The following is a 144,179-nucleotide window of genomic DNA, read 5'->3' as shown; positions in this document are numbered from 1 at the left end:
CGGGGACTTACACCCCGAGCTAACAACACTACTCATCCACTACATACACAACACTGGGCTGATAAATGACCTGTAAATCTCCTCCCCTAGAGCCAAGGACAAAAAAGCCAAAAAAGCCAAAAAAAGCCAAAAAGAAAAAAAGCCAAAAAAAGAACATTCAAAACAATGACAATCAAAATAAAAGACCCCAAAATGGCAAAATGGCAAAAAAAGAGACAAAAAGCACAAAAAAGGGAAAAAAGAGAAGGGGCAATCCGGCTACCCGGGAGGAGATAGCTAGGAACCCTGACCCACCCCTCACCCCACCCTTACGAGCCAAAGAAGACGACGGACACTGCAAGACAACGGACGGACCAACAACGAAGACGGACGACAGAACCGGGCCCAAATACAGGACGCTGTGGTGGCCCGTAAGCCAAAAATACCAGTACCAGTACCAATAAACATGCCGACGTCGGCCCCGTCGGTCCAACGACAAACGATCTCGTCAACCTCGGCAAACGACCTCGGCCCGACGTCGGCTCGACGTCGGCTGGACTTCGGCTGGACGTCGGAACATGCGGGCATACCCGACGTCCAGCCGATGTCGGGCCGAGGTTGAACCGACGTTGGGCCGACGTATAAGCATGTTTACTGGGAAAATCGCAGAAAATTAGACGTTCAACCTAGAGATTCGAAAATCGAGCCGTAGGTATAAAAATCATGGCAAACAAAATGGCTATCTCGAGACCTTCAAAATACAAAAATCTCAATGTCTAGAAATTGTCTAACTCAGTTTAGATTTATTGAAATAATTTTGAAAATAGGGAAAATTTTCACACAAAAAAAAAGACGGAATATATGTTAGAGAACCCCTTACTGGCATTACACATTCCAAAAATTAACAAAATATCTCTTAAATTGCCAGAGATATAGCCATTTGAATGACTGAAAAAGTAGCGACTAGCGACTGTTGCTATGACGTCACAATATTTTCAGTACCTATTTGGGCTTGAAATCAGTCAGCAGTAATATTAATAATACTTATCAGCCTCTTACTCACTGAATATGATCTTTTACGTGATAGTCGCTTTTACGTAAAAAAAAATGTTGTAAACCGGTACCTATAGTTTGACCTTTTTTGACATTCCTGTGGTGTCATAGGTCCAAGAAAAATGGTCAAGGATGCTTCTGTGGGTGCATATATTTATGACATGTTTTCATAAAGACTCGAATATTTACTATTTAACATGTCTTTCCTTACGATTCATGTAAGTGATTTCTGATTGGTCGAGGGTGACCGACGTCACAGGTGAATCTATTCCATTCAGGTGACTATTCACATGGCAGATCTATGATATGCATCACATCCAGACTCATTTTGGAAACCTAAATTTATTTTTAATGACCGACTTTCATCATAGTAAATTGGACTAATCTGACCTTGCTTGACCTCCCTGTGACGTCACAGTTCAAATATCAAGGTCATCGATATGTTTCTTGTGCATCTCAATGAGCTCTTTCGAATGCCGTTTGAATATTTCCGATCCGGGTATTGGTTCCGGAGATACGACGGGGGGGCCTTTGCCCCCCCCCCCCCCCAACAGGACGTGGAACCTGTCAGACCTCAACGGGACGCGGGTTCTAGCAGTTTCTAGCGGGATTCTAGCAGTTATTCAAATTTGAATGACGTCACGACACACAATTTTCTAAAGGCTGAAACAGACTCTTCCCGCAGTCAGGAAATCCCATGCGAGAAGCCTATTCAAATGCATTAAATCACGCTCGCATCCATCTTACGCACCTCCCGCATGCGATTGATGCGGGAAGGATTGTAATTTTTGTAATAGGCTCTCGCATGCGATTTCCTGAATGCGGAAAGAGTCTGTTTCAACCTTAAAACCCTTGCCGGCACAGGCCATTTTGAGTCCTTCGACGGCACAAGGGGGGTGTTGGTACATACGACCCCCCCCCCCCGCGTTTGGCCCCTGATCGAGCTATAAGAGCTTCGCGGAAAAATGAGCGTGTTGCCCGTCACGAGAGGAAGCCAATGATATCAAATTTTAAGGTCCTAGGTCATCGGGTGACCTTCCAGGTCAGGTCAATGACCCAAAAATCGGGAATATCGGGACCTGTTAGAAAGTCGTAAAGTGTGGCTGCTTTGGGGTTTTCCGGGGTGCTGATCACGAATATCGTGTTAGTTTTGATCAGAGATGATGTCTTTAAGCATTTAGACCAGGTCGGGTCAGGTCAGGTCAGGTCAACCCGTAGGGGTCGTGACGGGTATTCGTAATACATGTCAACCGCCTCTGACAGCTTCGTAACATGTTACGAAGGTTTTAGTGATGATGAAATAGCCTTTGCTCATACTAAATCGAAAAATGACGAAAAAACAAAATATATATAAAGTGACTGATATTTCGCCCTTGTGGCTTCTTCAGAGTGAACATTTAAACCATTCATGTTTGAAGCAGAGATGGCGAACGTGCGGAAAACATTCTTTGCACCACCGATCACAAGTTGTTGCTACCATAAATAACAATAATCATAACAACATACCATAAATAACAACCATATATGTTCTCATGTTACGAAGGCACCAAAACTACTTCGTAAAGGTTCAAATGGTTGCTAAATTCGAAATCAGCTCCAAAAACTGGCATAGAAACATGTAAAACTCGAAAAAGTGAACCGAGGTCATCAAAGGTCAGTGACCTGACCTGACCTTCCCGTGACCTTGACACCCACCCTAATGCATGGGAGCAGCATCATATCCCATGTTTGAACGCTTAAAACCACGAAAAGACTGCAAACGCGCGGCTAATGCGAGCCGACATACGCCGAATCGCGATTCCGGCCAAACATGGTCTCGGAAAAGATGTCACAGGTCAAAGGTCATTTGGGTCAGGGTCATGAAATTTTCAGGGTAGGTGTAACATTGATCAATGCGAGGTTACTGAAAGTTTCGTCGCAATCGGCCGCTTTTTACGCGAGTTATTCGCAAAAAACCTTAGGGGGGTTGCATTAACCCCCCCCCCCTGTGCCGGCGAGGGTTAAATGAAAATTTGGAAGTTCTAGACCTAGTACGGGAAAAAAAATAGCACCATACTATTTGCCGTGAAAAACTGCATCAGATAGCCCTAGGGCTTCAGCGGTTAGTCAAAGTTCACAGCAACTGCCCGCCGAATGAAAATGTTTGTCACTTGGGTTGCGGACCACAGTTGGACTTGGGACTCCTCCCCATCCCTATAGAGACGGGGCGGCTCCCGGCGGCTGAGTCCGGGGCACTGTGGGCGGGTGTCCCTCCTCGTGCGGCGGTCGCTGATGTGCAATGAACGCGAGACATTGATGACTGATTGTGTGCGAATGTATGGAGTGTCACTATGTATTTGAAAATGCGATGTGTGTGTTAGAGCACTTCACGGATAGGCTTTTTAGGATCCGGCCCGGCCCATATCCGGCAAGTCATATCCAGATCCGCCCATTATCCGCCTTTCTTTGAATATCAGAATCCGGCCCACCCATGGCCCGTATTGCAGCCAAACTTCCAAAAAATATCCGTAATAATCCGTTTCACCAATAACTGGTTTCACCCAAAACTGGACTAACAAATTCAATCTAAGGGACCAGACAGCCATACATCTCATAGACCATCATGGTTCCAAAAACCATGCATACATTGCATACATTATCCACTTGAAGACAAGTCTTGTGACAAGTGAGTGTCATAAAATGATGCCTATTACTTTAAAGGTAGTGTGCCACCTTTGAAAGATTTCCCATTTTATTTTTCCTAGGATAAGAAGCTTCTGTTTTTACCTAATATCGCAAAAAAATCAAAAATGGGCCTGGAATAGTGCCTTTTTCGCCTAAAAGTTTATCGGTTTTTCGATATGTATAACAACTGTAGTGGGCTCACCTGCAAACAGGCGTCGGCAACAATCGCGAATGCGGCGCACATGTGACAATAAGCAAAGGTCATTATAGAGTTACGACGTACGGGAATGAGTTATCAGCTGTCTAATCGTAGACAACACAATGTCGAGCCTTAAACTGTAAGCCTGTATTGGTATTGTTTCTTTTATTTGGCTGTCGAACATTATTTATGGTTTGAAATATGATTTTATGTAAAATAATTGATATGAAAAAGCCGTCTCTTAAGTTATGACCCCATTTCACCACACGCAAGTGGCAGAAATGACAATGATCAGCTGACGCATTTTTCTTGGCCGAAGTCAGAGCGCGCGGCCCGACGCACCACCACCGCACCACAAAGTATGAGCAGGAGCCGCGCCCAAAGCCAGGGCCCCGGTAACGTGAGGTAGCCGAGTCGGGGCAGCGTGCGCTGACCCAAGCCGGGGCCGCAGCTTTGGGCGCGGTCTACCGCATCCCCGCGGGCAGCCCCGGGCTATCACATGACACCGGGAGGACGCGCGGCCCCGGCTTGGGTCAGCGCACGCTGCCCCGACTCGGCTACCTCACGTTACCGGGGCCCTGGCTTTGGGCGCGGTCTACCGCACCACCTAACAGGCGTGTTCGAAACCGCAGGAGATGATGATGAACGGGTTTATCGAAACTTGATTGGATGAGCATATCGGTAATAGCGATTTCAGTGTGTGCATTTATTGTTCATAGTGGTGTTAAATGTGGTTGGGGTACGACCGACAACCCGTCGGGGCGAATTTCGCACTGGGGTACTCAAAATTTGAAGAATTTAAGACGTTTCCATGAGTTTTGAAGGTATGGATAAGATCTAAAAATCCGGTTCTCCTTATCTGGGCCATTAACTCCATACGGTCCAGGAAAGCTGGCACACTACCTTTAATCAAACCTCTGCTGCCGCTTAACACATTAGGTTAATTTTTAACTTCAATGTTGAATGTTAAAATTTTGATCCGTTTTGATCCGGGTTCAACCTTCAATTCCCAAATCCGGCCCGCCCATATCCGTTCTTTTTTAACAAATTTAGAATCAAATCCTATCCGGTCCGCGGATTTATCCGTGGATAACGGATTTATCCGGCCCATGAAGTGCTCTAGTGTGTGTGCGGGCGCGTGTGTGAGTGCATATATGCACGTGACGCTAATAAGAGTACGCAATAATTAACTGTTACGCCAAGAATTGTTACGTGTGCGCGTGCCAGTACAAGTGATTATAAGAGTGTTTGTTTGTATGCATGTGTAACGCATAGGTATGAGTCTGCATGTAAACTTGTATGTTTGTGAACGAGTGTGCTTGGAGAGAGGTGCCCCGACTTAGGCCTTGAGCTTCTGCACCAATCTCCGATTTACTCTTTTGTTCCAGTACCTACTTTCTGTTCAATAAATATCATCAGCATCATCATCATCCCCACCCTAGCTGAACCGAGACGGGTCGCGGTGTGCCCCTGGGCCGGCAGGTGCGGGGTACCGGCTTTACAGCCAGCGGGTGGTGCAGATAGTGCTCTGCTGTTGATACGTGAGGCTAGTGGAGGTAAAAACAATTGCAGAACATAGCGACAAGGTTGCTGTAATCCGTCTCACCTGTCTCCCACCGGCCCGGGCCAGGCCGCCGCTGGAAACCCGGCTAGTGCCTCCGTCTCCACCAGTTATATACCCCTCAGTAGACGGCGAGGCACCGCTCCGACGACCACGACGATAATCGAAGTGATAGAGGCCATCTCAAAAGGGAATTCAGTCAGCCTGCACGTCATGGCACATGTTTCCGGAAGCTGGTGCAATTTCAAAACACTTCCAACGCTGTTCGATTTTGCCATGACAACCGATCTGTCGTCATAGCAAGTTCTGCTCAGAGCCATTGCGGACGAATTCCTTTTCTTCTCGACATTTACCGTTTGACACCACCTGCTGCGTATGCAAGGCCTAGTTTTCGCCGAGGAGGCAGCCGACAGAGTCGGGCCGTTTGGTTTAGCTAAGTAGAAAGACAATGTCCTTTAGACCGGTCGTCAACGGTAACTCACCGGTCGTGCCAAGTGGTAACCCATTAGTCAATCGTCAGTAAGCATACAGTCAGGCAGGCTGATCGAACGGAACTCCAGCCGCTCAGCTATCCCGCGCCCCACTGGGGTCTGTGTATAACACGCTCCACTGGGGGGGGGGCTATGGGGGGCTATTCATAGCCCCCCCCCCTCCTAACTCCGAAACTACTAGGCCGATCGTCAAATTTCAAACGGCATCTGATAGCCCCGGAAAAACTGTCGACCGAAACCTAATTTCATTGACCTCGAGGTCACCGATAACGTCACAGGTCAGGTCAAAATAAAAATTATCGATATTTGGCTTGTTCACTTTTTGGGCTCTGGCTGCCGTCTTACAAGTCAGATCAGGCTGATTTTTGGTTACACACTCGTGAACAGATGCTTTAGATACCCTGAGGGTATGAAACTTGTACTTTGATTTTCAGGTCAGGGTCAGGTCATCATATATTCCGTGACCTATAGGTCACGGAAATCTTATGTCATAAGTCGGTCACATGACACATGTTTTATGGTCCATTTAGGCCATAGATTTCGAATTCAGTGTCGCCTGTGTCATTTGAGGCCATTTTCATCTGAATATAGCTGAGGTCAGGTCACTTTTAGGTCAAAAAAGGTCAAATTTCAAAGTTGAAATTTTTGAACAAAAAACATTATCGGATGCAGTTTGAGCTCAAGAAACCGATGGTGCTATTAATATTGGTGTTCAAATTCGTACAGAAAATTGATTTGAAAAAAAAAATAAAAATTATAAAATTTTTGCTATAATGCGTATAACTTCGCCATTTTAAAAGATATCTGGCTAAAACTTGCTAGAGTAGGTCATAATCATGTGTTCTATCATAAATATTCTGGTTTTTACGAAAAGTCAAAAAGTTTTTGAAAAACAATAAAAATACAAATTTTGAATTTTTATACATATCATTTTCAAAATTTTCAAAATTTTGAGAATTCGAGATAGTAGTTTGATAGCAAAGTCCATTTTGAGTTCTCTCATGCAAAGAAATTGGATCTAGCTAAAAAACTGAGCTCTTGGGAGCGATTCCCGTGGTTCAATGTTTTGCGTCGAATTGGGCCGAACATGACGTCACTCTGACGTCATTTCCGGCCGACCTATGATAGATACGAAGTTCAAATTTTAACACAAGGTGTCAAATTGATGCAGCCGAAGGTACTGAAAGTTTGGCGGCGATACGTCAAGTGGTTTAGAAGTTATTGCAGAAAAACGGGAGGGGGGCTATGAATAGCCCCCCCCCCCCCCAGTGCAGTGGGGCGCGGGCTATGGCTCAGCGCTTTCAGCCGCCGCCTGGTATGTACTGGTAGAATGTGCCGGTTGGCTGGAGTGTCGGGCGGCACAGCCTATATAGTGTATGTACGGCTTATCCTCCACACCGCATGACACCTTGCCGGGTCGGTGGGTGGACCGCTCGATGGGAAAACCGGCCGTACCGTAAAAGCCTCATAGGGCGTTTTCCTTACATCACGTTAAAAATTACCATTTCCTTTATTCGGCTAGTTTGTTACTTTGCATTTATATGTATATGTACCATATGCCTGTACCTGCATATAGGTGAAGAGGCATTTCGTTATACTTAATAGTGCTGATCAGGTGATCATAGACTCCTGATATATCTGTGTAGTTTATTTATGTACACTGGTGATCCAGAAAATTTGGAACCCCCAGCTTAACCCGGCAGTTGCTGGGGTATTTCGCCACCCACCGTTTGCTGTGGGGGGGGGGGCGTTAAACGCCCCCAGCCGATAACTCGAGAACCAATAGGCGCAGCGAAACGCACGAGGCGGCAAGCGAAAGAACGCGACGAGACGCTTCAGATGAGTATACTTTAAAGTTGAATTTTGAGGTCACAGGTCGGGTCAAGGTCAGGTCAAACACCTGAAATCGGGCTTTCAGTAGCATGGACTTCAGGACTTCGCAATGGGCGCCTCTCGTCATAAACTCTGTCAAAACGGTGCACAATCCATCATATAAGGCCTACAAGAGTGTCAGCTCCATGTAGGGGTCAGTCAAGCATAGGTCAGGGCAGGGCTGCGGAGTCGATGGATTTTCGGCGACTCCGACTCCGACTCCGACTCCGGCTTTCAAAAACCAGCTCCGACTCCGACTCCGACTCCGGGCAGAATTGTCGACTCCGACCGACTCCAACTCCCGACTCCGACTCCGCAGACCTAGCAGGGCTGCGGAGTCGACAGATTTTCGGTGACTCCGACTCCGACTCCGGCTCGGGTTTCTAAAATCGACTCCGACTCCGACTCCGAATCCGGTCACAACTGTCGACTCCGACCGACTCCGACTCCGACTCCGACTCCGACTCCGCAGCCCTGGGTCAGGGTCAAGGTCAGGTCAACCGGGTAGGCACATATCCCCGAAAATCAAAACTGATATTCGCAGCCCGTGACACATGTTTGGGGCTTAGAACACGATGGTGACATTCATTTTATCATATGTGTACGTGTTTCGCTCAAAAAGTTCAATTTAAGAAATGCATGTATCATGGTCGTGAAGTAGTCACGAGAAATTGCCAAGATTCAGTTCAAGATTTTGGAAAATGCGGAACGATAATCAATAATCGAAGATAGCCATTTACTTGTTCATGGTATTGGCAGTCTAATGGCGTTTACTGCATGTCTCGTCTGTCAAGACAGCCTCAGATTCAGATTCACTTTCAGAATCACATTCGGACCCCCGTAGATTTTCATAAAAACTGGTCCATAGGTACAGTTTTGGACGCTGATTCCAATGGTGAAGTCTGTTTTTCGCCACATATTACACTTTGGCCCCTAGAGGCATTCAAAGTTTTTTTGGGGCAAAAGGGGACCCCCTTAGATTTTCATAAAAACTGGTCCATGTGTACAGTTTTGGACGCTGATTCCAACGGTGAAGTCTGTTTTTCGCCACATATTATACTTTGGCCCCTAGAGGCATTCAAAGTTTTTTGGGGGAAGGGGGACCCCCTTGGATTTTCATAAAAACTGGTCCATGTGTACAGTTTTGGACGCTGATTCCAATGGTGAAGTCTGTTTTTCGCCACATATTATCCTTTGGCCCCTAGAGGCATTCAAATTTTTTTAGGGGCGAAGGGGGATCCCCTTAGATTTTCATAAAAACTGGTCCATGGGTACAGTTTTGGACGCTGATTCCAATGGTGAAGTCTGTTTTTCGCCACATTTTATACTTTGGCCCCTAGAGGCATTCAAAGTTTTTTTTTGGGGGCGAAGGGGGACCCCCTTAGATTTTCATAAAAACTGGTCCATGTGTACAGTTTTGGACGCTGATTCCAACGGTGAAGTCTGTTTTTCGCCACATATTATACTTTGGCCCCTAGAGGCATTCAAAGTTTTTTGGGGGGAAGGGGGACCCCCTTAGATTTTCATGAAAACTGGTCCATGTGTACAGTTTTGGACGCTGATTCCAATGGTGAAGTCTGTTTTTCGCCACATATTATACTTTGGCCCCTAGAGGCATTCAAAGTTTTTTGGGGCGGAGGGGGACCCCCTTAGATTTTCATAAAAACTGGTTCATGGGTACAGTTTTGGACGCTGATTCCAACGGTGAAGTCTGTTTTTCGCCACATATTATACTTTGGCCCCTAGAGGCATTCAAAGTTTTTTTGGGGGAAGGGGGACCCCCTTAGATTTTCATAAAAACAGGTCCATGTGTACAGTTTTGGACGCTGATTCCAATGGTGAGGTCTGTTTTTCGCCATATATTATACTTTGGCCCCTAGAGGCATTCAAAGTTTTTTGGGGCGGAGGGGGACCCCCTTAGATTTTCATAAAAACTGGTCCATGGATACAGTTTTGGACGCTGATTCCAATGGTGAAGTCTGTTTTTCGCCACATATTATACTTTGGCCCCTAGAGGCATTCAAAGTTTTTTTGGGCGGAGGGGGACCCCCTTAGATTTTCATAAAAACTGGTCCATGGGTACAGTTTTGGACGCTGATTCCAATGGTGAAGTCTGTTTTACGCCACATATTATACTTTGGCCCCTAGAGACATTCAAAGTTTTTTTGGGGCGAAGGGGGACCCCCTTAGATTTTCATAAAAACTGGTCCATGTGTACAGTTTTGGACGCTGATTCCAACGGTGAAGTCTGTTTTTCGCCACATATTATACTTTGGCCCCTAGAGGCATTCAAAGTTTTTTGGGGGAAGGGGGACCCCCTTGGATTTTCATAAAAACTGGTCCATGTGTACAGTTTTGGACGCTGATTCCAATGGTGAAGTCTGTTTTTCGCCACATATTATACTTTGGCCCCTAGAGGCATTCAAAGTTTTTTTTGGGGCGAAGGGGGATCCCCTTAGATTTTCATAAAAACTGGTCCATGGGTACAGTTTTGGACGCTGATTCCAATGGTGAAGTCTGTTTTTCGCCACATATTATACTTTGGCCCCTAGAGGCATTCAAAGTTTTTTTTTGGGGCGAAGGGGGACCCCCTTAGATTTTCATAAGAACTGGTCCATGTGTACAGTTTTGGACGCTGATTCCAACGGTGAAGTCTGTTTTTCGCCACATATTATACTTTGGCCCCTAGAGGCATTCAAAGTTTTTTTTGGGGGAAGGGGGACCCCCTTAGATTTTCATGAAAACTGGTCTATGTGTACAGTTTTGGACGCTGATTCCAATGGTGAAGTCTGTTTTTCGCCACATATTATACTTTGGCCCCTAGAGGCATTCAAAGTTTTTTTGGGCGGAGGGGGACCCCCTTAGATTTTCATAAAAACTGGTTCATGGGTACAGTTTTGGACGCTGATTCCAACGGTGAAGTCTGTTTTTCGCCACATATTATACTTTGGCCCCTAGAGGCATTCAAAGTTTTTTGGGGGAAGGGGGACCCCCTTAGATTTTTTTATAAAAACAGGTCCATGTGTACAGTTTTGGACGCTGATTCCAATGGTGAGGTCTGTTTTTCGCCACATATTATACTTTGGCCCCTAGAGGCATTCAAAGTTTTTTGGGGCGGAGGGGGACCCCCTTAGATTTTCATAAAAACTGGTCCATGGATACAGTTTTGGACGCTGATTCCAATGGTGAAGTCTGTTTTTCGCCACATATTATACTTTGGCCCCTAGAGGCATTCAAAGTTTTTTTGGGCGGAGGGGGACCCCCTTAGATTTTCATAAAAACTGGTCCATGGGTACAGTTTTGGACGCTGATTCAAATGGTGAAGTCTGTTTTACGCCACATATTATACTTTTTCCCCTAGAGACATTCAAAGTTTTTTTGGGGCGAAGGGGGACCCCCTTAGATTTTCATAAAAACTGGTCCATGTGTACAGTTTTGGACGCTGATTCCAACGGTGAAGTCTGTTTTTCGCCACATATTATACTTTGGCCCCTAGAGGCATTCAAAGTTTTTTTGGGGGGAAGGGGGACCCCCTTAGATTTTCATAAAAACTGGTCCATGTGTACAGTTTTGGACGCTGATTCCAATGGTGAAGTCTGTTTTTCGCCACATATTATACAGGGTGGCGCCGGTAAATAACCACAAATGTCAAACCTGTGTTACGAGGAACTGTTTTGTGCAGAGCAATAATTTTTTTGCATTCATGTTCCATGCTTCATGTAAATTGTTGTCCATAGCAAAAGGGAACGTTGCAGCTGAAGATGATAACGGAAGAAATGAAAAGGCACACGGTCATTGTGGCGCTTCACGCCGGCAGCTAGGCATCCGAGGTCGCCAACTTCCTCAAGGTCGACAGAAGCCATGATTATAAAGTCGAGCGGAACTTGGATGAGTCTGTGGGCGACGTCCCGTCTGTGGCAAAGCGGAAGAAACATCCCCGACGATCTGATGCCGTCAGAGACGACGAATTCATTGCCAAAGTCGAGAACGTCGTCGACGATGACCCGACGTCGACGTCACCGTCGATGACGGTGACGTCGCGAAGCCCTGGATCGACTGAGTGGCTAAGGAAGGCCTTATGTGTTCCAACAAGACTCTGTAACCGCCCACAAGGCCAGGGTGACGCAGGAGTGGATGAGCGCCAACCTGCACAGCCACATCACGCCCGAGTTCTGGCCGCCAAACTCCCCGGACCTGAACCCGCTCGACTAAAACGTCTGGGGCGTGGTCGAGAGGGACACTAACAAACACCCACACAACACTATTGACTCTCTGAAGTCAGCCACCAAGCAGATGATGGTCAAGATGGACAAGACCATGCTGACCAAGGCCTGCGCCCGGTTCAAGCCGCGCATCGAGGCCGTCATCGACGCGGAGGGGGATTCATCGAGTGAAGTGTGCTCGACAGGTCGCCATCAGCCACCCCAGTTCCAAGCTTCCATCCAATGTACTGACTTTTGCCAAAAAAAATCATGTTTTGTGTGGAGCACATATTGTCTTCATTTATCGGCGCCACCCTGTACTTTGGCCCCTAGAGGCATTCAAAGTTTTTTGGGGCGGAGGGGGACCCCCTTAGATTTTCATAAAAACTGGTCCATGGGTACAGTTTTGGACGCTGATTCCAATGATGAAGTCTGTTTTTCGCCACATATTATACTTTGGCCCCTAGAGGCATTCAAAGTTTTTTTGGGGCGAAGGGGGACCCCCTTAGATTTTCATAAAAACTGGTCCATGTGTACAGTTTTGGACGCTGATTCCAACGGTGAAGTCTGTTTTTCGCCACATATTATACTTTGGCCCCTAGAGGCATTCAAAGCTTTTTGGGGGAAGGGGGACCCCCTTAGATTTTCATGAAAACTGGTCCATGTGTACAGTTTTGGACGCTGATTCCAATGGTGAAGTCTGTTTTTCGCCACATATTATACTTTGGCCCCTAGAGGCATTCAAAATTTTTTTGGGGCGGAGGGGGACCCCCTTAGATTTTCATAAAAACTGGTTCATGGGTACAGTTTTGGACGCTGATTCCAATGGTGAAGTCTGTTTTTCGCCACATATTATACTTTGGCCCCTAGAGGCATTCAAAGTTTTTTGGGGTGGAGGGGGACCCCCTTAGATTTTCATAAAAACTGGTCCATGGGTACCGTTTTGGACGCTGATTCCAATGGTGAAGTCTGTTTTACGCCACATATTATACTTTGGCCCCTAGAGACATTCAAAGTTTTTTTGGGGCGAAGGGGGACACCCTTAGATTTTCATAAAAACTGGTCCATGTGTACAGTTTTGGACGCTTATTCCAACGGTGAAGTCTGTTTTTCGCCACATATTATACTTTGGCCCCTAGAGGCATTCAAAGTTTTTTTGGGGAAGGGAGACCCCCTTAGATTTTCATAAAAACTGGTCCATGTGTACAGTTTTGGACGCTGATTCCCATGGTGAAGTCTGTTTTTCGCCACATATTATGTGTTATCCATGACAGATATATATAAAAAAACGACAATATATTCAAATACACAATTAAAAAACAGAGCTTTCGGTAACAAATACCTTGATCACTGTGTGTATGCTAAAAATTTTTAGGGGCTTTTTTAATTTATTAAAAAATTATTATAAATTTAAAATATTTTAGCATACACACAGTGATCAAGGTATTTGTTACCGAAAGCTCTGTTTTTTAATTGTGTATTTGAATATATTGTCGTTTTCCACATATTATACTTTGGCCATTCAGATTCACTTTCAGAATCACATTCGGACCCCCTTAGATTTTCATAAAAACTGGTCCATGTGTACAGTTTTGGACGCTGATTCCAACGGTGAAGTCTGTTTTTCGCCACATATTATACTTTGGCCCCTAGAGGCCATGAAAATCTAAGGGGGTCCCCCTTCGCCCCAAAAAAAAACTTTGAATGTCTCTAGGGGCCAAAGTATAATATGTGGCAAAAAAAAACAGACTTCACCATTGGAATCAGCGTCCAAAACTGTACCCATGGACCAGTTTTTATGAAAATCTAAGGGGGTCCCCCTTCGCCCCAAAAAATTTTGAATGCCTCTAGGGGCCAAAGTATAATATGTGGCGAAAAACAGACTTCACCGTTGGAATCAGCGGCCAAAACTGTACACATGGACCAGTTTGTATGAAAATCTGAGGGGGTCCCCCTTCCGCCAAAAAACTTTGAATGCCTCTAGGGGCCAAAGTATAATATGTGGCGAAAAACAGACTTCACCGTTGGAATCAGCGTCCAAAACTGTACACATGGACCAGTTTTTATGAAAATCTAAGGGGGTCCCCCCTCGCCCCAAAAAACTTTGAATGTCTCTAGGGGCCAAAGTATAATATGTGGCGAAAAACAGACATCACCATTGGAATCAGCGTCCAAAACTGTACACATGGACCAGTTTTTATGAAAATCTAAGGGGGTCCCCCTTCCCCAAAAAACTTTGAATGCCTCTAGGGGCCAAAGTATAATATGTGGCGAAAAACAGACTTCACCGTTGGAATCAGCGTCCAAAACTGTATACATGGACCAGTTTTCATGAAAATCTAAGGGGGTCCCCCTTCGCCCTAAAAAAACTTTAAATGTTTCTAGGGGCCAAAGTATAATATGTGGCGAAAAACAGACTTCACCATTGGAATCAGCGTCCAAAACTGTACCCATGGACCAGTTTTTATGAAAATCTAAGGGGGTCCCCCTTCGCCCCAAAAAACTTTGAATGCCTCTAGGGGCCAAAGTATAATATGTGGCGAAAAACAGACTTCACCATTGGAATCAGCGTCCAAAACTGTACACATGGACCAGTTTGTATGAAAATCCAAGGGGGTCCCCCTTCTCCCAAAAAACTTTGAAAGCCTCTAGGGGCCAAAGTATAATATGTGGCGAAAAACAGACTTCACCGTTGAAATCAGCGTCCAAAACTGTACACATAGACCAGTTTTTATGAAAATCTAAGGGGTCCCCCTTAGCCCCCAAAAAAACTTTGAATGCCTCTAGGGGCAAAAGTATAATATGTGGCGAAAAACAGACTTCACCATTGGAATCAGCGTCCAAAACTGTACTCATGGACCAGTTTTTATGAAAATCTAAGGGGGTCCGAATGTGATTCTGAAAGTGAATCTGAATGCCCTAGGGGCCAAAGTATAATATGTGGCGAAAAACAGACATCACCATTGGAATCAGCGTCCAAAACTGTACACATGGACCAGTTTTTATGAAAATCTAAGGGGGTCCCCCTTCCCCAAAAAAAAACTTTGAATACCTCTAGGGGCCAAAGTATAATATGTGGCGAAAAACAGACTTCTCCGTTGGAATCAGCGTCCAAAACTGTACACATGGACCAGTTTTCATGAAAATCTAAGGGGGTCCCCATTCGCCCCAGAAAAACTTTAAATGTCTCTAGGGCAGTGGCGGCGGAATAGGGGGTGCAGGGGGTGCAGCTGCACCCCCATCGAAAAACATGGGGGTGCAAACATATCTTTTTGCACCCCCAAAATCCGTACAAGGGGCCCGTCGCACCATCCAATGCAATTTTCTCCTGAAAACCAGTGATCGGGAAACGAACACTGATGTGGAATCATCCGGGATGTCCAATTATGATCAGGAGCGCCCCATGCTAGTCTTTGGGGCCCCCACACCGGCTAGAAGTGTCCCGAGAGCGTTTGGTGTTCCACGCGGCATCTGAGGGCCGCCCCCACGACGGCCTCAGAGGGCCCATTTATGACGATCTCTGAGGGATCCCACCTGAGGACTTTGTCCCCTGGGGCCCTACAACGGTCACTAAGGGCCCTCATGACGACCGCTGAGGGTCCCACAGAGACTCCAGGGCCCCAAGGAGACTCCAGGGGCCACGCTGGCCTCTGAGGGCCCCTATGACGGCCTCTGAGGGCCCTTACGATGAACTCTGAGGGCTCTCACAACGAACTCTGTCCCCTGAGGCCATATAACGACAACTAAGGGCCCTCATGACGACCGCTGAGGGTCCCACAGGACTCCAGGGGCCCACTGGCCTCTGAGGGCCTCTACGACGGTCTCTGAGAGCCCTCATGACGGCCCTAGACCCAACTCAAGTCTGAGAGCCCATTTGGCTTCAGATGGCCCAGCGACGGCCTCTGAGGGCCCCAACACAACCAGGCTGCAGGAGCTATGCTGGCATCTGAGGGCTCTGCAACAATCTATTGAGGACCCTAACAAAGATGGCCTCTAGCGGTCTTACCAAGGCCTCTGAGAGCCCTGCAAAGGTATCTGAGGGCCCATGAAGACCCTCAATATGGCCAAGGACCCTCATGACGACCTCTGATGACCCTCTCGAAGGCTTCTAAGGGCCCTCACAACAACTTCTGAGGACTCCAGGACGGTCCCTGACGGGCTGAGGGCCCTGACGACGACCTCTCTGGGCCCTCACGATGGTCTCTAAGACCCAACGCAAGCTCCAAAGGCCCACACTGGCGTCTAAGGGCCCCACGACGGCCTCTGAGGGCCTCGACGCAGGCAGGCTCCAGGGGCCATGCTGACCTCTGAGGGCCCTCTTGACGGCTTCGAGGGCCTAACGAAGGCTTCAAGGGCCAGCGCTGGCCTCTGAAGAACCCTACGACGGCGTCGGAGGGTCTCAACTCAACGCAGGCAGGTGCCAGGAGACTGGACATGCTGGGCTCTGAGGGTCCCGCAGAGTTCAGATTCAGAGGATCCAACGACCTTTGTGGACCTTACGAAATACGAAGGTCTCCGAGAGCTCACGCAGGCTCCTGGAATTCCACACTGATTCTCAAGCCCCATGTCGGCTTGTTGAGGCACTTTATCTGCTCTTGGTGCCCCGTCGCCGGCCTCTGAGAGTCTCAATGTCGGAACTTATCGGGCCATGGGCCCTACACCGGCTTTTATGGCCCTTACATCGACTCTTGGGACTCATGACCCATGAAATGTGGGTCTAAGCATCTTCTAAGAATCTCCATGCTGGTTCTAGTAGCCGCCAGCCGAATATTAGGGCTCACACGCGAGCTCCTGGGACCCCATGCATACCCCAGGGGTCTACCTGCCTCTAAGACCCCACGGCCCACACATACTTTTGGGGCTCAAACGCTTGCCCCTGAAGACCCCACTGAGACCCCTTTCCTCTATTCAGTCTTCCATACCGGCTCTTTAGGCTAAACATCGGCTCCTGTGGCCTCCATCCCGGCTTTGGAGGGCCTCCATACAAGCTTTTTGGGGGTCCGATGCCGGTTTCTGAGAGCCCTTAAAGACTTTCGAGCCTACATATACTGCCTTCTGAAACCTTTCAGCAACTTTCAAGTGACCGACCCTGATCGGAGGGCTCATTCAATCTGGGGAGTCATGTATGTAGATCTCTGGAGGAGTCTCTATGTGGTCGGTAGGCTTCTAAACACGGTCTTCTTGGAACGGTCTCGTAGGGCCCTCAATGGTCCACTGCGGATCCAGAAAAGTGCTTTGAGACGCTGCGGGTGGTGGCTAGACTACAGGGTGGACCAAAAAGGATGGAAACATTTTGAACTCGCATAAAATATGTGTTATTGTATGCAGGTGACTGAAAATGATACCAAACGAGAGTACATTTCGTGGAAATTCATAATGACATCTCTCTCATCTGCTTTTTCTCGTTTTCAGTCTCCCACAGCAAATGTTCGAAGAGGCCACTTTTGCGAGACAGGCAAAGAGCCTGGCTGCTGACGCGATAGCCCGATGACACATGTCCGCTGGTTTGGCTCGTACAGCCTTGGTGATCACTCTCTTCAGGTAACAGATGCCTTTAGAACCTTCCTTGTAAACCTGGCCTTGAGATGACCCCACAGGAAAAAATCCATCGGGGTCAGGTCAGGTGATCAGACAGGCCAGTTCCGACAGGCACTGCGGGATATCAGCCGGTCACCAAAGTGGTTCTCGCTCCACTTGAGCGTTGTTTCGCGATGTGAGGAGGCGCACCGTCTGGCTGGAATCACATGAGGTCCATGAGACTGCCATACTTCGTTTGGGCTCACTTCAACAACTTCTTTAGCGTCGCTTGGTAGCGCTTTTGGTCGTCAGCCACGGTGTTGTCGCTCCCATCCTCGAGCCGAAGTGGAACTGGCCTGTCTGTCTTTTCATCTGACCTATGGATTCCTTTCCTGTGGAGTCTTCTCAAGGGTCAGGTCTACAAGGAAGGTTATGTAGGCCTCTGTTATCTGAAGAGAGCGACCACCAAGGCTGTGCGAGTCATACCAGAGGACATGTGTCATCGGGCTATCGCGTCAGCCGGCAGGCGGGCCGCTCTTTGCCTGTCTCGCAAAGATGGCCTCTTCGAACATTTGCTGTGAGAGAAGGAAAACGAGAGAAAGCAGATGAGAGAGATGTCATTATGAATTCCACGAAATGTTCTCTCGTTTGGTATCATTTTCAGTCACCTGCATGCAATAACACATACTTTATGCGAGTTCAAAATGTTTCCATCCTTTTTGGTCCACCCTGTAAAAGATTAGCCGATACAAAACTAGCTGCATTTGCTTCTTTATGCTTTCATTATTTGAGACAGGTAGGTACAGGGACCCGCAGTTGCTTCTGTACACACTAGTATTTCAGCGTATTCTTTGCCTGTGACACCGTTGGAGGCGAATTGGGAAATGATTGTGTGCTTATTAAAACCACCATCTGAAGGGCTTTAAACTGATATGCTGCTCTCCTAATTCAGTGAACTTTTTATGGCTATATCAGCAAAACATTGTTTTCAGCGCTTTTTCCTGCCCCATTCCTTCTGAAACCTGGAACCGCTTATTCCGTTTACTCCTGCCATCTGACGATGGTCGTGCTGACTACTAGTTCCGGCGCTAGTTACTGCTCCAGTTTTGCACCCGGCACAAACTCAGGCGGCACCGGGCCGTGGCTCGACCAGGGGAGGGTCGGACCGAGCCGACTGCCTGGGGCGCGGTTAGATCGGACGCCCTGCTGGGGAAGGGGACGGGAGTGAGGGGGAGGGGAGGAGGTGGTCACGTGGTCCGTCCAAGCTCGCAGACGGCCTGTCCTGCGCCCAGCCATGTTCCGTGATCCAAAATGGCACGAGAGCTGTGGAATTCCTGGAGGAGACGCTTCGAAAGCGAACTTCAGCAGCACTAATTTACCATATTCTGTGGAGATAAATGAATATTATCTTAAAGGAAATAGTTCACTTTCACGAAATTATTTTTTTTTTTTTGCAATGGATTTGTGATTTTTATGTTCAAAATGATCAGCAAAGAAACTAAAACCTTTTTACAACAAAAGATTATTTCCTATATTTTTAATATAGGAAGAACTTTTCAGTTTCTGTAAGGCACACGCGATCCAGTATGAAAAGAGCATGGGTCCCGAAAATTCTTCAGAAACTAGAGAAATTATCGCGGCCACCGGCATTTGGGCGATCTGCTCGTGCTTTTGTTACTGGAGCGCCTCACTGGAGCGAATTTCTCTAGAGTTCTCGTAGATAATTTCTCTAGTTTCTGAAGAATTTTCGGGACCCATGCTCGTTTCATACTGGATGCGAATATATGCAAGGCACACATCCTCAACGCAAGACACATTTTTCGGGACGAGAAATAGAATATCTTTGCCTAGGGTGATCGTTGGGCTGTAAAAGCTCCTGATTTATGCTCGTCTCAGCCCAAGCTACGGAACTGCTATTCCAGTTCAAAACCCATGTTAAAATGTGAACTATTTCCTTTAATGCAGAAAAAATTATGTGCCTAAGCTGTCTTTTTAAAATTTGTAAATAGGATTATTTTTAGGGACTTAGAGGTTTCGTATACACATGTGAATTGTGTTACATTAAGCCGTTTCGCTGTTATGGTTACTAACTGATGAGTTATCCTTTTTTCTCACAGGGAATGACAATACAATAATAATACGAATAAAACAGACGTTTCGCACAAAAAAGTGCCTCCGTCAGTGGCAAGAAATAAGTAATTAGGCATATATGTTTTCTTTCGATAAAATCGATGAAGTAGTTATTTTTGTTTTGTTTTTAAAGATATATTTTCAGCAGTTTTTTAAGCACATCATGGAAGCTTATAAACATTTGTGTATTTTATCGGCAACCCGGCTGGCCAGAACGAGACGGTGCCGCATATAGTTCTCATCGATGTTAAACCTATACACTTATTTTTCTCCACTGACGAAGGCACGTTGTTGTCCGAAACGTTTGGTTTTATTCGCATTGTTTTTATATTGTCATTGTCCGTGAGAAAAACATACCCATATGGACTGGTCTCAGTTCATGTAGTAATTGTTGCATATTAATAACACAGATAAAATGAATATTAGCCCTCACCACACATATAAGTAGAGGTAGGTAGACCGCGCCCCCTGTTTTTCACCAATAAATCGCGGCAAAGCGAAGGATTGCGACGATTCTTTGGTGCCCTGGAGTTAATCAAGTTTACAACTTCCCGGAAAATTAAATAGCCCTGATAATTTTTGCATCTTGTCTGAGAATTTTATATCCCTGAACCAAATTACCTTTCACCTGTGATTATTTTTCTCAAGATCATGTCAGGCCAGAATAGCAATTGAAAGTCAGCGCACATCTGTGTGTTTCCATAGTCGTTTCGTGATAAGCAACGTGACAACATGTGAAATATACTATCTAATGTTTGTCTCATTGATTGTTGTGGGTGCCAAGGTCACGTGAAACTCAGGTTAAGGTCATTTACTTGAAATGATCTCGGTTAACTTCCTTAAATTTACACCTTTTTACTGTGGTTTTTAGGAAGTGTTGGTTTGAAATTTAGCACTCATTTTAGCATTTGAAAACTAGGCATACTTAGGTATCAGTTATAGTGCCTATGCAATATGTTGCAAGGCTGTAAGTGCTGGTTAACATTCAATGGATAGCCGGCAGAACGCCTAATGGGTGATCTGGCGTGACCCGTCCTACCCCAAATGCTTTGATACATCATCTTTAATCAAAGCAAGTGCAAATTCGAAGTCAGAAGCAAGCCAAGTCCCAGCAAACTTCACTTGTAGAAATTCTAGCAGGACCCAATTTTCCGTGCTTTTGGGTTATTAACCTGATCTGGGAGGTCAACCAGTGACCTAGGATCTCAGCATTGACCAGGACATAAAAAATAATTGGCTTTCTCTCGTCAGCGATGACCAGGGCCCTCAAATCATCGGATTTCTCTCGTCACGAGCAGCTCGCTCTTTTTTATTTTTCAGCGAAGCTCTGGCTATTCATGAATGGCTGAGGGTTTCTACGCCCCTCCGCTACATATAAGACGCTGAAAAGAAATGCCTAAGTGGGTGAGGGTTAAATATCGATTGGTTTTTAAGTGCCGAAGCCCGAAACACTTAAATTTACTTCGATAGCAGTTTTTAAGACCAACGAGCTCGAATACTACTTCTTGAACAATGTAAGCACCACATAAAATGAATCGTAAGAGAAGCGGCTCAAGATTAAGGAGCTATGAGACACTTAATAAAAAAACGGCATAGATTAGAAACTGCACCTAACTTGCACTGGTTTTTAAACCTTTTCGTTGCAGACTGGTAGATTAAATTTTAGGATTGATTTAAGCTGATGCTCAAATGGAGCTATTCATTCGTCATTCATGCGACCATCCAATTCCATTCATAAAAGAAGCCAGTGACAAAATTGTTCATTTTAGATAAGTGTGAAATACAAATTCAATAAAAGTGTAATGATACGGCAAATTTGACAGCTTTTATAATGAACAGACAAGCAACTTTAACAAATCAAAGTTGAGAGCCCCAAATAGGGGAGAGTGAGGTAAGATGAGCCAAGGGGCAAGTTTAGCCACCCTTTGTTTCTCAGCTCCTATGGCGCTAATTGACTTGAGCTTCCATGTGCCGTTCGCTTACGATGCTGCAGTCTTTCACGTGAGACGGCAACGTTCTCACGCTCAGCACCCGGTAACATGTGGTATCGCCCCTGATAACTAAGACATGTTTTGCCTTTAAAATGAGATGGTTGTTATCTGCGGTGCATGGTTATTTTCCTTAGCGGGTGTCATTAATCGAAAATGGCCACGGGTGGGGCAAGATGAGCCATTTTCACCTGGGGGAAGATGAGCCGGATAAGCCATTGTTGTCTCCGCTGTCGAAAACCAAACTGAGCTGCGCTTGTTTCTGCTGAATAAAAATGGTAGCAAATTGTTTTTCTTTGTTGATTACACAAGTTGTAAGTGATTTGCAGATTATCTGAAGGATAAAATGATTTCTTCCGTGATAGAAAATTGACGAACTATTGAAAGGCTTAAAACAGTCACTTTTTGATGGAGGAAAACAACTTTGCCATAAGTATCTATGCCATGGAGTAAATAAAAGAGCCCACTCTTCGCCGCGCCTGGGAAAAGAAAAGGTTCGCTTTTTCTATCCATGCTCAACTTTCCCCACGACGTGTCTCAGCTTACCCCGCCCATGGGGTAAGATGAGCAACGTGCAAGATGATTTTGGACGTAGCCTTTTCAGTACAAAAATAAGCGGTATGAAACATTTCTGGCCACCATTACATGCGCAAATCACCAACCTGTCCGTCCAACCCGTAAACGCAGAAAAATGATCAGGTTAGCCTGTAGCTCACGAAAACAAAAAGCGGCTCAACTTACCTCATTTTCCCCTAAGTAACACAATTGAGGGCATTTTTTTAGGCCATCACAGTATTTGTCAACAATTGTTTGGGGGACTGGGGAGGGTGGTTCCTGGCTCATAATCTGTCCCCCCCAAAAAAAGAAAGAAAACGAAACCGATCATCCGCGAAAAGAACTATTGAGCTCAAACCAAGATGACGAATCGATTTATAGGTATGCAAGATGACTAACGATGCCACTTTTTGACTTCTTGTGTCAAATAAATTCCATCATCTGGATAGCACGTCAACATTCTATTTGACATTTTGCAACAAACGTATACTATTTGGCGCGACTAGCCTCATAAATGTTCTGAAACTAAAACCGTTTCTTCGCAATTAACTTGAACCACGTCATCCCAGCTTATGCACGACAAAAATAAAATAATGCTTCAGGATCACTGGCCTGAATTCCAATGCTTAAAGTTTACTCAAAACCGGTGTGGCTGAGGCACTCTTCGCTACATCTCGTGACGGCCACCATTGTGTTGCATTTTTCGGTAAGCTATAAGTTAATAAGGAAAGGATTGGTGAATGGGTTGAAAACAGCCCTCACCCTCCACCCCCCCCCCCCCCTCCTTCTTCTGGAAACATACCCGCGTTCGATGTCTCCCGGACGGCGAAGATTCTACGCCGTCCGGCCAATCACATTCCACAACCGCAGCCGAGCCCCCGCTGACCTTGGACGGGATTGGCCGGACGACGTAGAATCTTCGTCGTCCGAGAGACGTCGAACGCGGGGATAGTAACCGAAAGATCTGGCGATGGTTTATCCACCTCCTCTGCCGCCGCGCTGCGAGGCCTCGATTCGTTCGGTATGTGGCTTCCTGAGCGGTCCTCCCCGGAGGCAAGGTGAAAGGTCATGTCCTGTATCAGAAATTTATACGTTGCTGAATATGTTTTATAGTTCTTCCAAGGCCTTGGACACCGTTTTATCATATCGGATAAGCATTGCAATTTCTTGTCAATCAATACATCTAAAGAAAACTTGATCATAGTCTTATACTGCGGCAATTGTAGTTCTGCTTACGGTTGCCTCTTTATGATACGGGCCACCACCACCTCCACTGCGCTGGAGCTCTGGCGTTCTACCCCTCCCCGCTACGGACCGGCTCTCGGGCTAGGTGTGTTAGTACTGAGCGCAAACCTGTAGTAGTCACGTGACTTTCATTCACGTAGCGGGAACGGAAGCTATAGGCGATACCAAGGACGGGCTCTGGGGAGGCAACCGGCGCGGAAAAATAGCACGATTGTAGTTTTGGAAGAATATCTGTTGCGGTAAGAGGAATTATACAAAACATACGTCCTATGAGCAAACATGTGTTATTCCTCCATACTTTGCACTACATTTCCTTTCTCCAATGGCCAGCACTTAGCAAATAATAGCGCAATTCTAAATTGGTAATATATGTGTACAGTAGCAACTGCGGGTCCCTGTACACTGCAATTTCAAACCTTTTACAGAACTTGTGTGTATGGGGATAGTTTTCCAAAATCTTCGTTTTTCATAAGTCAATAATAATCACTAAAAAAAACTGAAGGGGGCCCAAAACTTCCAGAGGGGCCCCTTGAGAAAACTTTGCACCCCCATCCAAAATTACCTTCCGCCGCCACTGCTCTAGGGGCCAAAGTAGAATATGTGGCGAAAAACAGACTTCACCATTGGAATCAGCGTCCAAAACTGTACCCATGGACCAGTTATTATGAAAGTCTAAGGGGGTCCCCCTTCGCCCCAAAAAACTTTGAATGCCTTTAGGGGCCAAAGTATAATATGTGGCGAAAAACAGACTTCACCATTGGAATCAGCGTCCAAAACTGTACACATGGACCAGTTTTTATGAAAATCCAAGGGGGTCCCCCTTCTCCCAAAAAACTTTGAATGCCTCTAGGGGCCAAAGTATAATGTGTGGCGAAAAACATACTTCACCGTTGGAATCAGCGTCCAAAACTGTACACATGGACCAGTTTTTATGAAAATCTAAGGGGGGTCCCCCTTCGCCCCAAAAAAACTTTGAATGCCTCTAGGGGCCAAAGTATAATATGTGGCGAAAAACAGACTTCACCATTGGAATCAGCGTCCAAAACTGTACCTATGGACCAGTTTTTATGAAAATCTAAGGGGTCCGAATGTGATTCTGAAAGTGAATCTGAATCTGAGGCTGTCTTGACAGACGTATGTCTGTATGTCTGTTCTGTGATTTTATATGATTTTTTGAACATATGCAGTTTTTGGTCGAAAACTCAGAAATCATGACGTCACTAAAACCTCGATATCTCAAATTTTTTCGGACCGATTTTTTTGAAACTTTGTCACAATAAGCTTCAATCAATCCCCTACAGGTAACAAAAATTTAGCGCGCCTGCAGCGCGCCGTTTTTATGCTATGGCCCGGCGAAAAAAAGTGGGGGCGTTTAACGCCCCCCCCCCCCTAGCAACTCGCGGGTTAAAATGTCTATAAGTCCGAAAGTATTCACTTTATTGACAAATTGCGAGCACCATTAGAAAGAACATTAAATCCTCTATACAATCACGTCAAAATGGTGCATGTATGTTGCAAAGCATCGGCACACTATCTATTAGCTTTTGAAATGAGCGTCAGAAAACTGAGTGAAACGAAATCGCCAAATGTAAACAATGCGCTGAAATCCGTTAGCACTCATCTGTTGTCTTTTTGCGAATAACACCACACCCAAATTCAATTTTATTACCATAGACCTCTACATACCAACCGCAAGTTCAATTTAATGTAGGTATGTAGATGTAGGTATGTAGGTATGTAGAGGTCTATGTTATTACATAAAAGTTTACACAGAAGCACACAGTAGAACAGATATACGCGTCCTAGCTTCCGCTGGCGCTGTTCTCAGCATGTGCTCAACGTGAGCTCCGTGGGCCGTCACGCAGGCCTGCAGTTGCTTGGGGACAGCCCCGACTGCGCAGACCAGCAGTCCCTGGGCTGGGACAACTGGTCCCAGCAGGCCGTCAGCCTTTCACTCAATATACCCTGCGTCAGCCTCTCCTTTCCTTACAATAGCACGTGAATGAGCTATTTTTATTCATGAACCTCCAAAAAGCGACATGGTCAGAACAGCAAACCGTCAATCACTGATTTGAGCATAATGTTCAAAACCGTTTCACCGAGTTTCGTGACACAAGTTTTATAGGCGTATGTCTAGGGCAATATTTATAGTAAAATTAACCCGGGAGTTGCTGGGGTACTCGTATTTCGCCACCCACCGTTTGCTGGGGGGGGGGGGGCGTTAAACGCCCCCAGCCGATAACTCGAGAACCAATAGGCGCAGCGAAACGCACGAGGCGGCAAACGAAAGAATGCGACGAGACGCTTCAGATGAGTACTTTAAAGTTGAATTTTGAGGTCACAGGTCGGGTCAAGGTCAGGCCAAACACCTGAAATCGGGCTTTCTTTAGCATGGACTTCAGGACTTCGCAATGGGCGCCTCTCGTCATAAACTGTGTCAAAACATTACGTATACTTTGCATTGATTCTGATGGAATGAAAAAACGCCGTTGGTAGCCATTCAGCACCTTCTAATGACCTGCAATCAGCGTTTACATCGTTAGTTAGGTTATCAATTTTCGCCCGGAATTCAATGTCTCCAGTGCAGTGGTTTCGTCCCCCCCCGGCCCCCCCCCCCCCACACACACACAAGCGATACCGATGCCTTCCAGCTCTCATCAAGTATTCCATAAGTCACCGTTTGCACTCTATAGGTCACCGTTCGTACTCGGAGGGGCCACAGTTCAGCTTCATGCTCCAGAATTTACAAACGTGACCTCCGGTGCTCACTATTTCTTTTCGAGAGGTCAGCACCACTTTCCCGTATGCAAGGATAGGTATCCTAAATGGCGCCTCTATTGATGTGCAGATAGAAGTCGCCGCTCGCCATATATTGGTGTGTGTCACAGTTCATCAGTCCGCGCCCCGGGGCTGCAGACCAAGATACCTATAAGAAACCTGCAGACGGTGTCGAATGGATCTCAGAGAGGACACACAGAGTATGCCGCGAGTAAGAAGGCTCCTTGGATCTCACCAAAGAGCCGTCAGTGGTCCGCGGGTGTTTGAACGGTTCGTTCACTGCGTTGGCTGCTCAGGTTTATCAACATGTCGTTTTTTTTCTGGACGTGTGATAACACTACGCTGGTGTATTATGACAAACCATACAAATTAGGTATATTATATTCCAACAAAACACGACACAAACAAACATTCCACAGCAATAGTGAGACTCTTCTTCAGTGCGGGGCAGCGGTTACATCTCATGTGTTTGGGTGGGAGTGCGTCAAGCGGCAAAAGTGGCTACGAAACAAAACCAAAGAATGTTGTACAATCGACCGAATGTCACATCCAATTTTTGCTTTTTTTGCAGCATTTTTGCTTGCTTTTGCAAGTTACTTCGCAAGCACTGAAACATTCCACCCTGACCCAAGAAGTCGTGATGAGGTGACTTGGGCGCAAAAACATTTTTAATCGACTGGATTGGCTGGGTCAGAACCTGCACTCGGGTCTCAGTGTTGCGCAAATGTTGCGTCCTCGACATTCCAGACATTTCAGCTTACATACTGCTACGAGACATTTAAACGTACTACTGCTGACCCTAAACTTGCTGACAGGTCCCGACCTCTCGTCTGATTAGCTGGGGTTTGAAATATATGACCTACGCCACCTTGTCCGCCACGTGACAGTTCAGGGCGGTCTTAGAGCGGGCGGTGTGACACCTCCAGAGGGGCACTGTCCGGTCGCTCTGTTACGATGTTTCCCACAGTGCACCGCACCCGCGTTGGTTTTACGGCTCTGCAGCTTGGTTTTATGCCAATGCTGCTACTTGCAGCTGAGTTACAGTGGATGAAGTAGGTAAGTCTAAGATGATTTTTCCGCATGCTGAAGTGAATACCTACCTATCCCAAACGACGGCAAATTGCAGTGGCGATGGCGCTTGAGTCGGAACGTTGGGGTGGACAGTGGAAAGGTTTAGCACAAGGTATCAAGAAGGATAAAAATTCGATCCGGCCATATCGACACCTTTTTTTTAAACCCCACATCTGCTCTCCCGTGAATTTCCGGGAGGCACGAAAGATCTCCTTTTAAAAGTGTCCAATCGTCCGATCCTGATCAAATATGTGTGTTCGTAGGCCTGTTCTGGTATTGCTTTATCTGCCAAGACAGACAAATTTGAGAAAAATCGAGTGATTGTATAATTATAAGTACCAGAAATAACATACTGACCATAGTGGGGACCAACTTAGTCTAACCTACCTTTTTTGAAGGTCTCTAACCAACTTGTCTGAAATTCACCGGAGAACAAATGTGGGGTTTAAAAAAAAGGTGTCGATATGTCCGGCTCCCCTGTCCGTTTATTTGGTCCGCTTTATGGTTACAATATCAGATTGCGTAAGTGCTCGAAAATTCAGCACACTCTCAATCATTACTACATGCTCGCTCCTGTATTGTTCGTCCACTTCCCTATGTATTGAGCGGCCCGGACTTCGTGTGTCGCCGGTCGACCCCAATAGCACGTTGTCGGCTGCACGACGCACGTGACCGGCGCCACCCGGCCCTGCCTGACGGCGCCGCGTCTGTCAGTCGCTGTGGGCACCGATCTGACCGATGACAGCCTGGTTACACGGTGTACGGGCCGTCACTCGCATACTGATCCGCCCGCTCCCGGATCTGCGGGCTCCGTCTGGCCGCGGCCGGCCGTCGGGCCGTCGCAGCTCATATAGCTATCACTGTCACCGGCGCGTCGACCAAGGCTATCCGCGGTCCGCGGGCGGACTGGGACCGCCGTAAGAACTCACTCCAGCCTGGTGACAGACGGACGGACGGACGGCCGTTCGATACGTTCTCAGGATCCTCTCTCCGTCTGTCACCAGGACGGCCGTTCTGGTGACAGACGGACAGCCGTTCGATGCCTCTCGGCCGAGATTGACCGTCGGCTCACCGCCCCTCCCGCGCGTTTTCATATCTGGGGGAGGGGGGTCGTCACTCTGACCGGTCCGCCTCCAAATGACGTCAGGTGACGGGCTGCAGATGACAGATGACAGGTGACGGTAGATGACAGGTGACGGCGAGCCGCGACTGTCATAGCTCCACTCAGCGGTGGTCGCAGGCAGCCGTGTATGTAGTTTGTGTCTGGAGCTGAGGCCAGTGACAGAGTGATGAACGTGGCCCGGCCTGCCATTCATTGTATCGAGTCGTCGCCTCCTGACTGTGGGGTCGGTAGTAAGACAATAAATACACCACCAAACGGACGGTGTACGACGCAGTCGGCAGTCATCGGCGCACCGGCGTTTGTTTGCTGACTGGCGCGGCGTAGCCACCCGGCGCCAGCTCCCACCTTCCGTGACGGGAGGTCCCTCAGCATCAACAGCAATAATATTGCTACGTCATGCATACCTATCATGTATGACGTATATGTCGTAGGCATCGGGTGAAATCCGGCATTTCATGAAATGTCTAGGCATTACATGGAATGCCGGCAAAAACTGAAATCTTCGTAGAAATACGGGCGTTACAGCGAATGCCTGAAAATTTTAGGCTTTTCATGAAGTGCCAGGCGGAGGCCAGGCACTCCCTGAAATATGGTCAAAACCAATTGAGTACACTCGTCGCCTAGGCATTACATGAAATGCCCGACTGACGGCCGGCACTTTCTGAAATGATTACCGCAGCTATGTGGTTTCCCACGCTTGGCCTGAGAGAGGCGTTCCGAGAGCAGTCACTTTTTGGAGGGCAAGGGATGAAGCAGTGTGCATGCCGGGCCAGCGCCAAACAGTGCAACACCAAGAGGTGCAAGTGCCGTATGGCTGGAATGATGTGTACGAGTCGGTGCCACGCGGAGCTCCCATGTGTCAACAAATAATAAAACAGTTCTGGAACCTTTGGTTTGAAAATGCGGTCTCTGTAGGAGAGTTTCCAGACGATATTTTCTATTTTACTGCCTATGGACCAACACAGCAGACCACACACTTCAGAGAAACCCGATAACTGCACAGTGTAATATTTGTGTACTAGCTAACAATAAAGTAGGTACGCTGCAGACGAGACGATCCGTGAAATATATCGTAGTGCTAGCCCATTTTACACCAATACGATAACGTCCCTCCCCCTCCCGCCCGCCGGCGTGTATATGCACACAACCGTCCGCGTACGAAAAGTTTTGTTACAGAGAGTGCCGGTCGTCTTTTGGGCAATCCATGTAATGCCTAGGCAACGAGTGTACTCAGTTAATTTTGACCATATTTCAGGGAGTGCCTGGCCTCCGCCTGGCATTTCATGAAATGCCTAAACTTTTCAGGCATTCGCTGTAACGCGCCTATTTCTACGAAGATTTCAGTTTTTGCCGGCATTCCATGTAATGCCTAGGCATTTCATGAAATGCCGGATTTCACCCGATGCCTACGACATATATATGTCGCAGGCATCAGGTGAAATCCGGCATTTCTTGAAATGTCCAGGCTTTACGTGGAAAGCCTAGGCTTTTCATGAAATGCCGGATTTCATCCCATGTTTGGGTTGCATTATTTGGCGCTGGCTCAGCACCAAACCTAAACAACAACACCTAACCCGACCTTACCTAATGTAACCTAATCTTATCTAACCAATTTACCTACCTTTCACATAACACGTAAGGCTAGGTCTAATGGCCTGATATGCTATGTAGGTGCAAGCAGGTTCAAGGTTAGGCATTTCATGAAATGCCGGATTTCAGCCGATGCCTACGACATATACATATACAGTGCGCATGTGCAGCTTAGAACTACGTGTAAGCAGCTACGTATTCAGACGGCGACTAGGCTCCGACGGGTGCGGACGTGTTCTGCCACGGTCCGCATTAGTTAGGTTGCTCCGATCCGAATTGTGCGCTGGTTGGTTTGTTTCAGACAACAGACCGGTGCATTTCCCTCCCTTCTCCGTCATCTTGCTTTATTCAAGTCTATATTTCACTTTGTCTTCTAAATTATAACATTAATATTCACATTCTCGTTCTCCCTCCATCGGTTTCCGGCTCCACTCCATTCCTCGTCGGTTGCGGCCGGCCGCGGTGATTGGCCGACACCGGTCACGTGATCGTGACGTCAGCCCGCCGGCTAGCGGCGTTCGCGCGGTTTCTTGGCGCGGTTTGTTGGCGCGGTTTTTTTTTTCTAACCGCAGGCGCGCCTGGGCACATCTTCGCGGGTAATTCCAGTTCTGTTTTGGCCGTAATAATTTGTGAAGCCCTCTATTTTTGCCACTGAATTTGATCATTCTAATTTCTATTTCTAAGAAAACAAGGATGGCACCCACGCTGTCTCGCCCCCGCCCACCTCTTGTCCTCCCTCTCATGGGCCCTTTTCCATCTGAGCCTACCCCCGAACCCTTCCCTGACCCGATGATGGACCAAGTTCCAGAGGGCCAGTCCTTCATCCATTTGACTCCGGATGGCTCGTTCCGCCGCCTCTCCCCATTTAAACTGCAGAGGGAGATGGACCTACTAATCGGCCCGTGCGTAAACGCAAAAGTGATCCGGTCAGGCAACATATTGATCCGGGTTTTTAACAAGGACCAGGCTCGGCTCGCCCTGAGCATCACCACCTTCTGTGGCACGGCCGTTACGGCCGCCCCGGCTACCCGCCTAAACACCGTGGCGGGCACTTGCTACTCCCCAGCACTCCAGTACATCGAGGAGGCCGAGATTCAGGCGGAGCTCCGCTCACAAGGAGTAGTAGAGGTGACGCGCCTCCGATCTAAGGGGCCTAACCCAAACCCGCTGCTTAAGCTGAGGTTCCTTGGCCTCGAGTGTCCCCCTGCCGTGTACGCCGGCTACGAGGTCCTGACTGAGCCCGTGGGAGGTGAACCCGCGACTCTGCCGGCGCTGCGGACGTTACGGGCACCTCCAATCGACCTGCCGTTCCAAAAAGGCAAACTGTCTCCGCTGTGCCACACTGGGACACAGTTCGGATGAGTGCCAGAGTGAGGAGGTCCAGTGCGCCCACTGTGGCGGCCCTCATCCCGCCTGGGATAAGAAGTGCCCGGCGTGGCACTTCCACAAGGAGAAACTGAACCGGAAGTCGCCCTCCGCCCCTCCACCCCGCCCGGCCGGGCAATCTATCCCGAGCGAGCGTCGATACGCCGACGCCGTCCGGGGGACTAACCCCCGCTGCTCGGGACCTCAGGCTGGACCAGGGCAGCGCTCCGACCCGAATCTGACCCCGCCGCTCAGTACGGCAGTGGAGCTCCCTCGTCCGTCGCACACAGAGTCGACGGAAACTGTCACGGCACCAGTCCCCCAGACTGTCCCCACCCTCGACGAGACGGACACGGTCACAGAGACTCCGAAGGGAGCAGCTCAGCCTCTGGCCGAGGTGCCAACTGAGACCCAGCCAGACCACGTCCACATGACCCCTGCAGCAGAACAAACTGACGCGGTCGCTGTAGCCAAGGCATCTCTCGACGGCTCAGAGTCGGTGACCCCTGTCAAGGAGACGCCCATTGAAACCCCTCAGACTCTGCTTCCCGCAGGCTCCGCGGTCCCAGAGACCCCAGACGTTGCCAGCACGTCTGTTGACTCCGCAGAATCTCTAGATTCTCTTGACTCGCCCAACGATACTGTCGTTGAGGCACAGTTCACACAGGAACTTTTCGAAAGCCTCGTCTCCGCCGACCACCCAAAACCCAGGCCCATGTCTTCTCGAGCACCCTCTCCCGCTCGTATTCGAGAAAGGTCTTCATCTCGCTCCAGCTCTCGCTCCCTTTCGACGGGAAGACGACTTACTCGTTCGCACGCTTATACCCAAGAACACCAGTAAACAAACACACACACGGTAAATGACTCAATTTTCTGAATTCTTTCTCCAATGGAATACGAACTCGTTGGTATCCCATTGGGGGGAATTCAAGAACTATATGTTAAATAAAAAACCGTTACTAGCCGCCATCCAAGAGACCCATTTTAAAGATTCAGATACATATAATTACAATTTCAACATTCGTGATTTCTCTTTATATACAAATAACGTAAATGAAACCCACCGCCGGGGCGGCTCGGCTCTTTACGTTTCAAATAAACTTTTGCATCATGAAATTTTCCTCCGAACTACGCTTAACGCAGTCGGAGTAAAAGTTAAAATTGCACAACTAGACCTCACTGTCCTTTCGATCTACCTTTCACCTAGCCTCCCACTTTCCTGTCCTCTACTCCTAGACCTTTTCTCCCAACTTTCTCCGCCTTTTATAATCATGGGGGACTTCAATGCACACCACCGCACATGGGGGTGCACAGAAACAAACTCGCGCGGAACACAACTTCTTAACGTAATTAACTCACTCGACTTAATACTCATTAACAATCTCACGCCCACATTCACACGCACACGCAATGGAGAGGTCGTACACTCCGTCCTAGATCTCGCCATTACAGACACAAACACCGCGACACTTTTTAGTTTTTACACAACACGTTGAAGATGACTCTCTTTTCAGTGACCACTACCCCATACATTATTTACTCAACGTCCCTTCAGGACAGACAAACTTTAATTTTTTGCCAAGGTGGAACTTTAAGAAGGCCGACTGGGCGTCTTTCCAAAAGTATATTGACGAATCATTGTCTACACCTCCACCAGATATAAACACATTTCTTAACGTCATTCTTGCCGCTGCGCATCAAAACATCCCCCATACTGGCCCCCCAAAAGAACATAGAAGAGCTCCCTGGTGGAATGCAGACTGCCAACGCGCCGTAGCCCTTCGGAAACGCGCACTCCGCCAGTTCCACCGCCGCGTGTGCGAAGCAAACGCGGAAGCCTATCGCAAAGCAAAACATGAAGCCTCTTTGATAATTAACCACGCTAAAACCACCGGCTGGCAAAACTTTTCAAATAACTTTAATCGTTTTACTCCTTTGTCCAAAATTTGGTCACTAATAAAATGTTTCTCGGCAAGACGCAGCAACCCTTACAAAATCCCTCATCTTCACATCAACAACACCCACTACACTATCCCTTCAGACGTTGCAACACTCTTCGCACAGCATTACGCGAACATCTCCTCAGCACAACAATACACACCGCAGCTCACCGAAACACTCGCACACGAACTGTCTACACTGAACTTTCACTCAAGCAACCGCGAACTGTACAACACACCATTTACGAACCACGAACTTACACATGCCATCTCGCGGTGTGGCAACACATCAGTAGGACCGGATCAGATTTCTTACTCCTTTTTCAAAAATCTGACTGAATCCGGTCTCAATACCTTTTTGTCTTGCCTAAACTCTCTATGGGAGAACAACAGCTACCCAGAACCCTGGCGCACCAGCACCCTTATACCTATCCTAAAGCCTAGGAAACCACCATCTAACCCATCTAGCTATCGTCCTATCTCTCTAATTAGTTGTGCCTCTAAAATAATGGAACGTATGGTCAATGGGCGAATTAGGGCTTACCTAGAAACGAACTCCCTTCTCTCTCCGTTTCAAAATGGCTTTCGTCACGGCCGATCAACTGCAGACAATATAACATACATTGTAGATGATATCCAACGTGGTTTTCAAACAAGAAAATATACCCTTGCTGTCTTTATTGATCTCCAAAACGCATTCGATAAAGTAAATAAAATTGCCCTTCAAATAAAACTTCATAAAAAAGGATTGCGGGGCAGAATGGCCTCATACATTACGAACTTTCTGAGCAACCGAACTTTTAACGTAAGATGCGGCAGCACATATTCACCTCCTTTCCGACAGGAGCACGGGCTACCACAAGGCAGTGTGTTGTCCCCGACCCTTTTCCTTGTAATGATTGATGACATAATAGAAACACATAATGCTAAACTTAAATTTTCAATATATGCCGATGACATAGCCGTCTGGGTTACTGATTCATCTGTACAAACGGCGTATGCTTACATGAACACAGCACTTGATGATATTAGAAAGTGGTGCGACAAATGGGGACTTACCGTGTCCCCAATTAAAACAGTGGCAATGATATTCGCTCCCCCTAGAAGCCGTTTTACTAACCCCCCTAGACTACAGATAAACAACATACCTATTGAATATGTAAACCAATTTAAATATTTGGGAGTCACCCTAGACAATAAACTCACATTCAATAAACACTTCGAAGATATAGCCCAACGCTGCGAAAGACGTATAAACATACTTAAATGTATAGCTGGTAAAAAGTGGGGCGCAGATAGAAGCACACTTCTCAGACTATACATTTCCCTAATTCGCCCTATCTTGGATTATAATGCTTTTCTATTTGATGATATAGCTTCTAAGAAAATTGAGTCATTGCAAATAATCCAGAACAAAGCACTCCGCATAGTTGCGGGCGCGATGTCCACGACAAACATAATATGTCTCCATATTGAACTAAATCTGCCTCTACTTGTACAGCGTCGGAAATACCAGCTCCTTCGGTTTTTCGCTCGGTCGTGTTCCTTCCCCTCTCACCACACATATAAAATACTAAATAACCGTTACACTGAAGATCTGCAGCCGACTGCTCCTCAAAGACGCTTCCTGGTTATCGCCTCTCGAATTCAAATGGTACTCAACGTCTTTCGAATATCCCATCCGAACATCATGCCCTCACCTCCACTTTCCTCTTTCTTCTTACAACAAATCAAGCATATCGATTTCCTATTTACCGATAAAAAGACAAAAATTACAAAAGAGGAAGCACAACAGCTGTTCTTTGAATACAAAGAAGAACATCAGGCAGACGCATATATTTATACCGATGGTTCACGGAAAGACGGACACTCTGCCGCAGCTATAACTTCGCAAAATTATGAAAAAACAAACAGACTTCACGACAGCCACAGCATATTCAGCGCTGAATTGATAGCGATTAGTTCAGCTCTTAAATATATTGCAAGCAAACATTTTCAGAAAGCAGTGATATGCACAGACTCGGCTTCCTCTGTTAGGACTCTGACGACAAGAAAAACGGAAACACATCCTTTGGTATACAAAATAAAAAAGCAGCTGATTGCTCTACAGAAAGAAAAGAAAGAAGTAAGAATCCTCTGGATCCCCGCACATATGGGGATCCAAGGTAACGAACGGGCAGATAACCTTGCCAAAACTGGACTCCTCTTCTCGTCTCGAAATCATCTTCCTCTTCCAGTTATAGATTTCATCAACCATATTTACGTCTCCTTTATGCAACTTCGACAAAGAGACTGGGACACAATCAAACATCCACATCTCTATCCGATTAAACCATCAATTTCCCATTTCTCTTCTTCAAATCAACCTACAAGACAAAAAGAAACCGTGCTGGCCAGACTGAGGCTAGGACACACGTATCTTACACACTCGCATATATACGACCGTGTACCACCTCCAATATGTCACTATTGCCCCACACATCCAAGATACACAATACAACACTTCATACTCCACTGCCCACGCCTACAGCACCACAGAAGACACATTATAAGACACATTACCACACATGGCCTCAGTCTGGATTTGCCAACTATCCTTGGCGACCATCATCCAGAGCTTCATGATTTGCTTTTTATCTTTCTCCAGGAGGCACGTGTTATTAACAGCATATAGAAACCACCTCACTGAGACAAAAGGAACCCCGAGCACGGGCATGAGTGGGCGCCGTGGGGACGATAGTAACGCGGCGCCCAGTTCCTTACTCGTACAACCTAAATCCCGGTCGTTTATTTACATTTTCCTTTTGATTGCATCGTGTGCTCGCGCTCTAGCCATTGATGTTTCTTGCACTGTGTAACTGGCATGTGTAACTGGCGGCCCCCTATTGCGCTCTCCGACCCGCTAAGGCGGAGTCGTTGAGAGCCAACGCCGACTGGCAGCCAAGGTGTTTACGCCTGTGGTCGCCGGGCGCCCCTCCCCAGCACGGGGCCGTCATTATCCCTTCCCTTTTACCTCCTACACATTAGATTAAACAACTGTAGGGGTTTTTTCCCCGCGCTCTTTGGCTTCAGCGCGGGGTTTTCCCCTTTGCAATAGGCGTCAGGTTTTTTGTTATTTAGGACTTTTTCCCTGACCAATACACCCCACACCAGTACACTGACACCTTACACAAGTGTATGAATATGTGATGTAAATAAATATTACCGTTTCTTCATCTGTGTTTTGTTCCGGCCTTTTCGGCACTTCGGCAAAAGTAAGTTCCCCCATTAGATTTGCTCACACACACTAAGGATAGGCTCCCACGTTGCTATTGCTTCCGGGTTCACATAAACCGGCTTAACGTAAAACTTTGTTCCTGGCCAAAATTGCCAGATGTAATGACCCCCGGCTCCAGACTGGCTTTAGGCTGGCGGAGCAAAAAAAAAAAAAAGCTACGTATTCATAACAGGGGCGGATCCAGGAAAACTCCAAGGGGAGGGTCATGAATCGAAGTGGTGCCCCTACCTATACCCAAAATTAAAAACTCAACGGATTTCGTCCACTTCATTTTGGTGGTGCCCCCATTTTCAGTTTTTTTCTTTTTATTTTTTATTTTTAGTCAGTATCTTAAAGGAAATAGTTCACTTTCACGAAATTATATTTTTTGCAATGGATTTATGATTTTTTATGTTCAAAATGATCAGCAAAGAAAATAAAACCTTTTTATAACAAAATGTTATTTTCTATATTTTTGATATAGGAAGAACTTTTCAGTTTCTGTAAGGCACACGCGATCCAGTATGAAAAGAGCATGGGTCCCGAAAATTCTTCAGAAGCTAGAGAAATTATCGCGGCCACCGGCATTTGGGCGATCTGCTCATGCTTTTGTTACTGGAGCGCCTCTGAAGAATTTTCTGAATAATTTTCTTTTGTTACTGGAGCGTTTCTGAAGAATTTTCGGGACCCATGCTCGTTTCATACTGGATGCAAATATATGCAAGGCACACAACCTCAACGCAAGGCACCTTTTTCGGGACGAGAAATAGAATATCTTTGCCTAGGGTGATCGTTGGGCTGTAAAAGCTCCTGATTTATGCTCGTCTCAGCCCAAGCTACGGAACTGCTATTCCAGTTAAAAACCCATGTTAAAATGTGAACTATTTCCTTTAACTCTTAGCCACAACCACATTTACCAATTGTAAGCAAGTATATATGAATGTGCTATGTGTATATATGTTGTGGACGCTGAGTAGTGAGTACTTACCAGGAACGTTATCAGGTAAGCAAATCGTTGTCAGTCCGACGAACTTGACCCTGGCGTCTAAAGGGTCTGTCCTTGACACTTCAGGCTTGTCAGGGGCACCAAAGTCCTTCCAGGGACACCACAAACCTGTCAGGGGCACCTACGGCCTTGTAGGGGCGCCACAGGCCCGCCAGGGGCACCACAGGCCTGCCAGGAAGCAGGGGCACCACAGGTCTAGCAAGTATACACGACAGGCCTGTCAGGGGCACAACGGGCCTGTTGGGCCCATGAGCACCCCTAGGGGCAGGGGCACCACAGTCCTTCCAGGGGCACCGCAGGCCTGTGAGGGGCACCAGCGGCCTAGCAGGGGCACCAGTCAACACAGGCCTGCCAGGGGCACCACAGACCTGCCAGGGGCACCAGAGGCCTGCCAGGAGCACCACCGACCTCGCAGGGGTAACTTGGGCCTGTCAGGGCCCAGGGGCACCACGGGCCTGTCGAGAGGCACTTCAGGCTTTTCAGGGGCACCATAGTCCTCTCCGGGCGCAGGGGTAGCAGGGGCACCAGAGGCCTGCCAGGGGCACTACAGGCCTAGCAGCAAGGGCACCACTGGTCTATCAGGGGCACCACGAGCCTGTCATAGCCAGGCATCTCAGGCTTGTCAAGGCCCAGGGGCACCACAGGTCTGTGAGGGGCACCAGCGACCTAGCAGGGGCACCAGTCAACACAGGTCTGCCAGGGGCGCCACAGACCTGCCAGGGGCACCACAGACCTGCCAGAGGCACCAGAGGTCTGCCAGGGGCACCACCGGCCTCGCAGGGGCACCTTGGGCCTGTCAGGGGCACCACGGGCCTGCCGAGGGGCACTTCAGACTTTTCAGGGGCACCAGTCCTCTCCGGGCGCAGGGGTACCAGCGGCCTAGCAAGGGCACCAGAGGCCTGCCAGGGGCACCACAGGCCTAACAAGGGCACCACGGGCCTGTCAGGGGCACCTCAGGCTTGTCAGGGCCCAGGGACACCACAGTCCTTCCAAGGGCACCGCAAGCCTGTCAGGGGCACCAGAGGCCTGCCAGGGGCACCACAGGCCTATCAAGGGCACCACTGGCCTGTCAGGGGCATCTCAGGCTTGTCAGGGCCCAGGGGCACCACAGTCCTTCCAGGGGCATTACAAGCCTGTCAGGAGCACCAGAGGCCTAGCAATGGCACCACAGGCCTGCCATGGACACCACAGGCCTGTCAGGGGCACCACCGGCCTTGCAGGGGCGCCTCAGGCCTGTCAGGGGCACCACGTCCCTGCCGGGGACACTTCAGGCTTGTCAGGGGCGTTACAGTCCTGTCAGGGCCCAGGGGCACCAGGCCCGTGGTGTCCCTGCTAGGCCTGTGGTGCCCCTGGCGGTCCTGTGGTGCCCCTGTCAGGACTGTGATTCCCCTGATAGGCCGGTGGTGCCCCTGGCAGGTCTTTGGGCCCCCGGGCCTCAAGGGGGGGGGGCCATGACCCATGTGACCCCCCCCCCCTTGGATCCGCCCCTGATTCATAAATGGGTGGGCACAGTTTTATGTAAGCAGTTCTTATGCCTTGTTTATAGGTCACCTTCTAAGAAAGGTTACCTAGAAATGCACAAGCGAATTCAGAAATATATGACCACAATGAATTTGAGGCCATGCATGGTCATCAAATTTCATGACCATATTTCTGAAAGGTATGCTACAGACGCCGAAGCATGCCGACTATAACCGTTGAAGTGGAATGTATTTAACCCACCAACATTACCTTACGTTTTGTCGTTACTTTAACTTGAGGTCGAACCCAACCATCTGACCTTACACACAGGAACGCCTGACATTTCGTCCGTTTAATTGCACTCAGTTGCAGGGAAACATTCCGGAGGCCATCTTCTCCAGAGAGCAGCTGCAGATTACTGATGAGGTCGATTGCAGGCTTTTACGGACACATTTTGGAGGTTTTCTCACGAGTCATGGACATCGATCGATCGACAGCCTTGCGAACGGTATTCGTGTGTGTGCAGATACGAACAGGATGTGAACGCCTGGAAATGCCACCAAAACGTCCTCCAAATCACGTGGGAGAGCAGCGTCACTGGATCCGACTTTTCTTTTCGGTAGCCTGACATCAGCCCTGGCGATGTACGCAACGTGACTGCCGACTGGAGATAACAGAAGCATGATACTTTATATGGGAGGCCCAAGTATTCGTTCCCATGTGCAGAACTCTGAACAGTTCAATGCCACCACTCCGACCCGTTCGGCTCGACAAAATCTGCGCCAAACCACACCAAACGCCCGCTAAACGTACAAAATATGTATTGCTGTTTGCGTTCGCTCGCCCCCAGCCTTCTCAGTGACTCGTGTTATTTCTCGGCGCAGCCGGCACTTCACTCTCCATTATGCCTCACATTAGCTGCTCGGGCTACCAAATACCAAATAAGCGTGTCGCCAGACAGTAGGAGTAAGCACCGATCTCGTTTACCTTACGCCGGTCGGTAGTAAACTCGCATATCTCCGAGACAGAGGTGGAGCAGGGACTGAGGTGCCTCCGGCGGCGGCTCGACCGACCGCTGACCGCTCTCCCTTCGACACGTAACTGCCATGAGGGGGACGCGACACCGTAAAGACACGCCGTGACACGTTGTAGCGCTTGTGACAAGTCTGTGACACTTGTGACACAGAGAGAGGCGCGGGGAGTTTAGCGGCGCTGAACACTGAACAGTGAACACCTGCCCGTGACGGCCAGCTAGGGCCCGCTCGGGGATGGCACACCCCTCTCCCACACTGGGCCCACGCACGCCCAGTCCCCGACGAACACACTAATAATAATATTTAATGCACTTTGGCCGCAGCGACCTCGTCAATCTCATAAGCTAAGGCACGATAAAAGGCACACAGTTCGCGAGCGGTGTCCGGCGGTTCTGGCCTCGAACACGTAAAACGTATGTCATCACTCGCGGTCGTTACACACACGCATACACACGCTTACAAACACAAACACACATAAGGACCGACAGAACAGCGAGTCGCCGTCTGCGCTATCAAAACGGCTGAGTGTTCCGTCCGCCCACTGCGCGGTCCAGCCTGGCTGGGAACTGTCTGCCTGCCGCCGGGCCGGCGGGCGGTGTGCCACCTCTCATAGGTAGGTCCTCGTCTGGCGGGGGTTTTCTCCGAGCAGTGCGTGTCACTGGTAGGTGGACGCGGTGCGACCGATCACCTCTAGCCACCGCTCCAGCGTGTAGCGGCTCTCGGCGCGGAAGAAGTAGATGTGCTGCTTGAACTGCAGCTTGAACACGTGCTCCTTGTGGATGTTGTCGGTGGCCGCCGGCTCCGAGACGACGTAACCCAGCAGGGGGAGCGAGGTCAGCGGGCACTCGTCCTGAGGGAGGGGGGGGGGTCGAGGCAGGTCAGCGGACACTCGTTCTGAGGAAGGGGGTAATAAGGCAGCGGGCACTCATCCTGGGGAAGGGGGTAATAAGTCAGCGGGCACTCGTCGTGAGGAGGAAGGAGAGAAGTCAGCGGGCACTCGACCTGGGGATCGTGGGAGGTCAGCGAGCACTCGTCCTTGGAGGAGGGAGGGAGAGGTCAGCGTACACCTGGGGGAGGGGTACAGAGGTCAGCGGCACTTGTCCCTGGGTGAAGTGATGTCAGCGGAGACCCGTCTTGGGGATGGAAGCAGTAAGGTAACGTCTGGTCAAGGCGAGTCGACCAGCTCGACTTGTGTTCAGTATGCGCATCTACAAGACTAGAAATGAAACGGTCGTTAACGACTAACGCCAAACAGGTTACACGAACAGACATATGAACATGCTGGCAAACGGAAGCCAGCCATGTAATAGACTAGAAACAGTTCAAGCGAGTTCAGTTAGTCATTCAATACCGTCTCTCGAACTAAAAATGCAACATATGTTCTGGTCACTACTCTCTAGCAGCACTATCATCTGCGTGTTGCAAGTGGTCCCTCGCCTAAATTGTGCCAGTGACGTCAAAGACTGACGCAGCGGGATATGACGAACATGGAGATGAAAGATAGGATAATTGTGACGCACAACTCACAAATCTTTCTCCAGCAGAATACAAATCCGGGCTAGTACGCAATAACTAGCGACTTGTATGTTGGATCTTAAATTCCTTGTTTATCAGAGGACACTACGGATGACCGATATACTTCCCGGCCAATGTACGCCCGATGAAAAGCCCCAAAGTGGAGGGCCACGACTGTGGGGGTCACAGCTCGCCTCCCTCGGGCTCCCGCGGGGTTTTCCTCTCCTCTGTATTCCTTCTCCCGGCTCTTTCCCCGCTCAGACGGCGTCAGTGACGGTGGCCGACCGTGACACAAACGAAGCTAGGATAACAAACAGTCGGCCAGTGCCGCCACTGCGCAGGTCACCGCGTGGGATGGCTCGCTGCACTTGCTTCCCTCCCCAACCAGACGTGACATCATGACGAAGTGCGACCTAGAGATGACCTATCGATTGTGGATATTGTGACCGCAGACTGAACTGCGACCTTGAATAAGATTACGAATATGACACGGCTCTGAGGTAAATGTGAATATCACCACCCAGGATTACCTCATGCCATCTCAGCGACTGTATGTAACTATCTTGTAACACTCAAGACTAACTGACTCAGACTAAATGAAGTGTGGCCTGTGTGCAGTGTCTCAAAATATATTGCGTTGGGTGGGAACCAGCATCCAAACGCAAATCATGTTACACTCAATGACCAATTTCTAAGAGGATCACTCCTAATTTTTCCGAGAAATGCATTTGCATTGAAGGTCGTTTCGCATCCTACATTTTCCACTTTTGTATATAAAGCAGTGCAATTGATCTTTTTCCTCACTCTTTTTTAGCCTTATCTGACCGTCGAATTACCACTCTCATCCCCTTTTTGGAGGCATTTTCCCTCCTACATGTAGCGTTCTGTTATTGTCGGGTTCTGTTAGTGTTCCGTTATTGGTGCCTGTCGACCCAGTGTGGCCTGACCGTGCCCGGGGGCGAAATGAGCGCGATCCCACTGACCCGGTCTGAGGGAATAAACCAGTTGGGCCCGAGCCAAGCCAGCGTGTGGAGTGCGAGCGGAGCGAAGCGGAACACCACACTACACTGCAGCTAAAAAAGGACACTACTTGTGTGTGTCGATAAAGACACAGCACCGCCACCCTCATCTGACACCCAACAGCATCGCCCCCATCCAACAGTGTTGCAACCAACACCCACCAACCGAGTCCCACACGCCACAACACCGCGCAATGCAGCTCCCAGCTGCCCTAAGAGGCCGCGGCGTGCCGTACCAGGACCCACCGCCGCCGCCCTGCCACCCTCTCCGCAGCGCGACAGCCCGGCGCCGGGCCGTCGGTCATCGGTGTATGCCTTACTTCTCCTGCCGTTCTCATCACACTGAACTACGCAGCAAGGAGTGCCAGAAGAGCGCCGGAGCGACGCAGTGGGGAGCGCCGGGACTTTCCACTGTCGGTCTGCGCTGTCAGTTGCGTTACGATCGCTTCACCTCGCTGGCTCTTCATAAACGTCGCAAAGACAGTGCATATCCATGGTAGAGCCATGGTTAGAATAGGGTAAGTCATGTGAGCACAAGGCAAGCACACAGCCACTAAACTCAATAGCGGGTACTGGAACAGAGAGAAGCTCTGACGTCCCCCGGAGCGAGGTTTAAAATCTCTGACCGGATATGTCGTCGGCCGGAGCCGCGCAGGCTGCCACCGTCCGTCCACTCGCCGGTGATAGCGCCACGGTCACACACACCGCCACTGGAGCGTCCGGACGTCCGGTGGGACCGACAGGAACGGCCGGGGAGGGGCGGACTTCCTCCACAGTGCGGCGCACAATGTGTGGTCCAGAGAGGACCGGAGGATGTGCAGGTGTCCGTAATACAGGGACGTTATGGCGAATACGGGTCGGCGTCGGGCCGGCTGGAGACTCGTTTGAGTTCGGGGACGTTCTAGAACCCATAACATCTCCATATGGGGATGGTCGGCACTACACTAAGCTAATAAACCGCCTCCCTGTATTGAAAGTAGTACTGAATAAGGATAGACGTGTGATGACGCTCTCAGCTCAACATACGTTACCAGTCCTGCTTTAGAGAGCATCATTCAGAAACACCCACCCACGTCGCACGTCCCCACCCCAGCTGTGACACCGTGAGCCGTCTCCAGAGTTTCGGACAGACCTCTGGTTCACCTCGCCTGGCACGGACCGAGCGCACACCGGCGAGATGATCTCACCGGCCCAAAGCCGCCGGAAGGATGACCGGTACCGATCAGCAGAACTGGACACACGGGTAGACCACTGGGCGGGTCATGGGTGGGTCTGCCGGTGAGTCTGTTACACCTGTCCGTGCTTCTATCCTCAGGATACTGAAATCCTTTTCCTCCACGCCGCAACCCCCCTCCGGGCTGGACAGGCAACTTTATCTCATGCGGGCTGCTCCCTTGGAGCGGCACCGCTGCTCCCGAGGGAGCGCACCCCGTAGCCGGGTGCAGTGCCTTGGGGCTGGGTGGCCTGTCCTCTGGACGGGCTCAGCCCCGGCGACTCACTAGGGTGCCTGCCCAGACCAATGTCTCCCCCTAATTCCTATCATCCTTCCGGCTCTGCAATGGTCTTGTCGACCTAACCCAACAAAACAAACAACAAAAATGAGACTGTTACACCAGAGTTCGATAGGTGCAGTAGACAACCGCAACTCGGTCAGCCGAGCCCTGCCTCCACTCCTGCACGGGAAGGTGCTAACCACCCAGCCCGGTACCGACACCACGTCACCGGAACTGAGGAGCCACTGTGGGGAGTGTCTGTAGCCGGCGGCCCGGGGTCGGACCGTACCGTCACTGCAATGTGTGGGCGGAGTGGCCACAATCCGTGGGTGTGCCGGGGAGTGGATACGGCCGGGAGACACGCGTGGGGTGAGTAACCCCGCAGACCGCGGCGAGGAGCGGTCCGGCGGCCGGACGCTGCACCGCTCAGTTCCTCCGCTGTGTGGGTGGGTATGCCCGCAGCGTGCGATACCACACGGCTAGCAGTCAGCATGTGTGGGCGGGTCGAACCGCCCGAGACCGGTGTTTGTACTCATCTGTCCGGTACCGGTGATAAGACCCCCGGGACCTGTGGTGGTGTGGCAGACTCGTCACACACCGTGCCACCGCAGGCGCCAAGTCAATTCACAGCCGGTGACGGATGAGACGAGAGCGTCACGGGCAGCGTCACGGACGGTTATGTCACCTCCCCTGGGACCAATGCTCAGCGCCACGTCACGCCTCCCCCGTCACGTTACCGCCCCGGTTAACTGTAAACTCGCGCCCTGCCATGGACACTACTGTCGCGTACCATTTTCCTTTCAAAAGTGCGGTGTCGCAACCAGACATGGTTTGTAAAAAAAAAAAAAAACGAAGTTCAAGCGCTTGAGCCCATAACAACCTTGATTCTTGATTCTAATCGGACAACTTTTCATAGTGGACCACCCAGCGGTGAACCCAAAAAGAACTTCCCTGGCGACAAACTGTACCACAAACTGCGCAACTCGACCTCACTCACAGCCCATTCATTCATTCAGTCCACCCTTCTGAGGCCTGAGCAGTGACTGATGGCCAGCACAGCCCTGGTCGGTAATGTCTATGGCGCCGGTAGGACACCATCAACACTGTGGAGTGACCGCTAACAACCTGGGCGACAGACTGGCCCTAATCACCGGCGTCAGCGCCATTGTGTCAATAAACCGACCGACCCACCTCCGTCGGTACTGGGTAGGGAGGCGGTAGATCACGGGAGCGGGCGACGAGATGGTCCTGCAAGTCAGCGACATGTGCAGTTTACGAGCGGGGAGCAGTGGGGATGAAGGCGAGAAGAGTGGTCGCATCGGATATTATGATGCATGATTGTTTGTGAGCGTGGGACAGGAAAGGGAGAGGAGGATATCTAAGAGAGACATCTGGAATGGGAGTTCGACGTTGGGCTGGTCACCGATCTAAGCGGTAAGGCAGGAGCGAGGATCAATTCCAGTGTTTATAGATAAAAGGTGTGGCCGGGAGAGCGTTACACAATCGGCAGGCACACATAGAGCAACTACTCAGTCATCGAGTTGGTAGTCGCATACGGCCGGTCAGCTTACACAAACGATGACCACGCAGAAACCTCTAGTTACAGACGAGTCAGTTATCATAGATACAAATGGCGAGTTCTTAGTTTCATAGAAACCTCATAGTTACAGAGTTGCGTCAGTGACATGGGCGTGTTATACGATCGGCAGTCACGCAAGGGGAACCTCTATTCATTAGATTCTGGTAACAGACAGCCGCACATGCAGACACTGCAGAATAATCGATTGTGTTGGAAGCATGACCCAGAGCACATTACACCTGACACACAGGCAGCGACGGTCAGTTTGTTGAGAAACACCAGACCCTATCTCATCACAGACAGGCAGACACAACAAACCACCCCATACACCCACTTCAAACACCACGCAGTCACGCACCAAGTGTGAAGTGTACACTACGGTGAGCTGCACCATACAGAGGGCGGCGGCAGTGGAAGGGGACGTCCCGATCCGAACGGGGTGACGGTACCACAGCGGAACGCAAACACTGAACATGTACCGGTGGAGGATGAACAAAGGGTGGAGGACGGGTGGAAATCACCGGGCCACACCCCGGCAGGTCTGGGGGCGTGGAGCTTGACACGGGAGGTCATAGTCGTGGTGGTCAGAGCGTTGAGGGGACTTCACTGGTGAAAAACACAGAGGTGGGTGTCAACTAGATGGGGGGGGGGGGGGGCAACAATATAGGGGCTGGAAAAAGACGTTTATCACAGTCTCAAATGCGATAGCTGCTACAGCGAGGGGCGGCAATGAGAGGCCAGCAAAGAAGGGTGAGCATGTCAACCAAGGACAGATAATCTCAGTAAGTGGGACAGAGTATGAAGGGTACAGCGCCGATGAGACAGAACAAACATTTTGCATTTCTCCCTAAAAAAAAAAAAATATGGAAAGTAACCAAAGTCGAAGTGAAATATAACACAATACGTCATCGTCAGGGAGACAACAAATGTGAATTAATGCAACTGGACTGAAGTAAATCACAGCAAAGCTACCGGTCATGGCCAATATATGTTAGAATAATTAGTCACCATCGACACCACAGAAGCCTGCAGAGTTCCTAGCTCCAAAGCATCGTCGCTGACGGAGGAACAGCCCGTCACCAGCGGATAAGGCAGGAGTGAAGACAGAGGATGGAGGATAGCGTCAGCGGTGTTCGTTTTTCTCTGGGATACAGCTAGAGCGGGGCGATAGTAGGGAATACAAGACACAATAGGCGCCAGGGTTCACCATAGCTCAGAGGCCAGTTTCACCAATAAAAAACAGACGACTGCGATTATTTTTTGACAAAACGATAGTCTCAAAATGTCATTTACTGCTAAAAATACTAATCGCTGACTTGAAAAATGTAATAACGTAGCTTTTAAGTGTTATATTATTTGGTCAGCAATTACTTTTTCCACCGGTAAATAGGATTTATAGACTATCGTTTTGTCAAAAAATAATCGCAGCCGTCTGTTTTTTATTGGTGAAACTGGCCTCAGAACAGCTGAACGGTGTACACTGCACAGGTGGCGCTACCATCCTGGTATTCGACGATAAACTCGGACCCGACTGCACCCCATTGTCCGGAGAAATCGTACCGACCTCTCTGGCATGCCTAACCGCTACCCACTACCCAGTAAGCCACCGCACGAACTACACAGCATTATTTACCCAAATGACTGACAGAAAAGAGGACACATGAGTTTCTAAGGCAATTTTTGTTTGTTTTTCGGTTGTATGTTTGTTTGTTATTTTTTTTTCGTAGGGAGACATCTTGCCGAAAGATAACAACCAAGTACAGTAGGTCGCAATGCAAAAACGTAAGTACGCACAGTTGGGAGATGGTATGTGCTTTGGACTTTGTGCATATTCTTTTGCACGAGTAAGGTGAGTAAAAGAATGGGGATATGACTCGGCGTGACCGTAAAAGTTTCCATACTACCTCCATATTTTTTTATCTTGCATCATACCTCCGGCACTATCCTCCCCACCTTTCCCGGCTCTCCCCAGCAGTGGCGCCTCACCTGGAAGGTCTTATAGAAGTAGAGGCAGAAGTTGGTGAGCACCACCCACAGTTTCTGCCAGCCATCCGAGTTTTTGAACTTCCTGAGCAGGTAGCCGCTGAGCTGGCCGTGTACGGCCGCCGCCGTGTGCGCCATGCTGACCGAGATGCCGCGGTGCCAGCACACGTGCGGACTGCGGTTACTGCGCCAGTTGGGCTGCCGCTCGGACGGCGCTCCCAGAGGCGTGCCGCCGTCCTCCGCAGAGAGACCGCACATTATCTCATCGGAGGAGCCTGCCGGGGAGGGTAAGGTCAGGTCAGGGCCGGGGACTGTCTCCTCCGCCGAGAGACCGCACATGATCTCATCGGAGGAACCTGTGGGGGAGGGGGAGGTCAGGTCAGGTCTGGGGAACTGTCTCCCCCGCAGAGAGACCGCACATGATCTCGTCAGAGAAGCCTGTGGGGGCGAGTTTAGGTTAGATCAGAGGGACGCTCTCCAGCTCAGATGGACTGGACGTCAGAGGAGCCTGTCGGGGTCTAGTCAGGTCAGATCAGATCGAACGACCACCCGCTGTTCAGCGACCCCAGTTCATGACCAGCCCTCACCTCCAACGCACGTCAGTTCTAACCTCTATCCAAGGTCGCCCGTGGCCTCTGTCCCAGCCCGCGGTCAATCGGGACGTCACAAACCATCAGCTAGTCTAGCCTCTACCCATCCCTGATGCCCAAACCTGACCGGGTACGCTCAGCACCATCGGCCAGCATATGCGGCCAGCACCACCGTCCCATACGCAGTGCCGAGATCGGCAGCAGCGCCGACGCCAACAAACAATCAGAGCCGACCGGTGGACAGACGCCGTCCCATCCGCCGGTGGTCGGCCAGGTCACAAGCTCACTGCTGTCACCGTCCAGTGATGGCAGCGGCAGTGATAACCGGAGACGGGCGGTGACAGGATGAGCAAGGTCGAGCCACCGACGGCAGCCGTCAGTTAGAGATGCTGTGATAACATGTATACGCCACTGCGTAGTGACCTACTATGGGCAGCAGTGGCAGGAAAATATAATAGACGATGTGATAACATTACCGTGCTACGCAGCGACCTTCAACGGGAAGGGGCGGGAACACAGTGATGATGTCTCACTTCTGTCTACGGTGTCATAGCACTACCGCACTACGCAGCAGCGTTATGAGGGAAGGGATGGGAGGGAACATCCTGACAGGTGTCTTTCTACGGCCCACGAATTAATGATACGATCTAACATTACCCAACTGCGCAGCGACCTGCTATGGGCACCGATGGGATGCGTTTGTATAGTCGGTCAAATATGTATCTTTCCCGGCCGGCCCTCCCCAAGCTGGGCAGGTCGGTAACTTGGCTGAATCCGCCGGCCGCTGCGAGTACTACGGAGGGGAGGGGACAGGTTGTGCGGTTGCCGCGTCGGCCAATGAGCGCGGACCTGGCGAGCGGGCTGGGGCAACGGCGTGTTGACCTAGTATGGTCAAAGGTTCATGCCCTGCGGGTATGGTGTGCGGCCAGCTGGCCCACTGATTGAGCCACAGCACCGGGTCGCGGAAAGGTTTCGATAGGTATCTGAATTGGAGAGTGGAGACCGTTAGCTTGAACTTGAGTGTAGTCGCTCTAGGTTTGAGATGCCGTATCACTGCACCGTTTTTGAAAAGGGGAGAATTATTCAGTTGAGTGATGAGGGTAGAACGGTTGCAGAAATCTTTAGGAGGGTTGGTTTAGGAGGTTGTTTTAGGAGGGGGCGGTTTTACGCCCCCCCCCCCGTCTAACTCGACTCCTGAGCGTCGTAGAGACAAGCGGTAGGCGGCGTTCGAAAGAGCGATAAAAAACGTTTTTACTTCTGATACTTTTTCTTAAATAGCTTTTGATCCAGACAAGATAAAGGATCGATTCGAACGTCATCGTTCTTAGCTTGTCAAAGCGCATCGAAAGCTATATCATGTGACCTCGAAAGGTCAAGTTGAAAATTTGACCTAAGGTCAAGGTCATGACCTGACTGAAATAGGTCATGTTGCATATCATTCGATCCGCATTGATCAGACAAACATGATAAACGTCGAACGGAGTCTCTATTTCTATTCACTCAAAAGTTATTGCAGAAAACCCCCGCTGGTGACCTCAGGTGACCTCGGATGACCTAGCGACACCTTCCAAAGGTCACCGGTGACATCTTTCGGTAGAATGACCACCAGGGACCTGCAACACCATGATCCTGAATATATTGTGTGGATCGGGTGGCATTCAGATGAAGTTGAAATTTATCCCATTGACTTATAATGGGGAGGTTGTGAGATTGACCTGACCTTAGGTCATAGATAAAAAAATCCGAGACATACATTTTGTGGATATTGTCACCCTTACTAACTCCTGAAAGTTTCATATCGATCGGTCAACAGTTGTAGCTTTGGTGCAAGTTCAAACTTTTTGTGACGTTAGGTCACTCAAACCGACCTGTTGACCTGACCTTAAGTCATATAAGGTCAAAATTCGCACACAGTATGCGCAATAGATGGAAAAACAGGTATGCAAAATTTGGTGGCGCTGCACGCCGCCGTTTTTCGGCTATCTGCGAAAAACCTGGGGGGGGGGCGCAAATCGCCCCCCCCCCCCCGGCCCGGCGCAGGTTAAGATTTTCAGTAGATATGGCTTAACGCTTTCCCGTTAATGCCAAAAAAAAATGAAAAAAGTTTTTGCTTTATCAAAAAATAACCGGTCATAATTCGATTAAATATTTCTCTTGCGCTAATCATCATATCACCAAGCATTCAATCGTATCAAGAGCAACCATCTTAATTTTTAGGTCAGCGACCCCTGTTGAAACACCAGCTAATCCTTTGATAGCTCATAGCACTCAGTCTACAATTTACACGGCGCATGAAAGCACAGCCATCATTAGACCATCGCGCTGCCCTCACATTCGTTAGATTCCTAACGCATCCGCTTGCTCGCCTCTCCCGGCCAGACCCGCCGGAGCACCCGGCGGCGAGGCCGTCCAGTGCTGGTCTGCGGTCACTCTCCAGCCGGCCGCTGTGTAGCTCCGCCCCTCCGCGCGTGACGTCACAGGGCCGCCAGAGCCGCCAGGGCAGCTGGGGTGTGGGCTCAGCCAACTATCGAATCCAGACCGTAGCGCCACTTGGCGGCCGGGAAAGATACATATTTGACCGACTATACAGGCACTGGCATTGTGTAGGAGAACATCGTAGAAAAAAAACTTAACGTTGATTCATCTGTGACAAAAGACCCCCGAAAATACTGTCCCAATAGACTTCAATGTAACCTAGTGCTGGAAACCGAGTCAAGAGCTTAGTTGGTGCACGCAGACTGTGAACCTATTTTCCACACTAAGACTGTGAAAAGTCCACAAGGTCACAGGTCAGAAAAGACAACTAAAGACGCTCCGATCGCGTCGTATCGTATGCATGCGGTACTTATAAAGACGGGCAGTAGGCTCGAACTGAAAAGGTGAACACACTCCACCGGTAATAAACCCTAATTCGTGGAGATTCCCAACCTATACCAGATTAATTCACTTCGTTCCAGGCGTGCGCCTCTTCGCGAGCGGTACGTACTACAGGCGGGCAGCAGGCTGGAGCTGAGCGGCGCTGTGGTGTCCGGCTGGGCCATCGCCGACTCTATGGACGTCCGCAGGTCACGCAGCCAGGCGTCCCGCTCCTCGGCACAGCTGGCGGCGATCACCAGCGCCCTGGGAAGAGGCGTACCGCGGGGTCAGAGAGGTCATAGGGTACCAACAGGGATTAGCGCTGAAAGACAGAGTCACAAGGATCAGAGGGCGGTACCGATCATACCAGGGCTGACCTAGTCACTACTGCTCAGTAGTCAGCCACAGCTCAAACACTACGTTCTCACCGCAATGACTAGTGATTAAGTTACACATACGAAGAAGCAGCAGTAGCTGCCGACTACACAACAACCGCCAGGTCCAAAATGGTACGCAATAAAAAGAAAGTGCATGGAAAATTGAGCTTACGCCTCACATGTGTATTGTGTATGCAAGTTCACCAAGTTCTCCTAGCATGTAAGTTACCATATACTGCGGCCCATGAATGCTCCACAACGATACATTCCCCTCGAAACAGGTTGGCAATCGATTACATTGCAATTTCACAGTCCCATTGCCCTCTGACGACCAGCATGTTCTTCCAAACACCACCACTGTATCGGTGCGGTCCGACACAACCATGATGACAAGGTACGCCATCTATCGACTATCCATTTCAACCAACAGGCCACCGCCATCCCCACCCTCCCTCTCCTGTCTCTACACACCCCAGGCCACTGCAGCCATCAGGACGAACCTGTTCCCGCCGAAGATGGTGAAGCAGTTGGCGATGCCCAGCTGCGAGTCGGTCTGTTCGACAGACACGCCCCGCAGAGGCAGCTGGCCGTGCACCTTGAACTGCGGCACCGGACTGGTGGTGCGAGACGTGTACACCAGCACGTCTGAGAACTGGGGGAGAGGGGGGGGGACAGTTAGAAGGATATACAGCGAACAAAGTGAACTGTGGCACCGGACTGGTGGTGCGAGGGGTGTACACCAGCACGTCTGAGAACTGGGGGAGACAGGGTGATTGTCAGAGACACAGAGGGGACAAGGAAGGTGTCAGAGGGACACAAAGGCATACAGGACAAGCGGAGAATGGAAGTGGGATACATCCTAGTGAGTAAAGCGTAAGCCAGAGCTGGAAAATTATTTCATCTGATGACAGGGGAATGCGGGGATTCAGCTTACAACCGATCATATATTTTAGTGAACGTTCATTATTTTTGCTTTAATTCAATCGCATTTCATTAATGAGCATGTCTATTAATCCCACGGAAACCTGTCTAAAAAGTTAGGGTTTAGCCATGAAACCCCGCCTGGATTTAGCTAAGCCCTGCCAAATCAATACATGTTAGACCCTAAATGGTCGCAATGGAGCCTCAGGCCCACCCTGCCCCGTTATTCGGCCGGTCGGCTCACCAGGAAGAACATGCGGTGCTGGTATCCCTTTTTGCTGAGTTTCTGCAGACAGCCCTCGCGCACGAAGCGCCTACCGACGGCCTCTGCGCCTGCCAGCAGCGCGTCGCAGCCGACCAGGTCGCGCTGCAGCTCCATCAGCTTAACGCGGTTGTCGGAGATCAGCAGGCGCGGCTGGAGCCGCTCGGTGAGCTGCGAGAGCTCCTGGAGCAGCGCCGCCGCCTCGCCGGCGTCCCGCTCGCCGGGCTTGTACTGAGGCGCCAGCTCTGACGGACGGGAGGGGGTGGGGTGTCAGGGGAGCCGGGGCACAGTGACGCGCATCAAAGAACGGATTACACATCAATACCACCGACTAAGCCATAGACTAGATGGCTACATTACATATCACTAGCTCATACCATAGTCACGTACTTAGCCACACCAGTCGATAGACAGTAAAGACTTAAACCTTCCAATTGCTGAAAACTACTGTACTAGGTGAGCATCATAATGTGAGTGAAGCCCGTGTCACACAGAGCTTGCAGGCACTCTGGTGCTGACCGGGACCGGGGCGAGGAGGGGGTGTCCCTGATATAACTAGCAGCCTGAAATAACTGAGATCACTAGATCACTATTACCAATTGTGCACCACTGACTTGTGAGGAGGGTGTGCAGATGGAGGACCCGCTGCAGGGGCTTCAGCACCAGGGCCGCCACCGGTAGGTAGCACACCTTCTGCATCTCAAAGTCGCGGTACATCTGTGAGCATAACACAGACGAGCGGTTAGCAGAGGGACTCGGTCAGATCATGGGCACACACAGTCTACGTGGCAAGAAGAGAGGCGACAGGTCATCACAGGAGAGCAAAAGAATAGCACCAGGGTCACGATAGGGAAGGAAAAGGGAGCAGGCCAGTCAGGGCCAGATCAACAAGGGAAGGGACCATAGCTATGTCCCTTGTTTTAGCCAAATGTCAGCTGCAAATAGCAGACATTTCTAGGACCAATCAACCACCATCAGCTTGTCAATACCTGATTAACGGCAGGCATCGAAATTAAACCAACCGTTCTCTATACACCCTGGCACCAAAGACCACGGGAGCACGTCCGTCCTGCTCGAACACCCCTGCTGGCGATACCTCCCTCAGTCCGCTCGGCGGTCGAACTAACCTGTTTGAACGTCTCGTTGGTGCGGTACTCGCGCTCTATGGTCTCCAGGGCCTGCAGGTAGCAGTCGATGTAGGGCAGGTACACGTCGCTCAGGTTAGCCTGCAGCAGGACATCACAGAGCCGCGGCGGCGGCGACAGGCCGTCCGCCGGGCTGCTCTGCTCCCTGGGTACACAGAGACATACATATAGTAACATACTACCACCATACCTCACCCATCACAGGCCGTCCGACGGCTGCTCTGCTCCCTGAAAACACAGAGGCATACATACTAGTCAGACACTACCGCCATACCTCACCCATCACAGGCCGTCCGACGGCTGCTCTGCTCCCTGTGAACGCAGAGGCATACATAGTCAGACACTACCATCATACCTCACCCATCACAGGCCGTCCGACGGCTGCTCTGCTCCCTGTGAACGCAGAGGCATACATAGTCAGACACTACCATCATACCTCACCCATCACAGGCCGTCCGACGGCTGCTCTGCTCCCTGTGAACGCAGAGGCATACATAGTCAGACACTACCATCATACCTCACCCATCACAGGCCGTCCGACGGCTGCTCTGCTCCCTGTGAACGCAGAGGCATACATAGTCAGACACTACCATCATACCTCACCCATCACAGGCCGTCCGACGGCTGCTCTGCTCCCTGTGAACGCAGAGGCATACATAGTCAGACACTACCATCATACCTCACCCATCACAGGCCGTCCGACGGCTGCTCTGCTCCCTGTGAACGCAGAGGCATACATAGTCAGACACTACCATCATACCTCACCCATCACAGGCCGTCCGACGGCTGCTCTGCTCCCTGTGAACGCAGAGGCATACATAGTCAGACACTACCATCATACCTCACCCATCACAGGCCGTCCGACGGCTGCTCTGCTCCCTGTGAACGCAGAGGCATACATAGTCAGACACTACCATCATACCTCACCCATCACAGGCCGTCCGACGGCTGCTCTGCTCCCTGTGAACGCAGAGGCATACATAGTCAGACACTACCATCATGCCTCACCCATCACAGGCCGTCCGACGGCTGCTCTGCTCCCTGTGAACGCAGAGGCATACATAGTCAGACACTACCACCATACCTCACCCATCACAGGCCGTCCGACGGCTGCTCTGCTCCCTGGGAACAAAACGGAGACAAATGCTATGCGATGCAGGGAAGAGACAACGAAATGGGGAACAAACTGTTTGCACCGAACGCGGAGATAAAAAGGACATTCTAATATAATCATAGGTTTACGCTCAAGTTTTATTCAAAGGATTAAAGACAACATTAAGTACGGGTTCCAACTACGATGGGTAAAGACATGATAGCAGGGCGAGGCACAGTGCGGCTACCCGCCATGCTATGGGGCCCAGCTGCTCAAGGTCCCGCACCAGCTGTACAGGGGTATTAGGTTAGGGTGCAGACCGGGTACAGACCGAGGCGCTGTCCCGGGCACAGTGTTGTCACTCACCACGCGATGAGGCGCTGCTCGAGGTCCCTCAGCAGCTGGACATGGGTACAGACCGGGATACAAGTTAGGGTACAGGCCTAAGTACATGACTGTAGTATCGCGCGGCGGCCACTCACCAGGCGATGAGTCGCTGCTCGAGGTCCCTCAGCAGCTGGCTGTGTACCGTGTAGATGGGCTCTAGACGGACAAACAGCTGCGACAGCAGGCCGATGGGCACACCCGGCTGGGCCTCCACCGCCTCTCGGAACCACTGCCAGCAGCGGGGAAAGGCACCCGTCAGGCGGCTGCCAGCACACATACACGGGGCAGAACCACTGCGGCAAGACACATTGACTGAGGGCCCTCCCTGTCCCTCCCCTAGCTGGGCCCCCGAGTGCCTCACAGACACCATCAAGCTAACCACTAGGGTGGCACTAAAACGGGGCTAAAATTTCGTTTTGAGAATTTTCAACGGGACGGGCAGCCAATCTGTTCTACCACCCGAGAAAACGTTGTGTGTAAAATATTTTTGGAAAATATGTTTATTTAGTGGTAGCTCAACCAGGTCAAAGTTCACATTTTTGTGAAAAACACAATTTTGCCGAAATTTTAATTTCCACGTGTATTTCTGATGTTCGCAATGACATTGGACGCTGCCAAGACTTTATCGAAACGTTTCAGCACCTAAAGCTCAGATATATAGGTACATATGAGGCACATAATTCTTTTGAAGGTATGCATAACTTACTGCATAACTCCATGAAAAGAGAAAGCGGTATCATCCGTAATCAGCCAACACTTGTACACATCATTCGTCGGCTAGTCTTGCCTACTTAGAAGTTACAATCGCCTTGCGTATGTCAGAATACTTGCGTCTTTGCTCCTCGACGACCTACAAGAGGAGCTGCTGTTATCTTTATCCTTTGTGGGGGTCAGATCGATTTCCTGGCCATCAACAAAATGCCTCGTTCCGCGAAGTCGTAGAGGCGTGAAGAGACCTCATGTAGCGCATGGCGGCGTTGTAGAATGGCTTGACCTCCAAGGAATCAGATCCTTCAAGAGGAAGTCGGTGTCCATACCGAGGATGCTGAAGAAGCTTGTGAAGCCAGTTGTGATATGACGAAGTCTGCCGTGGACTTGCTAGAGACTGAAGCTATAGTAAGTTCAACGTGGGCTAGACGGGGGGAGGGGAGGGTTACTCGGCCCTCTCCTTCTCTCGTAACGATGCAGCCATCTCACGTTTAGTAGCAGCGATCGTAATCTCCTTCATTAGAAGTTGAGGGCGACCAGCCTCTCATTTAGATACCAGAGGTGACGGCTGAAGGCAATGGCTATCGTCTTGGACACCAATTCGAACACCAATTCGTCCAATTCGTACTCCAGGAGGGACTTGAGGAAGTCGAAATCTTGCGCTGGTGCAGACGCCAGAAGCGGTGCATTGAATCGAGCCGAAAACTACGTTGTTCCCACAAAGGTCACGATTTGTTGGAGGCTCTTCTTCTTAGACGTAGTGAGCCGGGATTGTGCTCGGAAGAGGTAAAACTTCATAGCGTAAATGGCATTGGTCAACCTGCAGCACACAAGGAGCATATCGAGGCGAGCGATCTTCATACCTCGTTTCGGAGCACCACCGAGGACAGTGATGGCCAGCTCCAGCATCTCACGGTACGACCGAACTGTGCAAGAGCATCACGCGGGTTGTGGAGGTGGGACATGTCAGTTTTGGAAGGTTTATGGCTTCGTTCCATCTAGCCGCCCACTTTTATGGAAGCGCTTAAACAAAACAACGTCTGGGCCGCTGGACGAGCCGAGGCAGGCTGAAAATGTCTTTATAGAACAAACTCGTAAATGTTGTGGCAAGTCAGGTGGAGCAAGTCCTGCTCAGTGCTCAAGCCGCTGCTTGATGATCGTGCAGGCTCCTGCATTGAGACCGGTGTTCGATGCACTTGTGTCAAAACTGAGCGCTTTCACTCAATCATTCAACTCTCACTCATCGAGGGATTCTTGAACAGCGTTTGCTGTGGCCTGTCAATTTGAGCCTGGCTAGCGAAAAATGTTCTGAAAAGGCTTAGCAAAACAGTCAACTTATCTTTTTCACGTGCACGTCTTCTCCCTGACATCACGAAGACACGGAGACCTGCCCTATGGCCGTACACTGGCAGTGTCCCCCTGCGCATCAGTAACCGGGGATACATCAGCAGAGTAAATGCGTATTACAAACGGATCACAATACTCAGCAAAGAAAAACCATTCCTGATACGCATTTATTTGCTCATGTAACCCCGGTAAGTGCCAGCAGTCTCGTGACCCTTCCCAACCATCGTAATACGAGAGAAGAGCTGAAGTTATGCGCCTGGCAGCGGGCTACCGTCACCGAACAAAATAAGCTAAACTACGCTGAACGGCCATTGGTTGAATCACGCATTGCGTCACAGCGCGTTTGCGGCGAGAAACACTGTGGTTATGAAACAAATAGAAAGGCATCTATCATTCATTTAAACGTATTGCAGCTCAAATATGACAATGCTTGGAAAGGCGCGACACACATCTGAATCCCCGTTCACAATATACGTTTTCTCAATATGTACCAAGTATGACCCCATTGAGCTACCTCTAAATATAAATAGTTTTTTTTTTATAAAATTTCATACAGATCATTTTTTCGTGAGGTAGAACAATATGGCTACCCTGTAGGAGTTCCCTACAGCCGCGCACACCTGCTGCGCATGTGTCGGTGCGACATTGCTTATGTATACTCGTATATCCGCGCACACACGCTGCGCATGTCTCACGTTGCTAGATAGACCGTCTAGCGCATGCGCGTAGTTTTAGTATACCGTCTAACGTCCGTGTGTGCTGTACATTAGTAAAATCTGAAATTTGTAAATACACTCTTCTACTCATCAAACCAAGGCTTTGGAGGAAGACGGAAGAAGCGAGGGCGACATGAAGAGCCCTGGTGGCTCACCGAGTGCTCGGAACGGAACACGTTTCCCGATCACCACGATCGGATGACTGTAAACTGGGACGACCGTCTTCCCAAAGTTTACACTGGTGACCCCGACGTGATCCGTGCTACTCGTGGACCACACCATGGAGTCGAGCGAAGCCACCCGGCTGCACACCGCTCCTCCCGCAACCAGCTTCAGCTCGCCGGCACCCGAACCCGAGGCAGCAGGTCGGCTCACAGCCCTGCTAGCCACCATCGCGACCCTCATCGTCCGAGTACAGCAAATGGAGGCCACCCAGCGTCGACTCAAAGGCGCAGCATCGCAACTTGGCCGAAGCCAGCATCAACGACGCCATGAAAACCGCCCTCTAAAGCCAGCGCATCCGTCAACCTACGAGATCTGCTGGTACCACCAGCGCTTCGGTGCCAGAGCGCGTCGCTGCAAAGCGCCGTGCAGTTTCTCCCACCGCAACAAAGGTCGACATCGCAGCCGTCAGACGCCTCGCCCGTCACGCCCTCCGACGCCGACGTACCCAGACAGCTCTGTCTGCTGGTACCACCAGCGTTTCGGCAACAAGGCCCGCCGCTGCGAGCCTCCGTGCAGCCGGTCGAAAGCATCTGCCGCAACACTTCTCTTCGTGCGGAACACGAAGACTGCCAAACAGCAACGGATCGACGCTGACGCCTCACTCAAAGCATCTCCTCGCGGCAACCTACCGAAGCGACCGACGCCGACGCCAGCTCCACCCAACAAGCAGCCGGTGGCCGCCAGCGCACCAATCAGCAACATCGACCACTGTGAGCCTGCGTCTCCGGAAGAGACGCCACACCTACCTGCGCAGCAATCTCCTGCCTCTGCGACTCTGCCACCATCAGCTGCCCGGTCGGACGGCCTGGAGCTGATGCTGCCACAAGACACGCCGCCTGCAGAACAACCATCTCCAAGAGCAGCAGCACCGGGACCAGCTCCACCGCGATCTATCTTGCGCTCTCGCATCGATCGCGACGTTCGATCCCCACAGCGATCTCGACGCGTCACGTTCGCGACCCGTCTAGGGAGGGGGTAGTGTAGGAGTTCCCTACAGCCGCGCACACCTGCTGCGCATGTGTCGGTGCGACATTGCTTATGTATACTCGTATATCCGCGCACACACGCTGCGCATGTCTCACGTTGCTAGATAGACCGTCTAGCGCATGCGCGTAGTTTTAGTATACCGTCTAACGTCCGTGTGTGCTGTACATTAGTAAAATCTGAAATTTGTAAATACACTCTTCTACTCATCAAACCAAGGCTTTGGAGGAAGACGGAAGAAGCGAGGGCGACATGAAGAGCCCTGGTGGCTCACCGAGTGCTCGGAACGGAACACGTTTCCCGATCACCACGATCGGATGACTGTAAACTGGGACGACCGTCTTCCCAAAGTTTACAACCCGTCCCGGTCGAAATTAAAAAAGTCGAAATTAAGTGCCACCCTACTAACCACCCACCGCGGGATTCATCAATCCAGGCAACCATACGCCCCCTCTCCAACAGCCCAGCAACGCCTCCCCCCATTCGCAGCCCGCACCCTCGTCGGTCCAAACCCTCGCCATCCGCACTCCTCACCACGTGCAGTATCCGCAGGTCGGTGCGGTACGTCCTCTCGGTGCTCAGCATCTCCTTGGCGATGAAGAAGGCCCGGTCGGCCGGGATACGGCGCGGCTTCCGGCGGATTTCCGGCGGCGCCGGCTGGCCGTTCTCCACCGGAAGTGGTGCGGTTCCGGTGCCGTTCAGGCGCGGCTCGGGGAGCGGCGGTGGCGGCGGGGAGACGGTCGCCGGCGGCGGCGGGGGCGGCGGCGGCGGCGGCGGCTCGTCGGGTTCCGAGCCGCCCTCGTTGACCGAGAGCACGGGCAGGGTGCCGTCGTCTGTAGGGGTAAACCGAGGTCAGAAGGCGCAGATACACCGGGAGAACAGGGCACGTTCTCTGTAGGCTATACAATGACAAAATATTACCTTTACTGTTGATAAGTAATCGGAGATGAATAAACCAAGTAATTAACTAGCATTATGGCAGTTGTGAACTGGAAAACATTATGTGACATGCAAATATGGATAAACACGGTAACATGAGCAATGAACATCAGACATGCTGCTGCAGAAGAAACAATAATGAAAACATACACGTGAAGATAAAAACGTTTGAATGAGACGTGCAATACAACAATCATCTTATAACGGCTGTACAACAAATAAAAACAAACAAAACAATGCACGTTTAAACGTGCGGGTCGAGTCTTGAAACATTCATCATGGTGATGTCATCTATGACAAAATTATCATCAACTCGCAAAAATAACGATATGGAGCAGTAAATAAAGATTAAAAACACTGAAAGTCATAAAGATACTGATAAAAAACAGCCACTTGCTGTGCTGCACAAAACCGGTGCACCCATATGTGCCAACCAAGTCTGCGGGGCCTTCGGTAGGCTGCATGGGCCGCAGCTTCACTACGTAACAAAACGTAACAGCTTTTGTCGTGAAAACTGAACTGAATGGAACGAAAGGGAGGCGCGAGCGGCGATATTCCCGAGACCGCCGTGAGATGAAGCCCGCCGGCTGGACGTAGCGTGGGCTGACCCCGCCACAGATAAGACAAGCAGGCAGGCGCGCCGACCGGCAGTCATGCCAAATCGATCACAAACGTGATCGAACAAAGTACATGGAGCGTGCGGCAGGCCACATACACCGATATGGATAGAGCGGAGCCTCACCTTCAGACAGTTCAAACTGTGCGTGTCCTCGCAGCTTTGGAAAGCTGATACACTCATACATACTCGCCCTCGCGGCCCACCCTTCACACAGCACACCATCACACCAGTCCAACTCACGTCCACTCAGAATCGGCACGTATGTATTGAAACTGGGGACGCCGCCGTGCCTTTGGAGCGGACGAGCCGTCTCCGACGGCGCAGCTATCACAGGGCGAGTATCATCCGCCGGGAGGGCGGCGGGACAGCTGGGGAGGCCGGGGGAGGCCAGGGGAGGCCGGGGAGCGGCCCGCACAACCAAAAAGGCACTGCGCGGCGCCAGTGAGCAGCTGCAGGGTGGGCGGGGTCAGGGGAGGGGCAGGGAGGGCATGATGTGACGAGCGGCTGTGAGGCGAGGACTGCGATGGACGAGTGGACACGTGGGGTGACGTTGGGTCATCAATATAAAACGGCCGTCTTTGTAACGGGTCAGCCGGTCGGCAACAGTAGACCTCCGGCGGCGGCAGGAAAACAGACGCCACGCCGCCCGTAACGACTCACTACTTCGCAATAAATAACGAGTGAAAGCTGCGCTGTGCGAGCGGCCAGCTCGGCCGGCGCCGGCCGGAACGTTTCCCGGGCCGCGTTATTGCAGTCGGCGGCCGGACGGGGCCCTCTCAGCCCCTGGAGCGGGCTGCCGGGGACCGTCATAGGGCGGCGGTGCGGGAGCCGGCCGGACACCGGCGGGTCGGCGCCGTCTCCAGCGGGCCGGCCAGGTCGGCGCCGGCGTCCGTGTCGGAGCCGCTGTTGGCGGCGCGCCGCGGCCGGCCGGCGCACCGGTCCGCCGCGCGGCGCGGCGCCGGCCAGCCGGCCTCCAGCAGCGAGCTGGGCGGCGACGGGAAGTCGGGCTCGGCAGAGCCGGACGGCGAGTCTCGGCCGCCGTCCTCCGTGGACGACTCGCTCGGCTCGCCCCCGGCGCCGAGACCGACCAGCGTGCACCCGCCGCCCTGGCTCGGCAGCTCCTCACACGGAGCGCTGAACGACGGCGTCGAGCGGCGAGAGTCCAACTCCGAGCTCAGCTCACTGATACGACTAAGGAGCCCGCGCGCGGCCGGCAGGGTGCCGCCCCGCCGGCCGACCAGCCGCTCGTCCTGACTGGGGTCGTCCGACTCGTCAGGAACTGTGTCGTACTGCAGCGTCGAGTCGTCTTCGACGGGCCTCGAGCTCGACGACAGCGTGCTGGGTTCATCGTCAGCACCGTCACCGCCGCGCTGCTCGGCCAGATGTTGCAGAATCTCCCGCTCTAGAGCGCCGGAGATGGAGCGGACCTGCAGCCAGTCGTCAAGTGAGTCATCCTGAGAGCTATACGCGCGCTCTGACGGCAGTTGGTGCACCTCCACGTAGTCACGGCGCAGTGTGCGGGGAGAGTGCACTGTCAGCGCCGCTCGCGCAAACAGCACCGGACTCTGATCGGGTCGCCGCGGCCGCTCCACCTCCACACGCACCCGGTGCCGCCGCGGGGAGCCCCCTGTCCCCGCGCCACTGCCGGCAGACTGCGGCGGGGGCGGCGGCGTGGCGAACGGCTCCGGCGGCAGCAGCAGCGGCTCTCGCTCGGTGCCGGGAAGTAGAACGGGCCGCGCCGGTGGCCAGCCGAGCTCTGGGGACCAGCAGCGCGGCGGGCTGTCCTCCAGCAGATCGTACGAGTCGTGAGACACGTTGTCGTCCTGTAGGATAGCCGGCTCGCCGCTCAGCCGTCGGTCGATCACCGTGTTGATCTCGTTGACGGAGCTCAAACTGGACGACTGGTGGCTGGCTCCTGAGAGCTGACCACGGCGCCGACCGACGCTCACCCCCGCGGCCAGCTCATCCGTCTCATCAGCTGTCTCGGAGACGGACAGACTGCGACTGCTGCGGACAGAGAAAGCGGTCGCCGACGGGCCGCGGCCGCACGAGTCACAGGACGAGCGCGGCTCGCTGTCGTCCGGCTCACTCTCCTGACCTGGCAGTGCCGGCGGCGGCGGCGGCGCGGCGTACTGCGGCGGAGACGAGGCCAGCGAGCCGGACGCCTCTCCGCGCGAGGTGTCCAGCTCGGCCGTATCTCGCTCGGTACCCGACTGGGGCGACTGGGGCGCTGTCGAGGACGGCAGCGTCACAGAGCCGTACGACAGCGAGACAGGCGTGCCCACTGAAACAGATGGGGAGGTGAGAGAGACGGGCGTCCCACTGAAACACATGAGGAGGTGAGGTAGAAGGGTTGGCCCACTGCAAGACACGGGGACAAGCCAGGACAATGATGGGCGGGCCACACAATATCAACAGAAACACTCGTCAATAGATGGACATGTGGTATGGAGTTCCACAAAGTTAGGACTCATTGGTTCCAGTAAAGGTTCTGAAACATCACGCTTGCGCAGAAAACAGTGCCATGATTGTGTCTGATACACTACATGGAGGCAGGGCGCAGAGTGTCACAGAACAGTGCTGTGAACTCATTTACCACACTACTAATTAAACGCCAGCTCCACCGGCTGCCCCCCCCCCCCTCCCCCTGTCATTGCCCCGTTAAGTGTTACTACATAAAAGCCCCTTGCATTGAACCGTCAGGCGAGTGACTGGTTAGTCACCGCGACTCTCAGAATGCGGCTCTCAGACTGCGACTCTCAGACTGCGACACCCAGACTCCTCCTGAGTCCTGACTGACCTGTGGACCTGTCTGCCGGCAGCTCAGCCGGGATGAGCGGGTGCGCCGACAGAGAAGGGCCGACCGTCGAGCCCGCCAGGCTGGTGGTGCCGCGCAGAGCGCTCGACGATCGGAACGACTGTGACCTGAGGCGGCGGGCGGGACCGTCACATATCAGTAAAAATTCGAAAAGGCCATTGGTTATTGACCGATGACAGCGCTGTACTTCAGCTCATAAAAGAGACATGGGCAATAAATCGGCAACGAGAACAGGCAAAGAAATTCATTAGCAACGTAGATGCCTTTCATAGATACCCAATGACCTGGTTACTCAATATTGTTGCGACGTCTATTACTATAACGGCATTGTTGGTCCGCTCGTTTAGCTAGGGTTACACCACGGGCCATGCATAAGTCGATCGAAGAAACTTGAGTCTGTAAGCCCCGCACGGACCTGTTGAAGCCCTGGTGTTTGGCGTAGTTTTCCCGGACGTACTCGATCATCTGCTTCTGAGTCCTGCCGCTGAACCTGTGAGTGGAAAGTACAACAAACAGTCAGAAAGACGTCACATGAATCCAAGCGAGTCGCGATCTTTGGCTATGTTCACTGTTCAGTAGTCACGCATGGCACTGTTTTTATCTCCCGATACATCTTCAATATTCTGTCATTTTAGCATTCTAGTGCACCGTGGTATGCTATGAATTGTGACGACGTAGCCAAGTATTTAAGATATCTTTCGCTTTGCTTACAGCATCAAACATCTCCAGCATGGTAGCCTGTCGTAACGCAAATCTGCCTGCAGTAGCTAGCAATTACCTACTTTTTACTCGGCAGCTATTATACCCGTAACTCCCCAAAGGTAGCCAGCGCACTCTACCCACAGCACGAACATTCCCTCTCCTTTCTCACCGGAACGAGCTGCCCCGCGGCAGGACGCGCGGCTTGGAGCGGCTCTTTTGCGCCACGTCCAGACATCGGAAGAAGCCATGGTGTTCCACACACTTCTTCCAGAAGTTCTTGCAGTAGTTGCGAGTACCGAAGAAGAACTCCACGGTGTCCTTGTAGTAACCCTGACGGGCGAGCCAAACTTGTCAGAGCAGGACAAAACAGATACATTAGAGAGTTCAAGTGCTTTTACAATATCATCTCCCTCGCTCTCCACTCTGCGTAGCCTGGGCGATGGCCAAAGCGAGAAGAGTCATTCACAACTCTCTGTAGTTTGCGGCACTTGAGGAATCGTCGCGGTGAATTTAAGTGCACAAAGTCCACTCAAAGGGCGAGTGGTGTGCTGTTTGTGCGGTGAATCACGATGATAATGCTTAGAAGGTCAAGTGAGTGGTCACTTCACGACGACAGGGCAAAGACCGACGGGAAGGTGAGGAGGGATAAGGGGAGTGGATGGAGGAGAAGACAGATGAGATGGCACTGCCGTGGCGCAATGAACTGGAGACGACGATAAGCGATTACGAGGGGCCATGTCATTCATATGAACTCACTTCCATTAGAAGTCGGAAGACGAGCGAACATGAACCACAGCCGAACATACACAAAACAATTAAAGGACGTGACCGCATGATACAATCATTTTTGGAAAAGAACAACCACGATGTGGAAAGTGACAAGTGAAAGTGAAGAATTTTCAGAAGTTCTTCTGCCAGAAGCCATTACCAATTAATCCCGGAATTGACAGGAAAGGCATGCAAAGTTCGGATCATACTACCCGCTGTACCATGCATATTGCATACCAACAGGAAAATCGCTTAACCCTATTAGTGGCAGGCTCCTGGCTACCCCTATTAGTGGCAGGGGGGCTGTTTACGACCCCCCCCCCTTGATATCTCGAGATCTAACGGGCCGATTTTCAAAATTCAAACGGCATTCGATTTCGCTCAACGTGATCTACATTTCTAAAAAATAAAAATTAAAAAATGTCAATAGGGGGGGGGGGGTAGAGGGGGGTAAAAACGGGCAAATTGCAGATACATTTTAGACTGTTTATCACGGCCAGGTTTCTGAACCAATCTTAACGCAACTTTTGCCGATCGATAGAGAATGAACCAGGAATTCACATGGATCCTAAAAATATGCATTTTCAAAAATAATAGGCGGATACAGATAATTGAGATTGGGGGTACACAAAAAGTATAGTAAATAAGGTTTTTGTTGGTACTGTTTCTAAAAAGGGTAACAATGGTCTTGTTATTTTACAATTTTCTTATGAGAAAACGACTACAATTGTATTGGTCATGCATAGGCGGTGTCAGGGCACCTATGTTGGGAGGTAAAACATAACCCCCCTTTTTGGACGCCTGGATCCGCCTATTATAGCAAAAACGTGTCAAAAGAGGATGCACAATAACTTTGTAGATGTTATCCTTTCATTCAATGAACTGTTGTATACAGTTATAATACATCAACTTCGTGATCTTCGCCCAAAATGACTCGCTTCACGAATAGGACCCCCCAATTCCCAGTGCTCTGGAGCCGCCCCTGGTAAAGGTATGAACTTGAAATTTTCAGGGAATGTGCCCAATTTAGTTTTAGGAAAAGTCAGAAAATTTCAGCATCGTAGCTTCAGCGGTTTCGGAGATATTCCCGAAAAACCTGAGGGGTGGATTAACCCCCCCCCCCTGCCACTAATAGGGTTAAAATAGAATCCATGATATACCTGTTTTATAAGAAACCAAGCAGCCCAGGACCAAGATGAAAGGTAGGCAAAAGTGCTAGAATAAGTCAAGATATAACCAAATATCAAAGTCAAGCATTATGTTTTTTTCAGCAAATAACTCCTGCCAGGATACAAAGAAATACCCAGATCTGAGTAGTTTCTGTAGCAAAACACCATCAAAGAGTGATTGCTGTAGCAGCATCATGCGTAGTAGCTATCCTCGCACATCCACCAATTCATACTGAAGAGACACACGACTACTAAATATTTCAAAAGTTAGGGGTGTACATAACGCCGTACCTCGGGCTGGTGAGTGTAGCGACAGACAGCGGCAAGGCAGCGACATCAGTACGGAGCCGTCTGCACGCGCCCCTCCCCGCGACTACACGAGAACACAGGCGGTACTGCCGAGCTAATAGTCTGCTAGCGGCACCCAGCTGGGCGCCAGTATCTCACAGCCCCTCCCCGCAACCACACTGACACTAGCGTAAGCGGTACTGCAGCACTAATAGCTAAAACTCTCCCCTTGTCAGTACACAAACTTAAACGGATGCCAGGCAGGCTTCTAGTAACATAAAACATCCGACGTCTCGAATACTAACCTACATTTGGTATTGTTTTGTCCTAATCAAAGCATAGTTATATCAAACTACACCTATTCTATTTACGACCTAACTCATGGGCTCATGGCACCTAATTGCATGAAGCTCGGCGGAAGCACTAGGCTGTACCCATGCCCCTCCTGACCACTTCCCCACTCCTTCACCAAGTCACTCACATGTCCCTCAGGATGGAGCTTAATGAGGAACCGGCGCCGCTTGAAGGACAGCTTTCTGATCTTGGCCCAGGAGAAGGTGCTGATCTTGTAGTAGTTCTGGAACACCACGATGCCCATGTGCGCCACGGCCAGGTTCAGGGGCACACCCTCGTGGTCCTGCAATGGAAAAAGGCGGGTATCGATACAGAGTGGCGGCGATAAAATACGTATGACACGGAGATGAGCGTGGTAACGCAAACGAGGTGAATGTGGTAACTTGGAAAAGCAGCCAGAAGCGGCGATTTTAGAGTCACTGGTATTATGAACGTAGACAAGACTCATGCTGACAATGCAAATCGCAGTCAGCGGCCTAAGGGCCTAGGGTCAGCGGTTCTCAGTTCTGAACGTAAGCTGTTAAAGCTATCGAATCAAAGAGCCACTGGAGTGCCTGCATATTTGCATGACATCATGCATTATGATGACACCATATCGAAAAGATGTTAGCTAATGAAATGTGCTCATAACCGCCAGCTTTATGACACCAAACTGGACTCATTGTAAAAGAAGTCGACACTCCGCTAGAGAGCAGCCATTGACCTGCTGCCCATAGCGCAAACATCGGGCTCATGATTGAACACTGAACAGGTCCTCACAGTGGCCCCTTCTACCGGCACCCGATCGTAGCTGGCCTGACAGTGTCACCCAGCCTACAACCTATAACCCTCCACAGCCACCACCTTCCCATCCCCATCCGCAGCAATGGATCAATTCCTGGGCCGCCTCACCTTGGCCGGGTGCATCTTCATGCCGTAGAGCTCTCACCTTGGCCGGGTGCATCTTCATGCCGTAGAGCTCGCAGCGCCGCGCTGTCTCCAGCAGGTTGAGGTCGGCCTCGGCCGGCGTCTGACCGACCAGCCGCCGGTGCGACTCCATGATCCGACGCTCCATGTCGGCGTCCTGGCCGGGCATCACGCGACACGCCCGCAGGTAGGACGCGTCCGCCGACTCGTGGCCAGAGAAGTCGCCGTACTCGGCTGTCGGCAGATCAAAGGGCAGAGGTCAGGGTAAGGAAAACGACCGTCACCAAAAGCACTACCGCGTAGACTTCTGGGAAACAGCTAATTCTGCGTAAAATTGGAAATATTTGAGGTCATCAGCCAGCTGATAACATACTTTCGGAAACCTATTCGCATCACTATTCTAAGAAATCAAAAAAAGACTTAACATTTTTGTAATATATCACAAGTATACCTAAAGCTAGCTCTGAGCTACTTTCACATTCTAACCATGAAACATGCTTAATACAAACATTAGACATTCCTTCCTCAAAAATGCATACGAGTAGATGTCCTCAGATTTCCCATATTTGGCAGAATTATTCACGCGTAACGGTGTAATGACAACGCCAAGGACGACCTGCAATGTAAAAATGTCGCAACAAACGCGGTGAGTCAAGGGTGTGTGATGTTTCAAGTCTAGCTGTCACCAATTCCCCACGTTTCTGCCAGTCTCTCTTCTCCCCCTGTCTCCATTACCGCCGGTGTTACCACGCCGCACACCGCGGTGAGGCCGGCCCCAGGTCCCGGCGGGGCGGCCGTCACAGCCCGCTCCGACTTATCACGCCATAACTCGGCGGCTATCGGGGCGCGACAGTCGCCGTCCGTGGCCGGCGGTCATGAGAGGCCGGGCGGGCCGATAGCGGCCGGCGGAGGAAACTGTCCCTCAGACACCGTCACCGCCGTCCGCCCACCCACCGCTCGACAGACGTCTGTGACCCACCCACACCAGGTGGCCTGGAACGACATCAGACGGCTCGACATGCTACCGGCGGGCAGGAATCCAACCACCGCTTCTCCGAGTCACCAGACGAGATCAGGTCGTCCTCTGCAGACAGTGACGCTCCACAGACTGTCGGTCAGCTGACTCGTCCTCACATTTTAATTCGTCCGTTGACAAACGCCGACCACCGCCGCGCCGGTGTATCTCACCAATACGATGCCGCCGACTCGCCTTTATCGCCCCCCTCTCGTCCGTTATTGCTGTGAGAGCCGCCGGTCGTCGGCTGACCGGCATCCGTCACTGCCCGGGTGGGGTTCGTAGCGCGTGCAATATCGTCCCGAGGGCGGCCGCGGCGGCGCCACGGCGCTCGGAGCCGGCCGGCGCGGTGTCGATACATGGGTCTGGCGAGACTCCAGGTCCAGGCGGCTCCCCGACCGGCGCTATTTCGGGGTGTTGGTGCTGGTCTGACACGCACCGGCGTCAGAGAGCCGCAAACCGAGCGGCCGACACTTCCAGAGGGCGGGGGTGGAGGGGAGTCTGCGAGAGCAGCCGACCGACAACCATCACCGACACCACCACCAAACGACCCACACCAGCATAATTCCGCGATAGCGAGATAGAGTACCGAAGTGCACCGTTCGGCACTCTGCCCCCGGTAGGACAGCTGGGTCCATCAGCGGCGTACGAGCGCCCGCCGCTGGCCCCCCGGGAGAGGAGGCGGGGGTCCATCAGCACTCAGGGGCCGACGTCGGTGCCACTCCTGACGCACACCTAATCAGACTGGCCGTCACGGCACTCGTCGGGCCGTCCTTCCGTCTGTGAGATCGTTCGTCTGTCCGCCGAATATCGCGGCCGACGGCGGTGCGGTCACGCGTGCTGCAGTGCCCCATGACCAACGGCAGAGAGTAGCGTAAAGGGGTATGCAGATCCGGCAGAATATATTCCGGAGATCTGCAAACCTTCCCTGCAAACATGGTCCCTATCATACGACCGGCGAGACTCATGTCACTGTCAGTCTGTCACATGAGCAAGATTTTGGGCACGAAAACTGACATGAGTGATTTGAGCCGGACAAGCGTATCTAAGGCTATGTTTACAGTTGTGTGTAATTTCAGGGATAATTATCAGCGTTCGCAGTTAAAGCATCGGAAACAGCGCAAAACACGCCCACAGGATGTCCTTGATCTCTAAGAAACATCGACTTCCCGCTGACTTCGGCTATTTCTTAGCGCACCCCGCCGCTCCACTGTGCTTTTACAGCTGTACCGGAGTTTCCGAGTGCCGGCACTGCAGGCCACCGACCGCGTAAGATACCACCGTGCCGCCAAAGTGCCAGCCAGTCCGCTTACCGCCGCGGGCTCCGTGCAACGGCTCATAGAGGCCGGCGGGCGGAGAGCGGAGAGAGAGTGGAGAGTGGGTACAGAGTGGTGGGCGGCAGGCAGAGGGCGGTGGGAGGCAGGAAATAGCGGTGGACGATGGGAAGAGAGCGGCGGGCGATGGGAAAAGGGCGACAGGCGGTGGGAGGTGTATATGTATATGAGGGCAGCGGATGGTTACAGAGAGGTATGGTAGCAGGCTGTGAGCGGTGGACGGATAACGGTAGACGAGGGCGGTGGACGGTGGGCGCCATATAAGGACGACCAGCGATAGCAGGTAGACGGAGATCTGGACAGAGAGCGACGGACGGTGGGCAGAGGACAGTGTGCGGTGGACAGCGTATGAGGACGGCAGCCGGTAAGCGGTGGACGGAGATCTGGACAGAGAGCGGCAGACGGTGGGCAGAGGACCGTGTGCGGACGGACGGCGCACCATCGACCCGGCCGGTCCTCTCGACTCCGACGAACACCGAGAGCCGGCAGTTACTGACGGTGGGAGGGGCCCGTACCGTCACACTAAAACCTGGGCGTGGAGCAGCGGGCTAAGAGTCGAGCCAGAGGTCATCCTTACACCCCTCTCCTCATGACTAGAGGGAGTCTGTGGGTGGAATCCTAATCAGCCATCAACTTCATCAGAGGTGACGTGTACCTACGACATATGACATGACGTGGGTGGAGTCCCGTCCCGTCCCGCCCGCCTAACACTGAGTCACCAGTCTGGCGCACCAATTGTCCCAGTCTCACTGTCACCGAATCGCCACGCAGCGCGCACCATCCTGTCGGAAGGCTGGTGCAGCGTCCGTCTGCCGTAAACATGGGCCCAGGTGCGGTGGGCGGCGGCGACGGTCACTAACATGGACGTCCCTTCCGTCCAGCATGGGTCTCAGCCTCCAGCCTCAGCATCATCAACGCACAGCGTATAATGCTGAGGGAATTCGTCTCCAAGGAGATCGACGGCAAAACTAGTGAGTCGATACTGCTGCCGTTTATAGTGTGGGCAGAGTAAGCTGTGCTGCTGCTTGCAGTTGATGATATCGACCATACTACCGAGTGCAGGCGGTGACACTAGTCGCTGACACTACCGATGACGCTAGCCAATGACACCAGCCGATGACACTACCTCGCCACAGCACCTCTCGGCCGGCCCGTACCACTAACGTCCTCCACCCCGAGCGGCGAGCCGAGGGGTGACAAGGGCGGCCTGGGGGCGGCAGCCGCTCATCCGTCTCGCCAGTAATTGGGCTGACTGGTCGTCTGATGGCATAATGTCACCGTCCGACCACGCCGCAGCGGGGGCGGCGGGGGCGAGGGCGGCGGCAGGCAGCCAGTTCCGTAACGGAGTGGGCCACTGGTCGACCCGCACAAGTGGTCTCAACTTCAACAGCAAGAGCACGAAGTAAAAACTGGCTGAGTAGAGCGCAGAACAAAGAGAACGACGGATTGTACGAGCACGTCGATTGCTGTGGCATGCACTCATGATCCTACCACGAGTTCGGGTGTCCTTTCGACTGCAGAGTGGAATGCGGCTTTCCCCAGTCCAGCAGGGCGAGTCTGTCATTAAGAAGCGACACAACTAGGTAGATATGTCAATGGATAGTGAATTATACATAGACAGCAGTCGTTAGGTAGTAGATTAGTGATTGTTGGAAGTCGTTACTCGATAATGGCCGGTCGACAAGGAGGTGCCTCAGTGGTTGGTGGAAGATTGTCAGTAGTCAGTAGCAGGGCTGCGGAGTCGATGGATTTTAGGGTGGCTCCGACTCCGACTCCGGCTTCAAAATCGACTCCGATTCCGACTCCAACTCCGACTCCGACTCCGGACGGTTTTAGTAAAATCCATATCATGATATTGAAGTTCTTAATGGAGATGTTTTTATCTTGCCTGAAACGATCCCTTGTGCTTTCCAATGATTTGCGTTGCAAATATGCATTAAAAATAACATGCAGAATTGAAAAGAAGGTTCTGGGGCATTCATCGTCTTCTGCCTCTTTCGCTGAAAACGTTCGTCCAAGACAGCAAAAAGTGTTTCGAAATCTAATTTCGAGTGCAGTATCGTCAAGCAAACAGGTGCGGTGCATGACGTTGAGCCATGCAGCGTTAACTCCGACTCCGGAGTCGGTAAGATTTTGGCGACTCCGACTCCGACTCCGGGCAGAACTGTCGAATCCGACCGACTCCAACTCCGACTCCGACTTCGTCTCCGCAGCCCTGGTCAGAAGTCAGTGGTCTGTACTTAGTCAGTGGTCAGCATTCAGTAGTCTGCAGTCGGCAGTCGTCAGTAGTCCGTGGCCTGTATTCGGTAGTCAGTGGTCAGTACTGTCAGTAGTCAGCAGTCATTGACCGCTGGTATGCGACCTCACCCGGCAGCCGCCGTAGGGTGAGCGTCCGGCGTCAGTCGGTCAGTTACCGGTCGGTGCGGCACAGGGGAACCCCGGGAACCACCGACGATCTGCGCTCATTTCCCCCGGGGACGCCGGGACGAGCCGACCACGTCAGGGACCGTATAAGCGTCCCGGTCCGCCCGAGTAGCACTCGGCCTCGGTAGGACGGCCGGCCCACAGCCGGCGCCAGGCAGAGCGGGACGGGACGAGAACTGAGCGGCTCTGTCAGCGCCGCCGCCCGTGCCCGACGAACAACAGCAGCGGCGCCGTTCAGACACCCAGTCACAGTCACAGTCCCAGTCCCAGTCAGTCGCAGTCAGTCGCGGCGCTAGCACACAGAGGCGCTATGTGACGCGCGGCCGTCCGCTGGCGTTGGACGCTCGCCTGTCACCGCCGCCGCCGACCGGAGCGAGCACCGACAGCAGGCAGACGCCGCTGACGGGTGGCGTGCAGAGCCGCGCACGGCGTGCAGAGGGGCGCGCCGCGGCGCCGGCCGTCGCGTGCTGACCGTCCGCCACCTTCCCCGGGCGGTCCGAGCGGCCGACTCACACCGAACTGGCCAACCCTCACCGGACAGACCCCACCAGCCAAACCTCACGGCAAAATACCGCCACTCACACGGTGCGAGCGCTATGCAACGCTAGCCTTGTAGTCAGCTAAGCCGAAGGAAGCCCAGCGAAATAATACCAAGACATATCAGGTAACAAGAACACCTACTTTGCTATGTTTTGCGAATCGGGTGGCCAATGGGGCTCCATAAGCCGGCCAGAAACGACAGACCAGTCGGCTAAGCATAACAGGGCGCTGGGTCTAAAAACAAACGATGAAGCCCCCGAGGCCGATGGCACGCCCTATGAGCACGAAGCGCTCCGTCAATCCATCACGGTGTTTATTAACGGCTCATATTGATTGAGGTTATCACAGCGCGGCCGGCGATCGCCGCTGGCCAGCTGCACGGCCCGCACGCCGCCGGCGCCGTCTCCGCGGGTGGGGTTTGTTAGCACTGGCCGAGGGGCGCCGCTAACGCCGGCGGTACCGGCGGTTTTGGCTCGGGTACCTCACACACAGAGGCCAGTGTGCTCTAGTAGTTCCCGTCTGGGGAGTGCGTCAGCCGGGCAGTCTATAACGCCGCGCTGTGTGGGTTTTGGCGAGTGGGCAGCGTTGACTGACCGGCCGGCGCGGCGGGCCGCTGCTTATTTAGACATCACCGTGGGGCTACGTGATGGAGCGTTGGACGGGACGGATAGTTCTCACTCGTCATGAGGTCAGCTTCTGCCAGTAAGACCAGGGGAGAATATCTCGCCTACACATGAAATCTGCCCGTTGCTGGACATAAGTGCTGCACCTCGATCAATGTCGGAAACAGGTTAAATTGAGAACAGGCGGGTTTCTTCGTAAGGTTAGAGCTGCGATTAAAATTTGAAAGTAAAAATTAACTCACTAAGCCATCTTCTCAGCCTCACCAAGTATTCCAGTCCACAAACACCTGCACCTCGTACGCTCATCTCCCATCGTCGTCGTGTCCGCCCCCTCCGGAGGCGCGTGTCCGCTGAGGCCGCGTGTGTCTCGTGGCCGTCACAGGTAACGACATTACCGGAGGAGCACTTAGTGCGCGGATCTCTGGGGAGCCGGACCCGTTCCGCGAACCGTCCGAGAGGACGGCGGACTGGTCATCGTCGGTCCGAGAGACACACACTCACCCTGGCAGATATAGCTGGCCATGAGAGCTGCCGTGTTGTCATTGCACTGCAGGTGCCCCTGCGCGAGATCGCGTTTGACTTGTAGTGCGAACAGGTAGCGGGTGAATTCGTCTTCTAGTTGTGCTGGGTCGGGTGTGTAGAACTTGACGCAGAACCAGAGGATGGGCTGGTGCGGCGCGAGGTCCACTTGGCGTCCCATCGGTCGCTCCAGGTCCAGCCAGTACTGGGGGAGGAAGGACGGGCGTCAGACAAACATATCAGTCGAGCATTCGCATGTTGTAACGAACATAGCATACGAACAGAACACAAATACTCGTCGACTCACGGAACTAGCGGTATACAGACGGACATGGGCAGATGGCAGACGTCAAACAGACGGACAGCTGGATTCATTTCAGAGATAGCGACATACCCATTGTCTGACTTACACTCTTATATGTATAACTAACGGTAATTAATCATGAATAAAGGCAAAGCTGACCGCACCCACCTGTCGAGACGTGGACCTAACCCAGAGGACCACCTTGAAATGCAGGCAACACCAAGCCGTTGGAAGCGCATCACAACAAGCGACGACAGCCCTCCCATACCCCGTCACATCAGCTGCGGTGCTCCCCTTCCCCAGTCACCCTCACACGTCATCCTCCCATACCCTTTCACATCAGCTGCAGCGTCTCCCTTCCCATCCACCTTCGCATGCCACCCTGCCAGACATGTGCTTGGATCCGAGAGCTGGATCTATGATCTCAGTGGATCTCTCGACAAAATAGAGGGGTTGGATCTATGATCCGAGTGGATCTCTCGACAAAATTCAGGGGTTGGATCTATGATCCGAATGGATCTCTCGACAAAATTTAGGGGTCGGATCTATGATCTCTGTGGATCCAGCGGGCAAAAATTTGTGGAGGACCTATGATCTGTATGGATCTCACGACAACATGTAGCCAATGAAACCCTTATCCTACATAATTGTACACCTTACAGTGCAATATAATTGAGAATTATCACTTGTGGACATGGTTATTGGTTGAGACCACTTGTTATCATTAGGTATCATCATTAAATTTGAATTTAAATAAACAACATTTGTACTACATTTAAAATAAAACAAGAACATGCATATTGCTACTTTTTGTGACCAATTGTAACTTTTTCATCACAGCACTGATGACAATCAACAAGCTACAGCCACTTTAATTCAATGAACAAACAGTACAGACAGATGCAGTGGCAGCAGGGCACTGCAGATTTTCATTTTGGTCCCATTCTTTCCATGCAACGCCAGTAGGGCTAATGTTAACATGCCAAAATATATGGGGGGCACCGTGCCCTGGTGCCACCCCCCCCCCCTGTTCTGCCGCCTATGGACAGATGTTATAGGAAATCAAACCTGGAAGCCAAATAGGTCAGTTTTGTTAAAAATAATCCAGCAATCCACTTCCGCCAGGTATGAAATCCCAATCCAGAATGTTCGTATGAGCTATTAGTATGTGCAACACAATTTCGATTTAGTAAGAATAGCAACCAACCTCTAATACTTTCTTATAAAATTACAAGTTCAAAAATGGCATCAACTTCTTCAGATTACCTACTTTTGGCACCGTGCCACGTGTGGTGCCATGCTGTGCTTTTGTTATGAGAGAGCCTTCCAAAAAAAGACAAACGAAATTCACAGCTCACGTTTTGGTAATATGGTTTTATTACGTCATTATCGTTTGACCAATGAAAAATCTTAACTTGACCAAAACCGTAATGATTCCAAAAGATTCCCCGTAATAGGCCCTTTAACCCGCGCCCTGCTGGGGGTCCTGGATTTCCACGCCCTGCTGGGGGGGGGGGGTGTTTGAACACCCCCCCCCCCCTTGTAACTCGGCTCATGGGCCACGTAGCGATACGCGGAAGGCGGCGTTCGAAAGAGCGTCAAAAACAAGGACGAAATCACTTCGGTCAATTTTTTGGTCAGGTCAAAGGTCAGGTCACCAGAGGTCATTGAAGGCAAAATTTCGCCGATTTCCAGGTCGAATGTCAAAAATTTCCAAGAAGCCAACGCATAACTCGGGAACCAATAGAGCTACAGCGCCGCGGAAAAGCGCATTCGATAGCCCTATTAACGCCCTTTCTGAGTAATTCTCTCAGATTTGACCTAACGTCAACGGTTTTGCCTGCAGGGGGCAAAAACTGCAAAAATGGCCGATTTTTTCGAAAACAGTTTTTCTGCAATAACTTTTGACCCAAGCCTTGTACGAGCTTACTTTTACCGGCATCGTGTTCCTCTCGTCAAGACGCATCGAATGAACTATAACTTGACGTTGAAAGGTCAACTTGAAAATTTGACCTCAGGTCAAGGTCATGACCTGACCGGAAAGGGTCATGTTGCATATCAGTCGATCCGTATCGTCGAGCTAAACACATCTAAGGCGTTTTCATCGCTCTAGCATGCCTCTATCAAAAGTTATTTGCGAAAAACTGTTAGATACCATTCGTGACCTAAGATGACCTCAGGGCATAAACAAGGGTCACGGACACCATTTTCAAGTTCAGTGTGTCTAAACCACTTGTAATTCGGTGTTTGGGAGTGTTTATAATGTCTTTCATCCAAAAGAGGCGCATTTCATTTTTCTCCCATTGACTTATAATGGGGAGGTCGCAAAATTGACCTGACCTTAGGTCATCGATATCAAAATTCTGAGATATACATTTTGTACATGCTGTTGCTCTTAGCAATCGCTGAAAGTTTCAAAGTGATCGGTCACTCGGTGTAGCTATGGCAGACATTGAAAGTTTTTATGAGGTGAGGTCACTTCAAGTGACCTGGTGACCTGACCTTGAATGACCTTGGTCTGAAATTTTCACAACATGTGTAGAATTGATGTATGATAAGGTGTACCAAAAACGGCGGCGCTCCGCGCCGCCGTTTTTGAGATATTCGCGAAAAACCACAAGGGGGGGGGGGTGTTCAAACACCCCCCTCCAGCAGGGCGCGGGTTAAACTAATGACGTAAGATATTGTTATTCTTTTGAAAAGTGAATAAAATAAAGATGCAAGGCGCACACCGCTCAGGGCCATGTAAAACAGTTTCAGCTTACGCTTACGTCATTAAAATCAACGCTACAAAGATGATATTCACAAACAATCGTATCGTAAAATTATGTGAGGCAGAAAAAAAATGAACATTCTTAAAAAAAAACTCCAGACTTTTGAATTTCCAGTTTGATTTTTTATTTATTTCCATCATACTCGAAGGTAGAACGCCTAGCTCATTTGTTATTTGAAATGACGTCACGAGTTCTATTTAGATACTGAATAATCATTTTACGGTAAATATCCAAGGCCATTACAATTGATATTTCGCTTCCCATCGCGCTTCCGCAGGCTGTTGAATATTTTTATACTTTTGTTTATATCTCAGTTTATTTTATTATATTGAGTATCGCCGATGAAGTGTTAAACCGAACACGAAACGTCCGATATATGCTGAGTTTTTATTTAAATATTTCTTTTAATAGATTGAAATACCTTTACCTAACCAAGCCACATGTGTCAGTATCATCTTTTATTGTTTATCAATCAATTGTGGTAGCTGGAAACTGGAAAGCCTCATGGTTGTCTAATGCAAGATTGTCTTATCAATATCATTATGTAGATTCTAACATGAATTGTGATGTGATAGGTACCTAGTTATGTATTGTTTATTAGTCATTACTTTGACTTACCTCTATGTTAATTGTTAATGCAAACTTTTTTGTTGGTATGTGAACTGTGAACAATCTTCATGTCACTCAATTCTCTCAAGTTGTGACCGTCATGAGCCTCCTTTATTTTGTATTCTGTATAATGTAACTGGATGCCTTTACTAATATGGCCTTTGTATAAGATTGTTTGTTTCTAACCATACTTTGGTACTCATAACTTCTTATGAAAGAAAGTTGTTAACATTTTGAGCACCTATGAGCTATGATCCCAATGGATCTCACGACAAAATTGGAGGGCCAGATCTATGATCCGAGTGGATCTAGCGACAAAATTGAAGGGTCAGATCTATGATCCCAGTAGATCTCTCGACAAAATTGAGGGGTTGGATCTATGATCTGAATGGATCTCGGATCGGGATCCATGGGATCGGATCTCAGATCCATTTTTCCGGATCCAAGCACATGTCTGCACCCTGCCATGCTCTGACGCATGCAGCTCATAAGTAATGGCGTCCAACTGACCGAGCCCTCGGGGAACTAACACTACACGCACGACGCAGTTCTAGGTGCCACCCAGTACCAACTCGGGAACAGATCGGACCAGTGTGGTCTTACGACAGCCGGGCGGAGCGTCCCTCTCTTCACTACCGCCCCCCCCCCCCCCCCCCGCCGCCGCCGCCCACACAAACAAACAGCCGTCGTCCGCAGCGCGGTGACTCGACACAGCCCGGTCGAGCGCCGCGGATGGAACGGTAGTCGCCTGACGAGGCCGGCAGATGTGCCGCCTACCGGGCGGGCCGGCGCGGGCGACGACCCCGGAGCCCGGCGCAGCAAGCCAGCCGGGTGGTGCAGCCGTGGCTGGGCTGTCTGTGTCTACAAGTGCAACGCTGACCGAGTGAAGCGTTCAGTCAGCAACAGCCGTACCTACTGACACGGTGTACGCTTTGAGTAGGACGTGTGTTCGGAGGTCTGTGTTGTGCTGGAGAGGGAGGGGTCTGTGTTGTGTTTGAGGGGTCTGTGTGTGCTTGCTTAGGATTCGGTGACGCGTGTTTCAGTCAGTCGGGCGGCGCCGCGTGTTTGACTTGGTGCCGAGCGGTGATCGACCCACCAACTGGTCGAGTAAAAACCCTGCGCCGTCTCAGCCCGGCCCGGGTCCGCCCTGATTCACCGATAGGCAGCCGACGCCTGGCGACGGCCCGGCCCTGATGTAGTGATAGCGACTGACGCATACCAGCCCTGCCTTCTGGGTGTTCGTTTCTGCACTGCGATACTTGCTCGTCACCTGTGCTTCGACACTCTCCTCTGTACCCTGGTTTTCTCATCCCCTCTCCGATATTTCCCTTTTGCAGTTCTCCAGTGACCCATGGTAGGAACTCTATCCTGTCCTTCAGCGCTCTCCAATATCCTTCAATATCCTCCCACGCCCTCTGGTCTTTAATATTCTTCCCTATACTCCGATATTCTCCCGTGATCCCTCACTCTCCCTTCCTCAGTCCCTCTCCTTCCTCTCCTCCACTACTCTCCCCTCTCCCTCGCCACTCTACCCGTCCGTCCGGTGGGCGGCAATAACTCAGCTGTGTGCCGGCCCGCTCCGGTCGGCGCTCATTTCCGGGCCGGTCCCCTCTGCAGCGGCCGGCACGAGCCGACTAACCGACCCGGGAGGACGGGAGGGGAACACACCTTGACGCCCTGCGTGTCGACGTACTCCAGGCCGAAGTAGTCCGTCTCCAGCAGGTTCAGGTGCTTGCACACCATGTCGAAGAGAGTGCGGCCCGGAGACTTGAGCTGGAATGAAAAGGCATGGTTAGGTCAGTCACAGGTTATGGTAACGGTCACGGGTCATAGGTCACGATCATGGTCACAGCAACGCGTAACAGTGGGAGACAGGTCACGGCAGCGTGTCACGGTTACATTAACGGATCACGATCACGAGTTACGATCACGGGTGACGACCACGAGTTACACTCACGGATCACGGCAATGCGGTAGGTTCCGGTTACCGGTCAAGGTCAGGCCCCGTTTCCGTTGTATAGAGGGAGGAGCGCCCGGCCACTCCCGCGGCCCGCTGGCGTCAGAAACTCAATGGCGCGGTCGGGTGAATATTCATCAGTTCGGCTCACCACGGGGCCGATATGGGCCGGCCGTGTGACGCCGCACCTCACCTCACACACGAGAGCGGGCTGAATTTAACGCGACCGGTCGGTGCAGAGGACGCCCCTGGGACGGCGGAGGATTGAGCGGCACCGCTGCGTCGGGCCAGGGAGTGCGCCGGTTATGGCGCAGAGGGCAGGTGTCGGCGGCGGGGCTAGAGTGGGAGGATTCCAGGACGAAACGGGGGAATCAACGCATCGCGGGCACAGAGTACCCACGGGTCAACCGGGCGTGGATTCATTGCCAGGCTGCCGCCTGCCGTCCAGGGGCGGATCCAGGAAAACTCCAAGGGGAGGGTCATGAATCGAAGTGGTGCCCCTACCTATACCCAAAATTAAAAACTCAACGGATTTCGTCCACTTCATTTTGGTGGTGCCCCCATTTTCAGTTTTTTATTTTTATTTTTTATTTTTAGTCAGTATCTTACCTCTTAGCCACAACCACATTTACCAATTGTAAGCAAGTATATATGAATGTGCTATGTGTATATATGTTGTGGACGCTGAGTAATGAGTACTTACCAGGAACGTTATCAGGTAAGCAAATCGTTGTCAGTCCGACGAACTTGACCCTGGCGTCTAAAGGGTCTGTCCTTGACGCTTCAGGCTTGTCAGGGGCACCAAAGTCCTTCCAGGGATACCACAAACCTGTCAGGGGCACCTACGGCCTTGTAGGGGCGCCACAGGCCCGCCAGGGGCACCACAGGCCTGCCAGGAAGCAGGGGCACCACAGGTCTAGCAAGTATACACGACAGGCCTGTCAGGGGCACAACGGGCCTGTTGGGCCCATGAGCACCCCTAGGGGCAGGGGCACCACAGTCCTTCCAGGGGCACCGCAGGCCTGTGAGGGGCACCAGCGGCCTAGCAGGGGCACCAGTCAACACAGGCCTGCCAGGGGCACCAGAGGCCTGCCAGGAGCACCACCGACCTTGCAGGGGTAACTTGGGCCTGTCAGGGCCCAGGGGCACCACGGGCCTGTCGAGAGGCACTTCAGGCTTTTCAGGGGCACCATAGTCCTCTCAGGGCGCAGGGGTAGCAGGGGCACCAGAGGCCTGCCAGGGGCACTACAGGCCTAGCAAGGACACCACTGGTCTATCAGGGGCACCACGAGCCTGTCATAGCCAGGCATCTCAGGCTTGTCAAGGCCCAGCGGCACCACAGGTCTGTGAGGGGCACCAGCGACCTAGCAGGGGCACCAGTCAACACAGGTCTGCCAGGGGCGCCACAGACCTGCCAGGGGCACCACAGACCTGCCAGGGGCACCAGAGGCCTGCCAGGGGCACCACCGGCCTCGCAGGGGCACCTTGGGCCTGTCAGGGGCACGACGGGCCTGCCGAGGGACACTTCAGACTTTTCAGGGGCACCAGTCCTCTCCGGGCGCAGGGGCACCAGAGGCCTGCCAGGGGCACCAGCGGCCTAGCAAGGGCACAAGAGGCCTGCCAGGGGCACCAGCGGCCTAGCAAGGGCACCAGAGGCCTGCCAGGGGCACCACAGGCCTAACAAGGGCACCACGGGCCCGTCAGGGGCACCTCAGGCTTGTCAGGGCCCTGGGACACCACAGTCCTTCCAAGGGCACCGCAAGCCTGTCAGGGGCACCAGAGGCCTGCCAGGGGCACCACAGGCCTAGCAAGGGCACCTCTGGCCTGTCAGGGGCACCTCAGGCTTGTCAGGGCCCAGGGGCACCACAGTCCTTCCAGGGGCATCATAAGCCTGTCAGGGGCACCAGAGGCCTAGCAAGGGCACCACAGGCCTGCCATGGACACCACAGGCCTGCCAGGGGCACCACCGGCCTTGCAGGGGCGCCTCAGGCCTGTCAGGGGCACCACGTGCCTGCCGGGGACACTTCAGGCTTGTCAGGGGCGTTACAGTCCTGTCAGGGCCCAGGGGCACCAGGCCCGTGGTGTCCCTGCTAGGCCTGTGGTGCCCCTGGCGGTCCTGTGGTGCCCCTGTCAGGACTGTGATACCCCTGATAGGCCGGTGGTGCCCCTGGAAGGTCTTTGGGCCCCCGGGCCTCAAGGGGGGGGGGGCATGACCCATGTGACCCCCCCTTGGATCCGCCCCTGCTGCCGTCACTGACGCGCTTCTGACGGGGTTTTGGGCGCCCGGACGGCAGTGGTCATCGCTGTCATCAGTGGTGCAGTGCAGGTCCACCTTCCAATCATTCCTCCATTGAGAATCATCTTGATCCACTGGGATCTTGCGGCCAAAGCCCGGAAATGAAGTAATGCCAATGCCACCACGACCCGCTGAAGTCAGTACGGCCGGTTTCCTGTCTGTCGCCACGGCGCCGGTCCGCACTGAGGAGTCAAAGTCCCTGATCCATGCCACGGCTGACTCATCGATGGCTGAACCGAGCGCACGGGTCATCCAGCTTTGCCCCGAGTCCCGACTGACACCCAAGAGGACGTAATGCCCACTTCTTTGAGGTTGTCTGGTGTATTGAAATAATGAATAAAATGTGTCCTGGCACCGCGTTACCCATCATGGTGGGTAGTTCCCATCGCGGCGAGATGGCCTTTCGAGTTCCCCAGACTAATACCAAGGGGATGTGTCCTGACACCGCGCTACCCATCATAGCGGGTCGCTACCGCACCACACCGCACCGCAGTCGCAGTCGCAGCCGGCGGCCGGCACTTAGGCGCTGAATTCTTAACTTGCCGGCAATCATCGGAAAGTTAGCGGATTATTTTTGGTCGGTGCCACGTCTTGCCGTGGTACGAGGCCCTCCAGACGCCCAGTTCCGCCGCCGCTTACCGACGAGCGTGACCGCACACGCCAGAGGGGTCCACCGATACGTGGAGTCACTCCGTGACCTGTGTCACTTTCCAGCTCTGGGGTGCCACTGGGGGGTCGCTGAGGGTGTCACCAGTAGCGGGGGGGCGACCCGGGACGTGCCCCCGCATCTCTGAGTAGCCGACCGGCGGCCGGTGTGTGCGGTCCGGGCACGTGAGATGACATTCCGACCGACCGCGGCCGCCGACCGGCATTTCCCGCCGCGTGACGTCAGAGGTCGGTCGGTCGGTCGGTGGGGGGGGGGGGGGGCACGTGCCTGCGGCGGTACGGCAGAGGTCGTCCGGCCGGAGAGCCGGCCGACGACGACGCCGAGCGGGAGTTGACGGAGCGGACTCTCCACAGTGCACGGCCCGGAGCCCGGATACACGGGAGTTCCCGCACTGCACTACAGAGTAATCAATGGTCGTCCAGAGTTGTTTGGTAGCAGGCCTGGCCGGACAGACGCTAACACATCCGGTCCAGTTGCCAACAACAGGTGGGTCGGACGCGCCTCGACAGAGACGCCAGAGATGCCGCGCAATACTCACGTCCTCAGAGGTTAGTATCATACACAACGGCCTGCCTTTGATCTTACAAATGAGCCTTGGGAGTCTACCATCGTAGTTTCGCCAGTCCAGTTTTATAGCAGCGGCGGCACCACAACGCCGCCGCCGCCCCTTGTTTCGCAATTGTCCGCTGCTGAGTGGTGAGTATGCAGCCTTGGGCCGAATTAACGCAGCTGGACCGAACATCGTCCGCGACGGCGGACTGACGGCGTGACAGAGCGACAGTCGGCGGGAGGGGTGATATAGAGGGCCGAGGGGTGGGATGAGGGCGATGAGGCAGACATCTCCGCGGCCCGGAGAGCTCTGAGAGCACGGCTTCGCGAAACGGTAGGGAAGTTGAAACTGCAAGAAGCACTTGCAAAGCGTCGTAATATCGTCATCGATTATAATCAAGTTACAATCGCAATGAGTACCGTGAAGCTAGCAGTACGACCAACTGCAAATAACCGGTTAAACTGCAAAGAAACCGATTCATACCAGGAGTAACGGAAAAACGATCAAAATATGCAGCATGAATAGCCTCATTGTTCAAAGGTCATCACAAAACTAGTTTTGCAAGCGCTTCAGCCTTTACCCGAAGTGAATATAAACGGAAAACCACTGTGGCTGTATTCCATCAAGCGGCCAAACGTATTCACAATAACGCCCAGTACAAAATAGAAGCACGCGTCTTGAATGGATTGGCAATCTCTGCACGGACCCATCACATTTGTGCGAGGCGTTTCCCATCGCCGCTGAAGCGGGACACGTGTCATGGACAGAAATTCCAGGCAGTGATTAATACACAGGGGCCGGCGACGATCGATCGATCGGGACGATCCTTCAACAAAGCATTTACTATTTAAACCCCAGTGCCTCGAACCCCTTCCGCGTCACGCCAACAGAACGCAAGGTCGATCTATCGTGCAGAGGGCGCCCATCTCTATGACCCAGGTGCCTTCTGTACGCGGCACCGTCACGTCTACCTTCGGCCCCCGCCCGCCGCCATCACCGGCGAGACGGGGGCGGGGGCGGGGGCGGGGGCGGGTGACGACACCCGCGGCCCGCGTCGCCCGGCGCCCGGCCGCCTCTCCAACACGTCACACCACCGCTCTGAGCACGCCGGTGATCCATCACCTGACCGGGGTGTGAGTGTGGGCGGCGGCGACAGACGACAGAGCTCAGAGGGCCGCCACGGCGCCTGGCGGGACGGGCCGTCACCTCCCGCCGGTCTCACTACCATGCGGGGAGAGTGTGTGGTGGGACAGACGCCACATCTTTCCACGTCCCACACTAAACAATCATCCAACAAAGCAGCCGGCACCAGCACCATACAAGGACAGCATCCGGTGGGACAGCCGCCACATTTCTCCACATCCAACACCAACCAATCATCCAACAAAGCAGCCGGCGTCCACGGTGGCACCGTACAGCGAAAGCATCTGGTGAGACAACCACATCTCATCTCTCCACATCCAACACAAACCCAGCATCAAACAAGGCAGCCGTGGAGTCGCCGCCGCCCTCAGTGTCAACAGGCGACACAACGTCCACTTGGAGGATCATTATGACACCGCCATTCAGGTTCCTGAGGTGGCAACCGCTCCAGCCCAGCAGGCAGCAGGCCAGTAATACATACACCCACTGACCCACAGAGCATAACGGGCGGATGCGTCGGCTGGGGCGGCGGCGCAGACGGGGCGAAAATACGGCATGTCGGACATGACAGGAATGCGAACGGGAGTGACTGACAGACGAGCGAGGCGAAGAATGATAAACACATCACTGGCGCACCGACAGAATGACTGAATGAGAGAGCTCCGAGAACGGATATTGGGACTGAATAGGGACCGCTAATAAGGCGCAAACAATAAGGGCATACATAGCAGATGAACAAAGAACGAAGAAAGGGCGTGGAAAGTGAGCAATAACCGCCCAGGAAGCGGACAAATCAGAGGATCATCTCCTGGTTATAGGGGACATTTGGGCAGCTCCATTGATAAGGTCGAGTTCAAGTCATTCTGATACGTGACCTCGCGGATGTGGGATACGATGTCGACCTTATCGAGACGGGTGGGAAGGGGCGGTTGGGACGGAGCTATGATCGAGTTATGGATGGCTGGACTAGCGAACAGCAGCAGATACTGACTGGACTGGCGAACCAGAAAAAACAGCACAGCGACAGGCAAATAAACGGGAGATACTATTGGCGGGCGGAATGGGCGATCGGTATAAGGGAGCTAGTGTCAGCAGACAGAGGAGGGACAGACAGATGAACCAGGCAGGGGAAGGGGATGATAAAGACAGACGGGCCGTCATTCCCGGCTGTCATCTAACAAACGAGCCAGGCGGGGACCGCTTGGTCCAAGAGCTAACGCCAGCCACCATCCGGACAGCGGAGGCTGCCGATGACAGGATTCAAAGGTCAATTCCCGCGCCAGAAGGCTAGGGAACCAACGTCCTCAGGGCATTGAGTCAAAAAAGACAGAACAGAGTCCCACGAGCTGACCCACTGTTTCCTAGCACATTGAAGACAGCCCATCCTGCGGCGGCCAAGCACCACCAGCATTGGCGAGCGGTGCCACCCGACTCAGGTCACTCCCCTCTCACCCCGGAGTGAGCCGTAATGCCACGCATAGCGCACCGTGCCATACCTCGCGGCCACTCTCGCGCGTCATCCGTCACTCTCACTCAGCCGAGGTGTCTGCAGGCTTCACCACCGACGCAGCGCCGCCCTCCCTCCCTCCCCACGGCCGGAGCAGTCCGAGCCGCGTGTAACGGACCTGCGGCGTGCGTCAACAGGGCACCGCTGGCAGACACCGGCCGCCGCCGCCGCTGGAGTAGGCTGGAGCCGGCCCAACGTCAACACTCGCCGCCCCCGCCCCCGCCCACGCCGCCGCCCACGCGCTCCGTCTGTAGGACACGGGCTCGCGACTCGACTCGACGACAAATGACTACTGCCGCCGCGGCCGCAGTGTTGATCTTAGGTCTCCGGCCCGGGCGGACCGTGCCAATGCAGCGCACAGGCGAGAGGAAGGGAGCGCCTCTCAGCCGAGAGCGGCACAAATGTATCCCCGTACCACTAGCCGGCCGCCGCCCACAGTTCAAAACACAAAGCCGACCTGACATCTGAAACGCTTGCCGCCCAGACAGTTTTTCCTTGAGGTGTAGCTGGGTGTACCCTTCTGCGAACTGGTTGCATGACACCCATTCTGCTGTCTGAGCGTGTCACAAAACGGTGCTACAAGCCGATTGCAGAATGCAGAACGTGCTCCAAAATCGCAGCAGGCATGGGCGCCGTGGTGCAGAGTTCTTAGGGCGCCGGTCTGCAAACGCGCAGATCAAATGTAACTCCGGTTATCATTCCCTGGACAGACCCGGTAGTTCGTACTTTCTGAAGCTGTGGGTAACCCGGGATTCCACTCTTCGGACAGCCCCAGATAACATTCTGCGGGCAGCTTTAGTTAGCTCTCAGATAACTGTCAACGGACAGTTCCAGTCCGGACAGCTCATTCGGACATTCCGGATAAGCACATTCCGGGCAGGTTTGATAAGCGCTCTCCGGATAGTTTTGGTGAGTACCGTGCTCTCCTACTCCGGGTAGCCCCGGAGCCGCTCCTGTCCGGCCCGGAGCAGCTCCTGTCCGGCCCGGAGGAGCTCCTGTCCGGCCCGGAGGCGGTGCCCGACGGTCGCTGATGGGCACCCTGCACGCTCGCGTCGACACGCTCTACGGCTCCCGGTTCGGTCACCGGTACGGCCGCTGCCCGCTGAGACATGACATCCGTCACTGTTGGCTGCTCGGCGGAGAGCGGCATATGTCGGACGAGAAAAGCGCATCGACCGGAATTCAGATTCGAACAACTCTCTTCAGCGTAGATACGTCTGTCTAGCCAAACTAGAAAGCCTGTGCAAAGGAACATATATTTTCGCTGGCCTAATTCGATTCCAAACAAGAAAAAATGCGATGATGCACTGGAGTTACACATTAAACTTAAAATAAGTTTCTGAACTGTAAAGCTGCCGTTTTGCAAGCGCCTTTTTCTGTGTCCCAGCTTTCAAAGCAAAGTCCTCGTTCGCTTTCTACAAATTAATGTAAGCATAAAAATATAGGACCGGGTTGGCTTGGGAAGCAGTCACAGGCAGCGGAAGTTGTTACGACTTTACCATTCATATAAGCCGCCCATATAAACTATCGAATCAACCGTCCCCAGCCTTGGCTTGCACAAACGGCGCTTAGCCCCTTACCCTGGTCTGATAAGACACTGAATTGATAGGAGAGAATAGACGGCAGACGGTAGAGGGAAGCTGGCAAGCACGAGGGGCAGATGACGACGACTAGAAGAAAAGGGGAAAGTGGACAGAGGACGCATTGGAGCGGGAGGCAGACAACAGACAGGAAACATATGTAGATGGAAGGAATGTGGACAGCAGGCAAGCGAGGGTCGACAGTGGCCGAAAGAAGACGGACGGCAGACCAAAGTGAAGGTGGTCGCCGCAGCTAATTTGTACGTTTTACAGACGACAGAGCTCAAATGGCCGGCGACAGGCAGACCACGGCTGCCATACTCGGTTGCTTTGCTCATGCGGCATGTACCGGTCAGTCTGAAGTCTGACGTCAGGTGATGACGTAAAGACATCAGCGGCGCACTGAAGGGCATCTCAGGAGCGCGACGAAACTCACCCAGCCGCGCCATCACTATATCGCGCTTATGCCGAGCGTTCCCCTCTCAGAGGAGATCAAAGCTCCTTGAGTTAGATCGTGGCGGTCCCCAGTACGCTTGGATTAGCGGCCACCGGGGCATACCGCCTGGAGTCGCCCAGTTAAACACGGCCGCAGCTGAATAACTTAGGTGAAAGCCCTCTGAAGCCGAGAGGCATGCAGTAATTACACATGCCCATTAGAAATAGAGGCTGAAAAGGACTATTAAACAAAAACATATAGCACGAGCTACTCAACTTTTAGGAATTTTCAGAAGATATAAAGCTATGCCGCACGATTTAATCCCTCTAAACATCCAAAACATTCCGTCCTTTGAGCAAACAGAAGGTGCGAAGGACAAAGTCATCAGTTAAATGGACAAGATGCCTGCGCTATCGCTGTCACCACCAGCTTCATTCTGTCTGTATCACCTCAGTGAGCCGGGCCGCTATCAGACGTTAAATACCGACCACACACGCTGTGCCGTTCTCGGCGCTACCTCGCTGGTATCGGCCGGGGACGCTATCTGCTAGCCGGGTCGCTCGATAGCGTCACAATGCGGACACGACGCGACGGCGACCGGCCGAGGCGGCCCGCTGCGACCGCCCACCGTACGAAATTCACACGCAACACGCCGCCGCCACCGAGCCGAGTTCCGGGCGGCGGCGGCCGGTCGTTCCACCGGCGCGCCCGCCCGTCTGCAGGGCTCGTTGGCCGGCGCGCTGCGGCCGGATTGCTCACAGGTCAGCCGTTTGGCGGGGCCGCCGGCGGGCGGGTCGTTGGGCCGGATTGCCGGCCGCCAGGAGACAGTGACGAACGGCGGTTGGCAGGTCGGCCGACCGGTCACGGGACGCGGCCAGCCAGCCGCCCCTGGCACCGGGCGGGGCGGGGGCGCCGCTGGCCGCTCCGCGCTCATCTGGACCAGCGGGGTAACTTCCGACAGTGGTAATGGCCACCGACCGGGCCATCTCCGGGCCGCGTCCGATGACCTCGGGGTGGAAACCGGCCACAACCGAACGAGGAAGGGAGGCGGAAATCCAGAAAGAACAGAGAGGCAGATGGGCTACTGGACAGAAAGAATAGCGAGGGAGCCGGACCACCAGACAGAAAAAGTGGCCACAGAGACGAACATAAAAACGGAATAGGTGACAACCCTCCAAATGGGAAATGCATGGAGGTGGACCTCTACACAGCAAGGAAAGGGTGGAATGCGAATCGAAGAGACACCTCTGGACGGGACAGGAGGGGAAATTCCAGCTCAATCCATCACAGACAGGCAAACAGCAGTTACCACACTGCCCACCCCCGCCCTGTCTCAGACGGCCACCATAGTCTGTCACCGTCGCCATGTCAGGATCCGGGACAGTTGCAGCTGCTGTCTGCCGGCCCACAGTGGTTCGTAACAGACGCTCTCTCATGCTAGTAGCTAATAACCTGGACAGTACGGGCACCCTGGCACTGTAACCCGTCTTCAGATATCATAGGACAGTGAACCCGAATTCATCGGTCCCAAGGCTACACGCACACTGAGTCTGCCGCCAACGCCCGATGCTCTCACTGCACGCAGACACCATCAGATACAGTGCCAAAGACGCCATGCGTACACCATCAGCAGCGAGCTGGATTAATACCGTCACTCTTCAGCAAATGTGCGAGTGCAGCGCCCGAATACACAATCTGCAGCGGAGCGGCCGGAACGAACTTGGCCGCCGCCCGAACCACCATCGAGAAAGGGTGCAATTTTCCGTCCTCCGGCATGGCGCCGGGCGTGTCAGGTATTAATAGGAGCTACCGGCCGGGCACGTGGCGGCTGGGTCGTCGATTGGGGCGGAATGGGTCGTTGAAGGATCGATGTCGGGGTGATATAGGTCACAGTCACTGGCAGCCGGCTATAGCGCTCAGTCCGACCTCAATGAAGGATGCTTCCCCTTCCCTCTGCCACACAAACCACACAGTACAAACAGACAGAGAAGGGCCCCCAATGACCGATCATCCGACTTAACCGTGGCGTCATCCCCCGTCGCACTCACCTGTATGTGAAACGGCACCACCAGGTCGTCCAGCAGCAGCACCCGCGCCGTCATCAGCTTGCTGGAGCCGGGGGTGGCCGGAGGCGTGCGTTCCCGGCCTGCCGACCCGGGGGCCGGCGGGGGCGGCGGAGGCGGCTCCCCGTGTAGAGACATGATCCTATCACCAGCAGCGGCCCCCGGCTACCGACCAGCACCAGTGGTGCACACAGGTCGCCACCGATCGCGTACGGTCACCATCGGTCACCAGCACCGCGCTCACAGGTCACCGGCGGGCGGTCGCGATCACCAATTGTCACTGCTGGTTACCGGAGCGGGCGAGGCACAGCATCACCTGCCGGGGGAGGGCGCAGGTCAGAACGGTGATCAGAGACGACGCTGGAACAAAGGTCAGAAGATGGCTAGAGTGAAGGTCAGAGGAGATGTTAGAGCGAAGGTCAAAAGATAGGTCAAGGTGGTGATAGGGACATTGGTCAGAATGTCGGATTACCAATGTCGTGCAAGTGGGTGAGGCAACGAGGAAGGCAACGGCAACGTTCACATTCTAGGTGAACGGCATCCAAACGCACTGCATGACGGACACGTATCAGACGACTGACTGGTCAGAAGCTGAACAGACAATCCGTGTTCAAAGCGAAGGAAGCATGGACCTTTGAGACGAACGACAGGGCCGCCCAACAAAGCTGGCACCCGATTCTATGAGCCTCGCCACGCGAGCAGCGCATTTGGGATACATCTCGACAGTGGGCAGCTTGGTCACAGACCATGAACCACCGACCACTGAGCACGGACTCATTCACACAGCTATTGCCGCCAACACATTTTCATCTAACCTATCGCTGTCCGGTCGAAGACGCACCACCATGCATTGTATGGGCGGCAACATCCTTCCTGGTTTGTCAGGATGGGTTTTCAAAATTGTGGAGGGCCCCTTGGAAGCGTGTTGCGATGTCACCTCCCAGCAACCAGGCCGCCGCTCGACAATCGCTCTACATACCACGCTGCTGTCGCCAGCCGCCTGACAGGAATACCATTAGCATTATAATCTGGACCAGGCGAGCTGGCATGCTTTCAGCAAGCATCATCAGAACATGCACATTGCTGGAGGGGTGTTTCTGAGGCGCGTGTCGTCATATAGTGGTGAGTGCCACCGCGGGCTGGGCCTTGCGGTTTCAAGGAGCACCGTCGTTTGTCCGACAAAACGGTGACAGTGGACAAGAGGATGGCTTGTGCTATCCGTCGGAGGTTGCCGTCAGCTCCTTACAAACCACCGCGGTCGGACCCAGGACCCTGGCACGTTTGCGCCGCCGCGCTTGCCAGGTGTGCTGGATAGTTTGAAATGAAGCCGACACCGCCCCCTCACCAGATGAGTAAATCGCGGGATGATGCTGGTCGACTCCCAGCCGGCGATCACTTCACTCAACTTCCAAACAGCCCGGAGCTCATTGTCGACCATGGAGCGTAGTCAGCCGTACGATGGCACTCGGCGCTACCCGTTCGAGGAAAGACTCGAACTGGCATCGATTGGGCGCGTACGGCACGTCCGACAGGAGCCCACGGTCCAGCGACAATACCAGGAACAATAAACAGCCGCCGGGTAACACCGGGGGGAGGTAGGGTCACATTACCGCACGACGCTCCGCGGCCTGGGGGACGGGGCGGCACCCGATAACCTATCGATCCAGGGGGACGACCTGCCGGAAGTCAACTGCGAGCTGACAACCCATCGCCTGACTACCCGACAGCGAGCTGACCGACTTGGGGAATGGATTCACGATGGTGGATGAGCTGCTACGCGGTGCACTGGCTTGTTCATGACACCGTACAAAATAGGGCGGGACGCGACATGGTATTACGTACTGATACCACCTGAAGATCAAGGGCTCTGACTTTTGCCTTGGGCTCAAATGCATATCAGTGGAGCTTCGAGACTCGTCCAAGAAAGCAGCGTTAAGTTACACATTATAAATCGCACTTCATCGACCACCAGGCGTTCACTTCCCGCAAACATTTGCACCTCAAGTATCGGGACGTGCGCTGCCCAGCCGTAGGTAGAGCGCGAAGGCCCGCTCGTTCAGCAGCGGCAAATGTAGCCTGACGAGTGACGGAGCCGGCGCTTCGCCTCCGCTGCCGACTCCACCCTGTGACGTAACACAGGTGCCGCTGTGACGTCACAGGATCACTGCACCGGGCTGAATTCCACCCGGCGGCGCGCCCACCTGCCCACCTGGACAGGGGCGACGGGCACGCCCCTGGCACCCAACACGGAGGCGCCGCCAGCCGCTCACACGACAGGCTCCAGCAAACAACACCGGCACCGTGCAGCCCAGTCCAAAGTACGAGACAGACTCAACTTCTGAGGGCATTCTATGTAAATATAATGCAAAGCATCTTTATCTGGCGAGACCATGAGCCGCGGCGGAGATTTATAGCTGCCGGCGGTGTCGGCCGCGTGTCACGCTTTACATGATGTTCAGCCGGAGACAAATGCTACGCTGATGGTCTGAATGGGTCGGGCTGGCCGTCTGCCGACAGACTACTCCCAGGCCGTCCCGCAGACAGTCGGCGCGGGAGGCGCGAGTGCCACATGTGGTCCCTGCCGCTGTGCCTATTTACGGAGGCGGGGGTGGCACAATGTACCGCACAGCGCCCCGGCAGAGGCGGAGACAGAGTGGCTGGCGGTGGCTGAGATAGAGCAACAGGCGACAGAGACGGCGTGACTGGAGGCAGCGGAGATAGAGGGACAAATCCTTGTACGGAGATAAACCATAAAAAAACTTCAGCGAATAGAAAACTACAACCCAGAGATAGCTTCTTTTGAGCATCACACCCGCATACACATGGGCACACGCTGCATTGCGTTCTTTTCATCTATAAGCACAAATGCGGGACTCTCCAACATAGCCAGCAGCACAGACCGACAAGTTTTGTTCCTCACCCTCTCCTACACAACACAACCAGGAAGGCAGCTCCCTTTCATCCAGACCGTCGTTCCCCACCTGTGGAGCAACAGCAGTCTACCAGCAGCCGCGGTCCGTCCCTCCACACTGAGATCACTAGTATCTACTCCACCACCGCGCCGCCGAGCTCCGTCCGCCACCGCGCCGCCCCTCGGACCGACTACGGCGGCACGGCACGGCACGTGCGGCCGTACCGGCGCGGCTGACGTCACCCAGACGCCGCCGCCGCCGCCGCCGCTCGCCGGCCGGGGCGGCACGGAGGCTCGATCGGCCGCGCCGACAGGCTCGGAGGCCAGCGCCGCTCTCCGCCCGACGCCTACCAAGTCCCAGCGGACGGGGCCACCGGCCGAACGGGGTGATGGGACACGACGGATAGCCTGATTGGCTGGCGTACTCGTATGAGCAATATGAACGTCATGATCGAAGGGAGTGTCGCGCTCTAATGGTAATGTTGGTCGGGGTATTGTTGGCACTTGGCGATGAGGTGGGCGTGTCGCTTGTCACCTGCCGCTGCTACATGGATACAACTCCCGAGCGATAGGCTATTGACAGAAAGAACGACGCTTACCGTATTGGTTTGTAGCGCTACAACTGGAACATGGAACAAGACGCTACAACTGATACTAACCCGGACACTAAAAATGGAGCAAAATTATGTGACTGTCCCTAACTTCATATAAAAAATTGCTTTTAAAAAATCGTCCCCCTCCCCCTTAGTTTAGTTGGTAGATGCCTGGCATGGTCAGCGGTTGCTAGGAGCAGCCATGGCCAGTGGAAGTCAGTTGAAAAGGACGGTGTTCGGCTTTGAATGGGCACACTCAATTGGCCATCAAAATTAGCCGGATACCCGAAATTGCCCGATTGGAAGGTATACTATTAGGGACCGAGCAATCAAGCTCGGCTTAGCGTGGGCTGCAGTTCTGTTAATCCGTATTTCATCCATTGAAACATAAGGGCTTGATTTGTGTTCTCTTTTTTACTTAGCGGCCTAGTATAGCAAATGGTCACACTAAAACTTTTTTTCTAAATGGCCAGCAGCCTTGCCCCACCACACAAGCAGTGTCTGCACTGCAAGCGAGATTATTAATGTTGTTTTATATTCAATGAGCCAAGACATATGGGAGACAGCATGCCACTAGTCCACCCGACCCCCACCGGACACGATTTGGTAGCCGAGGTCTGTGACGTCAGCCGGGCGTGAAGTTTTCCCTTCACCATAGGCTTCACACACAAACCGGCCGAAGTTCATGCCAGGATAGCCCGGCTTGAAAGTGCAAAAATGATTAAATTTTGCCCTCAATAGATTCATTGCTTCATTTTATAACTAAAAACGTCCGTTATTAGGACTCAATGAAGGTAAAAAGTACTCAAAATCGAAGTTCAAGAAGATGCTGTCCGAGCACAATCTGGTAACATCACGTGACCTCTTTTAAGCAGAATGTATATAATTCAAGGATGTTATTACACGATTGCTGCCTAAAACATCATAAATAATACGCTTGTAACATTTATTGCTTCTGTTTAAGTCATAACATTGCAAAACGCAAAGTTTATCATGGAAGTCACGTGACCAAAGGTATAGCAGGGGTTGGGACAAGCACTCAAAGGATTTCAAGTTTTTTAATTAAATTATATAAGTTTCATGATGAAATTGATAGAATGTATTTTTTTCCGAATGAAATACAAATTTTCGTATGTAAAATATTTTTCTTATGGGCGAAATTCTCCATATAAGAATTGTCAGTGACGTCACCAGGGCTTTACGTGGGCTTTACTCAAAACATCGGACCTACCTGTTTCTTATAGGTATCTTGAGTCCACCAAGAACAGTGTCATGCAAAGTCTAAAATCATGCATGGTAAAGGCTTTACAACTAGCTAGGCACAGCGACGTAGCCAACGTACAGTGTACTTTGTCGGCGGTGCAGGTGCTGCCTTAAGATTGCTTGGTGTAAAAGTATCATAGATACCTTTTTATAAGCTTACTTCGAGCCTTTTAAATGGAAAGATTCACAACGACAGAGCCTCCGCTAAGCACGGCTTGTTGCGTTGACACTGCCCTCTACAGGGTCTACAGGGTCCGGCAAAAGTGACCTCTACCTATGGCAATATATACTTTCCGGTTCCTAATCGTTTCTTCCTCTAGGGATAATGAAGTCGAAAAATGGATGTCAGAATTTTATATTTCGGGGAGCTGAATCTGTCAGCATGCTTCAGGTCTAAATGACACAGCATGTCATTACTGGTCAGTTGGGCCATCTGCCTGCACAGTCCAGCGTAAAAGGGATAAGCATACGGCTGCTGGCACCGTTGCTGATGGTTGCAGATGGGGTTCGCCCACCAGTTCAACAGTGACCAAACAACATTTCGACAGTGACAGAAATCGCATTGAAGAAGGCGGCCCGGAAGAGGGGCCAGTTGGTGATCAAGTTGGCCAAGCGGCTTATGCGCATGGGCTATCCCATCTCCAGGCAGGACCATGAGATGCTTTTGAAAGAGCTGAGACTCGTTACGTACAGGAGCTTCCGGCGGCTCGTTTCTTAGTCGATGCATGATCTATGACAGCTCAGCACACATTTGCATGCAAGATTGCATGCCAGCTCATCACTCTGCCAAGGCCCAGTGGTGGTGCGAATCAAAACTGCCAGACTTCTGAAGGAAGGAAGTCTTGCCAGCTACCATCCAGACCTAATCCTGATCGAGGAGCTTTGGGCTATGGACTATCGTCCAGCAGGACCAGGACGAACAGAAGCCTCTGTCTCCACCTCTGCCTTGTCTCACTCTCCTGTCTCCTGTCTCCATCTCCATATTGAATAAATATAAATGAACAAATGAATAGATAAAAGAATAGGCAAACTTGAGATAACAGGAGGGAAGGGCCAAGGGGTGTCTGAACCAGATTGCAAGGTCCCAATGATGATGACATTGAATAATAACAGAGATGAAGATGACAGGTCATGTCAACATTCACCAAACAAGGAAAAGGAGTTTCACATTGCTGCATTTTCTATTTCAGTCTTTTTACTAGCTAAAATCATACCTTTGCTGGTCCCGTAGCTCAGTCGGTAGAGCATTGGACTCTGCATGGTGGAAGCACGCATTCCCAGTTACAACAGTCTGGGTTTGAAGCGTGACGAGCGCTGCGCGACGAGCGCTTGACGTTTATGGGCCGACAGGTATGGTTGCGGTTGGTGGTAGGCTGTAGCCAGGCAGTCAGTGAGGGGACAGACCGTGCGTGGCTATGTGAGCAAATTAACCTTTGGACTCTAAATTCTGTTGAATTGCATGGTCGGGAGGCAGAGGGCAGGGTCAACACAACAGGCTTCGCCTAGCGGGGGCTCTGTCCTTGTCAATCCTACCAATCAAAAGGTTCAAACTATATTTTTAAAAAATGTGTAATACCTATTTATGATCAATTTCTTTTCAATTGTTTGTTATTAGATTTAGCTTGAATCTTGAATGGATGGATTGAATGGACAGACTATTGTAGAAATTGAATTTCAATTGTAGAAATTGAATTTCTACAATTCAACCTTAAAAAAAACACGACCACTTGGCATTCCACACAAAAATGAAAAGCCTTACCGTAACACAGCAACTGTTTGAATGACTCTGAATGACCAGGCAAGAGACTCGAGCATCAAGGTGAGTCTCTGATAATTCACAAATTAAGCCTGTGTATATTTTCAAATAATGAGAACCCTCCCACCAGGAAACATTATACAAACAATAATAATAAACAAATCAAAATGAAATAACTTCTGTGAGGCAAATATTGTGTGCGCTGGAAACGTCTACAAACAACTATCAAGGCTGTGAATAAATAAAATCATATTTGTAAATTGCGATGTTGTTTGTGTATCGAAGTATTTCGTATATTTGCTGTAATTTAATGCATGTATTTTTCACATTTTTTAAAACATAATTTAATGTGAATTACAAACAAAGAAACTACTACGATTGGCCTAGCGTTCGACATCCGGACAATCGCAGATAATTTTCCGGGAGTACCGATAATTTTTTTGTTTTTGCAGGGACCATCGATGCAATTTGTCACATTTTACATTGCTTTTGCTTCAAAAAAACCTGTTTTACCCATTGAAATGCCCATTGTGCGCGGTGTCAGCCTAAAACACCGAATGATCCCGATGATTCGGGAAAGTTGTCCCACGGTATATAGAGAGGTATCCCTGATTATCCGGATGTCGAACGCGCGCAAAAGTTTCCATTTGATAGAGCAGTAAATATAGGCCAATTATCGGGCAATTTTAAATGCTTAATTGTTACTTGGCAAATGCATGTAAAATTAACAAAATAAATGTTTTGAACTGTTTCATTATTTTCTCCATTCTTCCTTCCTGCCATAGCCGCGTTACCGTGAATTTTCTGAAAGCATTTCAGGTTTTCAATCAGTTTTATTTCGAGTTCTATTTCCTGATGAATATTTTTCACTCCTGGTCCTAGAACTTAGCCATGCTAGATGTCCGAAATCTTTTTAAAAATCCAAAATAGCATTGATTGTCTTATTTCATCACTTGGTATTGTATTTCCGGTTAGTGACTCAGCTGGCTAGGGAACGCCTTGCGCATGCGCGGTAGAGCTCTCTTATCCCAGCTTGACACATCGCTGGCCGTATGTGAGTTTCTTATGTATTTTGCATGCATGTATTGATGGTTTTCTTGCACGTGACATTTAATTTGTTTGTTGTATGCTTGCTAGAGGGGATGCCGAACCATACGTCGGCTTAAATTAGGCTAATTGATCATTATGTAGTCGGTTCACAGCGCTTCATTTGTCGCATGTGCGAACCATAAGCCACATGTTGGCTTGTTTACCACTATTGTCGCATTTTCTTTGTTGTTTTTGTGTTGAAATCATCATAGGACATTATTTTTTCTGGTATGCAGAAAAAATTATTTGCAGATATGCAGAGCTATGCAAATAATGAAAGTGAAGTACCGCTGTAAGGTGTATACTTTATATGCATGGCTAGTTTTGAATGCCTATGACAGTTTTTTAGCCCACGAGCCGCTGGGGGGGGCATAAAGTTGCCCCCCCTTTACGTTTTGTGAAATATCTCCGGAACCTGATGAGCTACGAACGTGAAACTTGGCATAGCTTCAAATGAATACCTAGGCAATGTTTGAGGAAAGTTTGGTGGTTGTAACACCTAAGATGACGTCACAGTGACGTCATAAAGTTTTGTCGTTTTCCGAGATGGACCGTTTCTGATGACGCTGAGCATGAAACTCGACTGTAAATGAACTAGACAGCACCTGCTGTCATCCTAAAACATCTTACTACACTTCCATCTAGTTTCTGACCAATTATCGGCCCTTTATATTCGGTCCCATATATGTGATGTATCGTGAGGAATATGAGAGTCGCAAATCTATAATTTCACTTATGACGTCACTGTGACGTCATTTCAAATGGGATCGACACCAAATTTGGACACAACCTCGGCTAGGTATTCAGGAAGATGTGTGCAAAGTTTCGCTTCTCTATCTCTTCGCGTTGCGACGATATCGTCGCAGAAGTAAAGGGGGGCAACTTTATGCCCCCCCCCCAGCGGCCGGCGGGTGGCGCGGAGGCCCAGCGGCCGCCGGGTTAAGGCTTTTGGCCATGGTGAAGTGTGAAGAGGTTATTGCCAGTCTTACTGTAGGTAGTACCTATTGATAATCTGCGTGACCTTGCAAAATGAAATGCATTTATTTTAGGATTTTAAAATGCTGAACTGTGTTTTACTAAAAATAAAATGGGTTTAAAATTGATGCAAGTAGGTAATGAAATTGGGTAAATGTGTAGATGAGGTATGGTGAAAATAGAAAACATAGTGTAACCTTTACTTGACCTAACCTTGCCCACTGACCTACTAGGTACCTTAGGTATTAGTAGAGCAGACGTCAAACGAAGGTTTTCCAACTGAGGAGAGGGGCTATCCCGGGGGTGCTTCTTTCTAACAAAACCTAAACAAAACTAACTGACCTACAAACCTACAGTGCCTCCTTGGTTGGAAAGCCTTGTGATGTCTGCTCTGCTAATACAAACCTAAAACCTACAAGCCTACAGCGCCTCTCCTCAGTTTGAAAACCTCTGCGCTATGTCTGCTCTGATAATGCCCAACCTTGAACCTACCGACGTACAATCTACAAGCCTACCAACCTAAAACCTAAAATCCACGAACATTCAACCTACAACCCAGGTGTTGTCCATCTGAACTGCACAGTCACGTGACCCATTTGACCTTCGGATCCAATTCTGGTAGTCAATTCTGGCGCTTTTGTTACCATAGCGAAAAATATAACCCCGTGTTCTAAGTTTTGCTGACGACTAAGATTCTGCGTAATCTGGCCAATGACGTTCGAGAACCGCGGCCAAGCCCCGCTGATCTTGAACGTGATTGGTCGGACGGCGTTTAGAATCTTCGTCGTCCGGGAGACTGCGAACACGGGGTAAGCCAAGGGGTAAACAATCTGTGCGTGGAATGGGGAGTGGTGAATGTGTAAGGGTGATGATGGGCTGATTCGTCGATTTTTATTTATACTTTTATCCTTATTATACATTCTGATCATTTTGTTTATGTTCAGGAGTTTTCTCTGTTGATTTAACATAAAAAACTTTGTGTTTTACTGTTAATGCCAAGTGCCATGTTGATATTGAAATTGGGTTACAATTCCATACCTATTCACCTGTTTTTCTATGGCCTGTTGTGCATCATATTATTGGTAATGTGAATATAGGTACTCCATACACTGCTATTTTTGGGTATATATTAATGTCTGACCTGATTTTACTTCACGTCTTCACTTCACCTTATATTTTCTTGCAGCAACAGTTATCACACCATTATTGTGCAAAAATAAGGGTGGTGTTTCGCGACACTTGCCAGCCACTTTTGATTTCCATAGAGACATCAACAAGCCTATACCTCCAACACTACCAGAGGTTGTCGCTAGCTCACAGATTGCGCTGGCAGCGCCAGCGCGCCCGTGAAACACAGCCAGGGGTTTCCTCTGTAACGTCATTGTTGTCTAGGTACTTGGGCCTTCATCAATTGTTAACAGCTACAAAAATTGGAATTAAAAATGTCCAGGTATTATGAGCATCAGCCAAACAGGGAAGTGAATTTGGCTACAGCCCATCTTGCAACGCCTCAATGAAATTTAACGAGAAACTTAAATTGAGGGAGCAGCTACATAACTGAGGTAAAGCCCATCAATCCTTGTGGATTTACCTACATAACTGAGGTAAATCCACAAGGCACTTTGAGTTCAAACTATGAAGTGACTCCAAGCGAAATATAACAGAAATTGGGACTTTGTGGAGCTTAGAAATAATCTGCTTAGTGCTGGATGAATGTTTTCACTTAAAATAAACACCACCATATTTGAGTCATGAAAAAGTGTTTGGTAAGCATAAGCTTGTAGCATAAAAGATGTTTGTGAAATGTCACTAGATTTTAAAGTGTTAGTCTCTGCACATTGATTCTCTGATTGTTTGAATGATGAAGTCTCTGCACAGTCTCTGATTGACTGAATGAGCTCTGCAGTCACAATAATGAAGTTCATGGGAAGATATGATTTGTAATAAAAGAATGTAATATTTTGAGTTGATTTTACCTATTCTGTGAAGATCATAGCATGTTAACAGCATTCCAAACAGGGCATGTCAAAGGTTGGATGGATCTTGCGATTTCCTTGAAGTGTGACTGTTTACCATATGTTGTTTTTTTATTCAAAGTTATTGTTAAAGTCAACCAACTTTTGCAACATTGAGGGTCATACTTTAGCTTTGGAAACAAGACATATTATGTAGTTATGCTGATCTTCTTTTCCAGTCTTTGATTATCACTTAATTTCATTCACTTTTGATGTAGTGAAATTCATGATCATTTTAATGACAAGCTACATTTGAAATGTATTGTTGCTCCCTTTTTTACCATGCATATTTTTGTGTCTTGTGAGGTCTCATATCAATATAGCAATAACAAGAGCAGTAACATGCATAGTTTGCTTGTGTTGTCATAACTTTGTACAATATTTCCAGCTTTATAATATGCAGTTACCTCACATTGGGCATCACACATATATTTTTTTCCTGCAGGAGGAAAGACACAGAGCCAACTAGTGACTCATGTTTGTGCTCCTATCACTTCACCCCTGGGGAATCAGTGCCTACACCCCTTGAGTATAATGGTCATCGAGGGGTGCTGTCCTGACATGTTCACTTTCTGTTGAGAAGGTTAGAACAAATACCATGTGTGTCATTTAGTTGCATATATAATACCTTCATGTTAAGTCTGCATTAAGTCTAAAGTCTGTAGCCACCCTTAATCCTAGGTTGTTGTGACCTTAATCTAGCCTGGGTGAATATCTTGCTGTACTTAAAGCACAGACTGCGCTACGCCCCGGCACGGCGGCCGGGGCGCCTCCCCTGGAAGAAAACGGCATCGGGGAGAGGGGACGGACGGCGAGGAGCCGGGGAAGGAGCGCGGTACCGTCACCCCACAAGCCGCCCGCAGCACCGCCGTTATTCTTGTGCCTCTTGGGCGCCGCCGACGCCCTGCGGTTGGGGAGCGCATCCCAGACGGGCGGGAGCCGGGAGGGCCGCCTGCGCCACCCGGCCGGCGAAGCAGCAGCCCGGCCAGGCGCGGCGGGCGGCTGGGTAGCGGCCGGACTGAGACGAGTCCCGAGTCGCTCCATGTCTGTCCCTTGCGAAACTAGTACCGCCGCCGCCCAGCCTTGATGGGTCACTACGAGGAAAAGGCGAGCCCGCTCCCAGTACCTGGCGTGGAGCTCCCGCGCGGGTACGCCGCCTCACCGATGGCCCCTGGTCTTCTCTCTCTCTCTCTCTCTCTCTCTCTCTCTCTCTCTCTCTCTCTCTCTCTCTCTCTCTCTCTCTCTCTCTCTCTCTCTCTCTCCCTCCGTCCCCGTCCCCGTCCCCGTCCCCGTCCCCGTCCCCGTCCCCGTCCCCGTCCCCGTCCCCCCCCTCTCTCTCTCTCTCTCTCTCTCTCTCTCTCTCTCTCTCTCTCTCTCTCTCTCTCTCCCCGACGCCAAAACCGGCTCACAGCGGCGTTCATGTCGGCCGGGGCGAAATGATTTGATGCATTATTTCATAAAGGCATTAACAGTGACAAAAGACAAAAGTTCAACAAATTCTACGCTTGAATCATCCAGTAGGTACTGGCTTCGAGAACAGTTAAAATGAAGATGCACAAGAAATCGTAATTTCCCAATGACATGACATGGCTGTCGCAATGCTTAGCCGCAATCACCTCTTTTTGTAGTTTAAATGGTAAGTAGTTTTTGAAATTATCCGATAAAAATCTAAAATTGATACCATATGAAAGACCAATCAATTCTACACATGAATCAGGGTGTATCTTTGAGAAAAACTTGAAAGTTTAGGTGTGATAAGAAAAACAAATAAAAATGAACCATTTCCCCATAGACTTTACATTGGCTCCAAAATCGCATGGATCCAGAATTTCTGGAAGTGCCCTCGCCACAACTGCACGTGCGATGCGCTCGAAAATGATCACGTGACCAAATCCAGATGAGATCACCGTATTTATAGTCACCGTGCTACAACCTATCAACTTACCAACCAGACTTCAGCTACACATGTACCTGAAATTGTCTCACTCATAAGTGATTGAAGTCTGGCTCCCTTAATGTGTTAAATGTAAGAAAAATGGTAGATTGGGTCATATGGTATGGACTTAGGGTAATTTGGCAATGCTCAGCTGATGTGAAGATTAAAACTTTTCATATGTTCATGAGTTTTAGGCCATGCCTAGCTACTCTTTTATATCTGTTTTGTAATTTGTTCTCTTGAAAGTACTTATTGCTTGACTTGACATAACAATACCTTCAACCTTAAAATTAAAAATTGTATCAATTTGTTGTCTTGAAATTCTTTGGTTGACACTTAACTTGGTATAACATTACTTACAACCCTAAGGTTAGAAGTAATAACAATTATATCCCTTGTAGGTGGTCATCTTCAGTTAAGGTTTTTGTTTGAACACTTGGAAAATACTGGTTACCCTTTTTGTTACTTTATCAATTGACATGCTAATTTCATTTATGAATGGTGTTCAGTTTGACCCGGGAATATTGATCCTAGGTACCTATCATACCTACTGAAGAAGAGGTCCAAACAATTTTTCAGGGAATAAAGCTACCTTTATATGTTTTTAAACATCCTGAATCCAAATACAATGTTGATTAGCGCAGCAAATATACAATTCCTTGAGGTGAGGTCACCTGATCTTACCTAATCTGACTAAACTCAGCCCAACCTAACCTGACCTTACCTGAGCCTACACCTACATAACACCCAATACCTACCACTGGCAGAAGCCAAGTGTGGGTTGGGTCAGATATGGTTGGGTTGGGTGACCTCCTCAATGGAGTATCATGATAGTTAGTGCAATTATGAGCATCATTTTTGGATTCAGGATATTGAAAAATGTGGAAAGCAACAAAATGTATCCCTCAATAACTGTGTGGACCTCAGCTTCTGTGATGCTGCTATGTCCAGTATTGGAGCCCTTGCAGCTAAAGCAGAATGTCAGGAATGCATGTGTACTTTGAAATTGGTGAAAGTTGCCTTTTGCACCTTGGGATGAGCTCAAAACTGAGTAAAACCCACACCATGTTGTCTCAAGCCATATATCAACCAAGAACATTGTTCATACCTACAATCTTTTGCTCCTAAAAAGGACAGGTAGTTTACAAGCAAGAATGACTCAATGGGTGGTCTGGTGTAACTTATAAACATTTTTGTTTAAAAAGTAGAATGTAATTATGAAAGCGTGGCATCACTTTTTAAGCTTAAAGGGATGTGTCCTTCCCTTTTGTTTTTTTGTGAATTTCTTAAGTTTGTAGAGGGTGCAGAAGGTAGTTAAAGCTTTGAAATCTGTCCCTGTCCCTCCCTGGTTGCTTTGAACAGTGCTAGTGTTCTGGTTAGCACTAGGCCAGGGTTGTTGGTTTAGTTTCTGGTACCAAATCTGACTTGTTTTTTTTTTTCAGTGAAGGTTTATTGAATGCTACAATGCAGTGCCAAAATTTCTTATAAAATTGTACCTGTTAGTGCAGCAAATAGCATGATAATCCACTGAAAGCAGAACTGATCACCTGACCCAAGTCCCAACCTTATATGACCATACCTTTGATGCATCAAATCTAGTAAATAATGGATAAGATGGGATGAAGCTACTTATAAGAAAATGATACTTCCCACAGATATGTGGTGAAACTAGCGATAAGCCTCTCAAAAGAAATTCAGCTTTCAGGCTGGGGCAGGTCCCTCTTACGAAGATGTTTCTGTTGTGTCGAAAAGATGCTTAGTGCTCACTTGCAACCGACAAAGTAATTGTCCTCCTTTTATTAGCGTGTATCGTTGTTTGTGACATGAACGATATTTTCTTTTCAGAATCTCCCGCCAAAATGGCCGAAATTGAGCTTGATAATGAGTTTGAGGGCCAGGGAGACTCGGGTGCGTCCACGACGTACCCCATGCAGTGCTCTGCGCTGCGCAAGAACGGCTTCGTCATGCTGAAGGGCCGCCCGTGCAAGATCGTCGAGATGTCCACCTCCAAGACGGGCAAGCACGGCCACGCCAAGGTCCACATGGTCGGACTGGACATCTTCACCGGCAAGAAGAACGAGGATATCTGTCCTTCCACCCACAACATGGACGTGCCGGTCGTCAAGCGTACTGACCTGCAGGCAAGTGACTGGCTGCTGATAAGCTCACCTATCTGAAATTGCAGATTTTAGTTTTGGGTGGCCCAGTGAAAGGCTCTGCCTAATGTAATATGGAATGCTTAAATTTTTAAGTGTGAACTGAGAGGTGCTATTTTTAAGACATTTTTCGTCAGTTAGCTGGTAAATACCTATAGTTTCAGCATGTGGCTTGACCCATAGACCAAGTAATGGGATAGATTTCAAGGGCGCCCTACAGCAATTCCTAAAAGGACAGCATTATATTGCCGTGCATACGATACTCAGGCACGAGTGGGTGGTTGGTGCTGATGGCTGGTCACCACATTGACTCTGGCCATCTTTGTAATCAATCGATAACTGTGTCGCGGTGGTTTAACAAAAGACACGAGTCTTCACTAGCTAGGTACTGGGACAAAGTGCATCTCTGATCGCAGCCAGAGCGGTGCCGCAGGTTCTTCGTCACGTGCCCCGTAGCGGTACCCGGGTGGACGGCTTGCTGTCAGTGTCCGTGCTGAGCCGATTTGCATTCTGTATGCGCCGGCCGCCGATAATGTGAATGTAGACTGGATTCAGTGGTGGGAGGCTTGCGGACTGGTCGAGGTAGCCGTACTGCTCCTCGCGCACATCCGGGGGTGGTCCAGGAACGGATTGGCTGCATTGGTGATAGATTGTGGTAGCAGGTACGGCCTGAAATACCTGGTGCTATACATGTGGACAGCATGGACGTGTCCTAAGTTGCCGGCGATAGATGTAGCCGGGAGCAAATCCATCTGAGCGGAGAAGGCTGTGCCGGTTGGTTGCTGCCTTGTTCAGCTGTAAAAATTGTTAGAGGTCAAATCGTGCTCTCAAGACTTAGGTCGGTGCCTTAACGCCGTGTCTTTGTTCCCCATTTTCGGTCTTTGGTTCTAGCCATGCGAAATGGGACGGAAAGGCAGTGTTTAGGCTCCTGTCGCGTGGTAAGATTCCTGTTGCGACTCCGATTCCGGGCTTTTGACCGGCTCAGACTCCGACTCCACTCCGGGTCAATGCACTGTCATGACCTATTGGACGTGATCCTAACCTACGCCGGTGTGGAGGAGGAAGCCATGCAATACTTTCTCAGTGGATCGGTTCGAGGGGTCCAAATTGTGCTCAGTCCCCTAGGACGGGGACCAAATTATGACATAAGGTCGAAGTCTATCTTCGACCTACCACACCAATCTGGTGCAAAATATACTTGAAATTGATTAACTCTAGCTATGCTATTTGTTTAAGTTTGTACCAACCAGTCTCATGGGCAAGCCACACTATTCTAATACACATTCCCGGAGTCGGAGTCCAGGCAGCTTGGACGGTCGACTCCTGGCTCGTTGCTACGACTCCGAAATCCTGCAGAAAGGGATGTTTAGAAAAACGAAATACAAACTGCTCATGTTTAGTTGACGGTCATGACCTTGTCATAAGTGGTCAGTGATCATCCTATATTGATTTTACCTATATTGATTGCACTTCCAGCCGCAATGAATGAACGAAATAGTTTGAAACATTTTGCTAGCATGTCTTGCAAATATCGGCCATTGTCATGAAGTTGTCATGAAGATTTTAGGAAGTGCCGCTCTTCTGGATAGTCAGGTGGCTTGTTTAACCTTAAAATCGGCATTGTTTACTTCCTAGAATGATCACTGCGTTTTAGAGTGACACTTGATGGAGTGCTCCGCTGCACCCTCGCTCCATGACCAGCTCTGCCGCCCCGAGCCGTCTGACCGTGTCCCCCTTCTCCACAGCTGATCGATATCGATGACGGCTTCTGCACTCTGATGGACGACAAGGGTGAGACACGCGGTGACCTGCGCCTGCCCGAGGGCACCCTCGGACAGCAGATCCAGAAGGACTTCGACGACGGCAAAGAGATGCTGGTCAGTATGCTGCCGGTGGCGTAAAGACCAGTTCACGTGGCAATGTCTCAGTGCTTAGAGACTGCACTGCATTGACAATTATCATCAACCCATTGGGTGGAGACTTCCACTGGCGTCCAGCTGGCGTCTGACTGAGCGGACGTCCAAGTTGGCGTCTAGCTTGGCGTATAACCGTTGGACGGAAACTTCCAAGCTAGGCGCCAAGTTAGACGCCAACTTGGACGTCTGCTCAGTTGGACGCCAGTTGGACGCCAGTGGAAGTCTCCACCTAAAGTGTATTTTCGCAAACACTGATATGTGCAGAATATGTACTAGTATGTGAGCTTTGTGTAGTTTTGCAACGTTATGGTCCATGATGATTAACCGTATCTAAATTCATTGTGGCTCATTAATCGGACATTTTTTAGTTAAGTTTTCTGGTGAGCGTACTGAGCGTGTCGGCCTGTGGAGTTTCGCTGATGACTGACAGCCCGCCTTTTGTCTGTTCACAGTGTACCGTATTGAAGGCCTGCTCCGAAGAGGTTATTATCGCCAGCAAAGTCAACACCAACGCTTAAGGTGTGCGCGGCTGGGTGGTGCCAGCGGAGCGGGGCTCTGGTCGCTCTGACATCGACTCACAGACACAGACACAGACTGACACCCGGGGAGCGAGTCACAGCCACAGACGGGCAGACGGCCGGCCGGCCAGGGACGCTGTGATGACCGGTGGCGAGCCTATGCGGGTGCGGCGGTCCATGTGCCTTGCCGGCGGTCCATGTGCCTTGCCGGCGGTCGGGAGCTGCCGCGCGGCCGCCCGCGCGCGCGGCGCCGTGGACAGCGCTTCTCTCTCCTCTCTCTCTCTCTCTCTCTCATTCCTGGCCCGCGGCCGGCCTGTTAGTTGTTGTGTGGGACGGCGCGGCTCCAGCCGGTTAGAGCAGCGCGCTGGCCACCGCCGACCGACGATTCCGACCTAGGCGACACGTCCTGTGCGCCCCTCCAGTAGGGGCCGGCCGGCTCCGGCCCGCGCGCAGACGGCCCAGGACCCAGCTCCCTGAAAAAATTATTTTTTACGCCCTGTGTACAGTTGGGTCGTTCCATTGTAGTTTTATTGGCGTGTGATTTTTATAGGGTTATTGGCGCCGCCTGGTCTGACTGAGTTTGCCACGGTCCCGGGTCCGGCGTCGCGCCCGCGCGCTCATGGATCTGATTCAAACCTGACACAAGTTCGACCCCAACACGCGATTATGACGTGGTGGCTGAAATTCTGAAATCATGTTTTGCTTTGTGCAGTTGGCAGTTAATACAGGATTCCATTTTGATGCCGGTTGTTGTTGCTGTTGGGGCTCAGGTGTCGGGGTGTTGGTGGTGACGCCACCACACAGACTGCGATCCACACTCCTCTTGCAGCGGCGAGGGGTGCAGCACTGGACTGTACTTCATACTGCTGAGATAGTACGATGCTGCTTCTAGAACTTAGAAATGTCCAGTTTTATTTTTTGGCGTACAATAACTTTCAACTTTCAGAAGCGAGACACCATTGTAGATAGGCTCGGACTATGTTTCTACCAGTCTATAAAAAAGGTAATTGTCATTTGTCTATGTTGGGCGGCGTTTCTATGTGGAAACTTTTACAAGGACACATAATGCTTATTTCTCAACGGGTGGCTACCCGTCCTGCCAACACTTGCAGAAGTCTCGATTGGACATACATAGACACGTGCTGTCCTGTGCTTAGATTAATGAAGGACTGTGGTACCCCCTAGTTTACAACGGGCATGAAACTGTTTCAACGTTTTGTCTCGGTTGTGAGCTGCATTATAGTAAAACCTGTGTGTCCCTTCTACTGCAGCTAGTTGTGAACTCGGCCTGATTCCTGACCTTGTTAAGTCTGCATTTGGTGTGAACCCTACCCAAAATCGGCCCTGCTAGCAGTATCCCACCCTTCGCCAGCTAACCAGGGGGCCATGCGTTCGCAGCTGAGCTGAAGACCAGCAGAGGACTGCGGCAGGAGGCAGAGCGGCGGAGGAGCGGAGCGGGCGGACGGACAGTGGGCCGTGCGTGCAGTGACATTCCCTGGGCGGCCGGACCGGCGTCCCCGGTGCAACTCGACACACTGTGACTGGACGGCGAATACACGACTGATTCCGACTGCGTGTGTGGCCACGGCTGCGAGTGACGGACGGCGCCGGCCGCGGCGGGCCAGTGAGACGGACGCGAGTGACGCTGACCGGGCTGAGCCGGCGCGTGAACGAGGGACGTGTCTGTGTGTGCGTGTGTCGGTCTGAGTGGGTGACGGGCGTGTGGGCGGTGGGATGGGGTCTGTCGGAGGGCGCTGGGTGTCTGGTGACGCTGTGCAGAGGGTGGATGGGAGTGGTACCGCTACCACCGACAGGTGCGGCGCTGGCCGCCAGGTGTCTGTGCTCTGTGGTGTGGCACCCCGCTCATAGGTGGCTCTGGACTGCGGTGATTGCACTAACGAACTGACACGCGCCGCGCCGTGCGGAACCGAGTTTCCTTTTTAGAAGTCTTACTAGCGTCTCGCCGGGCTGAACTTGGGATGTTCACGGGTAAATATAATGCGCCGTGTTGTTCGCTGTGTGCCGTGAAAGAGCGAGTTGGCGGTCGTGGCATTCGATATCACACCGTAATTGACACTGATGTCACTAAACTACCTGAGCAGAAATTCAACAAATCGTGCTCACTGGCAGTGACACTGCTCAATGGTGGTCAACACTCGCGAAAAGAACTATTCCACGGTCGTATGAGTCCGTCCCGAATTGCGGCTCTCGGCACTCTGCAGGCGTTGTGACGACGTAGTATTTCGGCTCTTCTGTGTTTATGCTGGTAACTGAGCGGTAGCGTGGCACCGCTCAACGAGACACCGTTATCTGGATGTTTAGTTGGTCCGCCCGCGCCGTCCTTGTCACCAAACGACCCTGGTATGTAAACTGGTGTAGTTCAAACGCCCTCGCTGCCCTTGAACGAGCATTATGCGTGGATCTCTTCTCCACTGATGGCACGCAAGATTACTCGCCCCCTGCGAGTCGATGACGCGGACGCTGTTTTACCCTCTCCCCCTTACATATTACACTGGCGTCATCGACTTTCCAAGACCAGACTGGACTGGAACTTGCCCATTCAGTCTGCTTCCTCTCTTCTCGTTCCCTCAGCGGGTGAGCTTCCTCGAATCTCAGTACCTTCACGCAGGTACGCCATTCAGGTAGAGCAGCCGGTCGGCGGTCAGAAGGGCCTGCGCCGCGGCGTGGGTCACCACCCAGGTGTCCTTGTTGCACGCGGCTCACCTGGTGGGCGGAGCTACCTGGCCGGGCCGCTACGTCACGCCGGTTCCGGGAATTGCCGTCGGCGGCCGCACATTCCGGTATGGGAAAGCGGCGGTGGCGGCGCAGACTGAGACAGAGCGAGGTAGTGGGTGGACGGGGGAGCGCCGGCGAGTCGGAACGGCGAGTGGCGAGTGGTGACCTGGGATCGTCACTGAGCTGAACGGTGACCTGGTACCTCCAGGCGCCAGCGACCCGAACGGCCGACCTTGCATCGTCACTGAGCTGAACGGTGACCTGGTACCGCCAGCGACCCGAACGGCCGACCTGGTACCGCCAGTGACCTGACCGGTGACCTGGGATCGTCATTGTCCTGACCGGACGCCGAGGTCGGCGCCTGTGACCTGACCTGACGCGGAGGTCGGCGCCTGTGACCTGACCTGACGCTGTGGTGCCGAGGTCGGCGCCAGTGACCTGACCTGTGTCCGTGAAGCTGTGAGTGCCCCGTGATGCCTATGGGCCGGCCTGTGCGTGCGGTGGTGGCGGCGGCGACGGCGGCCGCGCCGGCGCTGGCCGGTCTGCGGGCCGAGCCGCTGCGCTGTGGCACCGACCACACGTGCAGCCTGCACCAGTACTGTTCGCCCGCCACGGGCACGTGCGAGGCGTGCTACGATATCTGCCACCCGGGCACGAAAAACTACGGCCGGGACCGGTGTGAGACCAGCTGCCAAGGTAGGCTTCTGACGACTGTGATATCCTGCAGCCTGGCTGTCCATTATCTTTCAATGCTCGTGCCTCTGCTACCCTGTGTCTTAGCCCTTCCTGCTGTTATTCCATGTCTTCATTCTTATGCATTACTGTCCTCTCACTTGTCCGTTGAATCACCTGCCACCGTCTACTTGCACGACTCGCGCCCACTCCTGCCCCATGGCTGTCCCCCCGCACCTGTTTGCTACTTCCTTTGCCTTTTTGTGTCACCTGGCACTCGATTTGGTGCTGTCACGTGTTTCGATGTATGCACTGTCGTAGTGTTAGTGTGAGTGTGACCCAGAGGCCAGATGTATCCATTGGACGCGCACTTTCAGGTTTGGGGTCACCGAGTTATCGACGCATGCCAAGTCACCGATGTCTGTTGTCCCTTCCATTCTAGAAATCCGCTAATGGGTTGCCGGTGCTGCAAGCGAAGCGAACATACACACATACAATCTAGCGCACAAAGACCCCGCAGTGTGATGACAGGGAGAACTGTTAGTATGTGTTACGGCGGCATTTCGTGTAACCGTCCCATGTATGATTCACTGCCGCGGGAGTGTGATGGCGGTTCGCTCCGTCGGTGTCATAACGTCGAATGGACCGGGGGCGGCCTCTGACATGAGTTGCTGAACTACTGGCTGGGTCACTGACCCCTTTCGACCGTGATTTCGTGACGGGACTACTCACTGCAGCGAGGCCATTGAAATGCTTTACCGAGGGACGATTATCGAGTCTGGGCGCCTGATACGTCCACAAACGGTGTGCTGGCCTGTTTACAGTTTCTCATACTCTCCTGTCTCCTGGCTAACTCTTGATACGCCCGAGCTCTGCTCGGTGCTTCCGCCCCGACCTGTCCTCAATATGCCTCCCCCTCCCTCCCACCTCCATCGAACGGCTTAGACCTTTACGACAGGTGAATTTTTAACGGCCCGCTCGATACTGGATGAGTAGCGCCGAGCTGTAAGGGCACGTGCCACCCTCCCCGCACGCCACCACAGGTGCATATCGATCCTCGACCACGTGCGTTGACTGTGTCGCTGTCGACAGGCAAACACCTTCCCTTCTGGTATATAGGGTCTTGCTTCTGGTGAAGAGGGTGCGGACGGGCGGACGGCTCCGACCCTTGGCACCACCAGTGGTGATTCGATAAGTATACACACAGTCTCTCGGCGGTGGCGAGCTACCCTTTCTGAGCTATAACGCCAAACATAACTCGGTATTTGAACTTACGTCCTCAGATATGCACGTCCGCCGGACCGGGCCGTGCCCCGACAGTACGACTTGCACGTCCATGTAAAGGGCCGGATGTCGGACAGACGGCCGAACCAGCTGCGCAGCGCTTGAAGTGCGATGTTTGCTGCACCCAAGGCCCTAAAACTACAGCGGCAAAGCTCAAAGCTGTACCGGTCAAGGCTGCGTGTTCGAGAGACGTCGTTCAAGGTCTTCGTCCGTCGGTCTCTATGCATAAGACAGCTATGCTGATGCATATGGATGAAGATAAGAAGAAAATTGATGACACTGCACTCTGCAGGGCAGCTCACGACTTCACATTGCCGTGAATGATTAACGATCAACCTCTATCTTACCTGGTAGCTTGCACCGGCAGTGATGCTGGAGCCGCCCATCTCACTCCGAAGTCCGAACTCTGTCGCTGGTTTCCGCCGCGATGTGCTATCGGCCGCACCTCAGTCGTCGCGCGTGTCCTGTACCGGCGCCGACGGAGCCTGAGCCGGGAGGTGCCGCACCTCACGCCGCGCAGTCAAGGTCAGACAGCGGCGCACCGGGACGGAGACTGTCCCGGCTGGAGACGGCGGACACTGGACGGCCCGAACTGTCCGCACGGAGGCGAGGCGGACGGATGAACAGGGACGGTTTCGTCGGGACGGATAGGCGACGCGACTATGGACAGCTGTGCCTATAGACGGAGAACTTTGGTAGCCTACAGGCTTCTGTGGCACCACACGCTGGGCGGGCCGTAGCACTTCCATTTCCTCGGCCAGATAGGCCAGCCTGTGACCTCCCTGCGACCTTTGTTGACCCGTCCGAGTGCCACTGCACCGCCACTTCACGGCAGCCCGGCCGAGCCGTGATAAGCCGTTCCACCTTTTATACTCCTGGCCGACCATAGCGCTCAGACGATGTCGCAGACGGATCTCACTTCACCTCACGTAAGAATCTCACCTGGTTGGGTAGTGCGGCCGGTGAGTCACAGTTCCGACACGCTGAGGGGCCTCAACGGGTGCAGCCGGGCGACGCTGGTCGGGCTTCCCTTCCCACACAGCGCCATTCAATTTGACTTACACGGAATCACAGCGCGAAGGATGGTGAAAGTCGCATTACTTTTGACGCAGTCATGAGGTCAAATGAAGGCTCAGAAAGCTGACGTAATTTTATGGGCATGAGTAATTGAACGAGATCTAGATGAAGTCAGCCTTTCTGTAGAAAGGCTCAGTCTGTAGGTACTGGCTGTCGCTACTGGTCGACTTGCCGACGACCGGTACCTGCAGGCATCGGTTGTCGGCAAGTCGACGTCAGACTAGTCGAGTCATATAAACTCAATTTTACTAGCCCTACCCCTCAATTTTACTAGCCCTCTCCACCCTTTTGAATATGGGGCTAACCTTTTACAGTATTTGTGTGATCGTACTTGTGTTTACACCTAGGTAATCCACTTCTGCAGTGGGATCCTGTTTTCTGGATTTTGAGTGATGCCAGACGTCAGTAGATACTGTTTACCAGCCCAACTAGCAAAACGTCAGGGTATACCTATCAGTCAGTCCGGTGTTCATGTCACCTCGATATCGTTGGGGACCGTCCTGGAATTAATCGGTACCGTCTAGGTATTGGTCGGTACTTATCACTTTGCTGGTGATCGGTTCCGCTTTGGTATTCAGCTCAGCGCCACACACCTGTTTCTCTCGTCACTCAGGTCAGCTGAGGTCACGGTCTCTGCCCAGCTGCATCCTGGCCAGCCCAGAGGTGTGCCGCCGCTCCGTGCCGTCGGCTCGAGGTCGCTGGGGGAGAGGGAGGGGACCAACACGTCTGGGAGTGTCTCTGTTGGTATGCGCCGTCACGGACACGGGGCCTGACGAGGCGCTCTCCAGTTTGAGATGCTGACCAGGCATCCTCAATCGCAGCTAAACATGCTGTGTCGTGAGCCATTGGTACACATAAGTTCACAAACAAATGTGAACTTGTTATTCATGGGTGAGGCAGACTCTTATTTGGTCGTGACATGGGTTTTGAGATGTTCGATGGATCTTTCATAAAGCGAACACACTTCATTAAGGTGTGGAGGCGTTCACCGTCTCATTATGGTGATTGATACACTGTAAAAAATATTGACGAGCTATGTGTCAAAACAAGGGTCTCGAAACAGTCACCAGGTTGTCAATGCTTCCGGTACCTACCACTTGACTAGTTACCGCTTAGTTAGCTTACAGGCTGAGAACTATCCAGATCGTTATGATCCGGTATTGTAATGATACCCTAGGTGTACCTTTGTTTTGAAGTGCTGAATTAACTATCAAGGTTGTCTGACGTTTGTTTTCGCCTCAATCCGAAACGAGGAAGACCCTCATCAAATTATTAGGTGAAAGCCAGGCTCAGGATGATCAAAATACTAGGGGTAGTTTTGTCATAGTAATCTGTGAAGGGTGAGGAACAAGCCGTAGCAATGCACTCGTCACTAAACCAGCCTGAGATTATTCGCCAGGTAGCTGCTGCGTTTCCCTACTTGCTGAATCATGTTTGCACCTTTCCATTTCCAGACACTTTTTACGGCAAATAAATTGTTAGGCTATTTGGAAGGTGAATGACAATTTTATTTCTATAAGTCAATACATTTGTATTTCCGATTGCCCTAAAGCTTTTTTTTAATCGTTTGCGGTAGGTTTTTTATTGTTCGCAATAAAGTTGCGCACCTGTGAATCCTTCACTTAATGCGTTCCCGGCTTCCCGGCGCCAGTTGCGCTGTGCCGTGCCGCGTTCGGTCGGGGGTGTGCGCGTCTGTGCAGTGCGAGTGTTTATCACTGGGCAAACCTGTATCGTTTCCATTTGAGCAGTGTCTAGTTATGAAGAATTGCTTGCCGATATATGACCTGCAGTGATCGACGTTCTGGTTCAATAACTTGCCATAAGCCATTATTCTCAACCAAATTGCGCAGAGACGTTTGCAAAGTTGTCGAGGGGGGGGGGGGGAACAAGAGCGATTTTAAATGAATTGCTCTCCATGCAGTGCAATAGGACTTAGGTTTAATTTTTCGAAAGTTGTGGAGCCGCCCCCGCGGTGTCCGGCCTGGCCAACTCTCTCAAGAACCGACAGCTAACGGAACACTGAAGTTTCACTACGACGATTTCCGCCAAAGTTATGAAGAAAAGGCAAGTGCAAGAAGCAAAACTTCTCTTGGTAATCAAAACTTAGGTTTGGCAAATTCCAAACCCTAAGTCACTACAACTGTGGATATAAATAAGCTGGTTATTGACGGCCAAGCTCTGGCCAATCTGAGGTTCAGACCTATCATCAAGTTCATGAGGCAGCTGCGGTTGGGCGGCTCACGGGCTCCACTGCATAGGCTCAGACAGGTACTCTACAAAATGTCTTCTGTGTTCTTAGGTTCAGATGTATCGATAGGTATGTGCATGCTTCTGATTCGATTGATAACTGTAAACGGGCGCTGGAAGTGAAAGGTTCGCTTGATATACGAAAGGTGCATTGCAAGAAAGCACATTATTTCAGAAATACACTTTCATTTTATCTTGAGCGTTTTTGGAATGGGCCGGATGAATTCGTCATCAAACTGGTAAGGGATTTCGTTTGAAGACCACCGATATTTAATAATATGATGGTCTTCAAACGAATTCGCTGGCAAATTCGATGACTGGATTGGGCGGCGTAGGATCTGCTGGTCATCTGACTATGGGTTGAGCAATACGTTAGTTTTGACCTAGTTTGAGCTGCATTCGTTAAGTAGGAACAAGACGATGCCTCTTTTGAGCATCGTCACTAAACAAGCCACCCTCGTTTTGACATTGTTTTTCGTTATTATTGTTACTAGGTACTTTGTTATCATACACAGCATTAACGAGGACCTGCTTCCAAAACAAGGCAGAAACGCTCCAGCTATTTTTGGGACGTGGTAAAAACTAACCGACACCTGGTAACTGTCATCTGACGAACACAAAACAAGCCAGGGGCTCGCAGCGTGTGTCAAAAGTAGGATGCAAAACTAGTCTGTACCCCCGACATTTAGCGTTGAGAATCATTTGACGAGGGGCTAGTCAATATTTTTTACAGTGTAGCCTACTTTGTAAGCAAGAATTTTGTTAGACTTGTGAGGGGGAATGACGTTTTGCTGCAATAATGTTGCATGCCCCGTTTACAACGTCTCATCCTGCAACGGTCCACCTACCTCGTTTGTTGTCCGCCATTTTCGAGCGCCTGAGAGCCTGCGGGGACGTAGGGCTGTGACCCCTGAGGTGGGTCCGGGTCAGGGGTGCTGAACTCTGTGACCCTGCAGACCCCTGCAATGTAAGGCACCTGGCACGTTTACGGTTGAAGTTCATGGTGACCCAGCCCCTTTTCTCTGCAACCGCTCTTTCTCGTCCATTTTGTCTGGTCGGTGGACAGCGGTCGGGTCACGTGCGATTTTCTCGACGATTGCTGACGCATACGGGACTGATGAACGTTTGGTCAGTGTCCTGTTCAGCATGTGCGCACACGTGACGGTTAGTACATATATGACGGGTATACGAGCAGTGCGCTGGCTATTCTCTCGACCCAGCACGTGCATTTTCACGACTCTCGGAGTCCTCAGTCGGCCATGCCCAGATGGACGGTGAAACTTCCATGCACGACCCCAAAGGGTCATATGTGTCAATGCCCATGGGAGTCTCAGAGGTCGTAGGACCAATATACGTTGCAGATCCCATGAAAGAGTAAGAATAGAAGGTGGTAAATGTCATTCGTTGGACATGGTCCATTCCATGTTTATCGCATGGTGTCACTGCCGCTGTCATGGTCAGCTCTGCCGGCACGGTCACATGCCACCTGTGGCGCTCCCGGCCCGGCCGAGGCCAAAGGTCAGCCATCACGTGCTGTCGCGGCTTTAGAAGGGAGCCGTCAGCGGGTATTATGACTCACCCGACATGCCGCCACACATATACAGTTATCGCTCCGTGCTGCCCCGCGACTCCCGACCTCCGCGGCTCAGCTCCCGACTTATATGTCGGCATCTACTTACCTGTACTAAACGGCTTGCAAAAACGTAGGAAAGTAGGGCTATACAGACGCCTTCCGTCTGTGAGTCATACTGATTCCTGCGTGTTTATGTCGAAGGCTTACATGGTCCTGGGACATGGATGCTAAGTGTTTATATCGCCCGCTTCTCAACTATCGCCCACGCGGAATTGGCGATGTAATGCGAGGCGCACCTTCAAGTTCCATCCTGGATTTATAGCTTCATGGACATCACTTGCATAAATTTAAATTTTGTATGAGACCCTGAAAAGGCGCGACATTCACACTGTTACAACCAGCTTACAACTACTTTTGCTTGACTGACGCTGCGAAGATAAAAAATGATTTGTTGATGTAAGAAAAAGGTCGTAAAAATTGTGTGAAGCAACATGTTATGCATCAATTTTGCATATTACGCGTTAAAAACTAAGGACGGTTTAGGTCTCGTCGTGTTGTTTCCTTACAAATTACATAAATCAGCTGTCCTGGTAGGTTTGTACTGATATCGCTCTGGTTAAAAACCAGCTAAGCCGCTGCTCTTATTCTGTTTAAAGCGAGCCATTTCGAGTGAAATAGGATTACCCAAGCTTACATCATGTTCAAACCAGGGGCGCCGCCACGGATTTTTGACTGGGGGGGACGGACTGACCGACTGAAAACCCAAAAGTAGACATTCTTACCGTGGCTTTTTCGGTCGGATGCATTCAACGTTTAAAGCAAATATGCCACTTTTAACATAGGGTTTTGAACTGAAGTAACAGTTTTGTAGCTTGAGCTGAGACGAGAACAAATAGGAGCTTTTATGACCCAACGATCAACTAGCCAAATATATCGGTTTCGATTTTAGGTTTGAAGACTGAAGTCATTCCCATAGATTACACTTTGTCATTCTCTTACCGAGGAATCGATTCCCTTACGGAAAAATGCTAGCCAATCAGCATTCAGCTGGTTTGAATTACGTGCTATGCTTGGTCAACGCGTAATCAGTTTCCGCTGCAATATAGGTAAGTATATAGCCTCTACGAAAGATGGAAAATAGAAATGTAAAAATAAATATAAAATCCTTTTGCAAATATTCATTATTTCCTGACCATTTTAAGTTTAAAAACTCATAAAACTGTAGCAAAACAACTGGTTTGAGGAAAGTAGTTTAGGTTTAGGGGAAGGGAAAGTGGGTGTATTGCGCCCTCCTAACCAATTGCGCCCACCAACATTCCCACGGATTCAATGGCATGTTTTGAATTTTGTGTTCGAAAACATTATTTCCCCCACTGGATAGTTCCTTTTATGGCCCAAGCTCCCCGATGAAGCCAATCAGCAAGGCTCATTACGCCGTCAAAGATGTTACGGCGTTTTCTTAGCTTTTTTGCAGCATTTTGAACCGTTTGCTATAAAAATGTGTGATATTTGTGTGCTTTCCAGAGTGATATTTAGAAAGAAAAACTCTTTTTTCATTATATTTCACTAAAACAGTTAACTTCCTTCAACATCTGTATGATAACTTCCACGCTTTTATCAAAAAGTACCTCAATTTTAATTGCGCCCATGGCAATTGCGCCACGGGGGCGCAAATAGAATAATGGTGTAGCTATTGTATATCACGACAGCATGAATGCATCATTAACTGATTGCAATAAAGAAAGAGTTTAATGTCAGGCAGGGGAGCAACCCGCTGTCGTCAGTCCGCAAATTATTTCTCTCGTCAAACTTATAATGCAGCTGCCATTTAGGCTACGAACTTGTGGTGTAATTGACAAAATACGACATTTTCAACATGGACTCAGGCGTGAGGGGTGACAGCTATGATAAAAAAGTAAAAACTGATGTCATAAAGCTGTCGAAACAATAAAAATTATTAATTTTGAGAGAAACGATTGAAAATGTAACCGTATAGGCGCATACGTTCACATATATCTAGTCGGTTACAGTAAACGTTTTCGTTGCACTTTTACAAGCGTACGAACACATGTAAAGTTATCTACCTGGGCAAAAAACATCGCGATTTACACCTACATTTATTATTTTACTGTATGCCTGGCCTATTCAAATACATTAGCCTGAGGGGTGTGGTAATAACTGGTGTAAGCAAAGTGACCACGGTCAAAAACGAATTACCAAGTCAACATTTTGGGATGGCCTCGTTCAAAAAATGGCTAAGAGCTTCGGTCTAGACAATTATTTTATCGTTGGCATACAGTAAAATACATACCAAACTCGGCCGGTGATAAATTTTCAAGACCTCAGTCCTTACTGATTTTTGAACTCGGCCTTCGGCCTCGTTCAAAAATTCAGTAAGGACCTCGGTCTTGAAAATTTATTTACACCGGCCTCGTTCAGTATTGTATATAACCAGCGTGAATAACATTATGAATGTTAAAGTAAGCCGCAATGACATTAGACTGCCGGGGTGTATGCATTCCGTCTCATTCGCTTCGCCATGTTAAAGTATAGGGCGCAATTGGGTTCTAATTGCGCCATCCCCCTGGCGCAATTTACAGCAGTTGTTGGCAAATGCGCCCTTTTACATGTTTCTGAAAAACAGCTGTCAGAAGCAAACGAAACATTATTAATTGATCGGGAGGCTCTTAAATCGTAGCCAATGAGTTCCTCTTTGAAATGGTCACCAATGCATGCTTATATCTCCAGCGGTTTTCTTACAATTAGCGTTTTTCCTTAAGGTGGCGCAATTCACCCTCCTTCCCCTAGGTATTTCCTTAAAGTTATGGCTATAGACCGCATTCCCACCGAGTACCTATACCCTTACACATCTGATGTCCGATTCAGTTTGACACGGCAAAGCCTCGTGTTCTATCACGGTATAATTGCTGATGTATGCCACTAATATGATCGATAATGCATATTGCATAGGTAATGCATATTGCATACCCGCGTGGGGGAGGGGGCATTGTATAGTCACAAATCTCTCTTTTTGGTTTGTGCAAGAATCGGCGCGAAGCGCCGCGAAAATTGGCAAAAAAAAAACATAAGGCAAAACTGCTCCAAAATACGAATTTTGCAGCCCGTGTAACAAGCTTGATACCAGAAAACCTTAGGTCAGGAAAACCAAGTCAAGTAGTCAAGTCGCCTCAAAGTTTTGTGGTCCTGTCAACCGTATAGCTTATTTCTTAGAAGCTGGAAATTTAGTGTAGCGTGACTGCAGAAGTGTGGGGTCGGAGCCGGAATCAGTCGGAGTTGATTGTTTTGGCCAGTTTTGGCCAGAGTCGGAGTTGAAGTCTTCGAAAATGTTCGGATTTTGACTTCGAGGTCGGATTGGGGTAGAGTCATGCTCTTGGCTGGTTAGACGAAATATATTAGGCCCGTGTTCGGCCAGTCGTGTTATACGACACACGTTGATCACGATATCAAAAATCGGCAGTTCCGCGATGACAGGTCGGATAAGAGCTGGAGATTTTGTTGGCCGAGATGGCAGGGGTCAGACCAATGCATGTAGGCCCACGCCCCATATACTGAGTATCTAAACCTCCTGGACCCTCTCAGATTCGGCACCGGCCGTTCCATCTCTTCCATCCTCAAGACAGTCAAATCCTTCTTCACGCCGCAACCCCCTGCTCCGGGCTGGACGGACAACTCTAACCCATGCGGGAATGGCTCCACTGGAGCTAAAGTCCTTTGCCGGGTGCAATGAGTGCCAGTGGGCTGGGCTGCCTGTTCAATTGGTCGGGTTCATCCCAAGTGGCTCACTGGGGTGGCTGCCCCGACTAATGTCTCCCACTAATTCTTTCATACTTGCGGCTTTGAAATGGTCTCATTGGACCGAAGGGCCTAATCAAATTTCGAGTAGGATAACAACTAGCCTTTTGGGGCGACCAACGGAGCGAGCGAGAGGGTGGGGTGGGCCTTGCACGTGCGAAATTGCGAGGGGATACATCCAACTAACTTGTGCACTGCACCCTTCTAACCGGTCCCTAACGATGTGCCAAATTTGAGCGCAATCGACCTAGCCGTTCTCGAGATCTGGAAGCGGCACCCTGCACGTGCGCACGTGCAAAATGGGTCCCAACTGACTTTTGCACGGCACCCTACTAACCGGTCCCTAACCATGTATCAGATTTCAGCACAATCGGCTCAGCCGTTCTCGAGATCTGGAATCGACCCCTGCATGTGCGCACGTGCAGCAGCACCCCAACTGTGGCACATGGATATGCATTGCCTAGTGGGTATACCTACCTACATGCCAACTTTCAGCGCAATCGGCCCAGTAGTTGCCGAGATATTGAAATTGTTACAAAAGTGACACCTCTTCGTTTTGCACGTGGCACGTGCATAAGGGGTCACCCACATGCATCGGGAATAGTCCAATACTTGGTAGAAGGAATGAAGCTACCCTACAAAAATTACCGCGTGTAAATCGGTCAAGTGGTTGCTGAGATATAAGCCTAGCAAAAGCGTGACCACGGCATACTCAGAAATTTCCGTTAACCTACGAAAGACTACCCTCGCTTCGCTCGCTCCGTAATGAGTTTGGGGGGGACGTCCCCCTTCCATTCTGAGAGTGGGGGGGACGCGTCCCCCCCCGTCCCCCCCGGTGGCGGCGCCCATGGTTCAAACATAGAGTGGGCTATGGTATTTACCCAGCTGGGGCGGCGCTGTAAATGGGTAGGTTGACAGACTGGTCTGCAGCCCTCAGTGACTGGACGAATTCGGGTCTGTCTGCTGGGCACTGTTCACTGGTCAGATTAGGACCGCAGTCGTTGGCGAGCCTGTAGGAGCGTTTCGATGGGTGGACGCTCCAAGCAAGTTTGTTGGGTGGCGAGGAGGGGGAAATGACCGTATGATAAGATCGCTAGAAGTGATTGATCAACTCAAGAGTCAGGGGTCACTGACAACTGTCACTGAGCCACCACCTCATCGACCAGTCACCGGCGCAGTACGAGGGGAGAAGCGCGCTGTTCAGGGCAGGGGAAGTGCGGCCTCAGTTCAAGATGTGAAGTGACCAGCAGGCGCGTAACCACCACTGGGGACACTGGGGACCGGTCCCCAGTAACTTTTGGGTTACTGGGGACCGTCCCCAGTAAAACCGACGACCTCAATTTGCTTGAATAGCCAAATATTGTCTCTAAATCGACGTGAAGAGTAATATGTAGTCAACGGAAAACAAAACTGGATGTTTTGTTTAGCCAACGCCCGGGTGGGCCTCTCAACCAACTTAGCCATGGTGGGGGAGGGGGCTTTTTGGCCACACCAGATTACCTAAGCAAGCTAGAAAGACGCGGCAAGAAGCAGCAGATAGCTCGCTACAGTATCTTTCAGAATTACCTAGGGGAAGGAGGGTGAATTGCGCCACCTTAAGGAAAAACGCTAATTGTAAGAAAACCGCTAGAGATATAAGCATGCATTGGTGACCATTTCAAAGAGGAACTCATTGGCTACGATTTAAGAGCCTCCCGATCAATTAAGAATGTTTCGTTTGCTTCTGACAGCTGCTTTTTCAGAAACATGTAAAAGGGCGCATTTGCCAACAACTGCTGTAAATTGCGCCAGGGGGATGGCGCAATTAGAACGGCCAATTGCGCCCTATACTTTAACATGGCTAAGCGAATGAGACGGAATGCATACACCCCGGCAGTCTAATGTCATTGCGGCTCACTTTAACATTCATAATGTTATTCACGCTGGTTAAATAATAAATGCAGGTGTAAATCGCGATGTTTTTTTTGCCCAGGTAGATAACTTTACATCTGTTCGTACACTAGTAAAAGTGCAACGAAAACGTTTACTGTAACCGACGAGATATATGTGAACGTATGCGCCTATACGGTTATATTTTCAATCGTTTCTCTCAAAATTAATAATTTCTATTGTTTCGACAGCTTTATGACATCAGTTTCTACTTTTTTATCATAGCTGTCACCTCTCACGCCTGAGTCCATGTTGAAAATGTCGTATTTTGTCAATTACACCACAAGTTCGTAGCCTAAATGGCAGCTGGCTGCATTATAAGTTTGACGAGAGAAATAATTTGCGGACTGACGACAGCGGGTTGCTCCCCTGCCTGACATTAAACTCCTTCTTTATTGCAATCAGTTAACCCGCGCCCCGCTGGGCTATTCAGCCATACGCGCCCTGCTGGGGGGGGGGGGGGGCAGATTCTGCCCCCCCCTGTCTAACTTCCGAACCGATGGTCGTAGAAAGACGGGGAAAACGGCAATCGAAAGCTCTCAACAAGGCGGATCTTAAGAGCCCAAATTTTTTTGCTTAAGTAGGTCAGAGGTCAGGTCAAGGTCAGGTCAAGGGTACAAAATGCAAGTTTCTACAGTATCGGCCTTGCACCGTAGTTGCCGAAGAATGGACTGAGACTGATTGCCCAAAACGTGTTCTTAGACTACCAAGACAATATTCGTTGCACACAATGTCATTCAAAGGTCAAGGTCAAGGTCAGGTCAGGTCAGGTCAGGTCACCAAAAACAAAATATAGAAAAGGGCATGTGCGACACATGTTTTATGGGTCATTTTACTCATGGAATTCAATAGGCACACTCAATAAGTGATATGGACCACCTCTGCATGAGTTTCAGGTCGAGGTCAGGTCAAGGTCAGGTCAAGTGAGGTCAAATTTTGAAGTTGGTTGTTAAGGCCTAAAAAGGTGTCTATCCGATGCAGTTTTTCACGGCGAATCGAATGGTGCTATTTTTGTTTCCGTACGAGGTCTAGAACTTCCAAAAAAAAATCATTTTTCAAAAAATTTGTGTGTCGTGACGTCATACAATTTTGAATAACTCCCACATTTTTGAACCGATTCTTCTAAAAATTGGTATGTAGGTGCACATAGACCACTTCTTTGACATATATTTCGGTTTTTTCGACAAACTCAAAATTTTGGATTTTATAAATATTTTCCCAAAAAAGTCAGTTTTTTGGAAAAATTTTGGCCAAAATCCAAAATTTTCAAAAAACCGAGATAGCCATTTGATAGACAAAGTAGAATCACGTATAACCTTTTTTGTTACGTCTTGATTCCTTTAAAAATGAAGATGTTAGCGGCGTTTGAAATTTTGCCGTTTTTGAGGCGAAAATGGCGAACATGACGTCACTAAAACGTCAATTTCTCAAAAATTTTCCGACGGGTTTCGCTCAAATTTTCAGGGAACGTGTCAAATTGATGTATGATAAGGTACTGAAAGTTTGACGCCGCTGGCGTAACGCGTTTAGAAGTTATTGGCGAAAAACGGGAGGGGGGGGCAGATTCTGCCCCCCCCCCCCAGCGGGGCGCGGGTTTATGATGCATTCATGCTGTCGTGATACAATAGCTACACCATTATTCTATTTGCGCCCCCTGGCGCAATTGCCATGGGCGCAATTAAAATTGAGGTACTTTTTAATAAAAGCGTGGAAGTTATCATAAAGATGTTGAAGGAAGTTAACTGTTTTAGTGAAATATAATGAAAAAAGGGTTTTTCGTTCTAAATATCACTCTGAAAATCACACAAATATCACACATTTTTATAGCCAACGGTTCAAAATACTGCAAAAAAGCTAAGAAAACGTCGTAACATCTTTGATGACGTAATGAGCCGTGCTGATTGGCTTCATCGGGGAGCTTGGGCCATAAAAGGAACTATCCAGTGGGGAAAATAATGTTTTCGAACACAAAATTCTAAACATGCCATTGAATCCGTGGGAATGTTGGTGGGCGCAATTGGTTAGGAGGGCGCAATACACCCACTTTCCCCTATGTCATTTTTGATCACGTCATCGCTCAGGTCACTGGAGGTCACCAAAGGTAAAATTTTCACAAACTTTTATTCCCAATTTTGACAACTTTTCACAAATTGGCGCATACGTCAGGAACCAATAGAGCTGCAGTGCTGCGGGAAAGCGCATTCGATAGCTTTTTCAAAGACCTTTCTGAGCAATGTTCTCAGTTTTGACCTAAGGTCAATGACTTAGCTTCCAGGTTGGCGTTTTGCGGGAAAGGTTTTTGTATCATAACTTTTGACTCAAAAATAGCATGGCGCTGATTTTACCGGCATCGCGTTGGTCTCGTCGAGACGCATGGAAGGAAAAGGTCATGTTGCATGTCATGCGATTGGTATTGTTGAGTTGAACACATCCATGGTGTTTGCGCTCTAACATGTTTCTACCTAAAGTAATGGTAAAAAAACTGTTGGAGATGTTTCATGACCTGAGATGATCTCAGAGGCATAGAAGGGGTCACAGGTGCAATTTTCCGGTTCAGTGTGTCATGTTTACCTGTGTCGGTGCGCGCCGCGGTTGTGCTTACACGCGCAAAAAAAATGGCAGGTGTGGCCAAAAACGCCCCCCCCCCCACCATCTCCCCCCACACACTCGGGCGAAGGCTGATCCTGAAATATTATATTTGGTCTTCGCGGCCTTCCATGTGGTCCCCAGTAACTTCAGACTCGTGGTTACGCGACTGGTGACCAGTCCGGCGGGACTGCGCTGTGGACTGCAGGGGCAGAATGTGACCAGTCCGGCGGACTACGCCATGCGGACTACGGGAACAGAATTTGGTCAGTCCGGCGGAGTGCGCTGTGGACTGCATTATGGACTGCGGGGGCGGAATGTGGCCGCGGCGCTGTGTTTTATCGATGTGTCCGCGGCCACCATCGGATGACTCAGCGCCGGACGAACCGGTCGATGGAGGCCGGTGGCGGCACTCTGCGCAGTCCCCGACAAACGGGCGCCGATCACCGATACCAGCAGCGGGCACCAGCCACCACCACCAACAACACCAACTGTCCAGACGAACCGGGCACTGGCCATCAGCGATGCCCTGTTTCCCCCTCTCCCCCCCCCCCCACACACACAAACACATACACACTAAGGAGTCGGATCGATACGTCGAATCGATACCTACCTATAAGCCGAGAATAAGACTCTGCTCTTGTCAATATCCCGTCTCCTGGACAACGCTACTTGTCTGACCACTCTTCTAACCTCGCTACTCGTCCACATATTTGCGAGGCTCCCGTCGGGCCTCTCAGCCCTCTAACACCGCCGCGACCGGTCGCCAGCAGCCTGCCAATTTACCTGCGGACGGCCTGTGCCGCGGATTCCCTTGACGTGAATCATCAGCACCGGTGTGCGATTGTACACATGTCGGCGCATGGTGGCTGCAGCAGGGCCGTCGGAGGGGGAGGGGTGGCGGAGCGGAGAGGTCTGGTGTTAGTGGCCTGTGATGAGATCGAGTCTCCGGAGGTGTTAGGCGCGTGGGCGGGGCGGAAGGGAACTGGAGGGGCGGGGCGGGGCAGCACTCGCTGGAGAGTCGCGTTCCTAGCAAAGAAAAATCGAGGGCTTGGTTTGGCATCCCGGATGGCTAGTAAGGTCGACTAGGAGAGTCTGCCCAGACGGCTGGGACAGGGGGCTGACGACTGACAGCGTGACAGGCGGCCCCTGCTGCACAGCTGACGTTAGTGACAGCCCGTGTGAACTGTGACAGTGTGACAGCTGGGTGACATCTGACAGTCGGTGATGGATCGGCCCCGGATGTCATCAGGGTAGGGGTTAACGTGTGGACCGCCTTCGATATTCTGGTAATTCGCCGTCAATTTAGTTTCTGTTCAGTCATATGTGATAAGCCGAACCCACGCACTTCCTTATCAGTTCGAAATATCATGAAATATAGTATGCTAGGCTCCTGAATCATCGAATGTGTGCCCTGCTACAACCGTTGCATTGACTATGCTTATATGATTGCCTATAAAAGCATACCCACACCGGGAATTGAGGCGTGATTTAAGTCTATATCTACCTTATAAATGATGGCAGTTATTGCTGATAATACAATGCTGTTTGAAATTGCGTTTGTCCCGGATATTGCCTGAACAAAGCTGGTTTCATTCTAATTTACCCGAGTTACAAACCGGACGCGAAGAAACAATGACTGACGTTATACCATAAATATTCGTGTTTCGATGACTGGGACTGCGGGGATCCCGTTCGGCAGTTTTATACGGCCTGCGGACGTGCCGATCAGCTGCCTACTCCAGCCAGGGCAGCTGAAACGGGCTAAGCCTGCGCGGTGGGTGGCGATGGGAATCGGTAGGAGGTGGAGTGTCCAAAAGTTACCCATGTCATAATGTCTGCTGGGCGAGACTTGTCGACAGGGACGATTATTGCCGACATATGACACGTTCAGTTTGTCTGTACTTGAGCCGTCTGTGGAATGATGGTGGCCATGGTTCCCTATTTTGTAGGCGATTGTTCCGTCTCTTGTGGGCACGGTGCTTGGCCCCTGCTTGGCCCTTTCCTATTTAGGACTGCAGCTGTGCCTCTGCTGTCTGTGTGGGTTCAGCACGCTCTGCGGGCCGGAGGTCAGGCACGGAGGTCATCAGGGCGGAGTGGGTGGCCCTGTCCGTATGATGTGAGGGCGGTTCAGTGCACCTGCCGCCATGGGGCGTGACTGGCCAGCGGCCGCCCCTCCCACAGATGACGTGTTCTAATGCAGCCCGGTGGTCAGCGCCGGATGAGCGACACCCGCGTCCCGTGGCTCCGTGAGTGAACGCATCGCACCACACGATTTTACTCGAACAGATCAATGCCTGTCTCCGCCAGCCAGCCTTGAGCGTATAACTAACTGGTACTGGGCGCTATTGGTGTCCGCCACGACCACAACTCACATGTGAGGCACAGCTGGGGTAGTGCTCACGCTCACAACCACGCTGTCTTTGTGCCATCGTCACGGTCCGGGATAGGGGTGGACGGACGTGAAAGCAGACCAGTGCACCGACTGTGAGAATCAACTGCATGGATGAGCGCACTGAGCTCAACCGATTACGGTGAACCAACAGCGGTCAGCAGTTTTGGCGGAGCGCTACAGGTCGGAAAACGGCATGGCTTCATGGGCCATGGTCGAGTGCACATTAACTATTAGTCGCTGTCGCCTGTCGATAATACACACTTAACACAGCCCCACAGGGATTGTGATTTTGGCACTGCGCGCCGGACAGCACGTCACTGATCTGATCAGGGGGTGCATGCATCAGTTCGTGGGTGCCAGGGACTAAGAGCGGTTGCATTTGTTAGCCATTTATTATCGTACAAGGACTGAGGAAAGACCTGGGAAGGACAGAGGCAGTCGCCAGGGGAACCGGTGTGAAATTAAAGACGCACACCGCTTCAGGATTCTTCAAGCTCTCCGCGAGAGGGCATGAGTGAAAACGTTTACGTGTGGAGGAACCCAAGCTGGCTCGGACTTCTCCCCCGGTCAGATCCAGTCGTCTAGTGATGTTCCGCTCCCTTCTCACAAGCCTCAGTGCTATGTTATCTGTGTAATAAGTGTTCCTGTTGTCTGCGGGTAGCTGTTACGTTGTTTTCTGCACCGCCTGAGTCGTTATCTTCGGATATAGCGGGCACTTTGGTTGTGTAGCTGTCCTTCTGTGATAGAGATCTAGATGTTCGCGATCACCGACTCGGGAAAGTGAGACGAATTCAACCGCCCGTACAATCGCGGTTATGGTATCTGATTGTGGTGCAAGGCTTAGCAACGATCCGAATGTTACAAACTACCCCTCATGGAACCCGCTCGCCCGAGTGCAGAAAAGGTGCGGTGTGATTTGAGCTTGTCTACAGCTACACCGCCGTGGTTGAGCGATGTGCTGGAATTTCCGGATGGGGACGGGGGCGGGCCGCCCACCACACGGGCGAGGGGGTCTCCCTTTCCACCCTTCCTGTGTGATGGACGCGAGGGGTGGGCACTGCCTGCTGGTTTCTCTTCCCATGGGCTATCTGTGCGTCCCTTTTACCTACATCACGTTCCCTCCATGCAGTGCGACGAGCGACGTTGACAATCCTCACGCCTGCTCATCCCTTTGGTGTCATGCCGGTATACCTGCCGGCCTCCCCCAGCCTCCCTCGAGAGTCGAGCGGGTGCAGATCGGTGACACACCTACACGGTGCACATGAATGCAAGCGGTCTGCTCATGTGCAAACCCTTCCCTGTGGTGCATGACCTTATTCAGAAACGTGACACTGAATGAACATTGTGTTGGGAATGCCGACCAGCCAAGGCGGCGGATGGCATCCGCACGTACTGTGCCGAACGTGTCAAGCATTGGCTTATGCATAACGATTAGGTAGGCATAGGAACCTTTAACCTATATAGTTAATGGCCATTGGCTAAAGGGAGAGGGAGGGGGGGGGGCTGGCTTCAACACGTCTCGACTCAGACGACGTCCGCCTGTGGCTCATGAGGTCGGCACGACGCGGCGTACCAAGCCGACCGAGTTTCCTGCTACACCGTTGGACCGACCACGACCGTCGCCCAAGGCCGGGCTGCAGGGACTTTTCTGCTCGTGCCGCTGCGTTACCGACCGGAGAGGTTGGGTGCTACTCTCAACGTCTCCGGGCGAGACGCGAGTCATGAGATCGATCTGCATGTCCGCCATCCACTTGCTTCCATCTACCCGACACGGGCACGGCCGCCATACCTGCCACCAGTCGCTACCGCTGACCGTGGTTTATGAATCACGCTGTGTCCGGGAAGGTCAGGAGGGGACAGTCGGGGAGTCCGATACACGCCCCAAATGCTGTGCCGAGCCCTCTGTGCCCTGCTTGGCGTGCGGTGGGCCTTCTGCCGTGTGGAGGCACGCAGAGCGATATGAGCCGCGATTCAGGAGCCCGCTCATGAGTCATCCACATCATGACGAGACGTAAAACTCGTGACGAAAAAGTGGCACACGACGTCGCTTACATGAGTTCTACCGCTGCATGAAAGGTAAACCGACGTTCATGCCATGAAGAAAGCTGCCAAAGTAGCGGTATAAGCAGGTACAGAAGAGTTATTTATTTCAGTGTTATGAGCTAAAACACCTCGAAATGCCCGATTACGGTGGCTAGACAGCTAATCTCAACCAAGCTCTTCCATGCAGGAGTCTCTCCAGCGGGCTGGTTTGGCCAGTGTCCCTGCCGCCTCCCGTCCTAAACCAGTTCTCTCCCGCTCGTCAGGCCGCGGTGCCGTTTGAGCCACCTCGCACCTGTTGGCCCGCTGCGCCCGCCCTAACCCCGCTGTGCCGTGCCGCTCCGTCGCCCGTTGCCCGCCGCCGCGGGGGGATGAGTCAGACGGTCACCGCGCCGCGCCGCCGCGGATGGCAGGCGGCACTGGCCGCGAGCGCCGCCGCCGCGGTCGGCCCGGAGCGCCGCACGTCCGGTCAGTGCTGGACACGGCTCCATCAGTCACATCTACCAGCCGTGTGGGATGGGGCCCGCGATAGCCGAGGCTGGATCACATGCTGAAAAAATAGGTCCCCTTAGATGGTGTAGAGGACGGCGAATTACCCCGCAGTGGGCGGCAAGTAAATCTTATTTACTCGGAAAATGCCGACGATTTAGGAATATGTGGGGAGCTGTTTGTTTGATCAAATCGGCGACGGCCAAGTTGCATGTGCTCGTTGTTTCTAAAGGAGCCACCGGCAGGACTATGTGTGAATCATCATAATGGTTATTATTAGTCCATATCAGGTCGGGCTGGCTGCCACGAACTGAGTGGTGACACGGAACTAGCTGGTCACTGTTGAGGGTCAGCGTCGTTACTGAGCATGACTGAGTCGCAATAAGTTATAAGGATGCGTGTCTTCTTTCAAAACTGGTGTGAAAATTTATCTGACTTTAATTCTTCGAGTATTCATCTTTGTTTCGACACTGCTATGGGCGCAAAATGACCTTTGCTGTCGGCGCGCCCTAAAGCCCCAATAAACAAACAAACAACAAGTTTCGACACTGCTCGCTTCAAGTTCCCTTGGTCTTGTGAGTGTTTATTGTCGACTTCTTAGTTAAAGGATAAATGAGCGTACCTACAGTGCACCGCCAATGGAAAAGGTTGAACTTCTAGTGTCCGAAATGTAGGTATAAACGTGTAACTTTGACGTTACAGGCGTGCTTGGCCTATCGTGCTCTAACCCTCGCCCTGGCAGGGCATTTTTCATAACACGGCCTGGCAGGGGGGGGGGGTCGATGCGACCCCCCCTCGCGATTGGCTCCTATGGCACCTAGAAACACCAAATTTGGTAGGTAGGTGGGCCCCCCGGAGTTCTCGCCCCTGTGCAAATTTGGTTGCTCTAGGTCAATATTTAGGGGGGTTTTGGGGGGTATAAATGTAAAAATTTCACTAAAAACAGGTCAAAAGTTTTTCGCTTATAAATTTTGATCTAATTAAGATAGAGCAAAAAGAAAAGCACCAGTGAACTCAGCACATCAAGGCGCGTCGAATGATATACTTTTTAGCTTGCTTAAGTGTACTTAAAGTTTTTCTTAATTTTTAAGTAAACTTTAATAAATCAATTAAGTTCAGGTTAACCAAATTGCATCATATCGCATATCATTCGATTCGGCTGATCACCAGGAACACAATGACACCATTTGTTAAGCTCTAGCGTCATTATGTGCCAAGTTATTGGCAAAAACGTCAGTTGACCTCAGTTGACCTCATTTGACCTGACCCATGGATAAGTACACCAAACAAAGAAGCACTAAGTGACCTGCTGTTAAGTACTGTGGTTTCAAAGCACAAAAGTGATAGAACGAAGCGGATTTCTCCAGTATTTTCCGAATTTAGTATTTTCCCCATAGGCTTAACATTACGACGTAATGACCTCTAACTGACCTCAGGTCAGTGACCTCGAAAAACCCGAACTATATGTTATACAACTCGGTGAACTTAGCACACCCTGAAAGTTTGAAGGAAATCAGTCCAAAACTGTGGGCTGGACAGGTGCAAAAAGAAAATTGAAATTTGACCATGACCTTGTACCGGTTTTTCTGACCTGGTGACCTGACCCAAGGTCACCCGGACCTGAAATTTTCAGGTCATATGTAAAAAGGTTGCCCCATAGGCTGTGCCAAATTTGGCGGCGCTGCGCGCCGCCGTTTTTACGCTATCTTCGAAAAACCTTAGGGGGGGGGTCGCATCGACCCCCCCCCCCCCTGCCAGGGCGAGGGCTAACATAATCCATGTCTTCTGTTCCAGACTACCTGCACGACCTCAAGTATCAGGGGAAGAACGACTCCATAGACGTCACAGATGGTAAGTAAGCTTGGAACATACGCTTGGAATCGCCTTTTCCGATAGATGCCTATTTCTTTTTTATATAATTGTTATCAGTCCTTCATGACTCAACTTTGACATTGCCGTCCTCCCTTCCTCCAGTGATGGCGCGGGTGGAGGGCGACGTCCACCGGCTCACCATCATGGTGTCCGTCATGTTCGTCCTCTTCATCGTCTGCTTCGTCGGCCTGGCCTTCTACGCCTGCTCCAGCTACCGCAAGGCCTGCCGCCGCAGGAAGACGGCAGACATCGAGAGCAACAGCATCGAGCTCAAGAAGGTCGGCGCCAAGCTCGCCAACGGCCTGGCCGTAAGAAATGTTTCTTTCCTGATCTCGACGATTCAGAAGGCATGTTATGCGCGCTCCTGTTCAAACATACCTAATTTTGTCGATAAATCATGATGATTTCTGATGTTTATGTTCACTCAACACCAACTTTTGCGTTAATATAAAGTTGCTCCGATAATTTAGCTTTGGTAACTTCGACATTTGCTGAGCATGTGGTTTTGCTCAGAAGCTGCACTTGTAGTTGTGGTTTTTGGCACCGGCCCGACTTACAATCACTGATATGACCAATGTTTGCCGCTTATAAAACTTGAGGCGACTTTTGGCGGCTTATGGACTTGTGAGCTGTTCACTTGTGATGTGTGGTGACCTGTGGTGGCCTAAGGCCTTGTGGCCTGGTGACCTGTATTATTGTAGCCTTACCACTGATCACCTCTTACCAGTCACCTGATGTGCACCTCTAACTCACCTGTGTCTATCTCCGTCTGCAGGCGCCGGCCGGCCCTCCGGTCATCAGCCCCAAGTCGAGTACAGTGCCGCAGTACGCCGTCGGCGGCCGACCCAGTCTCAGCTTCCCGGCAAAGCCCGGCGAGGAGGTGAAGCGCCGCAGCCGCCACCCCTCCGAGGACACGTGCCCGGGCGACTACAGCGCCGTCTACGACAACCCCGCGCTGGTGGCCACACCGCCGCCGACGGGAGGCGCCGCCGCCGCCGCCGCCGGGGGCCGCCCGCTGTCGGTCGGCGGCACGTCGCTCCAGTCACGAGACTCGTTCCGCCCTCCCGGATCGGTGCCAAGCTCGGGACGAACGGAGAATGGCCGCCGGCCGCGGGAGGTGGACATCACAGATATGTCACCGGCGACCACAGTCGAGGCCAACTGAGAGGCAGGTTGGGGTAAAGAGGGATGTGAAGTCAACCAACGAGCTCAGAGGGGTGATGTGAGGCACCGCCATCTCAGAGGGAAGGGTGATGAAAAAGACCATGTCTGCTGGATCAAATGAGATCTTTGATCTTTTTGCAGCCTGAGGTCTTCTGTAGCTGATGAGGCTGATGTGGTCGAACCCTGAAGGCTGTTGAAACTTGAAAGGTCCACTGATGGCAGCTAGCTGATCACACCGAGAGCAATGGAGATATTTTGAGACGGCATTCTTAGCGCATAACCGGTGTGTTCGATCCAGTTTGTGCAGCTGAATACGGCACAACTAACACCCATCGAGGTCGTTCAACATTCCATGTTATCCTCGACCATCCGTGCTGTGCGCTTCAATCACAGCACGTGAGTGGGCTCGTGATATTGATGAATCCGAGCAATACTTGTTGTAACGAATAACGAGTATTGTCGGAGATTTGAGGATTTTGTGGGGTTTTACAGCCACGATTGGTGAAAACATTATGCCGCCAACAGCGAATGGAGCAATATTTCGAGGACGGTGACATTCGTTGTTGAATGCATCGGCCTAGGAACTGAGACGCCTCACCGGCGTGAGCTACTATGTTTGTCACCCAGCTGTCGATGCATAGCTGTCTGGCTGATGTGACACAGTGTTTCGTGGTCGTGCCTGTCGCACGTCGCTGCCGTTGTGTTATACTGCTGTGAGCGGCGCTACACTAGTGCCACCTGACGGGAGTTGGAGGAAGTGGAGCCTGTCAGCTAGGTATTGTGGACGGTCGGCCGGCTGGGTCGAATATGCTTGTTTTCGCGATGTCTGGCAGACTGTAGCCGCTCACGTCACGATGTCGTACGAACCACGACCCGATTTTGGACGTCGCTTCTGAATGAATTGTTTCGTGATGTGCTGTCAGCCGTGCTGGCCGCTGTTGTTTTACAGGACGTGGCCCCGTCACAATGTTTTCATGTGCCGAGCTGTGCCGTATAGGGCAGCTCGTCTTGTACACCATAACGCGTGTCTTTCCTGTCAACCGTCCATTCGGTGCTCCGTAAAACGAGCACACACAAATTCGCTGGTTGTGAATTGTACCGTTTAGATGTTGACGAATATGACGGATTGTGTATTCGCGGTTGTGGCTGTTGATCGGATCTGTGAGAGAGCAGGTGTGCTGCTGCGTGGCTCGAGCTCAGTGTATGGTTGTGTATCTTGTTATGCGATATTTGTTCGGTCGGCATCTTGCGAAGGAGACGGGCCAGCGCTCCGTGTTGAGAGCTGCACCCTGTTGAGGCATTTTGGGCGGACTCGTGGCGATGGTGCGGCGGTGTTTTAGTGATGTTACGCTGGTCTGGGACGGTATTTACGACTCTGCGGCGAGCGAGAACCCCAGATGTGTGTATGTATTGTCCAGACCGTCCAGTGTTCAGTCTTGGTACCGCACTGCGCCGGTTGAAAGCATGGTCGTTGGTCACATCGCACTCAGTTTTAGGGCGCGGTGTACGTCTCTGAGACAGTCGGTAATGGGACGGCTCGCTGTCAAATACATCCCAACGTTCATTGTACAGCGCGGTGTTTTTATCCCATTGTTATGTTTGGTGGTGTTTGGCGGAACGACAGCAGTGCAACAATTTAAACCAAGATTTTATCTACTTTTAGGGCATTACTGTAAAGGCAAACTCACAGAAAATAGCGAGGATTGATGCAGCAATGAAAATGTGCAGAAACATGCCGGCATTAAAGCACTCGTAACCTAAAAAAAGTCTTCTAGTGATTCAGGTCTCCTCTCTCAAGACTGAAATTTGCGACCTTAGCCTCTGCACATCTGAATGTCTGTGATGACGCTGATGACCGGCCGGTATCGGAGGAGCCACATAGGTGGCGCTTTTTGGCTGGCTGGTGCCTGAGAGTTTGGTGGTTCCTGGTTTGCACTCGGGTGGAAGGTATGTACGATCCCGGACTCCGTCACACAGACCATAGGCTTCGGAGCACTTTCCTGCATTTGGTTATTTCAAAACAAAGACATTTACTGTCTCCATTTGAGATGTCAATCGGATACCTCAACCAACTTTTTGGTATACCGATACCAAACCGATACCAACTTGGTACCTATTTGATATTTCAATCCTAATGTGTTTGACATTTTGTTGGTATTATGAACCCTTACTAATGTATAAGAGGCTAATAAATTGGTAAAAAGTTGGTATTTCCCTCATATTTCAAAGTTGGTTCGGTTTCGGTATTTCCCCACGGTTTTGGTTGGTATTTGGTTTGGTATCGGTATTCCGATTTTCTGTAATTAACATCACTCAGTCTCCATCCCTGGCCCTATCGTCCTCGTTTCGGTCACTATGAGTCGCCACTCGCTCGTCATCACGTCTGTCTTTATTCCTCGGAACAAACCCCTCGGCATCCTCCTCACACTTCCCTTCCCGGGCTGGCAGTTACCTCCGCCAGACAATCGGTGGCGACTGACGAGTCCTCACTGGATTAACCCGCGACCTTTGGGGGGCAAAGGTCCCCTGTTGTTTTTCGCTGATAGCTCAGAAATGGCTGAGAATTTCGACTCGAAATTATCAGTACCTAACACTCTGGAAATTTATTTCTTGGGTTATTACATAGGGTTAGTTGCCAGATAGTGGAATTCCGATACCGAGACATTTATTCCACTAACGAGACATTTCAGGCACATTCCGCTGGTTCTGACGACTTATGCGGCCTTCTGGCCGGATAGGTCGTCAGAACTAGCGGAATGTGCCTGAAATGTCTCGTTAGTGGAATAAATGTCTCGGTATCGGAATTCCACTATCTGGCAACTAGCCCTATGTAAACGCGGCTACTGATTCATCCTGAATCCCCTACATTAATTCGTTCATTCATTCGTCTCTTCATTCACCATGCTTTCGTTCGTTCATTCATTCACTCACGTATTCAGTCATTCACTCAGTTCTGGACGCATACATGCCCAAGTATATTCATTCGTTTATTCACTCTCTTCGTTCACCTGATCATCATTTTAAAGATTGATGACCTATCGACTGATAGTACCTACGATCAATTGGCACGGGACCTATATTTGCAGCTTGTTTTCTGAATGCCAGGTCTTCTCAGCTTGGCTGATACGTACATACCTATGTCATGTTTCTTTCGTGATGCTTCGCTGTTCCTCTTTTCTTGATGTGATAATGGCTTCGATTTCCGCATCCTCTTGTGATAAGTGTGTTGGGAATATCTGCGCGATTTTAACATTTTCTTATACCAATTTTGGCGCTACGCAAACTTATTCGTCATTTTGAAATGTAACTCTTATCTGTTGTAAAAGGCATAGGTACAGCAAAATATGCCGAAATATACAGAATAGCAATTTTTGATATTACCCAGTTGAAAGCCGTGAAAACATAATTTAATTCGATTACTCGTTTAAGGCTCGGTCGCGAATAATATTTCAGGTGCGAGCTCAAATCTATAAGAGGGTCAAAACGGTCAAATTTGACATTTTGTTTTGTGTGGGAAGGTTGCAACTTCCACGGAATAAGCTTTGCAAAGCGGCATGATGGCATTTTTAGCACGATCATCCAGCAAATTTGACCTGATGACCTGACCTAGCACTAGGTGACATGCGTCCGAAATTGTAAGGCGTGTTGCAAAATTGTTGTTACAATTACGAAATCTTCCACACCTGCGTGCAGCAGTTTTCCCTAAAAACGTACAAACGGCAGACATCCATTATTCTATGCCACAGAATAGGGGTTTGTTGATAACCGTTGACAAATATTTGAGCATCATCGTCTTTCTGACTTTCGGTCGCCGGCCGGGGTAACTTTTTCAAACATTCTCCACCCGTGGGAAAGTGAAATATTAAGGTACTGTTTAGCTCTGGACATCTTAGAGTTTATGTCACCTGGTATTTTAGCTAGCGTCTATCACATATAGAGCACAGATCGATGAAAATCGTGATGCAAAATTGACAAAAAATGTGCATTTCAAGATTCCTTATTTTTTTTTCATTTACCTACATGTTTCATATTGCATATCCTTCGACTCGGCTGATGAAGAAGAACAAAATGACACCATTTTTCAAGCTCTAGCTTCATTGTCTGTCGCGTTATCTGCAAAAACGTAGTTTGACCCTACACTGTAAAAAAAAGTTTAGCACCATAGAGGTACTTTTCAATTGACTAATTTTCAGTACCCTATACACTGTAAAAAAGTTTAGCACCATAGAGGTACTTTTCAATTGACTAATTTTCAGTACCCTAGCGGTGCTAAGCTAAGCATTTTATTCGTACTTAACTGAGATCTAGTTTAGTATCAAGGTGCTAATATAAGTACCCATATTTGTTTAGCACCCGTGTACTAAATGTAGTACCCTACACCTGCTAGAACAATTTTCAGTACCCTAGCGGTGCTAAACTTTAAAAGGTGCTAAGAATAGCATGCAGTTAGTACCTTCCGTACTCACATATGAACCGTTTTAGCGCTATTGTTACCCTACGACAAGTAGAATAATGCTAACGAAAGCATTGGGGCTGAAAGTAGAATATCTATACTACCTAGTTAAAGCTGCTGCATGAAAAGTTAGCAAAAACTGCTTTCTTGAGCTGCACATACTTTTACTAGTTACTGCAAAAAGGACTAATCAATTACCAAAAAGGAAATTGTGTAAGTGTGAAAAGCGATAATGTGAACACATATATATTGCACAAACCGGTTTCGATATCACTTCATCAGTGTGCAAATATATAAATAAAACACACAAAATACAAAACGGAGACGAAATAGGTACAGCACGTACAGCAGAGCAAATTAATTTCAAATACATTCATATGACCTCATGTGATTGAGATCCCAAGACGCTTCCGCACCAAAAGAACGGCTAAACTTTTTCCCAATCGTATGTCACCAGCTTTGGAATTTACACACAAACAAGATTCAATGAGGGACGATTCAATCGTTTTTCTATCGGACCTACAGGGTGGACCAAAAAGGATGGAAACATTTTGAACTCGCATAAAATATGTGTTATTGCATGCAGGTGACTGAAAATGATACCAAACGAGAGTACATTTCGTGGAAATTCATAATGACATCCCTCTCATCTGCTTTCTCTCGTTTTCATTCTCCCACAGCAAATGTTCGAAGAGGCCACTTTTGCGAGACAGGCAAAGAGCGGCCCGCCTGGCTGCTGACGCGATAGCCCGATGACACATGTCCGCTGGTTTGGCTCGCACAGCCTTGGTGATCACTCTCTTCAGGTAACAGATGCCTTTAGAACCTTCCTTGTAGACCTGGCCTTGTGGCCTTGAGATGACCCCACAGGAAAAAATCCATCGGGGTCAGGTCAGGTGATCAGACAGGCCAGTTCCGACACGCACTGCGGGATATCAGCCGGTCACCAAAGTGGTTCTCGCTCCACTTGAGCGTTTTTTCGCGATGTGAGGAGGCGCACCGCCTGGCTGGAATCACATGAGGTCCATGAGACTGCCATACTTCGTTTGGGCTCACTTCAACAACTTCTTTAGCGTCGCTTGGTAGCGCTTTTGGTCGTCAGCCACGGTGTTGTCGCTCACATCCTCGAACCGAAGTGGAACTGGTCTGTCTGTCTTCTCATCTGACCTATGGATTCCTTTCCTGTGGAGTCATCTCAAGGGCCAGGTCTACAAGGAAGGTTATGTAGGCCTCTGTGAACTGAAGAGAGCGATCACCAAGGCTGTGCGAGTCATACCAGAGGACATGTGTCATCGGGCTATCGCGTCAGCCGGCAGGCTGACGCTCTTTGCCTGTCTCGCAAAGGTGGCCTCTTCGAACATTTGCTGTTAGAGACTGAAAACGAGAGAAAGCAGATGAGAGAGATGTCATTATGAATTTCCACGAAATGTTATCTCGTTTGGTATCATTTTCAGTCACCTGTATGCAATAACACATATTTTATGCGAGTTCAAAATGTTTCCATCCTTTTTGGTCCACCCTGTACTTAACCTATCTCGTATGATCTCAGTGCGATCCCAATCAGGTAAACTACCACACTTTTCGGCATGTTTCACCATTGCATTGTTAATATTGTGGTTCCTAAAATCTCTCTTGTGCTCCATTAACCTGTTCTTAAGCCCTCTCGACGTTTCACCGAAATAAGGCTGTGTACACCCCTTGCACGGTATTTTATACACTAAACTTGTTTCACTACGGTCACACTTTTTCTTTTTTGCTACAACCTGACCAATCTTCTCCCCAGCCTTTTCCACAATCTGAATATCGGAGCACTTCAACATCTTTGATAATGCTTCACAATTCTGTGACCTGGGTACAACAACTATAGCGTTCTTTGTCTTTCCGTTTGTTTCGTTTCCCGTCCTATTCTTGATCCTTTTTGCCTTATTATAGCATTCAATTATAAATGCCCTGGGGTACCTCAAACCTCTAAAAACGTCAGTGATATGATCACATTCTTCCTTCAGATTTTCGGGACTACATATTCTCATCGCTCTGAGGAAGAATCCAATCACTACCCCCGATTTCGTTCTCCTGCTATGAGCTGAAAAGAAATGAATATAGTCCTCTTTGTTTGTGATTTTCCTATACACTTTGTATCTGATGCCGCTGGGCGTCCTCTCAATATGGACATCTAAGAAAGGTAAAGTATTGTTAGTTTCTTCTTCTAATGTAAACTGGATCCTCCTTTCCACAGCGTTCAGCTCAGCTAACTTTTCACTAAGATCAAGATTGTCTGGCACAACTAACAGGATGTCATCAACATACCTATACCAAACAACATCACCTCCCATGACGTTAAAATAATGGTCGGTCTCCATCATCTCCATGTATAGACATGCCGCCACTGGGCTTAATGGGGACCCCATGGCCAGACCGTGTATCTGTTGAAATTCTTCCCCGTTGAAAGAGAAAACCTGAAAGTCTAAACACAGTTGCACAAGCTGAATAAAGTGACTCTTAGTGACGGGGAAGTTTTCATCTGGGATGTTTTGAATAGCCTTCTTAATAGCAATGATCGCCTTTTCTACAGGGACACTGGTGAATAGCGCCTTAACGTCAAAACTAGCAAATTTCTTGCCACTCAAGTCTAGCTCACTTAGACGACTTAGCAAATCACCGGAATTCTTTAAATGAGAATCACTAACCGTTCCAAGTAACTGAGTTAGCGGTCTAGCTAGGACCTTTGCCAGGCGATGCGGAGCGCTTCCGATACCCGATGTAATCGGTCGCATTGGGATTCCGGGCTTGTGTACTTTAGGCAGTCCTCTCATCCTCGGGGCCACTGGTGCTTCCTCGAGAAGATGTTGTAGCTGTTTTCCCTTTGCCGAGCTTCGGAGTATCTTGCGGGCCTTTTTGTTGAACTCGACACTTTGACATCTGATCGTTCCAGTCACTATTTTCTTATACGTTTCCGGATCGCTGAGCAGGTCTTGCATTTTAGCATCGTAATCTGACTTGTCCATAACAATGACTCCACCTCCTTTATCCGCAGAAGTGACCACAATGTTATCATCTTTGGACAACTTGACTAATGCCTGCTTGAATCTTCTAGGGATAGCACTGGGCTCATGATCCGCTAAAGCTTTACAGCTAGTGACGATCCCCTGGATGAACCCCTTCTGTATCTCAGAGTCCTTGAAGTTCTGGTTTTTAATGAGATGCTCAGACAGTGATCGATTGTCCGTACCTGTATCAAATTTTAGTCCCAGAGACAGGGCCTGCTTCTCGTCGTTCGTTAGAGTTCGGGATGATAGATTTGTTATGATTTCGTTTCGTCCTGCTCCGGCCCAATCACTTTCAAGACATAGCTTGTTCAGCTTTCGATTTAGCCTCTCTTTTTGGTTGACGTTAAACTCTTTAAGTTCTTCGGCGTGTTTTCTAGATATATTACCGCCTTGGTATTCTTCACGTTTAAGTATTATCTCATCTCGAAGGTTGGAACATGCTTCTTCCAAGTAAGCCCGTGCTTACTTGGAAGAAGCATGTTCCAACCTTCGAGATGAGATAATACTTAAACGTGAAGAATACCAAGGCGGTAATATATCTAGAAAACACGCCGAAGAACTTAAAGAGTTTAACGTCAACCAAAAAGAGAGGCTAAATCGAAAGCTGAACAAGCTATGTCTTGAAAGTGATTGGGCCGGAGCAGGACGAAACGAAATCATAACAAATCTATCATCCCGAACTCTAACGAACGACGAGAAGCAGGCCCCGTCTCTGGGACTAAAATTTGATACAGGTACGGACAATCGATCACTGTCTGAGCATCTCATTAAAAAACAGAACTTCAAGGACTCTGAGCAGGGTTGGCAGGGGGTGGCAAAAACTGGTTTTTGCCAGTGGTTTTAACCGGTTTAAACCGGCTGGTAGAAACCCCGGTGGCAAAAACTGGCAAAAACTGGATAAAACTCAGGTGGGCCAAACCACAACTTTTCTAGTTAGGAATGGATCTGAAATGTACAAATGCATTTCTTGATGTTATAGAGATGCACCAAACATTCTGAAGTTTGCCTCATTACTTATCCCTGCTTAAAATGTCTATGCATGTCAGTAGGTATCCACCACAGAATGTATTTCCATGTAGGGGAGTGGGGCAAAGCTGCCACGGTAGGGTGCAGTGCGCATATCAGTGGCAGATACCCCTTCGCACTTCTGATTGTGCAGGACTCACTCTTGCACTGGCTCATTTGTCACCCCCAAAAGGCGCCTTATGGAAAGCCCATGAAAATGTTTTTGAGTTATAGAACACTTCAACGGTCAATGTCACTTCTGGTTGAAAGCATAAAGCTTTCACCGAATTCTCCTCAAAATGTTTCATCTTTAAATCCATGTCTAGGCATATCATTGTGCTGGTTTTTAGTTTTTGCCAGTTTTTGCCACTTTTTGCCGGATTAAACCGGTTTAAACCGGCAAATGGCATAAACTAGTTTTTGCCGGCAAAAATGCCAACCCTGACTCTGAGATACAGAAGGGGTTCATCCAGGGGATCGTCACTAGCTGTAAAGCTTTAGCGGATCATGAGCCCAGTGCTATCCCTAGAAGATTCAAGCAGGCATTAGTCAAGTTGTCCAAAGATGATAACATTGTGGTCACTTCTGCGGATAAAGGAGGTGGAGTCATTGTTATGGACAAGTCAGATTACGATGCTAAAATGCAAGACCTGCTCAGCGATCCGGAAACGTATAAGAAAATAGTGACTGGAACGATCAGATGTCAAAGTGTCGAGTTCAACAAAAAGGCCCGCAAGATACTCCGAAGCTCGGCAAAGGGAAAACAGCTACAACATCTTCTCGAGGAAGCACCAGTGGCCCCGAGGATGAGAGGACTGCCTAAAGTACACAAGCCCGGAATCCCAATGCGACCGATTACATCGGGTATCGGAAGCGCTCCGCATCGCCTGGCAAAGGTCCTAGCTAGACCGCTAACTCAGTTACTTGGAACGGTTAGTGATTCTCATTTAAAGAATTCCGGTGATTTGCTAAGTCGTCTAAGTGAGCTAGACTTGAGTGGCAAGAAATTTGCTAGTTTTGACGTTAAGGCGCTATTCACCAGTGTCCCTGTAGAAAAGGCGAGCATTGCTATTAAGAAGGCTATTCAAAACATCCCAGATGAAAACTTCCCCGTCACTAAGAGTCACTTTATTCAGCTTGTGCAACTGTGTTTAGACTTTCAGGTTTTCTCTTTCAACGGGGAAGAATTTCAACAGATACACGGTCTGGCCATGGGGTCCCCATTAAGCCCAGTGGCGGCATGGCTATACATGGAGATGATGGAGACCGACCATTATTTTAACGTCATGGGAGGTGATGTTGTTTGGTATAGGTATGTTGATGACATCCTGTTAGTTGTGCCAGACAATCTTGATCTTAGTGAAAAGTTAGCTGAGCTGAACGCTGTGGAAAGGAGGATCCAGTTTACATTAGAAGAAGAAACTAACAATACTTTACCTTTCTTAGATGTCCATATTGAGAGGACGCCCAGCGGCATCAGATACAAAGTGTATAGGAAAATCACAAACAAAGAGGACTATATTCATTTCTTTTCAGCTCATAGCAGGAGAACGAAATCGGGGGTAGTGATTGGATTCTTCCTCAGAGCGATGAGAATATGTAGTCCCGAAAATCTGAAGGAAGAATGTGATCATATCACTGACGTTTTTAGAGGTTTGAGGTACCCCAGGGCATTTATAATTGAATGCTATAATAAGGCAAAAAGGATCAAGAATAGGACGGGAAACGAAACAAACGGAAAGACAAAGAACGCTATAGTTGTTGTACCCAGGTCACAGAATTGTGAAGCATTATCAAAGATGTTGAAGTGCTCCGATATTCAGATTGTGGAAAAGGCTGGGGAGAAGATTGGTCAGGTTGTAGCAAAAAAGAAAAAGTGTGACCGTAGTGAAACAAGTTTAGTGTATAAAATACCGTGCAAGGGGTGTACACAGCCTTATTTCGGTGAAACGTCGAGAGGGCTTAAGAACAGGTTAATGGAGCACAAGAGAGATTTTAGGAACCACAATATTAACAATGCAATGGTGAAACATGCCGAAAAGTGTGGTAGTTTACCTGATTGGGATCGCACTGAGATCATACGAGATAGGTTAAGTAGGTCCGATAGAAAAACGATTGAATCGTCCCTCATTGAATCTTGTTTGTGTGTAAATTCCAAAGCTGGTGACATACGATTGGGAAAAAGTTTAGCCGTTCTTTTGGTGCGGAAGCGTCTTGGGATCTCAATCACATGAGGTCATATGAATGTATTTGAAATTAATTTGCTCTGCTGTACGTGCTGTACCTATTTCGTCTCCGTTTTGTATTTTGTGTGTTTTATTTATATATTTGCACACTGATGAAGTGATATCGGAACCGGTTTGTGCAATATATATGTGTTCACATTATCGCTTTTCACAAACGTCAAACTGTCATACCACAAATTGTGTAAGGCCGAAAAGACGTGCAAAAAAGGGTATATCCTAGATAAGTGATAACTACAAGT

At 50.7% G+C, this 144,179-nt stretch overlaps 4 protein-coding genes across 9 annotated transcripts; 2 read left to right on the top strand and 2 right to left on the bottom strand.

Annotated features, from left to right (window-relative positions):
- Positions 1-39,850: 39,850 nt before the first annotated feature.
- On the bottom strand, positions 39,851-96,942 carry LOC122381719 (FERM, ARHGEF and pleckstrin domain-containing protein 1-like). 2 transcript variants are annotated; one of them, XM_043366211.1, is made up of 19 exons: positions 96,711-96,942; positions 90,170-90,500; positions 79,654-79,758; positions 74,281-74,503; positions 67,866-68,077; positions 67,065-67,220; positions 64,528-64,688; positions 64,072-64,146; positions 63,639-63,763; positions 62,937-63,122; positions 59,815-60,113; positions 55,396-55,529; positions 53,803-53,965; positions 53,290-53,392; positions 52,658-52,920; positions 51,993-52,144; positions 51,246-51,379; positions 47,673-47,944; positions 39,851-40,930 (listed from the first exon to the last, which is right to left on the bottom strand). In XM_043366211.1, exons 2-19 carry the CDS (start codon positions 90,320-90,322, stop codon positions 40,736-40,738), a joined length of 3,111 nt encoding a protein of 1,036 aa, XP_043222146.1. In that variant the 5' UTR covers positions 90,323-90,500; positions 96,711-96,942; the 3' UTR covers positions 39,851-40,735. The 2 variants fall into 2 exon arrangements, with proteins under 2 accessions (XP_043222146.1, XP_043222147.1); XM_043366212.1 differs by lacking the exon at positions 96,711-96,942 and adding an exon at positions 93,166-93,290.
- Positions 96,943-97,623: 681 nt separating this feature from the next.
- Positions 97,624-109,323, top strand: LOC122381717 (eukaryotic translation initiation factor 5A-like). 5 transcript variants are annotated; one of them, XM_043366206.1, is made up of 5 exons: positions 97,624-97,761; positions 104,568-104,863; positions 106,624-106,755; positions 107,247-107,313; positions 108,711-109,323. In XM_043366206.1, exons 2-4 carry the CDS (start codon positions 104,582-104,584, stop codon positions 107,310-107,312), a joined length of 480 nt encoding a protein of 159 aa, XP_043222141.1. In that variant the 5' UTR covers positions 97,624-97,761; positions 104,568-104,581; the 3' UTR covers position 107,313; positions 108,711-109,323. The 5 variants fall into 5 exon arrangements, with proteins under 5 accessions (XP_043222141.1, XP_043222142.1, XP_043222144.1 ...); XM_043366207.1 differs by having other exon boundaries at positions 97,659-97,677; XM_043366209.1 differs by having other exon boundaries at positions 97,669-97,757.
- A 136-nt stretch (positions 109,324-109,459) lies between these two features.
- On the top strand, positions 109,460-134,760 carry LOC122381716. The gene is made up of 4 exons (XM_043366204.1): positions 109,460-110,744; positions 131,948-132,004; positions 132,128-132,333; positions 132,801-134,760. The coding sequence occupies exons 1-4, from the start codon at positions 110,522-110,524 to the stop codon at positions 133,188-133,190; spliced, it is 876 nt and encodes a 291-aa protein (XP_043222139.1). The 5' UTR covers positions 109,460-110,521; the 3' UTR covers positions 133,191-134,760.
- Positions 134,761-137,875: 3,115 nt separating this feature from the next.
- Positions 137,876-140,939, bottom strand: LOC122381724. The gene is made up of 3 exons (XM_043366253.1): positions 139,168-140,939; positions 138,469-138,472; positions 137,876-138,161 (listed from the first exon to the last, which is right to left on the bottom strand). The coding sequence occupies exons 1-3, from the start codon at positions 140,645-140,647 to the stop codon at positions 138,026-138,028; spliced, it is 1,620 nt and encodes a 539-aa protein (XP_043222188.1). The 5' UTR covers positions 140,648-140,939; the 3' UTR covers positions 137,876-138,025.
- Between the last annotated feature and the right edge of the window lie 3,240 nt (positions 140,940-144,179).

Source organism: Amphibalanus amphitrite, unplaced genomic scaffold (assembly GCF_019059575.1).
Source record: "Amphibalanus amphitrite isolate SeventyFive unplaced genomic scaffold, NRLGWU_Aamphi_draft 000126F_arrow, whole genome shotgun sequence".
NCBI lineage: Eukaryota > Metazoa > Arthropoda > Thecostraca > Balanomorpha > Balanidae > Amphibalanus > Amphibalanus amphitrite.
This window is presented reverse-complemented; position numbering and strand designations above follow the sequence as displayed.

What these genes read in the sequence shown, in the direction of transcription:
- LOC122381719 (XM_043366211.1), bottom strand. Translation starts at nt 90,322, where the DNA reads ATGTCTCTACACGGGGAGCCGCCTCCGCCGCCCCCGCCGGCCCCCGGG. An exon ending in TGGTGCCGTTTCACATACAG is followed by an intron (nt 79,759 to 90,169) that starts GTGAGTGCGACG and finishes TTTTCATTCCAG; the next exon opens with CTCAAGTCTCCGGGCCGCAC. An exon ending in AAACACCAGGGCTTCAACAG is followed by an intron (nt 63,764 to 64,071) that starts GTCCGTGCGGGG and finishes CCGCCGCCTCAG; the next exon opens with GTCACAGTCGTTCCGATCGT.
- LOC122381717 (XM_043366206.1), top strand. Translation starts at nt 104,582, where the DNA reads ATGGCCGAAATTGAGCTTGATAATGAGTTTGAGGGCCAGGGAGACTCG. An exon ending in TCAAGCGTACTGACCTGCAG is followed by an intron (nt 104,864 to 106,623) that starts GCAAGTGACTGG and finishes CCTTCTCCACAG; the next exon opens with CTGATCGATATCGATGACGG. An exon ending in ACGACGGCAAAGAGATGCTG is followed by an intron (nt 106,756 to 107,246) that starts GTCAGTATGCTG and finishes GTCTGTTCACAG; the next exon opens with TGTACCGTATTGAAGGCCTG.
- LOC122381716 (XM_043366204.1), top strand. Translation starts at nt 110,522, where the DNA reads ATGCCTATGGGCCGGCCTGTGCGTGCGGTGGTGGCGGCGGCGACGGCG. An exon ending in GTGTGAGACCAGCTGCCAAG is followed by an intron (nt 110,745 to 131,947) that starts GTAGGCTTCTGA and finishes CTTCTGTTCCAG; the next exon opens with ACTACCTGCACGACCTCAAG. An exon ending in CTCCATAGACGTCACAGATG is followed by an intron (nt 132,005 to 132,127) that starts GTAAGTAAGCTT and finishes CCCTTCCTCCAG; the next exon opens with TGATGGCGCGGGTGGAGGGC.
- LOC122381724 (XM_043366253.1), bottom strand. Translation starts at nt 140,647, where the DNA reads ATGGACAAGTCAGATTACGATGCTAAAATGCAAGACCTGCTCAGCGAT.